The 144179-nt window shown below is 39.4% G+C and overlaps 3 protein-coding genes across 4 annotated transcripts; 1 reads left to right on the forward strand and 2 right to left on the reverse strand.

Annotated features, from left to right (window-relative positions):
* Window positions 1-10291: 10291 nt before the first annotated feature.
* On the reverse strand, window positions 10292-50318 carry LOC133254753 (WAS/WASL-interacting protein family member 3-like). The gene is made up of 3 exons (XM_061428995.1): window positions 47366-50318; window positions 16968-17083; window positions 10292-12737 (listed from the first exon to the last, which is right to left on the reverse strand). The coding sequence occupies exon 1, from the start codon at window positions 50284-50286 to the stop codon at window positions 49531-49533; it is 756 nt and encodes a 251-aa protein (XP_061284979.1). The 5' UTR covers window positions 50287-50318; the 3' UTR covers window positions 10292-12737; window positions 16968-17083; window positions 47366-49530.
* On the forward strand, window positions 49956-71787 carry NAA30 (N-alpha-acetyltransferase 30, NatC catalytic subunit). The gene is made up of 5 exons (XM_061428994.1): window positions 49956-50046; window positions 50318-51080; window positions 55838-55961; window positions 57876-57931; window positions 68363-71787. Exons 2-5 carry the CDS (start codon window positions 50319-50321, stop codon window positions 68498-68500), a joined length of 1080 nt encoding a protein of 359 aa, XP_061284978.1. The 5' UTR covers window positions 49956-50046; window position 50318; the 3' UTR covers window positions 68501-71787.
* A 30423-nt stretch (window positions 71788-102210) lies between these two features.
* On the reverse strand, window positions 102211-135584 carry CCDC198 (coiled-coil domain containing 198). Of its 2 annotated transcripts, none has more exons than XM_061428997.1 (6): window positions 135200-135584; window positions 132104-132186; window positions 116601-116687; window positions 115419-115517; window positions 114320-114479; window positions 102211-106853 (listed from the first exon to the last, which is right to left on the reverse strand). In XM_061428997.1, exons 1-6 carry the CDS (start codon window positions 135420-135422, stop codon window positions 106624-106626), a joined length of 882 nt encoding a protein of 293 aa, XP_061284981.1. In that variant the 5' UTR covers window positions 135423-135584; the 3' UTR covers window positions 102211-106623. The 2 variants fall into 2 exon arrangements, with proteins under 2 accessions (XP_061284981.1, XP_061284980.1); XM_061428996.1 differs by having other exon boundaries at window positions 115419-115520.
* Between the last annotated feature and the right edge of the window lie 8595 nt (window positions 135585-144179).

Below are 144179 nucleotides of genomic sequence, written 5' to 3' on the forward strand. Positions count from 1 at the left end.
CGCTCTAGAGCCTGTGTGCTGCAATTACTGAAGCCCACGAGCCTACTGTCTGTGCTCTGCAATAAGAGAAGCCATCCCAATGAGAAGCCCATGCACTGCAAGGAAAAAATAGCCCTTCTCACAGCAACTAGAGAAAGCCTGTGCACAGCAGCGTAGCCAAAAATAAAAACAAAAAGAAATTAAAAAAAAAATTTAGGAAGCAACCTAGATGTCCATCAGCAGATGAATGGATAAGAAAGCTATGGTACATATACACAATGGAGTATTACTCAGCCATTAAAAAGAATACATTTGAATCAGTTCTAATGAGGTGGATGAAACTGGAGCCTATTATACAGAGTGAAGTAAGCCAGAAGGAAAAACACCAATACAGTATACTAACGCATATATATGGAATTTAGAAAGATGGTAACGATAACCCTGTATACGAGACAGCAAAAGAGACACTGATGTATAGAACAGTCTTATGGACTCTGTGGGAGAGGGAGAGGGTGGGAAGATTTGGGAGAATGGCATTGAAACATGTAAAATATCATGTATGAAACGAGATGCCAGTCCAGGTTCAATGCACGATACTGGATGCTTGGGGCTGGTGCACTGGGACGACCCAGAGGGATGGTATGGGGAGGGAGGAGGGAGGAGGGTTCAGGATGGGGAACACATGTATACCTGTGGTGGATTCATTTTGATATTTGGCAAAACTAATACAATTATGTAAAGTTTAAAAATAAAATAAAATTAATTTAAAAAAATAAATAAATAAATAAATAACAAAAAAAATTTTTTAAAGAATATGAAAACTTTTGAGAAATGGTACAAAGCAATAATCTAACAAACAGATTAGCCATCTGTAAAGCATACTCTTTTTAAAATTGCTGCAAAATGCCCAACAGTATTTTTAATTCAGCAATTCCAATAAATCAAAAGTTTAAATTGGGTTTTGTCATATAATTGAAGGAAATCTTCTCCAGGCTGACTTGCTAAACATGCCTAAATATCACAAGCAGTAAGTACAGTTATAAGAGAAATAAGCTGAAGAAAAATCAAGAGTGATCATTTTAACAGATGGGGGCAGAGTCAGAGAGAGGATGGAAGAAAGAAGGAAGCAGAAGCAAGTGCTAGAACTAGGCCTGACTTGAAAAGAAGCCTGAATTCCTGTGGAAAATGAGCACAGAAACAAATCTCAGCTTTGCTTGACTTTCTGAACACCCATCTCACCACCGCCAGCACCAACTGCTTTAGTTTCATGAAAGAAAAAAAAAAGTGAAGTCACTCAGTCGTGTCCGACTCTTTGCAACCCCATGGAATGTAGCCTACCAGGCTCCTCCGTCCATGGGATTTTCCAGGCAAGAATACTGGAGTGGGTTGCCATTGCCTTCTTCAGGAGATCTTTCCGACCAAGAGATTGAACCAGGATCTCCTGCATTATAGGCAGATGCTTTACCATCTGAACCACCAGGGAAGTTTCATGACTAACTTACAAATGGTTTTTATAAAAACCTACCAGGGAGGCCCAATACCCAACCAAGAAGATCCAATCCCAGAGTCCATGTTCATGTTCCCAGTCAGAGAGGAGAAGCTGACTTTATTTCCCTGGGAAAAGATTTTTGGGGACCATGCCATGCCACAAGGTATGTGGGATCTAGGGAGTAGACCCATGACCCCTGCATAGCAAGCATGGAGTCTTAACCACTGGACCATCCGGGAAGTTCCCCCTTCTTGGAATTTTTGAAGTACTTGGAGGAGACTGAGGGTAGCCAAGTTGGAAAGCACTTTGTTTAACCCTCCTGCCTGAAATACAGAGTAACGTGATTTTAGAAAGGAGTCAGATAATTTCTGGGAATTGTCTGCAGGTGAGAGTGTTGATTTCCTGAGGCTAGAAACACTCAACACATTCCTGTAAGAAACAAAACTAAAAGTATTTGCGATTACAAGTGCTTGAGGGAGGCAGCTTACTAGTTGGGAGAGCACCCTGGGTCAGGACAGAAGAGCCCAAGATCCTACACCAGCTGTTGCATTTGAGTGTACAAACCTCTCTGTGCCTTATTTTCCTCATCTTTAAAATTAAAGACATTGACTATTTTTCTAGCTTTGATAGCAAAAGAAATTTTAATGAGGATACAGGATTCAGACAAAACATGATCTAGCAGAGCTTCGTAAAACCATCATTGTTCAAGAAGAGAAGGTGTCCACAGAATCCACGAACTAAAGTTAATGATGCATCTTCCCTGGATTCACTCATTTATTTGTTCTTTAATTGTTTTTTTAAGGATCTAGTATGTGTCAGACTCCAAAGAGGAAATAGAATATAAATTTGTGTATAATTAAGTCTCTTCCCTCAAAGGACTTGGAACTCAGTGGGGAAAGAAGACAAATTCGTTTTCACAACACAGAACAGTGAGTCCTATGCTAGCCTATGCCACCACTTTAAGAGTGTTTGGAAGATCTCAATCAAGGAGCCAAGGGTGAAAATGATGGTCACAAAGATAAGGTCACAAAGGATGCCCGGAGCCGCAACACCCAAATCCCCCCTTAAATCCTGAACAGAAGTTAGCCATGAAGGAAAAAAGAGGGTGCATTTTAGGCAAAGTGAGCAGCCTTTGAACTCAAGGCTGGAGCAAGGAGAGAACACGGAAGGTTCAGGAAACCACAAGCAGGGATGGGGCCAGAGAAGGGGCTGCAGAGACAGAAGGAGTGAGCTGAAGGACAAAGCTCCTTCTACCCAAGGTGAGAATAAGGGTGGGAATACGACAGTATAGATTGGGGTTTTTTAAGACTGGTGGCAAGAAGACCGGTTAAGAGATTGTGATAAAGATCTGTACTAAGGCTCTAGCAGTGGAACAAGAGAGAAGGGAAAAAAATTACAAATGTTTATAAGGTAAAGTTAGCAGGGTTTGGGGATTGATTGTTCTTAAGGGTGAAGGAGAGGAAGATGTTGAGGATGACTTCCAGATGTCTAGCTTGGATGGGCAATGGAGTATGGAGATCAGTTTGGGTGGGGGAAATGAGGAATCTTATTTCCCAACATGGGTTGGGTTAATGAGGCATTCAGATGGAGATATCTCTAGGGGTTCTAGAGGATAAAGAAGAGACTAGAGCCAGAGGTATTGATTTGGGAATCATCTGGAGTGTTGTTCCAGAATCATATCCTCACAGCTCAGTGCCCAGTGGAAACTCTATTTTCTTTTCTCCTACCTACTTCACCAACCAAGTACTGAAAAGTCCTGTGGAAGAATTCTACAGGCTTTGATGATATGCCCAAACCTGTGGGGAAGAGGGTGGGTTTCTGTGATTTGCAGACTCTACTAGGCTTACTGATCCCCTGAAGAAGGCAATGGCAACCCACTCCAGGACTCTTGCCTGGAAAATCCCATGGATGGAGGCACCTGGTAGGCTTCTCCGTCCATGGGGTCACAAAGAGTCAGACACTTTTCACTAGGCTTACTGGAAGGATTGTTTACTTACTAAAGGGTTGTTTCCCAAAGGATAAAAGAGGGCTGCACAAAGCAGCAAATGTCCCCAACTTCCCTCTATCCATCATTCATTCAGTTCAGTTTAGTTCATTACCTTCTGATAAGAACTCGTTCTCATGACTGCATCCTGAAAATGTATACTTCTGTAACTCCTCCACATCAGAAATTCCATGTTCCCGTCACAGCCTTCCCTTATCCCACGTCTGTCTCCATCAGCCCCAATCTCATACTTGCACTAAACCTAATTTTCAAGTTCATGTAGGACTCCAGTCTGCAGACCCTGCCCATTTCTCCCTTATACCATCCTCCTCTGAGGTCTACTTCCTTCTCTTTCCAGCCTGGACCATTTAGGCCATCAGGTTTGGTTATATAGGATCACAGGAGACTCACAGAAGACACTGAGCAGCCTGAGGACGGACCATGACTGTCCTCAATTATCTTCTGGACTCAGACCTGAATATTCACATACTCCTTGATTTGTCCTCCCCAAAACCCCTAGTTCAGATGATACTCAGCTTATTGACCCATAGTACCTCATATAACCCCAAATCAAATTGTTTTGAAGTGTTTTAAAGTGATATTGCATTCTTGACCAAATCCTTTCCTCCGAGGAAGTTCAGAAGATGCCAGTAAAAGTTACCACAATTTTAAAACGGCAGCTTCTCTATGCCACTAGAGAAATCCACAGTTCCTGGACATGATGAGTTACTCCATTTTTTTCATTAAATAATAAATATCCGTCAAGCATATATTTCAAGATATATCCATAGCCTTTAAATTTTTTTATTCTGTAACAATTTTAATAAATAGACTAAACCCTTTTTATTCTCTCTGCCAAAATGCCCAAGGTCCAGGGATCATTGATGAATATATTGATAAAGAAAAATAAGGTTACCCAGTTACCTAGAGTTAAGTAGTGATATCCACAAAAAATGAACAGCCATCTGAGGAAGTAAACTAAGACTTTGTCTATAAATATGTGACTTAAATTCCACAATGAGGAATTTCCACAATTTTAATTAAGAATATCTGAAACTTATGTTTAGAAAGGATAAACTAATATAGTGAATTATATAGTATTGAAATTGGAGATAGGCTGTATGAACTGTCCAGGAAAAAGAGTGACCTCTCTGAATAACAAGACTACATATATCTCATCTAATTATGTTCATTAGTGAACTTCTGATTTTCTTTTGGGGAGTTGTTTGACTATAAAGGGGGAAGATACTGGTTGTACAGATGGAAATGCACCATATTCCTAGCAGTTATAGTTCTCATTGCCAATTAAAATTTTGGTGTTAATTTCACCATCTCTACTGTGAGTTTAGTTATGTGAGTTGGCATCTCCAAATCCTGCTTGCTTAGGCAATTGCAGGTTCTGCAAAATATCAGGTTTGGAAGCCTTAGAAAAGCTTGCATAAATGCCACTTTTTGGGACCCACTTGTAGAAGGCTTTTTAATCCCTCCAGCCATACTCTTGAACAGGATCCCCGCTACTACCTTCTATATTATTCAAAGGAACTCCAATTGATAAGCCAAAAAATAATTATTGACCACACTAAACTTGTGTGGTTGTTAGTGAAAATTATAATTCTTATTTGTTGAATGTCCACAATATGTCACAAGTAGCTGAAGGTAACTTTTATATATCGATATGCTCAGTCATGTCCTACTCTTTGCGATCCCCTGGACTGTAGCCTGTCCAGCTCCTCTGTCCATGGGATTTTCTAGGCAAGAATACTGGAGTAGGTTGTCACTTCCTTCTCCAGGGTATCTTCCCAACCCAAGGACTGAACCTAGATCTCCTACTTTGGCAGGCAGATGCTTTACCACTGCACCACTTGGGAAGCCCGTAGGTAATTTATGGAGGTATACAAAAAAGGTAAAATTTCCCCTTGAAACCTTGTTTATAACAGTGTACTATGAACTGGATATTTGTATTCCTCAAAAATTCAAATGATGAAACCCTAATTCCCAACATTTGGAAGTGAGGCCTTTGGGAGGTGATTAGGTCGTGAGGATGGGGTCTCATGAATGGTATTAATGCCCTTATTAATGGTAGTGGGCAAGAGAGTTTGCCCACTCTTCCTATCCACTCTGTGCCATATGGGGATACAATCAGAAAGTGGTTGTCTGCAAACCAAGGAGACACTACCAACTCTCATCAGACACTGAATCTGCTAGCACTTTGATGTTGGACTTCCTAACCTCCAGAACTATGAGAAGTAGTAAATATTTGTTTTATAAACCACCCAGCCTACAGTAATTTGTTGTAGCAGCTAAGCTTCACCCAAGCTAAGATGGTGAAAAACTAGAATTAGCCCAAATATTCACCATACAATAATAAAGTACAATCCCATTTGGTAAAAACCCACAAATGAAAAGACTAAAGAACTACTCATGAAAACATGAACAGCCAGAATCAGGTGCTTTTTTTATTATTATTAATCTGATTTTTTTTCTTTTATTTATTTAAATTTTTCCCACAGCAAACATGTTTTATAATGGAGATGTTTTCATTCACTGCTAATTCACAAAAGGAAACTTTAATATTATTGTATAAGTCTTCAGAATGTTTTTAGATCTTGTTGTTTCAGAGGAATGTCAGATTTCTTATAAAGGTTATATTGAAATTATAGATGAAATACAGATAGACTGTCTTTTTGGTTTACTGAAGAGTTAATTTGTCATTTTCTTGCTCATAGTTGGTTCCTCATTCAAAACAAAACCATTAGAGCAGCATCCGCCTAATTTTGCTTCATTACCATAGCAACATAATAGTGAAAAAGCACACAGCTCCTTCCTTCCCTCTTACATATGTGCTCTGTTACTGTCGCTCTTCCACCTACTTTCATTCATCACCTTTTTCTTCCATGCAATTTTCTTCATCTTTTTTCATACATTGGCTTCCTTCCGCCCCACCAAATTTATATGTGGCAAAGAGTGTACGTGACTAACCAAAAGGCCCTAAATTCTAAATGCCAATTTGTTTGCTCTGGTTTCACTCTTCAGGAATCCTCCTGGACAACCATAAGTAAGGAATAGACAACCATAATAAGGAATAACTTTTCCCTGGGAAGTTTATCTGATTCAAACTCCTGAATGCAGATAATTTCAATATTCAGACTTAATTTAAATGAGCCCATAGGTAGAGGAGAGAAGACATATTGGCGGAGTTGCTAGTAGTAACTGGGTTTAATTGGACTTTGTTCCAACTCGTTTTCTCAATTCCTCCCACACAAATACAAAATAAATTCACTATTGATTCTGGCAGTTGAGAAGAGATGGGACTATGTAACAGGAGCCATCACAGACAATCATTTCAGTTGCATTTAAAATATAATCAAGGACATGGATACTGTTGTACTCTATGCACAGAGTATACAGGTGACCTGGCTACCAAGTTTACTCTGGGCACCCCTTTTCCCACACCCCTTCTTCCTTCCTGTGAGTTCTGACTTCTCTCAGGTATCTGCCCTCTTCCTGGAAGCCATGTCCTTCCAGAGGAGATAGCACCAGCTCCAAAGCCTAGATGGTGAGTCTTGATTGATATGAGTTAATTATGATGGCAGCACTCTTTTGTCAGGATTGGCCTATGCATGGGCAAGCAATGTTCTTTTGGCCAATAAGACTTAAGGGGAAGCCTGAGACTTCGCTGGTGGTCCAGTGGTTAAGACTCCATGCTTCCACTGCACAGCACAGGTTCAATCCTTGATCAGGGAACTAAGATCCTGAATGCTGCATGCTGTGACCAAAAAAATAAATAATAATAAAAAGACATAAGGGGAAGTTGCTGGTGGCTCTGAGAAAGGTTGCTGAGAGGTAGCAGAATGTGGCAATGAATTCTCACTTAGTCCGTAGGCAAAACGGGCATGCATAATAAAGCAATGCGTATGTAAATATCTGAACTATTTATAAACTTCAAACATAGTCAGCTGAAGATTATCAGAGTTTTAGAAAATTTATCTTTGGCCTGACACACTTTACAAGGCCAAGTAACAAAAAGCTAGCTTTTTGTCTAACGTAAATATAATGGGAAGACCAGAAAATATTCACAAATAAATAAAAAGTGAAAGAGAATTTCAGGCACAAATAAACAATGAAAAAGAATGGAACTGTTAAAAAACCTTTACCAACCTTTACCAATGCATTCATGCTGACAGCACCATCAGAAAGTGGCTGAAATGTTTGTTGTCATCAAGAAATTGTGAATCAATGAAAAGCCAAGCAGGCACATAGAAAGAGCTTCACTGCACTGCACTGAGAAGACAGCCTAGGGTCCTGTGGGGAGAAGTAGGGCCGAAGGGTAGGGAGTCCAGAGGAGCCTGCTCTCAGGAACGCAGAGTTGTCACCTAGAGAAACGGCATCTCCCTTATCACCCCACTGTGCTTTTCTGCCACACATCAAACACCAGATGGACAAGCAACTGTCAGAAAACACTGTCTGCTTGCCTCCTAAACGAGAGGACAGTGTGTGGAAGGTACTGTTTTAGAACCTTGTACTTTCATGTGAGAAGGGCTTGTAAGGCAGCAGGAGCTCAAGATAGGGGTTACGTGTTGCAAAAATGTCCAGAAACATCAAACGTTACTCTCTCTGCAGAAAGGTAGGCTCCAGCTTCAGTTGCTGATTCTTTGGTTCAAGCTGAGTCCAGCTGTACACAAAGAACAGACAAAATCCAGCAAAGGACTGGCAGTCACCATGGGGTACTACAAACCAGTGTGGTTAACTCTGGACACTGTTCCTTCTCTGTGGAAGAGAAGCACCTGAATTCAGCTTAAGCTTGGCCATGTCTCCTCCTCTGGACCTCTGGAAAAACTTTCCACGGCAAGAAGACGGGACTCTGGTCACAGAAGGTCCTTGTTTCTGTATATATTTGAATGCTTATTCATATGGAGATTTTATTCCTCAGGCTTCACTGATTTTAAGCTGAGCTTCTTTTTTTTAATGAACTATAAATGAGGCATGACACAACTGTTGAAAATAATTTCTTTTTCAATAGCTGAACACAAGTGCAGTCTCCTTTTTCTGGAGGCATATGGCATTAGCCATATCTAATATTAGCATGTATATCTCCCACATAACCCTTTGACAACCCAAACTAATTTCTCTTTCAATTATCCATTTACTGTTTACTATAATACTAATCATCACAGACCACTCTTTTAAGCATCTTCTGCCAGTTGTCATGGTATATCAACTTTTAAAATATCGGTGTTTTCTTCAATAAGAGGTAAAAAGAAAAAGCATTTTCTTTCATCTAATATTATGGATGTCAAGCATAATAAGATATTTATGGATCTTAAGAACTGTCTGCCTATAGCATTCATTTCTCCAATGAACATTTCTTAAATGTGTATAAAACATCCTATTACATAAGGAAGAATTACCCATTATGCTTTCCATTTTGTAGAAAAGGAAATAAAAGCCAGTTGCGTGATTTCTGCATACCTTTACCATGCAGTGGGGAACAAGAAGGTCCAGGAACATCACCCATTAAATTATTTAATTGCTATTATATTGTCATTTAGCAGTGTAGAAACAATATTGAGAAATGTGCACGTTTCAAACCTCTACAGAATGCAATTTTGGGGGGGAAAGACCCTTCTTTTACCACTTCTACTTTTGGATTTTCTCCTGTGTCAACTCTAAGCTAGGAGCACTGAACACTGTGTGATCCTGAGCATCTCTGAGACAGGTTCTCCCTGAGAAGGAGATGTCGAAGGGTGGGTGAAGCCCTCAGCACACTGAAAAAGCAGACACTAAGATAACTGGTCTGTCAAGTTAGGCTTTCTCTTCCTATTTGTAGTCATGTGGCTGGAAGATCTTCTTTCAGGTCAAGCATCTGCCCACTTCCACACAAGAACATGACTGCTTCTATGTTCACAAAACACTCTCTTCAAAAGTTGACCTTCAAATATCCTTGAAGGTAGAAAGACAAACAAACGTGCTATTGTTCCCATAGATGACACGAGGCACCTCCCAATGTTTGGTCTAATCTGCTAATATCCTGCAGCAGGTGGAAACAGTCAACAGAATTCCCACAAGTGCCATTTTCTCATTTGAACAAAATGGAAATGTACTGGATTAAGTTTAAATATTATCCGTGACTGTAACATATAGACAGTAAGGAAGTTTACAATACTGTGACGACTAGCCTTGCCAACAATTACTATCTTTTAAAATTTACCCTGTAGCCTACTCCCACAACTTGTTAAGACAGTGTGAATGGGCCAAAAACAGATACCTCATAGTAGATCCAATAATCCACATATATTTTAGCAAGTCATTCATAGCATCCAATTTAAAAAGATAAAACAGGTCAAAATGCCACTGTGATTGTTTTTTCATGATCAGTCACACAGTTCCTCAGTGTGAACTGTGACAGTCATCATGAGACATGCAAAAGGCACCAATGATAGTGGTGGAAGCAAAAGGTTTGGCAAGATACACGTCAACATTTGCCACAAATAATTTCCATGGAAATTCACAGTTGGATAATTCCTACACAAGGTGACATCAAGAATAAAGTAGTAAATAATCTGGTTTCTGAGTACAGCTAAACAATGAAACATATAGAGAATGCACAAATCTTAAACAAGTATTATAGTACTGAAGAGATTATAAGTTCCTCTAATTTATACAGTCATACCAGTCCATAGACTCAACACAGTTGTTCTAAGATTCTATAAAGCAATAATTTTGGAGAAGGAACTGATACAACTCTCCCAATGAAACATCACAAAAATAATTAAGGTATTAGTTTTGGAAGAGGAAAAGTTAAATGAAGACGCAAAAAATAAGACAAGTAGTCATCTTGGTAAGTCTGGTTTCATGTAGACTGGTGACTCATTTTAATGACAACTCAGCAGGTAGTATCTTAAGGATATTTCTATGCTGACAACAGATACCTATTAAGTACATACTGTTACACATTTATAGCTGTTTCTATCAAAGGAATAGTTGAAATAAAAACATGAAAGTATAGAATATAGTATTTCTGTTGTCCTAAAAGAAATCAGAGCAAATAGATACAGCCTTTATCATATAGCAAAGACAACTGATTTTTAAAAGTATTTATTTATTTATTCAGCTGTATCAGGTCTTAGCTGTAGCACACGGGATCTTTGTTGCTGCACACGGGCTTCTCTCTAATCAGAGTCTGGGCTTAGTTGCCCCTTAGCGTGTGAGATCTTAGTTCCCCAACTAGGGATCAGACCTGCATTGGAAGGTGAATTCTTAACCACTGGACCACCAAGGCAGTCCCAAACGCAATGATTTTAAACTTGATCCCTTACTGAATCTTTATTATCTCTGCTCCATGTTATGTTCTGAGTGAAAGGTACAAATTAGGGAAGTATAGAAAATAGCCTGAGTAGTACAATACATCTTGCAGCAAAACAATATGATCTGCGTTACAATACAAGGAAGAATATGCCATAGTTACCAAGGAAGACGCTAAGAGGTCCTTTTCAGTGGGAAAAGGAAAGAAAACATGAAAGAATTGTGATTATGAGGATAAAGATTTTCCTGAAGTAGCATTTTTCCAGAGGATAAACCAAGGGAAAGTAGAGGCAGAGAGACAGGAGTTAATCAAAGGAGCAACATCTGAAAAACAATGGTTAAAAAAAAAAACCTGTTAAAAGAGTTTGTGGATATTTGGTTGGCTTTTCTTCAGTGGAAAGAAAATTTTAATTATGTACATATGTATAAGGTATAAAAAAATCATTATTTAAAAACTGAGAGTAAAATATTTAATATAGTAAATGTGAAAGCACTTTGATAAATAAAAAGAACTGTAAAACTGCAAAGTGTTATTTTGCATTCTGTGATATTTTCCATGACATTTTGCATTCATCAAAATGCTTGTCTTGCTATTATTAATAATTGTCAACAACAATGTGATGCTGTAGGTTATTGACAATAATGTTTGAATGAAGGCTTGTCTTTGACGTTAAAGTCTATACATTTAGTTCTATTAGAATTTTTGAATAAGAAATTTTTTCTTTGTATATGCTTAATTACGTACTTATTTTCAGTTTTCCTTCAGAAGGAGTATTAATTTCATTTTGAAAAATTGCTTAAGGTTGCTCCATAAAATGAAACTTTATGACCATGATTTTTATAGTATTATAGGGATGTTATCTAATTAGCCTAATTTATTATATCCTTAGGAGAGTGAATATGGGGTAATTTTTCACTATTTATTTACCTAAAAATGATACTCCAGGTGAAGCAAAGGAACTAGTTGGTGGAGATGGTTATCTGGAAGTTCAGAATTTTAAACTTCAGCTAACCAATTAAAAAACCCCACTGCTTGGTTTACTTGATAAAGAGACAATATTGTTTTGCTTTCAAAGTCAGCCTCAACATCATAATATATCTTAGCTCTATGAGACTCTATGATTTCTTCACCTTGTCACTATATCAAGAAATTAAAAGTATAAGAAGGATATTATATATTAATATCTTTTCTCACTTTGACTCCCAGCTCAGCTCCTGTCTCATAATTTTTTTAATTTATGAAAAAGTAGAGACTTTAGTATACAATATTAACACAATTGCACATGCTTTTACTTCCAGGTGAGAAATAAGACAGTATTGCTGAGAAAATTATTAGACATTTGAACTATAGCTCAGTTGTGATCATCTTAAAATCAATATACTTCTATTTTTTAACAATTTTATTTATTTGTTTTCTTTTTGGCTGTGTTGGGTATTTGCTGTTGCTTGGGCTTTTGTCTAGTTGCGGAGAGTGGAAAGCTACTCTCTAGTTGCGGCACGCAGGCTCAGTAGTTGTGGCACACGTGCTTAGTTGCCCTGCAATATGAGGGCTCCTCCTGGATCAGGGATCAAACCCGTGTCTTGTGCATTGGCAGACAGAGTCTTTACCACTGAGCCACCAGGGAAGCCCTCGATATTCTTTTATTGGAACAAACAGAAGCAAAATTCACTTAGATAGTACCCTAGCAAATCAGGATACATTAGAACTCAACTGTGAATTTATTAGATCATTTGGACAAATTGTTTCAACAACTTTCACTTCTGCCTCTTGTAAGTATAAGAAGCATTATCATCTTTGCAGGATGATGTGACTTTGAAGAACTTGTTTTTAGAAAAACTTTCCAGATTCTCCCATTCAAGTCAGAATTTCCTAGACAAGAATACAGGAGTGGGTTGCCATTTCCTCTTCCGGGGGATCCTCCTGGCCCAGGAATTGAACCTGCATCTTCTGCATTGTAAGCAGATTCTTTACCACTGAGCCATCTAGAAAACCATAATAAAAGAGGAAAACTGTTCTTTACAAAAGTAGTATCTGTCAAGAGGTAAGTTTTCATCTTAAATATTTGAAAACATGCCCGTATTCCTATATGGGTAGCCTTTACATACAACTTCAGAGGAACACAATACTTCATGAAATAAAATCCAGAATAGGCTTTTAAAAATAATAAAAACTTGAGAAATAAAGCAGATGAATCAATTTAACTGCCTGAATCCTGAGGACTCTTTTATTCATTCCATATAGTGTCTAAAACATGCCAATGCCATAGATCCCTTTGTTGATCTTGTTTTGAATTTCCCAAGTGAAAAACACACTCAAGAAGCAAAATTGAATTTAGAACTAGCTACCGTGAGAGCCGAGGACATGACTGGTCATATTAAAACAGCTGCCTGCTTCCACGATGTGCGCAGGCCACCCTGCCACCCCTCACAGCACCCAGTTGTCCAGGGACAATGTTTCCACAGCTATCATCTACTACACCTCTGCATGCAGGTCTATTAGACAAAAACCCTCTGCTGTTTCTGAATAAGAGTGCTTGCAAAGCCACATAATTATCTTCTGTGACTTCAATCTCTGAGCACTTGATCACTAGGTAAAACAGCCATTTAGCTGTTTTCATAAATCTTCTGTTTTTCAATTTTATTTCTAATGATTTTTCATATTATTGGATATGCTCTCCTTCTACAAAGTACATCCTATTTCCAATAGCTTTTGTCTAATTCTGCCTTAAACCTCTGCTAACACAATCACCTGTTTGTAACTAGCCATTCCTTTTTTCTTTTTTAAGACAGATGAACCACCATGAAGATACACAGCTGGCTAAAAGTACACCATCAGGTGATCATACCACAGGCAGAAACTGCTAAGAAATACCAGAGGTTAAAAGGAAATTCTGCCTTTCAGACCTAGTAACGTAAGAACTGTCTTAGAATAGCACAGACTTAGCAGATATTAAGCCTCAGGAAGATGTATTCCAAATCACTGACCTTGGGGAGCTTATGAAATTTACCACAATAACTTGGTCTTTCAGTTCTGCCTGGTGTGTCCCTAAGAAAGGAAATTAGCTATAGTTTAGGTTTGGGACTAAAAGAGATTTGTAGATTCACAATGCTTTCCTTGTGTTTAGTAGCTTTAAAAGGTAAGTTTCCTTTTGTTTCAAAGATTATTATTATGAGTATTCAGCAATATAATTTATTATAAAAATCAGATCTTTTTAAAAGTCCAACATGCAGTTTGTTGATAAAGTACTTTTATAAAATTAAAATATTTATTTTTTATACTTTGAGTGGAAAAACTACTGAGTTTTAATTTTTACTTTCAACTATTCATGTTGTGTTAATTTAAACTGTGTCATTTTAAACTGTATAATTGCCATGCTCCTAACAGGCAATTTTATATTACAGAGAATGACATTTCCAATTTGCAATAAGTAGATTCCTTTCTTAGGTCCAGAGTCACATACCATTTATAAAAATGTGTTAAACAGATTTTTTTTTACGTTGTGTTGAACTATGTGCATTGACATTAATAGTATTAGAAGGCAAGTAATAAATTTTCTTCAGTTATGCACTATTCTCTTAATATTTCTGGAGAACAAAACTAGTTATATGGGGGCGGGGGATAGTAAGACACGTTCCTGAAATTTCAATTATCAAATATGAATTATGACAGTAACCCTGCAGCCACTTCCAGAAAACAAACAACACCCCTGTCTTCAAGCCACCTCACTGTCTTGAGTTGCCTGGCATGCTAGTTTTCTTACTGTCTATTTAAGGTGCTGTAAGGAAGGGTATAAGGGAATCCCTGGGGCTCAGCGGTAAAGGACCACCTGCAGTGCAGGAGACGCAGGTTCAATCCCTGGGCCAGGAAGATCCCCAGGAGAAAGAAATGGCTACCCATTCCAGTATTCATGCCTGGGAAATGCCATGGACAGAGGAGCCTGGCGGGCTACAGTTTATGAGGTGGCAAGAGTTGGACACGACTTAGCGATTAAACCACCATCACTGAAACCCTGTACAAGCCTCTTTGTCCTTCCTTATCTTCCCTTTTTTTTTTTTTTTGAGAGTTAAGTTTTATTTGGGGCAAAATGAGGACTGCAGCCTGAGAGGCAGCATCTCAGATAGCTCTGAGAGACTGCTCCAAAGCAGCAGTGGGGGAAAGTCAATACATTAGGTTTTGGTGAAGGGGGAGTTCGATGCCATGAAGCACTCATTTTACAAAAGGTTTTTGTTAGTCATGAGGAGCTGATGTCACCATGAAGAGATTTAGTGCTCCTCTAGATATGAGGAGATGCAAGGATAGAGATCATAAAATCTATTCCTAAAAACATCCGACTATCTAAAGACCTGTCCGGCAGATTCCCTGGAGCACAGAGTGCCTCACTCCACCCTGAACTTCCTCAGGGGTTGTTGAAGGTCAACAGCTGGAGCAGCATGAGCTTCAATCTCCATAGAGGCAGATGGCAAATGCTTTTGTTGTTCAGTCATTGGCAATGCTCTTGTTAAGTGCCAATTTGTAGTTGACACGGCCCCCGTGTGGTCATAAATGCGACCATACTTTGGGGGGCATTTCATGACCATTTTGTCCCGGGTTGCTGGGAAGGCTCATTCCCAGTTTTGTTTTGTTTTTTTAATGTATTTATTTATTTTAATTGGAGGCTAATTACTTTACAATATTGTAGTGGTTTTTGCCATACATTGACATGAATCAGCCATGGGTGTACATGTGTTCCCCCATCCTGAACCCCCCTCCCACCTCCCTCCCCATCCCATCCCTCAGGGTCGTCCCAGTGTGACGGCCCTGAGCGCTCTGTCTCATGCATCAACCTTGACTGGCAATCTATTTCACATATGGTAATATACATGTTTCAGTGTTATTCTCTCAAATCATCCCACCCTCGCCTTCTCTCACAGAGTCCAAAGTCTGTTCTTTACATCTGTGTCTCTTTTGCTGTCTTGCATATAGGGTCATTGTTACCATCTTTCTAAATTGCATATATATGCGTTAATATACTGTATTGGTGTTTTTCTTTCTGACTTACTTCACTCTGTATAATAGGCTCCAGTTTCATCCACCTCATTAGAACACATTCAAATGCATTCTTTTTAATAGCTGAGTAATATTCCATTGTGTATGCATATCACAGCTTTCTTATCCATTCATCTGCCGGTGGACATCTAGGTTGCTCTCAGCAATCCCACTGCTGGGCATACATACTGAGAAAACCGGAATTGAAGAGACACATGTACCCCAGTGATCATCATTGCAGCAGTGTTACAATAGCTAGGACATGGAGGCAACCTAGATGTCTTTATCTTTTGAAGTAAAATGCTGACTCTAGAGTTAATGATTGGGAAATGTGAAGATGTAGAAACAAAGACTAGCTGTTGGGCTGAGGAACTGGTAACAATTTAGACTCTAATTCTGCCACATAACAGAATCATCAAACTCCCAGTGTTGAAAGATACAGATAAGGCCTGACACACATTCCTAAGTTGTTTTTACAGGAAGCAGAGCCTTTCTGGAGGAAAACTGCAGACCACAAACACATAGACCCTAAACTGGTTGCAACCCGAAGGTTGATGATGCTTGAAACTTCACCTTGATGCCAACCAATCCAAGAACTGTCCACGAGCTGATCACACCCTGCTCCTTGAATACTATAAAACTCATGACCCCCACTAGGGAGGGTCACATGGTTTTCAGGGCATTTATCCACTGTGACCCCCTTTTCCTGGCAAAGCAATAAAAGTTACTCTTCTCTACTTCACCCAAAACTCTGTCTCTGTGTTTCTATTTGGCACCAGAGAACAGAGGCCAGGATTTTGGCAACACCACCACCAATGATGAGTACCTCCTCACTGGGGGTCTAATTCACCGACACTCAGAACTTCAAGTCAGAAAATTAGTTGATAAGTGACTCACTGTCACTTTCCAAACTCAAACATTCTCCAGCACATTAATTTTTCTTTGAAGAAAGGTGGAGTTCTAGCATTCATATCCTTTAAAACACTCCATAAATCTCACAGTATTTAGGTGACAAGTGACTCAACTCAAAGTGTACCACAATGTTGATAGTTCAAGAGGGACTGCTGGTGTAGTTATTGTTTCTTCCTTCAAGTTTCCTGAAGGGGAGAAACGTATTTACTGATGTGCTTGTGGGACTCTATAAGATACTCTCAAATTCACTCTGTTATTGAGTGCTTATTATATACCATACAGTATATGAAGCTCTAGGATATATCGTGATGAAGTAAATACACGAAGCCAGACACCAAAAGCCACACAGTGTATGATTTCCTTTACATTTCATTTAGTTCTTGCAATAACCCTGTAAGAGAGATATTGTTAATTCACATATTACAAGTAAAATTGCACTATCTAAATATTTTCACTGACAAAAATATTAAAAATTGAGTCATTTTACTGTGTATTTAAAAAGGAAATCTAATAAGTATATCTTTTTCTATGATGAAAGAAAATTTGGATTTTTTTCCCCCTATTGAAATCTAATTTAGGTCATACCTGAATGGTCTAGTGATTTTCCCTACTTTCTTCAATTTCAGTCTGAATTTGGCAATAAGGAGTTCATAATCTGAGCCACAGTCAGCTCCTGGTCTTGTTTTTGCTGACTGTATAGAGCTTCTCCATCTTTGGCTGCAAAGAATATAATCAGTCTGATTTCAGTGTTGACCATCTGGTGATGTCCATGTATAGAGTCTTCTCTTGTGTTGTTGGAAGAGGGTGTTTGTTATGACCAGTGCATTTTCTTGGCAAAACTCTATTAGTCTTTGCCCAACTTCATTCCGTATTCCAAGGCCAAATTTGCCTGTTGCTCCAGGTGTTTCTTGACTTCCTACTTTTGCATTCCAGTCCCCTATAATGAAAAGGACATCCTTTTTGGGTGTTAGTTCTAAAAGGTCTTGTAGGTCTTCATAGAACCGTTCAACTTCAGCTTTTTCAGTGTCACTGGTTGGGGCATAGACTTGGATTACTGTGATATTGAATGGTTTGCCTTGGAAACGAACAGAGATCATTCTGTCGTTTTTGAGATTGCATCCAAGTACTGCATTTTGGACTCTTTTGTTGACCAGGATGGCCACTCCATTTTTTCTGAGGGATTCCTGCCCACAGTAGATATAATGGTCATCTGAGTTAAATTCACCCATTCCAGTCCATTTCAGTTCGCTGATTCCTAGAATGTCGACATTCACTCTTGCCATCTCCTGTTTGACCACTTTCAATTTGCCTTGATTCATGGACCTGACATTCCAGGTTCCTATGCAATATTGCTCTTTACAGCATCGGACCTTGCTTCTATCACCAGTCACATCCACGGGTGGATATTGTTTTTGCTTTGGCTCCATCCCTTTATTCTTTCTGGAGTTATTTCTCCACTGATCTCCAGTAGCATATTGGTCACCTACTGTCCTGGGGAGTTTCTCTTTCAGTATCCTATCATTTTGCCTTTTCATACTGTTCATGGGGTTCTCAAGGCAAGAATACTGAAGTGGTTTGCCATTCCCTTCTCCAGTGGACCACATTCTGTCAAATCTCTCCACCATGACCCGCCCGTCTTCGGTTGCCCCACGGGCATGGCTTAGTTTCCTTGAGTTAGACAAGGCTGTGGTCCTAGTGTGATTGGATTGACTAGTTTTCTGTGAGTATGGTTTCAGTGTGTTTGTCCTCTGATGCCCTCTTGCAACACCTACCGTCTTACTTGGGTTTCTCTCACCTTGGGCGTGGAGTATCTCTTCACGAGGTCGCAGAGAGTCGGACACACTCAGCGACTGATCTGATCTGATCTGATCTGATTGAAATCTGATAATAGTTTCCTTTATTCTATTTTCTTTTTCCTTTGGTTGGTTTTGGCTGCACGAGTTTTCTTTGCTGGGCTGGAGCAATCTCTAGTTGTGATGCAGGGAGGGAGGAGGGGGGATGGTGGCTTCTCTTGTTGCAGCACGCAGGCTCAGTAGTTGTGGAGCATGGGCTTAGTTGCCCCCAGGCAGGTGGAATCTTCCAGGAACAGGGATTAAACCCATGTCCCCTGTACTGGCAGGCAGATTCTTAACCACTGGATGACCTGGGAGTCAGTTCAGTTCAGTCACTCAGTCATGTCCAACCATCCAACTCTTTGCGACCCCATGAATTGCAGCACGCCAGGCCTCCCTGTCCATCACCAACTCCCAGAGTTTACCCAAACTCATGTCCATCAAGTCAGTGATTCCATCCAGCCATCTCATCCTCTATTGTCCCCTTCTCTTTCTGCCCCCAATCCCTCCCAGCATCAGGGTCTTTTCCAATGAGTCAACTCTTCGAATGAGGTGGCCAAAGTACTGGAGTTTCAGCTTCAGCATCAGTCCTTCCAATGAACACCCAGGACTAATCTCCTTTAGGATGGACTGGTGGGATCTCCTTGCAGTCCAAGGAACCCTCAAGAGTCTTCTCCAACACCACACTCAGAAGCATCAATTCTTCAGTGCTCAGCTTTCTTTATAGTTCAACTCTCACATCCATACATGACTACTGGAAACACCATAGCCTTGACTAGACGGACCTTTGTTGGCAAAGTAATGTCTCTGCTTTTGAATATGCTATCTAGGTTGGCCATAACTTTCCTTCCAAGAAGTAAGCGTCTTTTAATTCCATGGCTGTAATCACCATCTGCAGTGATTTTGGAGCCCCCAAAAATAAAGTCTGCCACTGTTTCCACTGTTTCCCCATCTATTTCCCATGAAGTGATGGGACCAGATGCCACAATCTTAGTTTTCTGAATGTTGAGCTTTAAGCCAACTTTTTCATTCTCCTCTTTCACTTTCATCAAGAGGCTTTATAGTTCTTCTTCACTTTCTGCCATAAGGGTAGTGTCATCTGCATATCTGAGGTTATTGATATTTCTCCTGGCAATCTTGATTCCAGCTCGTGCTTCTTTTAGCCCAGTGTTTCTCATGATGTACTCTGCATAGAACTTAAATAAGCAGGGTGACAATATATAGCCTTGAAATACTCCTTTTCCTATTTGGAACCAGTCTGTTGTTCCATGTCCAGTTCTAGCTGTTGCTTCCTGACCTGCATACATGTTTCTCAAGAGGCAGGTCAGGTCATCTGGTATTCCCATCTCTTTCAGAATTTTCCACAGTTTATTGTGATCCACACAGTCAAAGGCTTTGGCATAGTCAATAAAGCAGATTTTTTTTGGAACTCTTTTGCTTTTTCCATGATCCAGCGGATGTTGGCAATTTGATCTCTGGTTCCTCTGCCTTTTCTAAAACCAGCTTGAACATCAAGAAGTTCATAGTTCATGTATTGCTGAACCCTGGCTTAGAGAATTTTGAGCATTACTTTACTAGTGCGTGAGATAAGTGCAATTGTGCTGTAGTTTGAGCATTCTTTGGCATTGCTTTTCTTTGGGATTGGAATGAAAATCGACCTTTTCCAGTCCTGTGACCACCTGGGAAGTCCTCCTTTATTCTTAAATAATGATGATGTGTGGGTCTGGCTTTTGACAAACTCACGAAATGAAATCATAACAATAAAAAAGCAAGTTACACAAGTACAAAGTGGGCAAAGGATTTAGATAGACATCTCTCCAAAGAAGATATACAAAGGGCCAATAAACACATGAAAAGATGCTCATTATCATTAGTCATCAGGGATATGAAAGTCAAAACTACAGAGATATTACTTTCTACCCAGTAGGAGAGCTTTAATCAAAAAAGACAATCAACAATTGTTGACAAGAATGTGGAGAACTTGGAAACCCCATACATTGGTAATATAAATGTGATATATATTATATAATATATTATATTATATTAAATATACAAAGTGATCCAGGTGCTGCAGAAAACAGTTTAGCAGTTCCTCAAAAAGTTAAACAAAAAATTGCCAGACTACTTCTGGGTTTATTTCCAAAAGAACTAAAAACAGATACTCAGATAAGTGCTTGTACTTGAATATTCATAGCAGCACTTTTCACATAGCCAAGAGGCAGAAACTATCCAACTGTCCATCAGTTGATGAGCGGATAAACAAAATATGGTATATTCATCCATGCAAAGAAATTTAGCTATAAAAAGCAATGCAGTGTTGATACTCCTACAACATGGATAAACCTTGAAAACATTATGCTAAGTAAAATCCAACCAGTCCATTCTAAAGGAGATCAGTCCTGGGTGTTCTTTGGAAGGAATGATGCTAAAGCTGAAACTCCAATACTTTGGCCACTTCAAGCGAAGAGTTGACTCATTGGAAAAGACCCTGATGCTGGGAGGGATTGGGGGCAGGAGGAGAAGGGGACGACAGAGGATGAGATGGCTGGATGGCATCACCGACTCGATGGACATGGGTTGGGTGGATTCGGGGAGTTGGTGGTGGACACGGACGCCTGGCGTGCTGCAATTCATGGGGTCACGAAGAGTCGGACATGACTGAGCGACTGAAATGAACTGTAGTAAAATAAGCCAGATACCAAAGGCCACATATTATATGATTCCATTTGTGTGAAACGTCCAAAATAGGCAAATCTGTAGAGACAGAAAGCAGATTATTGGTTGCCAGCAGCTGAGGGAGAGTGGGCATGGGATTTCTTTTGAGGGGGATGAAAATGTACTAGAATTAGATCGTGGTAATAGTGCACAACTTTAAATATTTAAAAAGCTACTAAACTGTATGTATTAAAAGGGGCGACTTTATGGTATATGAATTTTATGTTAATTTTTTAAAAATAAATTTAAAGTGAGCCGGATTATTGTCTATTATAAAAAATCATAAGAATGCAGTTCTTGCTCCTCTTTACCCTAGAACATATCTAACACATGTGTCTGTCCTCAGTGTAATAAGTGTGACAGGACACGTAGCTTCACACTTCCTCAGTTTGTTTTAGAAATTATTTCACAGTGAAGTTTGAAGTTTTGAAGAAAGGCAGCAAAATGCAGGGATTTGACTGTGCATCAGCCTTATGGTTTGAGCTTTAGATTACTTGGAAAAAGCAACTCCTAATACACAACATCTCTATGTACTTTATATTTTGTACTCCAGTTCTTACAGACATAAACTGGGTTAGCTTTTTGAAAAAGAATTTCCTTTGGAGATGTGTAAAAATATTAAGAATAATTTTACCCAAGTCAGATGATAAATGCCTTACAATTTCAGTTCTAGTAAAAAAAAAAGATGTGTGTATGTATTTGTGTGTGTATGTATGTGCACAATAGAGAGAATTCAAATATCTTCTTGTTCCATATGATTTTGACTTAAGCAAAATATTAGATCAGTGTCCCAATTCTTAATATATTTTGCAGAATCTAGTCCTATGTGAAAAGAATTTTAAAGGGGATGATATTTTCGTATTTCTTTATTAGTAGATAACAAGTTATCTTTGACTCATAAAACGTTTTCTGGTCCACAGAAAGTGAGGAATGAGTTAATTAATTGGAAATTAAATAGGAGAGGAATTAATTGGTTGGGATCTGATAAATTTACTGGCTTTTTAACTAGCATCACTTTGTACCAAAAATATCCTTGTCTTTATGCTCTAGAATCCTCAGAATCATTTCCAGCTTTCTCCTCTGACTCAGATCAGTTAAAGTGAAGTTCAGAAATTTTATTGGCAACTTTTGTCTTTTACTGACCCATGGACCTAAAACAGTCCATGTAGGAATCCGGAGTCAGAATTGTAAGAAGAGACTTGTAAGAATATTCTGTTAAGAAATTTAAAGCCAAGTATAGCTCTCCCAGGAAATATGTGTGCTTTGGGAAATAAGCTATTGAAATAACGATTTTTCATTCTGAACTCAAAGTGAGATGCTTCATTCTTACCTTTCCATACAAAAAGTAAGCAGGAATGTTCGAATTGTAATTATATTCTCTTCTTTGCAAACTTGTGGTTCTCTTGAAACTCAATGGCTATATACTAAGAAAAATGTTCAATACAAAAATAACCCAGACTCAGCAGTTAGTGTATAATCCCTGGTCCCTTTCCTCCTATACTTAAAAAAATTCTTTTAGTGCATCTATTCATGATTTTCAAAGACACTTCCATTGGCTATGAACTTGGGCAAATAAGATTCACACTTTTAGGAATCATTAAAAGGACAATATTTATCATTAGCAAGGTTCAATGCAACATTGACTGCTAAAACATTTTTGAATATTTATTCAACTGATAAGATAAAATATACAAACTTTCTAATTTGAATAGTATAACTTTAATAGGAATGCATGATAGACTTTAAAATAAGGTAATACTGAATAACTTAGATCTACATATGACAGAAGAAAGTTTAGAAAGCTAGGATGAATTTTAAAGGTATAGAACCTCCTGGAGATTAAAGAGTAAGATTGGGGCTGGTTTGAGTATAGTTATGCTCGATAGCAAAAGAATGAAACAGATCTATTATTCTATTACTCCAAGACATTGTGATAATACAGAAAATAGAATTATACAAGTTCTTAATACTCAAGGAAAAACAAACCTGTCCAAGGGATAGGACAATCTGGGGCAACTGATAATCCTCCTGTACTTTTCAAAGCCACTAGAGTGACTAAATACAATAGTGATGCAAATAACTACTCTGAACACAAAAGCGTAATGAGTTAGGGGTTTGCTCTTTGTTTTGTCAGGTTTCAAACTTATTAAGGTCCTGAGTCCTAAACCCTGAGGAAAAGGTGAGAATATCCTGGTAGCTCTGGGGATGATACTCATCATAATACTTATGCTGAGTTAACAAATGCAAGACACATGAGTGGGAACGCCCTCCCTTGTGACCCACATCTCTACCTGATCATGACCTTACATCTCAGATTTGTCCACAGAACCCTTTTCAACAAACAGTACTATGATAATTCTCCTACATATGAACAAGTTCCTTTCCAAGAGTGTGTTCCATAAATTGTTTGTTCACAAGTCCAACAAAGTTAGCCTAGGTAACCAACTAACACAATTGGCTATATAGTACTGTACTGTAATAGTTTATAATACTTTTCACACAAATAATACATAAACAGTAAACACAAAAATAAAGAAAATATTTTTAATCTTACAGTATAGTACCTCGAAAAGAACAGTAGTACAGTACAACAACTGGTAAACAGGAGAGATCATTGAGTGAACAGGCAAGAAGAGTTACTGACTGGAGGAAGGAAAGGAAGTGGGAGATGGTAGAGCTGAAGGACAATCAGCAACAGAAAACAATGGGCGAGTTGTAATTCACTCACGCCTAACATTGATGGAATACGTTTGCATCTCTGAAACTATGCAACTTAAAGGTTCATATGTAGAGGACTTACTGTGTAGACAACAACTAATTTTCAGCTGGACCGGCTTCGAGAGAACAAGCTCATTCACCATGGTTGTCGAGGGTGCCCAATGAGGGGTGGGGGTGGCGATTCGTTAAGAAAGGAGACAGCGGGGGCAAAAGAAGGGGAAGTCCTAGAGTGCTAAAGAATGCCACATTGCATAAGAACAAAGAGTTTATCAAATCTAATTGTTCTCTTTCATAGATAGACACACTGATGCCATTATATGGCTTCTGCAGGTGGCACTATGGTAAAGAATCTGCCTGCCAATACAAGAGATCCAAGAAACTCAGGTTTAACCCCGGGGTTGGGAAGATGCCCTGCAGGGGGAAATGGCAACCCACTCCAGTATTCTTGCCTGGGAAATCCCATGGAGAGAGGAGCCTGGCGGGCTACAGTCCATGGGGTTGCAAAGAGTCAGACACAACTAGCATGCACACACACGTAGCTTCTGCAAAACTATAAGTGATCTTTTTTTTAAAAAAGCACACTGGACTTGAAATGAGGAGAGGGGATGATATTTCTGCTTTATCTCAACTAACCACTCTGGTTTGCCTGCCATATTCCTTTGAGTTTTTTATATGTGTTCATTATATACTTAAATTTGTATATATTCCTGATAACAAAATCAATATATTCTTGTTTTGAAAATTCCACTGTTAGTAAAATATATAAAGAAGAAAATAAGTAAAGAACCTCCCTAAGACCTCTACTAGGGAGACAACCTAGTGATTTTGCATCCACTCCTCCATAGTCTTAGTGCATATTTAGGTTTATCTTTTTAACAGCTATATAGTAGTCTATGTCTGAATGCATCACATTGTATTTAATCAGCCCCCTTACTGATGGTCTTGGAGTTGGGGACGGTGTTATTTCATTGTAAACAATGCTTAGTGAACATCCTAGTACATGTGTTTCTGTGTACTTATGCAAAAATTTCTGTAAGGGAAACCCCTAGAGGTAAAATTGCAAGAACAGAGAGTATAAACATTTAAAATTTTAATAAAAAGTGCTAAATTGACCTTCAAATATGTTGTATCAATTTTTACTCTATCAGTGTGTTAGACTGCCTGTTTCTCACTTGTTTTTAAAGGAACACAAAAATGATGAGAGGAAATTATTTAAAATTAGATTCATTTGGTCTTAAATTATAGTACTTATAGAAAACAAACAACAAACACAAGTCCAAAGAAAACAGTATCAGAGTTGCCAGTTGTCAGGGTAAGTAGATATCATAAATGTGGTTTGTTGGACATTTAATTGATTTTTAAGACTTCTCACCATTATCAGAATGGAAAAATAGGACAGTACTCATCTGACTTCACATTAAAGAAGTGAGATAACAGGAAAAAGTGAGAATTTCTTATTATTAGTGCTTTTTTTTGGTTCATCTTCAGTTCCAATATTTTGTCTCAAAGTATGAGGGCACAGTACTGAGAATAATTTAACATAAATTAGGTTCCTAAAAGTGATAACCTATTTTCTTCATGGAATTCCATGTTTGAAAAAACCCCAAATTAATTTGGGTGGAAAAAAATACATGCTTTTTAAAAATCACTTCTTATTTAGTTTAAACACTTACAGCATTGCCTACCTTTACGTGATACTTGTATTGCTTAATACAAAAGGAACTGTAAAGAAGTATAGCTTAATAGACATCACGCTTATTAATAGCAATGACCAGTAACTACTAGCATCCCTGAGTACTAACTCAGGCACCGTGTTAAGTGCTTTACATGAATTATCTCATTTAATCCTTATTATAACCCTATGAGGTAAGTATGATTATCATCCCCCAGATCCAATCCACAAATCTTTTCCCCTGATAAAACACTTGAAGCATAGTCACAAATACAGATGCTTTAGATAGTCATTTGTAATGTTGAAAAGCACCCTAAATCTCAACTTCCTCCCATGGCTCACATCTCTGAAAGGGGATACTAATTGATTATACCTTTGCTTTTCCTACCTTGGGTATTGTGAGGATTAAACATTAACACAAAAATAGGTCATGTAATCTGTTCTGGATTTACTTGACAATGAAAGGGACTCAGAATTTTAAACATGCCAATGGATCATCTCAGCTGGAGTGAGCGTGGAGTGGAGTTGGAACCTTGTCGGGAGCGTGGCCCTGATTCTCTTCTTTAATGCCCAGGTGGGTATAACATGGCTGTGCTCTTCTAAAGTTTTCTCTGCACAGAGAAGGTCTCAACAAGCAACAGGGATAGATTCTTGGTGCTCATGGATAAGCCATGAGGACAATTCACCTCACTGATGAATTTCTGTTGGACACTTGGTTGCATTATGAGAGCAAAAGAGGAGAAAGCCCCAAAGTATAGTAAAACCCAAACTACATTTGAAGGGAAAGGGATCTATAGAGAAAAAGAAGCTTGCAAATCTTAGTAGGTACATGCTGGGCAGAGCATGGGCAAAAACTTCTGAGATTTGTAGAAGAAAAAATGGCATTACTGAGACAAAGCAAAAGAAGAGAGAAATTGATTGAATGTTCAAAGGGGAATTAACATTCATTCCACTTCAGTCCAAAAGTATATCATGTTTGTACTGAAATATTAATTCTGAACAATACTTCATCTGTACCCTAGTCTGTAACAAAGGTGGTGTCCCTCGGGCATTTTGAAGTAGTCTCAGAAAATGAGCAGTTGGAGGGAAGATGATAATGAAGCAGCCTTGATGTCATTTGATCAAAAGTAATGAAAGAAATGGAGAGATGGTGAGTTGCCTGTGTAACAAATCCTAAAGGAAAGAACATCAGGTAATACTGGAATAATCTTTGGTGTTTAATGCAGTCCCAAATTAGACTCCATCTCCCAGACTCTCATTCTCCCTTCATCTGCACTTCAGTAGTTACTTAAACTCAGTTCCTAAATGAAATGTTAGCTGTGTCCAGTCATGATTTTATCTGAGAAGATTCAGCAAGACAAAAATATTCTAAAATGAATTTCTGGGCTTTAGGTTTCAAACTACTCTCTCTTTCTGGACCCTTAATTGTTTTCTGTCAAACTGGGAAGTTAATCTGGAATGTTTTCAGGATGTTCAAGTTTTTGCAAGCTTTATACCTAAAGCAGATTCACAGCTGTGCAGAGAACAACCTTTGAAGTTACCATGCTTTGCTAGTATCTCAAATATTTTTCTTTGATCTGGAGGCACCCTTTTTCCTAGGAAATTTTCTTATGATTACTATATTTTCTGTCACCAAGTGTTTTTATTCTATAATGCCCATATTTCTTATGAACCAAGGGTGACAAATATGCACAAATATTTTGCCGGTTGTGAGAAACAATATCACTGGAACTATGTGATTTAAGTTTTCATTTTAATGAATTTTGATTAGAAAGTAATTTTATATTTTCTTTTTATCTTTATCTTGTGGTATTTCAATAAGAAATGTGGAATCATTTGTAAACATTATGTAAAATGAGAAAGAGGCAGGAAAAAATCAATCTCTTGATGAGTTTCATTTTTAATTTGTTATAGGACTGGGTTTCGAAAAGCTTTTTATTGAAATGCTTAATAAATAATATATGTTTAAAATCTAATGAAATAGCTAATAATAGTGCGTGTGCGTGTGTGTTAAGTTGCTTCAGTCATGTCTGACTCTCTGCAATACGTAAATTTCATATTTACGAAATGTGATGGAGAAAGAGAAGAAAAGTCAAGGGGAGAAAAGAAAAAAAGAAAATTTAACAAGGGGAAGTAATAGTAGAAGTGAAAAGAACCACAATCAAGGAAGAACCTGAAAGGAAAAGAATACAGAAGTAGATAAAAGAAAGAAAAGAAGGCGAAAGGAAAAAGGGAGTAATCATGCCAAGATTATTCTCTGCAGATTTTAGTGCTATGGCTGGTCCTATACTTCAAACTATCTATGTGTGCATGGTAAGTAGCTTCAGTCATGTCCAATTCTGTGCGTAGCCTGCCACGCTCCTTTATCCGTGGAATTCTCCAGGAAAAAACACTGGCGTGGGTTGCCATGCCCTCCTCCAGGGGGTGGTCCCAACCCAGGGATCAAACCCATGTCTCTTATGTCTCCTGCATTGGCCAATGGGTTCTTTACCACTAGCGTGACCTGGGAAGCCGATACTTCATTAAATGTCTTTATTTCATGAGTACATACAATACTAAAAAAGAGTGATCCTGAATGCTTTTCTTTCCCGTTATTTATTTTCTGTTTTTTAAAGTATCTTTATTTCCCCATGTTCTTATATACAAGGATATTGTATCCTTGCAGTGCGGTTATTATTTCTGGCTTAAAAAAGCGTTGATTGTGTAGATTTTCCTGCACTGATATTTGCTGTTAAGGTGTTCATATATTTGTTTATTCTAAAAGATAATTGAATAGCTTAGGGGATACTTCAGCTCCCACCACTGAAAGGTGCTAAAGATATTGAATAAATGAATAAACTGTCTACAAAAGCCATTTCTGTATTAAAGTCAAATTACTCTCTGAAAAACTGGTATCTAATTCTTCCAGAGGGCAATGAATACATTTGAGGTTGGAATCTGTAACACTGCATTAAGACATTGTATAATAATCAAGAGTCACTAATCTTGATACAAACATTTTTAGCGTAGTTTTTGTCTTGAATTCAGCTTTACTACAGGATCACAGTAATTATAAATGCTATGCTAGCAGTTAGAACTCAGCCTACTGCCTTCACTTTGTCTATCTGGGCAATTGTTTTTGGCCTCCTGCACACCTTGAGCATATGCATCGGCTACAGTGTGTACAGATAGACGCACAGCAGAACAGTCTGACACAGCATGCAGAACAAAACAAGTATTAGCACTGGGATCTGGATCAAATTTAAGTTGCTTTTTCAAGGTTTCCTCCTTGTTAGATGGTAGCCTTCTGAATTCTGGACAGCTACTTGCAACACTGGGCACTGAGGCTAACCCATGCTCAGGCTTAAAAAGTTCCACTCTTCTTGTTCACTACCTGTGTGTTGGCACCTTGTGTTATATTTCAACAACAGAAGTAGCTAGGGATCAAGCCAATTGGCTACATGACTTTGAAAGTCAATTGCAGAGAAAGGTGAAGCCAAGTACAGCCTTCTCTGTAGAGAAGAGCCAAGAAGATTCTAAAAATATTTGAGGATCTCAAGAGAAACAGCTGCAAATAGGAACACTACTTAGTCACTGGGAATGGCTGACACTTTATACGTACTCAGCTCCTTTTCTCCATGGAGCAGAAAACAAGACACTTTGAAATGTGCAACCGCCCTGCTCCTGAGTACCAGGGCACCTTTCATCTACTTCTGGTGACTTTTATTTTCTTTTGTTGTTGGATCCTCTACATAATTGCAAGCATATCGCAGACAAGCACAATCGTAAACAGTGGGTGGACGCTTCCTCCTCAAATGCAGACAATATCTGCCTGGCTGGCACAGCTTAATTCAGCCATTAACCCACTTTTATATGCTCTTTTATATGCTAACGGTGCAAAAAAACTCTTCAGAACTTAGAGGAGAAGACGTTTTTCAAATTTCATTTCTGGTCCAAGATGTTTTGGTGAGTCACTCTGAAAATGCTAAGTAAAAAGCAGAAAGAAAGGCCTTCCAAAGAGTCGTAAACAACCCGGGGGCCTCTTTCAGAGTAAGCCATATGTGTAACCTTTGTTAGAGTGCAAGACTGCCACTCATAAAGCAACCCCATCAGATGAGTATATTTTGAGCAATTTTCTGATGGGGCTAGGACATCCCTCTGGATTGCAGGAATGTTCAAATCACAAGCAAGCAGCCCTTTTCTAGGGTCCTAGAGTGAGTGCAGGTGCCCTAACCCACTGTCTTTACAAGTTCATCCTTCACTCTCCGACTTCTCTAAGGACTTCCCTTGTGGCTCAGACGGTAAAGCGTCTGCCTACAATGCAGGAGACCCGGGTTCGATCCCTGGGTTGGGAAGGTCCTCTGGAGAAGGAAATGGCAATCCACTCCAGTACTCTTGCCTGGAAAATCCCATGGATGGAGGAGCATGGTAGGCTACAGTCCATGGGGTCGCAAAGAGTCGGACACAACTGAGCGACTTCACTTCACTTCACCTCTCTGAGGCTTCCTTGATAGCTCAGCTGGTAAAGAATCCACCTGCCATGCAGGAGACCCATGTTTGATTGCTGGGTCTGGAAGATCCCTGGAGAAGGGATAGGCTACCCACTCCAGTATTCTTGGGCTTTCCTGGTGGCTCAGCCAGTAAAGAATCCGCCTGCAATGTGGGAGACCTGGGTTTGATCCCTGGGTTGGGAAGATCCCCTGGAGAAGGGAATGGCTACCCACTCCAGTATCCTGGCCTGGAGAATTCCATAGACTGTATAGTCCATGGGGTCGAAAAGAGTTGGACACGACTGAGTGACTTTCACTTTCACTTTCTCTGAGGCAGCTGCAGTGGTTCCCTCTCTGTTCATCCTGCCTTCACCAATTCCCCAGTTAATTCATTCTCTGCACAGTTACAGCACAGTCTCCTTAAGGCAGCCATGACTGAACTGAGCACTCTCTGGTTGAAAGCTTCAGTGGTTGCCCATCCCTTGGAGAAGGAATAGGCATAAGACTTTCTTCCAGAGTTTTCTTACCTTCTCCCAGTTTTCTTACATGCTCTTGAAAAACTGGACAAAGTACTTGATGTTTTCTAGACATGCCCTGTATATCCTACTGACAAGTTTCTATCCATTTGATTCTCTTCTCCTAGGATACCCACCCTTCACCAACTGCCCCCCACTTCTCCTCTGTTGAGAATACCTGTGAATGTAATCTTATTTTGAAATAAGTTCTTCACAGATGATCAATTTAAATTAAGATGAGGTCATGAGGGTGTGTCCTAAACCAAAATGACTGTTTTCCTTATAAAAAAGGAAGTATGGATACAGACACAGATAGGTACAGGGGGAAGACAGTGTGAAGATGGTAAGGTGAAGACAGAGGCAGAGATTGGATTGACTCAGCCATGAGCCATGCAACACCAAGGATTGCTGGCCACCACCAGAAGCTAGGAAGAGGCAAGGAAGGATTCTATCCCAGGTTTCAGAGGCAGCATGGGTCTGCCAACAAAAGATAATTAATTTTGGATATCTAGTCTCCAGAACTGTGAGAAATAAATGTATGCTATTTTATTTTATTTTTTGGCCATGCTGCTTACAGGATCTAGTTCTTCACCTTGGGACTGAACCCACGCCCTTGGCAGTGAAAGTGTGAAGTCCTAACCATTGGACCACCAGGGAATTCCCAAATTGTTGCTGTTTTAAAGCACTCAGTTTGTGGTACTTTATTACAGCGACTGTAGGAAGCCAATACATTTATCCTTCCAAGCCCAGTTCACAGGCTATTTACTTCATTAGACCTTCCTTGACTTCAATCTCTCAAAGTAATCTCTTGTGCTCTCCTGCAGCCTCATAATATTATTTTAAGAGCATGTCTCTCTGTCTATATTTTCTGTATTAAATTGTGAGCTCCCTGAAATAACCCTTTATCCATTTATTCACTTAATTTTGTGTCTCCACCAGGGTCTCCACCTCTACATTTGGAAAGTTTCCCTTAGATGTTTATTGAACTAAGTAGAATGGAATCTATGTTTTTAAAGATAACAATGACAAACAACTTATAAGAAACTATTTTTAGATAATATCTTATTATCACCTGTTAACTTTGTTTCTGGAAGAGCTCTTGGAAAAAAAAATACAATGGAAAAATGAGGACTAGATAGTAACAGGCAATCCTCAGAACAAAAACAAAAAATATGAAAAACTTGGAAAGATATCATATTACTCCTAATTCAAAGATTCCCAGTTAAAACAAGTTACTGTTTTCCACCAATCGGATAAGTAAAAGACCCAAGTTTGATAATATACTATGTTGGCATGGATTTAACAAGACCTGAATTCTCATACATGATTAGTGAGGCTACAAATTAGTACAATTTTTGAGAGTAATTTGAACAAATTACTGTTCACCCATAAAATGGATTATTAAGTAGTCCAGAGTAAGAATGGAGTAGAACTACATGAGATGGTAGGAAATGATCTCTAATACATATTATCATGAGAAAGTAAATAAAAATATACCATGCTAAATATAGGGTGCTTCTATTTCTCTGTAAGAATGTACATTGTTGTTGTTCAGTCACTAAGAATTGTCCAACTCTTTGCAACCCCATGGAATGTAGCACGCCAGGCTTCTCTGTCCTTAACTGCCCGGAGTTTGCTCAATCTCATGTCCACTGAGTCAGTGATGCTATCCAACCATCTCATAAGAATGTATAGATACATATATATGCTTATGTATCATCTGATGATTTTTGTAATGGTATGTAAGAAACCAACAATTGTAGTTGTCTTTGGGAAAAAAGACTGGAAGTCTCAGAGGAAAATCACTTTATACTCTTTTGGAACTATTGTAAGTTTTATTATATAATTATTTTCAATTTTAAACATTTTCTTAGAAATACTCTAGAGTATTAAATATATACATAAAAATACCTCAGAATTAAAATTTTTTCTCTAGGCACAAGTTAAAAAAATTTTTTAAATAAATATGTACATAAAATACTATTTGGTGATATCAGACTCATTTTGCTTAAATAAATGATTCATCTAATGTGATTTAATTAACTTTAATTTTATACCTGTTAAAATTTATAATTTGGAAGTGCACATAAGTACCTATTTTAGAATCAGACATTCAAAATGTTTCACAATTTTTTTACAAAAGCAAAACATAATTACTAAAAAAATTAGAAAATAAAGACAAAAATAAATATTCTTATTTATACCAGCCAAACATCAAGGTAACAATTTGATGAGTATCTATCCAGAATTTATTCTATACTAAAATATATTTTGAACTGTGGTGTTGGAGAAGACTCTTGAGAGTCCCTTGGACTGCAAGGAGATTCAACCAGTCCATCCTAAAGGAGATCAGTCCTGGGTGTTCATTGGAAGGACTGAGGTTGAAGCTGAAACTCGAATATTTTGGCCACTTGATACAAAGAGCTGACTCATTTGAAAAGACCCTGATGCTGGGAAAGATTGAGGACAGGAGGAGAAGGGGATGACAGAGGATGAGATGATTGGATGGCATCACTGACTCAATGGACATGGGTTTGGGTGGACTCCGGGAGTTGGTGATGGACAGGAAGGCCTGGAGTGCTGCAGTTCATGGGGTCACAAAGAGTCAGACACGACTGAGTGACTGAACTGAACCGAACTGAAAATATATACAGAGAATGGATTTATACATGATTATATGTCTTAGGACAGGCTCATGTATTATACCAACAATGTATTACAGTCTATGATGTACATCTTGGGACCATATTCCACCAACTGAAGATAATAAATACTTCTCAGTTGAATAAATAATAATGAACAAGCATTTATTGAGCATTTATTTTGTGCCAAGTATTGTGTTACATTCCGAGGCTATAAAGATTAGGCAGACACAGTTCCTGGCCTGAAAACCTTGCAGTGAGACACAGGAGACAGATATAAACAAGATCAGTTTTTCCACTGTGGATCTTTTCCAAGGTTTGTATTTATCTCATGGATGAAAAAAGAAGAGGTAATATTTACGAATCAAATATAAGTAATAATCTGTTTTTCCTTAATATTTTAAGAAATAAATGAGTAAATGGGACCTAATTAAACTTAAAATTAAATTTTAACTTAATTAAAATTAAACTAAACAGCAAAGACAGTATTGACAAAATGATAAGATAACCAACTAAATGGGAGAAAATATTTGCAAATGATATGACTGATAAGGGGTTAATATCCAACATTTATAAACATCTCATACAACTCAGCATCAAAAAAATAAATAAATAAACAAGTCCAATTAAAATGTGGGCAGAAGAAATGAATAAATATTTTCCAAAGAGGATATGCAGATGGCCAAGAGGCACATGAAAAGATGTTCAACATTGCTGATCATCAAGGAAATGCAAATCAAAGCCACAGTGAGATATCACCTCACACCTTTTAGAATGGCTATCATCAAAAAGAACACAAATAACAAATGTTGGCCAGAATGTGGAAAAAAGGGAACCTTTGTACCCTGTTGGTGAGTATGTAAATTGGTACAGCCACTATGGAGAACAGTATGGAGGTTTCTAAAAAAAAAAAAAAAACTAAAAATAGAGCTACCATATGACCCAGCAGTTCCACTCCCCAGTATACATCCAAAAAACCAAAACCACTAATTCCTAAAGATACATGTACCTCAAGTTCATAGCAGCATTATTTGCAATTGTCAAGATGTGGAAGCAACCTAAGTGTCCATCAACAGGTGAATGGATAAAGAAGATGTGGTACTAAATAGAACGGAATACCACTCAGCCATAAAAAAGAACTAAAATTTTGCTATTTATGGCAACATGGATGGACTTGGACATTATGCAAAGTGAAACAAGACAGAGAAAACCAAATACTGTATGATATCACTTATTTCCATTAGACATTTTCCTAGGCACCCTTGCATAACAGCAAATACATCAAGTTTACTTTGTACCAAATACTGCGTACCGTTATAATTGCATTATACAGAAAAGGAAAATAAGGCACAGAGAGGTTAAAAACTTGCCCAAAGTCACACAGCTAATATGTGGCAGAAACTAAGGATTCAAATTTCACATGATTTGATTAACTATTGTTATATTATATTTCTAAGTACCAGGTACTTGACCACAGAATTCTGAAGGCTTGCTCCCACCAGTATGCTCAGAAAAATACCTATTTCTATCCCCCCCCCCCTTTTTTTAAATCCCATTTGGCATTCTAAACACTAAATTAGTTTGGGTGGAGAAGGTCCATGGGCTATGAGAAGTAAGAGCACCACAGATACTATCTCTGTGTTTGTTTTACAGATGAAACTAAGATCTCTGAGAATTAGCTCCTACAAAATTGCATGCAACTGCCTTAAACCTCTTATTTTCTCATGCCCTTAATTTTTAGGGTGTAGTGAGTTAACCAAAGTTACAGTCCGATTTAAGTGTCAGGAAATCAAAATTTGTAAAAGGCCATACATGTTTTCAAATTTAATCATTAGACAAAGTCCTGCCTTTAGCAATTCATTAATTTTTTTTCATTTTTAAAAGTAGCCTTTTCAATGAGATTTAATGGATCACATTACTAATCGAAAAATATCAGAAAAAACTAAACAATTTCCATTTTGAGACACAAATATATATATATATATATATATATATATATATATATATATATATATATAAAGAGTGAATCCAGGACAAAATACTTTCAGTGTTTCTTTTATAGTAGATCTATTTCCTTGCTTTCTTATCAACTGAAACCAGGCCATAAGGTTCCAACAATGGAAAAGAGATTGACTTCTTTTCAGGATTAACAAATAGACTTGAAATACATGCAGAATTTATTATATGGCTGCTGACACTAAATTTCTTTTCAAAGCCACACTTCCATCACTTAATAAAAAGATAATACATATTGACAAGATTTCAAATGTCTATTGGAAAAAATCACAATTAAAAATGTTGAATTATTTCTTCTGTCTTATGCAAACACATTTTATTATTGTACAAGATTGCCCTCTTGTGTTTTCTCTAGTTAAGTCATTATCATTTTTTATCAATTTAATATTCGACTTGTAACTTTTCAATCTAAAATTAACTGAGTATTAAATGAATGTCAAAGCTGTATGTTCGAAACCATATAGATTAGAAATTAATGTTATGCTATGGTGTGTGGTACATTCTATTCCTTTAAATCTCTGAATTAATCTAAAAAGTACTATGGCCTAAAGTTGAGAAAAAGTAGAGTTAAGCAGAATTAATTACATAAAGAAAAATTTAGAATTATGTCAAGAAATTCTAAAACTCTGATATTAACTACCCACTTTACCAAGTTATGGAAAATGCAACCAATTTGTATAGGTCTGGCACAATATCCTCACAGTCAGTTTCTCCTTTTAGATACTTAGCTATTATGGGTACATAAAAGCACTATTATAATTTTTAATTATTTTGAAAATTTTTTCCTTGTATGTTAGCAATTTTCTTTTAAAAGTTACTTAATTAACAAATACTTTTATGTGTTGAAATGTAAATTTGGTACACTCCTTGTTTGTTAAGTCAAATTGGTAGCATAAGTTAAAAAATGTTTATCGGGTTTGCTCCTAGGAATTGGGCTCAAAAGCACAAACTCAAGTACCCCCAAAATTTAATGCCTGTAACACTTATCATAGTATTATTGGAAGTGCTAACACGTGGGCTACCCTGGTGGCTCAGCTGGTAAAGAATCTTCCTACAATGCAGGACATCCCAGTTCAATTCCTGGGTTGGGAAGATCCCCTGGAGAAGGGATAGGCTACCCACTCCAGTATTCTTGGGCCTCCATGGTGGCTCAGATGGTAAAGAATCCACCTGCAACGGGGGAGATGTGGGTTCGATCCCAGGGTTCAGAAGATCCCCTGGAAGAGGGCATGCAACCCACTCCAGAATTTGTGCCTGGAGAAGCCCCATGGACAGAGGAGCCTGGTGGACTACAGTCCATAGGGTCACAAAGAGTTGGACACAACTGAACACCTAAGCACACACAAACATGGCTGTGTGTTGAATTAGAGTGGAATATCCTTGGAAGAAAAGTTATGACCAATCTAGATAGCATATTGAAAAGGAGAGACATTAATTTGCCAACAAAGGTCCGTCTAGTCAAGGCTATGGTTTTTCCAGTGGTCATGTATGGATGTAAGAGTTGGACTCTGAAGAAAGCTGAGCACCAAAGAACTGATGCTTTTGAACTGTGGTGTTGGAGAAGACTCTTGAGAGTCCCTTGGACTGCAAGGAGATCCAACCAGTCCATTCTAAAGGAGATCAGCCCTGGGTGTTCTTTGAAAGGATTGATGCTAAAGCTGAAACTCCAGTATTTTGGCCACCTCATGCGAAGAGTTGACTCATTGGAAAAGACTGTGACGCTGGGAGGGATTGGGGGCAGGAGGAGAAGGGGGCGACAGAGGATGAGATGGCTGGATGGCATCACCGACTCGATGGACCTGAGTTTGAGTGAACTCCAGAAGATGGTGATGGACAGGGAGGCCTGGCATGCTGCGATTCATGGGGTCACAAAGAGTCGGACATGACTGAGTGACTGATCTGATCTGATCTGATCTGATAATGACACAGAGGAATTTTTTGCAACAATTAAAATTTAATGCAATATTTAAAATAACTTTTTGTTACAATGTTAAGTTTTAAAAATTCAGGATATACATACGTGTGTGTGTGTATCACAATGATCTAAAAGCTGTTCTTCTGAAACTAAAGAAAGACTAGAATGAAATTCCTTAAAATATTATTAATAATGGTGGTTGTCATTTGAGGGTAGCACTATGGTAGCTTTTTCTATATTTTTTCACTTTTTTGTATTTTACCATGTTATTATGTTGAATACTATATTACTGTTGTAATGGGGAAAGTCCCTATGTTCCAAATATCAGCAGAATGAGATACTGCCTTCTTTATATAGATCAGGAATTTTCGGAGCTTTCTGTATAAGCTCAGAAAGCTTTTCTAAAGAAAACCAAGACTTCAGCAACTAGCACAGGATGTAGCCAGTTGAACCATTGAAGAAGAGTGGAGGGGTCCCTAGATCACTACAAGAGTGGGAAAAGTTCTTAGGATGGATACTTTCTCTCCTAACACTTCATCCTTTGAAAGAAAAGAGAAATAGAGCCTGGTGATGAATTCCTTCTCCAAACACATGAAAGAGCAAACAAAACAACAATCACTTATTAAGTGCTAAATAGAGCTGTGTGCTAAGTTGCTTCAGTCATGTCTGACTCTTTGTGACCCTATGGACTATAGCTCGGCAGGCTCCTCTGTCCATGAGATTCTCCAGGCATGAATACTGGAGTGGGTTGCCATGCTCTCCTCCAAGGGATCTTCCTGACCCAGGGATTGAACCTGCTTCTCTCATGTTTCCTGCATTGGCAGGCAGGCTCTTTACCACTAGCACTACCTGGCTAGGTTGGTTGAAAAGGGTCACAGGCTAAATGTGATGAGTGGATGAATGAAAAGAAGGATAGCTACAGCATTTTACCTCCAGGCTTCATGTAGGACCTTCTCAGCTAGACTGAAGCTAAAGACCTGGTCTTCCCACCTGCAGCCTTGCAACAGTTTTCCAGGCTGCAGCGAGAGTGATCTTTTTAAAGAGCAAACCTTCAACAGATTCCCAGTGCCTCTAAGGATAAACTCTAAACTCCTTATAGTGGCTGACAAGGCCCTTTATCATCTGTCTTGGGCTTACATCTCTCACCTCCTCTTCTGCTTCCACTCCATGTTCCAGGCATTCTGACCTTCACTAAGCTTTTTCTCAGGTGTTCTCTCAGGTTGGACCCAGCCGGTCTCTATTGCATAGCTACCTCCTGCTTACTTTTCAAGCCTTTGGTTAAATGTTGCTTTCAGTGGGAAAACTTGGCTGTCTCCACTATGTGCTCCTATTATAATCACTGCTTTCTCTGTCAAAATCCTTTCCATACATTATTAAATTCTCTGGTTTAACTGTCCCTCTCATCTGGACTGCAGGCTCTGTGAGGGCCAGGGCTGAGTCTGCCCTGTTCACTTCGATACTATAATACCTAAGCGAGGAACGATAAATATTTACTGAATGAATGAATAAGTGGATGAATAAGTGAAATAGCCTAATTACATTCAACTTGTTCAGACTTTCTTTAAAGAGGTACTCTAACTGATGCAAGTGCATATCAAACTAAAGAGGACACAGGTAATGGTGGTGGGCCTGAGGATGCTGGGAGTGCTTCACTCAGCACTTCAGTCCTGCGTCTTGTCCTCACTTAACAGATATATGTGTACGTGCACGTAAGCTTTAAGAGATTTTTCAAATTAAATTTTCAAGCCCCTGTGGCTCAGCTGGTAAAGAATCCACCTGCAATGATGGAAACCTGGGTTCGATTCCTGGGTTGGGAAGATCCCCTGGAGAAGCGAAAGACTACCCCCTCCAGTATTCAGGCCTACAGAACTCCATGGACTGTATAGGCCATGGGGTCGCAAGGAGTCGGACATGACTGAGCAATGTTCATTCCACTTCATGGGTAAAAACACACTCTGATACATTGGCCAATTCGTTCTAATTATTAAGAAAAAGAGATCTCTTCATTCAACTATAGAGGAGCAAATTATGATTTGTAAAATAGTTATACGTAGTCTTTAAAGACATGGGGAAGATATAACATTAAGTTTCTTTACAAAGTACACAAACTATTTACAGAATAAGCTAATTTCTCTTACACAAAAAGAAATTTACATAGGTTATATTGTATTTACATAATAAAAATTTGAAAGGAAATACATTGAAATCTAAATTGTGATGATTTCTGAGGGTCATCACATGTAAAATACTTCTCCTCCTTATACTTTTCAGGATTTCTCTCAGAATAAGCATGTATTACTTCTATCAAAACACTAAGGGTTATCAAAAATCTCTATAATAAAATAAATTTATTTATGTGTAGGCTGTTATTTCAAAATTGGTTTTAAGACTAAAGGGTCAGCATGAATATTTTTCATGTATCACAGATATACTTTAAAATATTTGATACTGGGTAGATTTAATAAGGCAATGACCTTTAATACAGATGTTATGAAAAGATATTACAAAATTATAATCTTAAATTTGACTTCTCAAATATCTTTATGTTCAAAATTTTTCATATTTCTCAAGGGAAAGCAATTTTATTAAAGAATGTTTACTTGGAAAGTAAATTAATGCACATATTATTAGGTTAAGCACAAATAAAATGACATTTTAAAGCAAGATTAAAGGATAGGCTAGACGCAATCAACTAAGCGTATAGTTACTTGAAGTGGATTAGGCAAGAGGCTAACTTGCACAGAATTACCTCTTGAAAATAGTCAGGCATAAGCAGCAGTTTAGACTGCCCGTCTGGGAAAATCCCTCACCTGCACTACCTATCTCAATACATCTAGGAAGTTCCTTTTTCCTTTGCTTTAACAATAGGTCCAGTGATAAGCAAAACTGCCCTCCTCCAAAGCTCCCTGAAGTGCAAAAAGACTAAGAAGATCAAAGAACCCATTAGCCACTCCCTGAACTTCAAAGCTTTCTCCTCTGGGAACTCTGAGGAGCAGCTGTGAGATTGCTCAGAGATTTCCATTACAGTGTATAAATCTATCAATAACATTACAAATGTCTTGGTCACTATATTCTTTTTATATCCTTACGATGACTGCATTTTAGGTTTCACAGTCTTGTAAACATATTAAGATGAGTAATAAGCCAAAATATATTAAGACTAGAGATCTACTCACCCCAGTGAGCACTGAGACACTCTTCTTAGCATTATGCTTTTGTGCTTTCTAAGTCTAGCTTTTCAATGCCTTGATCATTTCTATACTTCCTCATTTGGAAAAAAAAAAAAAAAAGTAACAAAACAAGCATTTTATTTCACATAAGGTTGTGTTTTAATGCAATATTCAAACAAAGTCTACAAAGTAAGTTACCTTTCCTGGACTTCTTTCACAGACTCAGTCCCTGAGATGACCTAATGCCTCTTCTAACTAGCTTTAGGATGGAGCTGACTTTCTGAACAGCAGGAGAGAGGGAAAAACCTGTATTTTCAATAATATCACTGAACCAACTAACCTTGAACTTCACCCTACCTCTGATTTCTTTTACATGATAAAATTCACTTACTTATTTAAAAGCTAGATTGAGCTTGATTTCTGTTATTTGTGGCCAAAGCACCCGACCAAAATTTGGATTCGATTATTAGGCAGTGGAGAGTCACTGAAGAGGTTTAAGTGGGAGACTGACATAATCAGTTTGCATTAATTACTAGGACAGCAGTGGGAGAAGTGCTGAGGAGGGAGGGGTGGGATGGAAGATTGGCTAAACGTTACAGAGGGCTTATTATGTGCTTTGTATTATACTCATCTAACACTTTGCATATATTAATTCATTTTTCACTTTCATGCATTGGAGAAGGAAATGGCAACCCACTCCAGTGTTCTTGCCTGGAGAATCCCAGGGACTGGGTCTATGGGGATCGCACAGAGTCAGACACAACTGAAGCGACTTAGCAGCAGCAGCAGCAGCAGCAACCCTTCCCAAATTCTATGAGGCATGTAATATATTATCCATGTTCAATGAGAGGAATCAGAAGTCCAGAGACATTAAGCTGTCCAAGACTACACAGCTAGTAAGTGGCAGAGTCAGGATTTGAACCCACTTTAATTATAGACATTTCTTTATGCCTCCCTCCTACCCTCCAACCCACATATATCAGGAGAAGCTCATCTCACTCTCAGCCTCAAATAGACCTAATTGATGTCAAAGTAAACCTAGGCTCTTTCCAGTGATTGACACAGACGTAGACTGACAACCCAATTCTGGTCTATTTATACTTCATAGGGTTATTGAGAAAACTGAATGGCTACTGCTCATAACACACTTGGTATGGGGTAGGCCCACAATAAATGCTAGCTACTACTGTTATGATTATAGACCACGATCATCAAGAAAAATAGAAGTAGTGTTCAGAGAAAGAGAGCAAAGGAGAGTGGTATGGCAGAAGCCAAGGGAAGAGCTCTTGGTAGAGTACATCAGAATCAAACAACATGGAGAAATGAAGTGAAATGAGAGTCGAAAAGAAAAGTTCATTGGGTTTAGCCTTTGGGACATAATGGGTTACCTTTGCCAGAAAGGGGTTAGTGGAAGGGCTGAGGTGGAAGTCAACCAGTTGAAGAGCAAACTTGCACCTGAATTGGAGACAGTGGCTATGTATTTATTCCACATTAGCAGTTTCACTGTGATGTAAAGGGTAGGTCTCCAGATGGAGCACATTTTTATAAACTTTGAGCACTGTAGTGGTCAAGGATAGTCGCTTTTGGATGAAGTAAGCCTGGAAGATATGTAAAATAATTCTCAAATGCTGTGCTGAGAGTATAGCTAAACTGAAAACCGAGAGTTTTCAATGGCTTTAATCAGTTCAGTTCAGTTCAGTTGCTCAGTCGTGTCCAACTCTTTGCGACCCCATGAATTGCAGCACGCCAGGCCTCTCTGTCCATCACCAACTCCTGGAGTTCACCCAAACTCATGTGCATCGAGTTGGTGATGCCATCCAGCCATCTCATCCTCTGTCATCCCCTTTTCCTCCTGCCCCCAATCCCTCCCAGCATGAGTCTTTTCAAATGAGTCAACTCTTCACATGAGGTGGCCAAAGTACTGGAGTTTCAGCCTCAACATCAGTCCTTCCAATGAACACCCAGGACTGGTCTCCTTTAGGATGGACTGGTTGGATCTCCTTGCAGTCCAAGGGACTCTCAAGAGTCTTCTCCAATACCACAGTTCAAAACCATCAATTCTTCGACGGTCAGCTTTCTTCACAGTCCAACTCTCACATCCATACATGACCACTGGAAAAACCATAGCCTTGAATAGACAGACCTTTGTTGGCAAAGTAATATCTCTGCTTTTGAATATGCTATCTAGGTTGGTCATCACTTTCCTTCCAAGGAGTAAGCGTCTTTTAATTTCATGGCTGCAATTACCATCTTCAGTGATTTTGGAGCCCCCAAAAATAAAGTCTGCCACTGTTTCCACTGTTTCCTCATCTATTTCCCATGAAGTGATGGGACCAGATGCCATGATCTTAGTTTTCTGAATGTTGAGCTTTAAGCCAACTTTTTCACTCTCCTCTTTCACTTTCATCAAGAGGCTCTTTAGTTCTTCTTCACTTTCTGCCATAAGGGTGGTGTCATGTGCATATCTGAGGTTATCGATATTTCTCCTGGAAATCTTGATTCCAGCTTGTGCTTCTTCCAGCCCAGCATTTCTCATGATGGCTTTAATGTGAGTGAGTGAGTGAAGTCGCTCAGTCATGTCCGACTCTTGGCGATCCCATGGACTGTAGCCTACCAGGCTGCTCCATCCATGGGATTCTCCAGGCAAGAATACTGGAGTGGGTTGCCATTAATATGTAGGTACAAATACATAATTCTCCCCAGTTCAAATAGAAATATATGAATCAGCCTGTCTGTGTCTTTGTGCAGGTTATGAAAATTAGAGTGAGGTTGAAAATAATGGAAATGGGGACCGTTTGACCATAGTAACTCTCTGGTTCCTCATGTTTTTCTGGGGCCTCAGTTCTACAAACAAAATCTGTGCTTATAATTGGGATTGCCAACCACTGTTATCAAATGGAAAGATGGTCAAAGAATAGACTGTCAACATTTGCCCCCCTCTCCCACAAGTTCAAAGGGAAGAATCAAATTGTTAACGAAAGCATTTTACCTGTGAATCTCACAGTGTTCTAGGATTACATGTGGTACAACAATATACTAATATCCATCCTTTGATTAAATTCTATAGCCCTCAAATTTGATGTATGCCTTTTTTTTTTCTTTCATCTAAGATAAAACAAAGCTACTGCTGCTGCTGCTGCTAAGTCACTTCAGTCGTGTCCGACTCTGTGTGACCCCATAGACAGCAGCCCACCAGGCTCCCCCGTCCCTGGGATTCTCCAGGCAAGAACACTGGAGTGGGTTGCCATTTCCTTCTCCAATGCATGAAAGTAAGAAGTGAAAGTGAAGTTGCTCAGTCGTGTCCGACTCTTTGCGACCCCATGGACTGCATGCAGCCTACCAGGCTCCTCTGCCCATGGGATTTTCCAGGCAAGAGTACTGGAGTGTGGTGCCACTGCCTTCTCCAAAACAAAGCTAAGGACACTCATATTTATGGCTTTATGTATAATAGATAGGATTAGTAGGATTAAGAACCACAGGGCACATAAAATAAAACTATACAAATATTTCAATTATTCAGTATGTGTGAGTTAAGGGAACTTAAAGCATCTCTCCATTATTCATATCTTCATTCCCACAGCTATGTTTCAGGTAGGAACACAGCTAGGTCTCCCCTATAAACCTTGGCAATAAGAGGAAAATGTCTTACTGTTAGAAAGAATTACAAAGGAACTTATCTCCTTCTAAGCTAATTTCAGGAAGCTGCTTTAGGACGTTATTTTGAAAATGCTGTTGGTTATTTTAACTTATTTAATGAGGAGTTTTTTGCTTCTAAAAACTAAGGTGTGTCCCTTCATTGTTCAAAAAAGAGCAAAGACAAGAGTAAGGAAAAAAAAAAAGTGACTACTGCAACACAGTATATTACCAAGCAATGAAAATACCAATTATTCAGATAGAGAAGTATCACTCTAGACTTCCCCTGCTCTAAGACCATTCCTTCCTATGCAGTCATTGCTCGTAGTGATAGTTGTCTTTTCAGAGTGTCAAAATAGGCAGATATGCCTAAAGAATTAGATAACTAGAACTAATTCTATTTCTTTGCCTAAAATAATGCTATTATCATATCAGCATATTACTCAAAAACATGAGTAAAAAACCCTGAATATTCATTAGAAGAACTGATGATAAAGCTGAAGCTCCAACACTTTGGCTACTCGATGTGAAGAGCAAGGTCACTGGGAAAGACCCTTATGCTGGGCAAGATGGAGGGCAGGAGGAGAAGAGGGCTACAGAGTATGAGATGGTGGGATGGCATCACCGACTCAATGGACATAAGTTTGAGCAAACTCCAGGAGTTAGTGAAGGACTGGGAAGGAAGCCTGGCATGCTGTAGTCCATGGGGTTGTGAAAAAGTCACACATGACTTAGTGACTGAACAGCAACAACACGGGTAACAAAGAAAAGATTTCTTAAGTAGAAGGGCAAATTTCCTAGAGAAATCATCTGATTTAGAAGCTCATCATTGATATTTAACACTGGGATATAAAGCAGAGAAACTGGAGCTTAGATAGCAGAAATCTTATTAGCTTATTAATTAGCAAAGAGGTCAGAATTTACTTTGTAATTATAAATATCCTAATATTATATGTAATTATAAATATCCTAAACTAATGAATGAAGGAATAGCATAATTTAGTCAAAAAACTTAAAAGATCAGATCAGATCAGTCACTCAGTCGTGTCCGACTCTTTGCGACCCCATGAATCACAGCACGCCAGGCCTCCCTGTCCATCACCAACTCCCGGAGTTCACTCAGACTCACGTCCATCGAGTCAGTGATGCCATCCAGCCATCTCATCCTCTGTCGTCCCCTATTCCTCCTGCCCCCAATCCCTCCCAGCATCAGAGTCTTTTCCAATGAGTCAACTCTTCGAATGAGGTGGCCAAACTACTGGAGTTTCAGCTTCAGCATCATTCCTTCCAAAGAAATCCTAGGGCTGATCTCCTTCAGAATGGACTGGTTGGATCTCCTTGCAGTCCAAGGGACTCTCAAGAGTCTTCTCCAACACCACAGTTCAAAAGCATCAATTCTTCAGCGCTCAGCCTTCTTCACAGTCCAACTCTCACATCCATACATGACCACAGGAAAAACCATAGCCTTGACTAGACGGACCTTTGTTGGCAAAGTAATGTCTCTGCTTTTGAATATGCTATCTAGGTTGGTCATCACTTTCTTTCCAAGGAGTAAGCGTCTTTTAATTTCATGGCTGCAGTCACCATCTGCAGTGATTTTGGAGCCCAGAAAAATAAAGTCTGACACTGTTTCCACTGTTTCCCCATCTATTTCCCATGAAGTGATGGGACCGGATGCCATGATCTTCGTTTTCTGAATGTTGAGCTTTAAGCCAACTTTTTCACTCTCCACTTTCAGTTTCATCAAGAGGCTTTTGAGTTCCTCTTCGCTTTCTGCCATAAGGGTGGTGTCATCTGCATATCTGAGGTTATTGATATTTCTCCCGGCAATCTTGATTTCAGCTTGTGTTTCTTCCAGTCCAGCGTTTCTCATGATGTACTCTGCATAGAAGTTAAATAAACAGGGTGACAATATACAGCCTTGACGAACTCCTTTTCCTATTTGGAACCAGTCTGTTGTGCCATGTCCAGTTCTAACTGTTGCTTCCTGACCTGCATACAAATTTCTCAAGAGGCAGATCAGGTGGTCTGGTATTCCCATCTCTTTCAGAATTTTCCACAGTTTATTGTGATCGACACAGTCAAAGGCTTTGGCATAGTCAATAAAGCAGAAGTAGATGTTTTTCTGGAACTCTCTTGCTTTTTCCATGATCCAGCTGATGTTGGCAATTTGATCTCTGGTTCCTCTGCCTTTTCTAAAACCAGCTTGAGCATCAGGAAGTTCACAGTTCACAAATTGCTGAAGCCTGGCTTGGAGAATTTTGAGCATTACTTTACTAGCATGTGAGATGAGTGCAATTGTGCGGTAGTTTGAGCATTCTTTGGCATTGCCTTTCTTTGGGATTGGAATGACAAAAAAAAAACAAACTTAACAAGACCCCTTTTTATGTGTTAGATAAGTGAATACAAAATGAATGACTCAGTTCCTGACCTTCAGGAGTTCTTCACAAATTTCATCTTTCTGAAAATATCTTTCAGAAAGAAACAACATCAAATCAGCCCTCTAGTATGAGAAATGGAGAAGGCAATGGCACCCCACTCCAGTACTCTTGCCTGGAGAATCCCATGGACGGAGGAGCCTGGTAGGCTGCAGTCCATGGGGTCGCTGAGGGTCGGACACGACTGAGCGACTTCACTTTCACTCTTCACTTTCATGCATTGGAGAAGGAAATGGCAACCCACTCCAGTGTTCTTGCCTGGAGAATCCCAGGGACGGGGGAGCCTGGTGGGCTGCTGTCTCTGGGGTCGCACAGAGTCAGACACGACTGAAGTGACTTAGCAGCAGCAGTATGAGAAAATTGAATGACAACTTACAAGGTAGAAAGAATTTGAACACTTGTGGCCACTCATTCAGGACAATGGAATCACATCTATTTAAGGACAAGCTTATATTCCACAGTTAATAAGAGAGTTTTCTCAGCAAAAATGACACTTCAACCTGTCTTGGGGAAATGGTGAGACCATTTTGGCCAGTTATTCCTGCATGACTTGAATGGATCATTGTTTCTTTGGCTGAACACCCAGGTTATACTTAGAAACTATGTAGTTTGAAAATACATATCTTTAAACATTGTGTGTTTACATTTGGAAATATGGTTTTGTATCACATTTTTTTAAACCCATAAATGGGATCACAGTGTACTTATTACTCATCTCATTTATTTACCCTTAAGGAACTTAGGAGGTCTTTCCACATAAGCACTTGTGGCAACTTGTAATTTCCCAAAATGCCCACATGCTCTTTAAGAACTTTGCCTCTCCTCAGTCAAGAGGTAGAGTCTATTTCCCTTCCTCTGGAACTTGGACAGATAGAATACAGTACAACTGACACTGTATAACTTCTAAGGCTCAGTCATAAAAAGTATATGCTTTTTACCTGGCTCGGTCTCGGTCTTGGTCTCTCTCTTTCTCGGCATACTCGCCCTTGGAACCCAGCCATCAGGTTGTGAGGAAGCCTCAAACCAGTCCATACTAAGAGACAACATGGTCTACATTACATCAAACTGAGGTCTCCAGCCTGCAGCCTCCAGTCAGCATCAAACATCAATAGGAGAGTGAAAAGTTTTCAGATGATTCCAGTCCTCAGCCTTTGGCTCTTCTGGTTGGGGCTCTGTGCATAATGGAGCAGAGAAAGTCATCTCTGTTGTGCTCTGTATGAATTTTTGACCAACAGAATCTGTGAGCAATATAAATGATTGTTTCACACAACATTGTAGGGGTAATTTGCTATGCAGACACAGTAATGTGAAGAGTACCAATATAAGTCAATTTCAAATGATACAGAATGAATTGTACTGACAGATACTCAGATGATTTGGAATTATTTATTCCCTGGTAGCTCAGTCGGTTCTTGCCTGGAAAATCCCCAGGGACGGGGGTGCCTGGTGGGCTACCGTCTGTGGGGTTGCACAGATTCGGACACGACTGAAGTGACTTAGCAGCAGCAGCAGCTCAGTCGGTAAAGAATCTGCCTGCGGTGCAGGAGACTGGGATTCAATCCTGGTTGGGAAGATCCCCTGGAGAAGGAAATGGCAACCCACTCCAGTATTACTGCCTGGAAAATCCCATGGCCAGAGGAGCCTGGCAGGCTACATCCATGGGGTCACAAGAGTTGGACACGACTTAGTGACTAAACCATCACCACCACCATTCCTACTATAGACAAGGCTGAAATAAGTTTCTGCATGTCTATTTGTCCACGTATGATTTATTTTTTAAAAAGACATATATTTATTATATTGCTGTGTCAGGTCTTATTGTGGCACACCGGATCTTCATCATGGTGCCTGGGCTTCTCTCTAGTTGAGGCAGGAGGGCTTAGTTGCCCCTCAGCATGTGGGATCCTATTTCCCTGACCAAGAATGGAACCAAGGTCCCCTGTGTTGGAAGGTGGATTCTTAATCACTGCATTGCCAGGGAAGTCCCATAAATGTATTTCTATAAAAACCTATAAAAGAGTTAATAAATACACATAATATATTTAGGACAGTGCCTAGCCCAAGTAACACATTATGTTATTATTATCACTATAGGTTGACCTAGATTGTTGTTTAGAATGTAAGTCGTTTCTCTTTCGTGACTCCTACCAGACTGTAGTCCACCAGGCCCCTCTGTCCATGGGATTTCTCAGGCAAGAATACTGCAGAGGGTTGCCATTTCCTTCTCCAGTGGATCTTCCCAGTCCTGGGATTGAACCCACCTGTCCTACTGGGTTCTTTACCAGTGAGCCACCTGGGAAGCCTTTGTCCTTCTAGATAGGTGGAAGTTTTTCTTTAACGTCTTTAGTGAGAGGGAAGCTAACAATTTTATCTAACAGCTATGCTACACTGTATCCTATTTTTTTAGTTTAGATTATGGCAAAAATTACAGTCAGAGAATTATATCTCTGAAAACATCCATCTATTGCACACGTGCCCAGCTCTACATTAAGCCTAAAAAACTTAACTTGCTCCGTGTGCTGGTGCGTTACACTACCTGCGCTCCTCTTAGAACAGAGGGACTGAACATCGCGGCTGTGGACCAGAGCCGAAAGAGCAGAGCCTCGCGCTCTGGCGAGGAGGGCAGTTCTTTTCCCTTTGCCTCCGCACTGGCAGATGACTTGGCAGAGGGGGCAGAGCGGGGCGGGGGCAGGTTCAGGACACCTTTTGGCCGGTGCTTCTCACCTATCACAATTCGGTTCACAAGTTTAGGAATGTGCTTCTTAGCCATTGTCATTCTCTTTCAACATCTCTAATTTTCCCCAGGTGTGTTTACAGCTGCCGAACACCTGTTAATCCCATTTACTTCCAGTCTTCCTGGGCGGGGTGAAAGGGATAAAGAACGAAGGAGAGAGGAAAAGGACTACCTGTCAACTTTCTCTTGCCTCAAAGAGGCAAAGACTAAATTCACGTTGCAAACGAACCAGTTTTCCTCAGTCATTCTCATAATTTTCACAGTTCAAAGTTTTAAACTTCCTCTCCTTTTCGGGGATTTTTCTCTCCTGATTGCTCCATTTTTAAGGGACACGGGTAACCCTCCCCCTACCCCACGTCAGAGCAAAGGTTAAACGTAGTACAGCTGAGGAAAAGCATTTTTAGAAGATTGGTCCAAGGCCCGGGGAGCAGGCCCAGAGCGGGTGAGCTTTGCGGCAGCTTCGTGGGAGCGCCAGTCTGGCCCATCCTTCCCGGGCTCTGCAAGGTCCGCGGGCCGAGCAGCCCGCAAGGCCGAAGATGGTGGGTTAAGGGCTGGTGACTCCCAAGCCCTCTGCAACTTCCCTGCCCTACAGCCCCACCCACTAGCACGCAGCCACCACCGGGCCTCGGGAGACACCTTCGCCCCTCCCCTCCACAGGTCACCTCCCTCCACGCCCCTTTCCCTCGGCCCGGCAGCCGGCAGGCAGGGAAGTGTCGTAAAGCCAGGCCCAGGAAACTTTACCCGGGGTAACAGCCGAGGCGCTTTACGGCGACGGCGGCTGAGTGTGAGCCTTGGCGGCGGCGGAGGCAGCCGCGGCGGCGAGGGAGGCGGCGGCGGCTGAGGAGGAAGAGGAGTGGCGGCAGTGGCGGCGGGGACCTGTGCGGGGTGAGCCGCGCGGAGGGGACGGGGAGGGGCCGCGGGTGACAGGGCTGGCGGATGGGCGCGGGCGGACAGGGACGGTGGCCGGCTGAGCAGCTGGGCGGCGCTGAAGAGACGGGGCGGGGGGTGGCGCGGAATTGGGGGGCCAGCTCTGTTAGGGACGGTTTCTGCCTTTGTTTCCCCCCCTACTCCCGCCACCCCCCGCCCTCGGCTTCCTCTGCTCCGCGTTCGTCCGCCGGGTCTCATGGCCTCCCCTCTCGGTCTGTGTCGCCTCTAGGATGGCGGAGGTACCGCCTGGGCCTAGCAGCCTCCTCCCACCACCAGCACCTTCGGCCTCGGCCGCGGCCGAGCCCCGCTGTCCCTTCTCGGCGGGGGCCGCCCTCGCCTGCTGCAGCGAGGACGAGGAGGACGACGAGGAGCACGAAGGCGGCGGCTGCGGCGGGAGCCCGGCGGGCGGCGAGGCGGCGGCCAAGGGGCATCCGTGCCTCCGCTGCCCTCAGCCGCCGCAGGAGCAGCTGCAGCTCAACGGATTGATCAACCCCGAACTGCGGCACCTCCGGGCGGCCGCCTCCCTCAAGAGCAAGGTTTTGAGCTCGGCCGAGGCGGCCACGATCGCGGCCACCCCCGACGGGGGCCCCAGAGCGACTGCAACAAAAGGAGCCGGGGTACACTCGGGCGAGAGCCCCCCTCACTGCCTCCCCAGTAATGCAAGAACTGCGCTCCCCAGCCCGGCAGAGGCAGCGGCGGCGAGCGATCCCGCGGCGGCCCGCAATGGACTGGCGGAGGGCACGGAGCAGGAGGAGGAGGAAGACGAGCAGGTGCGGCTGCTGGCTTCATCCCTGACCGCAGGCTGCAGTTTAAGGAGCCCCTCAGGCCGGGAGGTTGAGCCGGGGGAGGATCGGACGATACGTTATGTCCGATATGAATCCGAGCTACAAATGCCCGATATCATGAGACTGATCACCAAAGATCTGTCTGAACCCTACTCCATATATACCTATAGATATTTTATCCACAACTGGCCACAGCTGTGCTTCTTGGTAAGTGGATGGAATGAAAAACGGGTGAACCCGGCAGAGATCCAGGCCGTGCGGGGCAGGGAGTGTGAGGGCTGGAATGTCAATGTATGTATTCTGCATTTCATAGTATGATACATGATGTAAAGTGCATGTACACACTCCTAGGTATTTAATGAAACAGTATGAAAGGTAAGACTTCGTGATCCGGGTCAACTTGACACTGATGTAAATGCAGTAAGCTAGTATGATGCATGTTGGGGGTCTCGTATCCTGTTTACACTAGCTTATCATCATGTTTAACCGTCTTTAATTATCCTCCCTCATCCTCAAAGCACTTTGCAATCATTTAATTTGCGCATGGTTCTGTTCAGATACGGGCCTTATTAATGTCTCAATTACACCCATAATCAGGGAAGAGTGTATGCATAAACATGTTTTGGTGAACATGATTGTCGGTAAACTTGCTGTGGCCACATTGGAGAATTAAATCTTACAAGCATATTCCGTAATTATGGAGATTGTTTCCTTTTACTTCAACAGGACAATTAGCAGTTGTAGCCAGCCTGTTTTCTGGTGCACAGTTGCAGAAGGCGATACTAACACTTCTGGTGCTTGAAAGACTCCTGAAACTTGAGCAAAATACCTTTTTTGGGAGTGTAGGAAACTAAGTGTGAAATTGTTACTAATCTATAATTTTTTTTAAGAAGTTGGTCACAGGTATGTCAAAATGCTAGTACTAATGCTGGCTTGTGTGAAATATAATTGACAGAAATTTTTTACTTATATCTGAATAAGAAAGACTTAGCTTACCAAACAAGCTGAATATATATATATATATATATTTATTTATTTATTTTAACTTACATAGTACTGGTAGTACGCATAGTTTCCCAATAATATTGACCAATTTCAGTCTGTACGAAACCTTTCACCTAAATATTGACTACAGGTATGTGCTTTGTATCATGTGCTCACAGCATGTTGTTTCCATTGAATTTTATTGAAGAAAGGCAACATGCTTTTAAGGAGTGTTTTATGATATGTGAAGGGAAAAGCCACTACCATTATTTATTGTTTAGAATTGACTTACTTTCACTTGTTACTTCCTTGTAAAATGCTCTGACCATACTTTAGAAATCTGTCTTTCTGATTCCATAGCTTGGTGGTAATCTCAAAATGTAACCTCTGTATTGTTGTAATGGTAGTTGTGCTGTTTTCTGCATTCACTTCACTAAACTTCAGTTTAGTATGTTTGTTTAAGCTGGGAAATATTTTATATTCTACAAAGCTACTCGTACAGGATTCTGACTGTTGCATCAAAGTAGAAGTTCTTAGACATGTCTGTGTCAATGAATATGGGAAAGTGGTTTTCATAACATTATTATAAATGTGATTATCAAATCCCAGTATAAATGCTAAAGATTGTAGATTGATTGTAAGTTAACTCACAAAAGCATACAGTTTAGTTACACTTTAAATTGAAATGGTGTGTGTGTGTGTATTTTTGTTAATTCCAGAAGATAGTTGTGTATGTATGATAGTCAACTTTTAAGTTCTGGTATTACCTCAACTTGTCTGCCATTTTAGACTCTGATAAACTGGATATTAGTAAACTTTACTTTGATTATACATACACTCCTCCCAGTTCACCAGCTAATTGAACTTTAGCCCTTAATAGCTAATTTGTTTAACATTAAATTCTGAATATCTAGAAATAGTGATATACACAGTAGTTGACCTATAAGATTTACTAATACAAGTATGAAACTGGAGTATTGAACATAAAACAGTGGTTAAACAGACCATTTGGAACTGGGGCCTTTATATTGGAATTAAAAATTTTTGAATTTCTCATGAGAACTAATTTAAAACAAATATAAATGTATGTTTATTTCAAGTCATACCATTTTAAAATTATAAAGGATCCCAGATATAATCTAGTTCAACCTCTTTTTTTTTTTTTTAATGAAAAAAAATGAAAGACCAGAGAGACTTGAAATGTTCAAGTCTCCAGATATTTTGTGTCCAGAGATATAAAGCTAGAACCCAGGTCTCCTGGCCTCTTATTATGGAAACAACTAAGAACTTGAAAAATGACATACTCTTGACTAATTCAGCCAAGAACCTGTGTCCCAAGTTATGCTTCGCCAAGGAATAGTTGTCCTTGAGAACATCAATCTCAAGAGACTAGAAGTCTCCAGACTGTTCTGGTTTCCTTAAGTAACCTGCAGTGGATCAAATGGAGTATATAAGGTTGTTCCTTAGAAAATCACCAATCCTTGACCATATTTGACTAACAAAAATGGTTTTTAACGATTCTTCCTAATAATTGTAACATGTGAAAGTATGGTTCTGTACAAATAGGGACACTATCATTTACTCTGTTCTTAGCTAATTTACCTCTGTCTCTTTTGAGTTCATAGTATTTTCAGTTGTTGTTGCCTTTTTGAACTTCTTACCAGTGATATTCTATAGTACTTCTGTTATTTGTTCTAAATTTAAATTTTCAGCTTTTTCTGTTTTGCTGTTTGTGGTATTCTGGAATTTGGGAATCTATTTCACACAACTTATGTTTTTCAAGTTCCATAGATTGATAAGCATTTGACCTTTTAGAGTTAAATTTTAATCTTGCCTGAAATTTTTCAGTTCCCATCCTTGAAAAACATGAACACATTTTAATAGCAAGAGTTCCAAATGTAGATACAGAAGCTTTTATCTGGAAAAAATTGACATGCAGTTTAGTGATTTTTGTGTGTATATTCATCAACAGTTTGACAGGAGAAAATACAGCATTAACCTTCCTCAGTACCAACATCTTACTAATAACTGTGTATCATATATTGGACTTTTATTTTTAAATGATGTTTACAGTTTGATTTTTTTCCTTCAGATTCTTGATTCGTAAGAAATCAACCTAGCCCAAGAGAGAACTCATATGATACTTTGCTAATTACTTTCTTGGTCAGAGGACAAAGATTTGTTTGAAATGGCTATCCAGTTTGAAAGTATTGTCTGGTTGTGTGCTAGTGGTTTTAATTTTTCCTCTTTTGAATGGTTTATTAACTGTGAAATCTAAGTGTCCTACAATTTTGTATCATAGATTTGTCTAGATTTCCATTTCCCCTAGCTTATGAGGTCAGGCCAAATTTTCTTTAATGTACCATCTCATCTCTGACATATACAGACAGACACCACACACACATATATTTGAAGTAAGTTATGTCCAAGTCAGAAAATGCTGTTCAAACAGGCAACTTTTGTATATATTTCAGTACTTCGTACAGAAAAAAATTTTTGTTTCCAAAAGAATTTTGAAAGAACCAAGTTGATTTATCATGAATAAAAATAGCAATAACAATTTTAGAGGTTTACTGGCCCCAAGTAATTTTGGATTGTGTTGATAAAACAGAAATGAATTAATGTGAATCGTTGAATTTAATATCCTTTCAAAGTAAATCAGCTGCAGTTAAATCAACTGTACTTCAGTTAAATAAATAAAATTGATGTCTCTTCAAAAGGATTTTTCTGACCTAGTTTAGGCTTGCGTGAAATGGATTAGAATTATCTTGCCTAAAGATTTCTCCGCAGTTGGAAAAAAAGGCTTTTTAATCAATTTATAGAATGATGAACTAAGAACAAGTCATAACAAATTCAAGATAAAAGAGGTATTAAGTATATGTTGGGCTTTGCTTATTGATTTTTTTTTTAACCCATTCCTGGTTTTTGTTGTTACAATCATTTCTGAAAAATGAATTTTATTTAGAGATGATTTGAAACTTTCATTTTTTATTAAAATGAGGGCTCTTTATATTAGCAAGGTATTTCTATCTGATACATTAAACAATTGGAGCTGTTGCCCTTTTATATTTACCAGAATACAGTATTTAACTGGAACTTCTTGTCAGGGATGGAATGCTGGAAAAGCATGCTTTCACTGGTGATACTGGAAATTTTAATGAAAATGGAGGCTGATTAGCTTTTATTTACTATATAGTCTCTGTCTGGAAGACTGTACATTTTTATTGAAATAGGAAGCTCTGTAAAAATTAAGCTTTTACTTTAATATGAAACTTTGAGTTTCAGATATTCTATGAGCTTTACGGTAATGACTCACACTGTCAGGAGAGTCCTAAAAATGAGACCATTATATATCTAGTTTTTATAGTCCCTCAGTAACAAAACTGCTTGAGTAGGATCTAGGGAATACCTTAAAAACAATCCTTTTTCTGAAAATCTTTTAGTTTTTTTATTTTCCTGATCAAAATCTAACTCTGCTATTCAGGTATAAATGTCTTCTATCTGTCTTTGCTAAAACTTCATCATGATTGAATATAAATTTGTTATACTCTGTTGATAAGTTTCACATTATAATATCTAATGAAAAGACTTTTTCTTAAAAAAATTATTTTCACGTTTCCTCTTTCCCAAATCTTAAACATATAGGTCTTTATTGCAATTAATTATAAGCACCTCTTATAAAGTACTTGAATGTTTACTATGTGGAAATTTATTTTCCCCCTATATAATGATAGGCTTTAATAATGAGCATAAGAAATTCATGTTGTAAAGAATGTTGAAATATTTTAAAACTAGAATATATGAAGGAGTTCTGGGATTTAGATTTCTGAAATTTCTGTGATTGCTCTCGCTAAAATTCTCATTATTTCTTCCTCCTCCAAAAACACTGACCAGTGGTTGGTTGCTCTTTCCCTGGGTAATTGTGCAGTACTTAATGGCAATGGCAATGTATTCTTTGTAACTGTTTGTTTATTTTTAAGGCCATGGTAGGGGAGGAGTGTGTAGGTGCCATCGTTTGCAAGTTGGATATGCACAAAAAGATGTTCCGCAGAGGTTATATAGCCATGTTAGCCGTGGATTCCAAATACAGGAGAAATGGCATTGGTAAGAAAAATATTATGTCAAAAAAAGAATGCCTAAATTATTTTCATTTTTTTAAGAAGCAGAAGACTTAAATGTAAATAGTATGTAGAAACAAGCATGAAGCTGAGAGAAGATTATTGATTGCTTTTGTTTCAAAATATTTTCAAAATGTTTTTAAAATGAATTGTTTCCTTTATTACTGTTTAATTATTTGAGAGATTATCTTTCTAACAATTACTAGGTGATCAGTTTTCACCTCCAAACATTTTTTTGATCACATTCAAACTGTACTGTATTGAGTTCTACAGTTTTTAGAACTGTAGAATAATTCTACAGCATTATTAGGGTGCTTGATCACAGTGCTCAAGCAGCTGTCTGTACTTGGGTTATGGGTTCAACGGTCTTCAATCAAGGCAACATGAAGAAATTACCATTATTTCATACTAGTCACCAAACATTGTATTAGCAATTCAGGGAGGTCCAGAAGAAAGCAGAATTGTTTGTTACTACTATTCCCAAACTTCCTGGGCTACCTTTCCTGGTATTTTCAGTTAATCTTATACTCATGGTTTATAATGTCATTAGAATCATCTGGGTGGTTTACAAACAAATGCTTAGGCCCCTCCCCTTAAGAATCTTGTTTGTCCTATTAGAAGTAGGGCTGAAATTTCTCCAAGTGACTATGTTGTCAGCCACTTAAGAACCACTGTCCTAGAGTCTTGAACCTACTGACTTTATTCAAAAATGGAGGAGCAAGTAGATAAGCACTTATCTTAACATGGCAAATTCTGAAATGTTCTGAAGCTAAGTAAGTGTTCATGACACAAGATTTGATGCCCTGTGCGTGCGTGCTAAGTTGCTTCAGTAGTTTCAACTCTTTGCAACCCCTTGGACTGTAGCCTGCCAGGCTCCTCTGTCCATGACATTCTCCAGGCAAGAATACTGGAGTGGGTTGCCATTCCCTTCTCCACGAGATCTTCTCCACCCAGGTATCGAACCCAGATCTCCTGCATTGCAGGCAGATTCTTGACCACCGAGCCACTAGTATGTAATTACTAGCAGCTTTGTCACTTACAGTTTTTTTTAAGCCTCTTATGAGTGGCTGTGTTCAATTTAAGACTAGTTTGCACAATCTGAGACATGAGATGTCATTATGAATGGATTTACTTAATACAGTAGGTTTAACCATCTTTTCTTACAGTGTTACAGTTTGCCACTAAGATTTTTAATGAATTGGGCTTATGTATAAGTCAAGTTCGTGTCTTAGATCTATTAAGGATTCATGGCAAATGATAGCAAATTGTCTGGCTACTTCAGAGGTCAGAAACTAGTGCCTTGAGGATTGCATCTTGGCCCTCGAACATGTTTTGTATGGCCCATGTAGTGGGTGCTTGCTTGTGTACATGATGTGAAAACTTAAGGGAGTTCCTATAAAATTTGGATTTCTTCTCTTAAAATTAGATCTGGCATTTGTTTTCCTTTTAATGTGCTAAGTATATCTACTCTAAACTAGAATACAGACACAGCACTGAAACCATCTGGTGTGCCCAGGCATACTATAGTACCCAAACTACAAGGTTTGTAGGAACTAACCCAGTATCTTGGGCCCACTTTGGGTCATAGCAGTTCTTATATGGTCTTGGCAAGATTGGCTTAGAGGTCACACAGTGAGTTCTTCCCAGCTGAAGGAGTTCCTGGGTGGTTCTGGCCATATCTTGCCTTTTTCTTGGAATAAAATAGCACTTACCTCTGAGAAAAAGATATATATCAGGAGATAGGTCTTTCAAAAGGAAACTTATTGCTATGCATAGGTTCTGTTGGGCCTCTCAGAATTATAAATATAATTTATAATGTAAATTACAAATATTATAATTTAGGTATCTGTAAGAAACTAATTACATTTTTACTTCATTAATACTCAGCTCTGTATTCTAGGTACTAACTTGGTTAAGAAAGCTATATATGCTATGGTTGAAGGAGACTGTGATGAGGTAAGTCTTGCTAAATGTTTAAGACCTTTTGTCCTGGGCTATATTCTACTGGGTATTTATATAAGTATCCCAAGTAAATTATACTGTAATTTCATTGCAGACTATTATTATATAAATATAACTTGTGCTAAAAATTATATTCCATTTAAAAACACATGAACTTTGATCTAGTACAAATTTTAAGATGATAATAGCTAAAATTTGTTGTGTCAAAATATAAAGGTAGCATTTTAGATATTTTCAATAAATAATTGGTATTCAGAACTCCGATTTGTTATCAGTCAAATCATTTAAGGTAGTTCTTATTATAAACCTTATTGTAATGCAGTTGCATACTGGCCTTGGTTTCTCTCTAAATAATAGTTTTTCCCCTCTGTGGGTCAGCTATCAGCCAATATGAAAAACATTTCACATTTGAAAAAACTCTCAGCATTAAATAATAAGGCTGGAGGGGGGAAGACAACCACTTTTTAAATGCAGAACTACCTGTATATTAACATAAAAGCATCTTTTCTCTTCAGCTTGTTTGTAAAGCCTTATGGCAGGTAGTTTCTTTGTATGCTGCAGCACTGTGCTTTACATATGGTAGGTTCTCAATACATAATGGCAATGGTTGGGAATATTAAGATTTACTATTACATAATGTGGAAGGAAATAAGTATAAACTAGGAAAGTATGGGTATCTTTAATATAATAGTGGTGACTAAGAAGTACCAGAGTTGTATTGTGCTAGTAATTTTGTGAGTAGTACTTCTAACACTTATCTTTCTTATTGGAGGGCAAATGTTCCTTAGAGAATTCTCAAAGTACTTGAAGTTAGGTAATTTTTTTTCTCAGACTGATGCTGTTAGGTAACTTACTTTGGTTACTTTATTTTTAAGTGGGTTTTTTTTGATACAGAATTTATACACAAATCATTAACCTTTATATATGTGTGTGTACTTGGGATGCAAAGTCCCCTTTTCCCCCCCATCTCCACACTTTTCAACTCTTCATCGTTCTTTCTACTTACAGCTACTATTCATCTTGCAATTTGCATCCTCCCGTTTTCTAAGCACACTTGAATGCAAATATTCACACTTTTTTTTATACAAATGAAATCACAAATTATTACTCTCTAATAACTACTTTTTCCACTAAACAGTATCTCATGAACAGGATTCCATGTCAGTACAGATGGACTGCAGAGTTACTATTCTCACACTGCTTGTCCACTTTTGTAGTTTGTAGCCTGACGGATCCCATTAGATGGTGGTTGTATGAGAAGGCCTACAGACATTGGACAGCACAGGGAAGTCATCCTGGGATTTACGGATATTTAATTATTTTACCCCAAATAAGAAAATTCACACATGATGAAGGATCTCATATTCACAGCTTTTAATCTCAAAAAGTAATAGGTGCCGTAACCCCGATTATTTACATTACTGGTAACTAAAATATGAGTATAAAATTGAGTATAAGTTTTTCATGAACGTAGGTCTAATATGGACCATAGCTATATTGGCTTAGATGGTTCATCAAGAAGAGAAGTTGGGCTTCACAAAAGCTGTTCAACAGTTTGGATAAATCTTTGGATGAAAAGACCATGTTTTGTGCCTTTACTGAGTACTGTGGTTCCCAGTGAACAGAGATGTTATAAGAAGGAGTATTATGTTCCTAATGGATAGCTGTTTCTGATTTATCCTAGTTCTACCTGTGAGATAGGTAGTATGCTTTATCTTAACTGATCAGATGTTTAAATAGTACTAGTTTTTCTTTGAAAGTTCTGAGGAATGGTGAGATTTTGGTTATACTGTTGTAGTTTCAAGGTTAGGTCCTGAATCAGTGGTACATTTTATGGTAGGACTATTCACTGTGGGCCTAGGGTTCTAACTCTGATTTGTTTTTCTTACTCTTGAAGCAATGGGTTTTACTCAGTCTTAGAATGAAATGGGAATGATTTTTGCATTTTAAGTAGCTCTGCTTCTGGTTTAGGGTACTCTTCTATGGCTTAAAAAGATTGGTTATCTGTGTCCCATATTGTCCAGATAAAGAATTTGCTGTAGAAAGGGACAGAACTCTTGTTTACTCTTTATTAGGCTTTCCCTTTCCCTTTCATTGAGTTTTAAACCACATAAGCAGCAAACTCTTGTATCCCCTTTTTCTTTCTAATTTTTGATGGCAGTGTGTGTGTTGGCTCTACTTCCTTGTATCACCATTCCTTCCTGTTTGGTTTGGTTTTCTCCCCTCCACTCCAGTGTAACTACTTTGTACTTGCTAGACCCAGTAGTTTCTTGGTCTTCCTCTGCTTAGTAAAAAACTTCTCAGTCTTTTAAGACCCAACTCAAATATCAACAACTTCTTTTAAGTTTTCCTTGATCCATTTGGACAGAATCAGTTGCACCTTCCATGGTTTTTTTGACCTCCATTTCTGTAATACTTACTGTGCTTACATTTACTTGTTCAGAGTCTGCCTTAGACACTGAGAGCAGAGATACCATTTCCTATTTACTGCTGTATTTTTAATGCTTAGTATACAGCATTTGTGATAGAGTATGTGGTTCATAAATATTGGTTGAATGATTAGTCCTGTGCTTCACCATCTTAACTATATCTCTTTTGGGGGAGGGGAGAACTTTTGAATTTTGATTTGTTTAATTAGTTTTTAACTTGTCTTTCTGTCTAAGCTTTCTAGCTTTTTCTTATTTTTTTGCACATAAAAATATATCTGCAGGGTTAACAAGTTATTAAAATACCTTTTGATAAAAGCAATTTTATATAAAAATAGTCTTGTATATAATTCATTGTTCTGAGGAAAACTTTGAAACTATAATTTTCCAAGAATATAATGACTATAAAATAACCAACTTGTGATTTTACTTTCATTAGTTTAGGCCAGCCTTCATTTCTCTTAAAGTTAAGAAACTTAAGGTTAAGAAACTTTGACAAATTACCAGAAAGACGTTTGGGGAGGCTTTTAAATTACATTTTCTACTACATAGGTTGTGCTGCTATTTTTTTATTCTTACAGAGAGAGAGATTTTTTTAATCTATGAGAAAAACATTAAGATAAATACATTTCGAAATTTGGAAATCTCTATGAAGCTCTATTGTGCACATCCAGTCAATTTTTACGTTCCTTCTGTTTGCAGAATTTATGACCTTGAGTCATGTTGCTTTTGGTTGCCACTTGTCATTTTAAGGTAAATTCAGAGTAAATTAAACTGAGGTTAGTTGAAATATAGATCTGTACATTTCACAGTCAAGATGTAAATCATGCTTTTGCCCAAATTACAATATTACCCTTCTGGTCTGATAGATCTGTCCATTTTGCCATTCTGTGACTTTCCTAACTGTTTATATCAGAATTAGACATGTTTAAACAGTCTAGGGAAAGACTTTTTTCATTTTCTGTATATTTGGAGCTGACTAAAAAGTTAATAGCATCAAAAAAAAAACCCAAAAAGAAACAGATGCATTCCTTCATGAGTAAGAAATGCATTATCTGTGTTGCTGATCTGGCCTGAATTTGGTTACTTCCTTATGTGCTCTGGCTGCCAAATGTTTAGTGGCTACTAGGACAAGCTTCCGGAGAAGGCAGTGGCACCCCACTCCAGTACTCTTGCCTGGAAAATCCCGTGGACAGAGGAGCCTGGTAGGCTGCAGTCCATGGGGTCGCTCAGAGTCGGACACGACTGAGCGACTTCACTTTCACGCATTGGAGAAGGAAATGGCAACCCACTCCAGTGTTCTTGCCTGGAGAATCCCAGGGATGGGGAGCCTGGTTGGCTGCCATCTGTGGGGTCGCACAGAGTCGGACACAACAGAAGCGACTTAGCAGCAGCAGCAGCAGGACAAGCTTCTTTGGTTTGGTTTTACATTAGGGGAAATAATAAGAATACATACAAATAATATATATGAATTTTTTTATGTACCTAAAATAATGAACCCACATGTGGCCATTTACTTTTATGTACTTAAAACAGTTTTTTTTAGATTAATGTATGGTTACCATCATATTAATACTCAGAACTAACTCATAAATGATGAAAATATATTGGAATCAAAATTTCTTAATGGAGTTTAAGAGTGCAGTATGACCTTTAAAACATTTTTAGTTGACCAACATCTTATTTCCTCCTTTCCCCAGCCCCTGGCAGCTACTGTCCTACACTCTCTTCTATTAAGTTTGACTATTTTAGTTTATACACATAAGCAAGCTCACGAAGTATTCGCCTTTCTATTTTGACGATTCACTTAGGGCAGTGGCCTCCAGGTTCGCCCATGGTTGTCCCACTGGCAGGGTTTCTGTTTTTAAGGCCAAAAGGTATTCTGTGTGTGTGTGTAAGATATATGCCCTCCAGGTTCACCTGTGTGTGTGTATAAGATAAATGCTCTCCAGGTTCACCCGTGTGTGTGTATGTGTGTGTGTGTGTGTGTGTGTAAGATAATGCCTGTATGCCCTCCAGGTTCACCCGTGTGTGTCTGTGTAAGATATATGCCTTCCAGGTTCACCCGTGTGTGTGTGTAAGATATATGCCCATATGCCTTCCAGGTTCACCTGTGTGTGTGTGTGTGTGTGTGTGTGTGTGTGTGTGTGTAAGATATATGCTCTCCAGGTTCACCCGTGTGTGTGTGTGTATAAGATAAATGCTCTCCAGGTTCACCCGTGTGTGTGTGTGTGTGTAAAATATATGCCCTCCAGGTTCACCCGTGTGTGTGTGTGTGTGTGTAAGATAAGTGCTCTCCAGGTTCACCCGTGTGTGTGTGTGTGTAAGATATATGCCCTCCAGGTTCACCCGTGTGTGTGTGTGTGTATAAGATACATGCCCTGTGTGTGTGTGTGTATAAGATATATGCCCTCCAGGTTCACCCATGTGTGTGTGTGTATAAGATATATGCCCTGTGTTTGTGTGTGTGTGTGTGTGTAAGATATATGCCCTCCAGGTTCACCCGTGTGTGTGTGTGTCTGTGTAAGATATATGCTCTCCAGGTTCACCCATGTGTGTGTGTAAGATATATGCCCATATGCCTTCCAGGTTCACCTGTGTGTGTGTGTGTGTGTGTGTGTGTGTGTATAAGATATATGCCCTCCAGGTTCACCCATGTGTGTGTGTGTATAAGATATATGCCCTTTGTGTGTGTGTGTGTGTGTGTGTGTGTATAAGATAAATGCTCTCCAGGTTCACCCGTGTGTGTGTGTGTGTAAGATATATGCCCTGTGTGTGTGTGTATGTGTGTGTATAAGATATATGCTCTCCAGGTTCACCCGTGTGTGTGTGTGTGTAAGATATATGCCCTCCAGGTTCACCCATGTGTGTGTTTGTGTGTGTGTGTATAAGATGTATGTCCTCCAGGTTCACCCGTGTGTGTGTGTGTGTATAAGATATATGCTCTCCAGGTTCACCCGTGTGTGTGTGTGTGTAAGATATATGCCCTCCAGGTTCACCCGTGTGTGTGTGTGTGTGTGTGTGTATAAGATATATGCTCTCCAGGTTCACCTGTGTGTGTGTGTGTGTGTGTGTATGTATAAGATATATGCTCTCCAGGTTCACCTGTGTGTGTGTGTGTGTGTGTAAGATATATGCCCTCCAGGTTCACCCGTGTGTGTGTGTGTGTGTGTGTGTGTGTATAAGATATATGCTCTCCAGGTTCACCTGTGTGTGTGTGTGTGTGTGTGTGTGTATGTATAAGATATATGCTCTCCAGGTTCACCTGTGTGTGTGTGTGTATAAGATATATGCCCTCCAGGTTCACCCATGTGTGTGTGTAAGATACATGCCCTCCAGGTTCATCCATGGTTGTCCCACTGGCAGGATTTCTGTTTTTAAGGCCAAAAAGTATTCTGTGTGTCTGTGTGTAAGATACAGCCAACTTTTTCTTTATCCATTTGTTGGATGTTTAAGTTGTTTCTTATTTTAGAAATTGTGATCATCATGAACATGGGAACCTTTTTGAGGTCCTGATTTTACTTCCTTTAGTTATATACCCAGAAGGGTGATTGCTGAATTGTATGATAGTTCTTTTTTTAATTTTTTCAGGAACCAGCACATTCTTTTCTATAATGACTGTAGCAGTTTACATTCCTACCAACAGTGGCTGAATTTACTTAAGTAACCAATAGTAAACTTGTTACACGTTAACAAAATAACATACAGTTTATGGTAATGTACAGGATGACTTAAGTATTTTGTGTTCAATAATTATATGTTTGACATTTTTAGTTTTTTCACTGGAAACATAGTTTATCTATGAGGCAGAGGCTGCCAGGTGAAGAACAGAGTAAAATGGAGTTATTTAAACTAGAAGGATTTTTGGTTGAGTAGTTTGGCCTAGTTAAAGAACTGGATATGGGAAGCCTGGGTTCTCGATACATCTTCTATCAGTATAGTTGTGTGATTGTAGGAAGGTCATTTAACTTTTCATAATCTGTCTCTTTGTTTCTGCAGTGTGATAGTAAAGGGATGTGATCTTAAAGGGATGTTTTGAAGAGAATAAAATTGTGTATTCAGCCCTGCCTCTAGGACTCCTAGCAGGTAGTTTTAAAAAAGGCTTTCTAAACTGTAATGGTTTGGCTTATCCTGACGGTGGTTTGTTCCTGAGAGAGTCTGTAGAACTTCACTGTAACCCGTTTTTTCTGTTGAGTAGAATTCAACTTGGCCAAGTTTCTTTAACATTAAAATAACCTTTGGCTTCCTATGTAGTATTCCCATGATGCAGACTAGATAATTTTATAGAAAATTTCCAATATAAGCCCAAATTCTGTTTTTGTGTATTTTGTGTATTTATAAAACTTTGTATTGTGTATTTATAAATACACAAAAACTCTGTTTTTGTGTATTTATAATTAAGTGTTACAAAGTAGTTACTTCTTTGTGGAATTTTCTGTTGTGTCAAATAAAACATGATTTCTTTGTTCATAGAATGTGAGGGTGCTGAGAGAATCTTTTCATTTTAATCAAGGTGTTAGTCTTCTGTGTAATGTTTTGCTATAAATTGGGCTTTATTTTATTAATCTGTTAGGATGCTAACAAATCTGAATTCAGCTCTTAAGTTATACCTCAAGTGTGTATTTATGTAGTCATAGTTAGCCTCAGCTGTTTTGAGTATTTTAGATTACTAAGTATTAATGAATATGAACTTGGAATCCCTGTATTATGTAGATCTCCCATTTGCTGCTTTGTTTTACTTTTGGAAACAATCAGAGTTACAGAAAAGTGGATACTATTAAGTTCTAGTTCACATTTTCAGTCTGGGCTCTATTTTTGTTCTACTGGTGACCTTGAGTTTCATTCACTTATAAGTTAGAGATACATCTATTTCATAGGGTTCTTGAAGAAAATCACATTATGTCAGATGCATGTAATATGACATAATGCATGTGAAATGCTTTATGTAGGACTTAGCCTTCAATAAATAGTATTTTTTTTTAAACTGTCACTCTCCTTTTCATTTCTGTGAAATCCGTTTTAAGTTATGAGTTGTTGGAGCTTTATTGCTTCTCATATTAATTGTTTTAACATTTTAGGTGTAATTAGGTGCTGGCCTGAAACAGAACTGTAGGAATTACTCAAGAGAATAGTTCAAAATTGGTAAATTGCATTGTCCAGATGGGAGTGTTCCAAACAGAGGATGGCATACATCACTGATGGCATACATCACTGTTAAATTACAGTCTTTTAATTTAAGAGCAGAGAGAAATTGTTGATTTCTTATTCTCACCTTAAACCAGTTTGCTTGCTATATAATTTTTATTTAAGGTGTTCTTAGGAACATTTTCCCTTGATCCTGAACCATGAATTACTTTGTTTTTAGATCTTTTTAGAATTTGGATTTAGTATGTGATTTGACTTCATGAGTTTTTTTTGCATAGGTAATTGCCTCAAGATAATACTTTTTCTTAAAGTACTCTGGTCATTTAAAAGCTTGACAGCACTTTTGTTTGTTTCATATTTATGTAATATATGTAATATAATGAAAAGTGCTAAGGACGTATATAATTAACAAATGTTTAAGAGCCTTCCATGTGTCAGGCAGTATGTTAGGTGCAGAGGAAATGGCTGTGAACCAGGTACCCATGATCCCTGTCTTTGTTGAGCTCACCAGCTGGGAAAGATGACATAGCTCATCAAACATTAGACAAGAGTGCAGTTGAATGAAGAGCAGTGCAGAGTTCTGTGGGGCACTCTGAAGGGAAAGAGATATTCTACCCAGTATGGAAGTGACATGCTAAAGCCAAAAGCAAGAATAGGAGAATGGGAAGAGCATTCTTCCAGACAGAGAAAACTGCTATGTGAAAGGTCTAGGGTGGGAAAAATAATGGTGAGTTCTGAAAACTGCAAATTTAGTGTTGATCATGGTGAGGAAGGGATGGGGACCTAAAGCACACTTGTGTGTGTGTGCTCAGTTGTGTCCGACTCTTTGCAGCCCCATGGACTGTAGCCTGCCAGACTCCTCTGTCCCTGGAATTCTCCAGTCAAGAATACTGGAGTGGGTTGCCATTCCCTCTTATAGAGGATCTTCCTGACCCAGGGATCAAACCTGCCTCTCTTGTGTCTCATGCATTGGCAGGAGGATTCTTTACCACTAGCACCACCTGGGAAGCCCAGTTATTAATAGCAGGGTAGGTGGAGGCCATATCTTGATGGATCTTTCAGGTCTCTTTAGATTACTGTTAGAGTGTGTACCCTTTCTTGAGGACAAAAAGGAGTCAATAAATGGTTTTAAGCAGGGGATTAACAAGAGCATCACTCAGAATGGGAGACCTTAAAGCTAGGAGGTAATAGTTGATGGCAGCTTAGACTAGAACGTTATCAATGGGAGCAGAAAGAAGAGGATCAATTTGAGAGAGATTTAAGAGATAAAGCTGAAATAGTGCTTGGAGTATTATATACAGGGGAGTGGAGGGGAATGAGGTACAGAGATGACTCCTAGGCTTTAGGTTTGAGGCATTCATGGATAGACATCTTGTTACTGATATGCAGAATTGTAGAGAAGTTGGTCATGAGTTTTTTGGATATGATAAGTTGAGTTTTTTCTCGTATCTGTTGCTTGAATTCTTGTCAGTTTTTTTTGTTTTAAATAGCTTGTGATAGAAAGAGATTCATAGGCTTTGCTTGGGCCTTTGTTTAATTATACTCTGCCCTTTTTTCCACTCTATAAACACCAGAGGGTTATGACATCCCAACAGTAACTGGCTCACTATGTTGATTCTCTGTGAGGTAAGTTGAGAATCAATAGAAAGGCAAATAGAGCTATGTATGTAAAAGATACATAGGGAGGATGGGATAGAGGATACTTTGGTAGAGGAATGTAAAAGTAAAGTAGAAGAACATCACATAATATTCAAAAGTATCAGTTCTTCATTGTCAGGGCCATTGGTTCAGTAATATTTAAGAAGACCTAGATAGAAGTTAATACTTGTATTCCTCTGTTAATATTATATTGATATCCATAATGTATGGACGGTGGTTCTCAGAATGTAGTCCCCTTACCAGCAGCATCAGTATCACCTGTCAATTTTAAAAAAAATGCAGATCCTTGGGCACCACTCCAAACCTACTCAGAAACTCGAGTTGATATGCATTCTGTTTTAACAAATATTCCAGGTACACTAAAGTTTTGGTATCTTTGATCTAGTTTTGGCAAACTTTCTCTGCAAAGGGCCTGATAGTAAATATTTTAGGCTTTGCAGACCGCAAGTCTCTGGTGCAACTGCTCATATCTGCAGTTATATTGGGAAAGCAGCCAAAAACATTGTGTAGATCAGTGGACATGGCTGTGTTTCAATAAAACTTTACAAAAATAGGCAGTAGGCACATTTGGCCTGAAAAGGGCTACAGTTTGCAGACTCTGGTCTTGACTCTAGATAAATGCGGTAGTTGTCACCAGGATAAAGAATGACATATTAATGAGCATGTAGGAGTTGGAGGTCATTTTGAATAGTTTCAAGTACTGGTTTATTTTCTTAAACGTTTGATTGTTGATTTTTTTCTTTTCTTCATCTTTTTGTCACACTACTTTTCTTTACAAGAAACTAATTCATCATCATTTAGTATAAAACATATTTCTCATTGCTAAAAATTCCAAAGTGAAGGTGTTAGTCGTTCAGTCGTGTCTGACTCTGTGATCCCATGGGCTGTAGTCCACGAGGCTTCTCTGTCCATGGACGTTTTACAAAAACCAGTAGAAAAGAAGATGTTCCCAGTTTTCCCACTTCCCTTGCCCTGAGAGATAATTAACTTTTACAGTTCTCATACTTTTTCTGGATTCTTCCTATACATCATTAATGTTTATGCTTTTCACCATCAGTTTTAAAACAATTAAATGTAGTTTGTTTTTCTTAAATATTTGATCATATTGTTTATAAGTGATTTGTCAAATTATGAAATTATAAATTAGTTTCAAATATATAAAATTGTAACTTAGTTTTCTCTTTTTATTTTGAAGGTTGTTTTGGAAACAGAAATAACGAATAAGTCTGCTTTGAAACTTTATGAAAATCTTGGTTTTGTTCGAGATAAGAGGCTGTTCAGATACTATTTAAATGGAGTTGATGCACTGCGACTTAAATTGTGGCTGCGTTGAGAAACTGACATCAAGGAACAACTTTCCAACCATGCAGAATCGACCTTTGCATGCAATGCAATTTGTACAGAATTGCTTTGCAGGTGGAGTTAGTGATTTCCATGCAGCTCTTATCTGTCAGTGTCTCATTTGAGTGTCGCACAATATTTGTTGCACTTTGGCATGGCGCATTTCTTCTGAATTAAAAGAGATTGTTTTAAACTTAAAGAGTTCTTTTGGTACCAACAAGATGTGCCAGTTGATAGCCAAAAGATTTGTTTGTTCATTTGGAAAGTCTGCTGACATTATTTACACAGTGATAATTTTATCGCAGAACCAGGATGTGGAACATGATTTTTGTTTCTTAAAAAAAGCCAATGTAGATTGTAAAAATCTCTGAATATACTAACATTTCACATGAAACCTGCCATAGTTTTTCTGAGGGGGTGGGGGAAAAGCTTCAATTTTAGGTTTTATTTTTTCAATATTAAATTTTCCATTCTTGAATATTGGTACCTCAGTGATTAGTGAATTAAAAAATTGTTACGTAGGGTTGGGTGTGTCTTACAATGAGTAAAGATAACCAATTGCGTCTGCCAGTGCCTGTGTAGATAAGTATATTTGTCTTCATCTCTATAGGTTTTGAATGCATGCTGTCTTTTCCTTTTCTTTAAGGCCTTTGCAAGCAAACTTGTTTTTATTTAAATTCTAAATTTGATAATAAATTATTTCAGATTTTTATAATTTGGATACTTTTTCCAGGTGAGTGACAGAGTGGTTTACTGTAGAAGTCCCTTCTTATCTTACAAGTTAAATCTACTTGGAATATCTTTAAGAAATGACTCAAAAGGGATGAGAAAAGTTGATGAAGCCGGGAATTGCTGGGTTTTAGATGCACTTTTTTTGAGAGTGAGGGAATTTTTGGAAAAGAATAGAAAAATTAATGTAAATTGGTATGATTTTATTTAATCAAAATTATTGCTCAGCTGTGAGGAACAGCTTTTACAAAGTAGTTGGAACTTTTTTCCCACTCGGTTTGAATTCACATTGCTTCCACTTTAAATGCTTTGCTTTTGGTTCTTGGTGTTGAAAATAAATTTCGAGGTGCACTGTATCTGTTTTAAACTGATTTTATTTTCTTTTCATTTATTTGTGCAAATTCTTGGGGGAACTTTGCTTAGTTCCCAGAAAACAAAAGGGAGACATGGAAATTTTTTTTTTTTGGAATGAGTTCTATGGGTTTTCTTAATAGCCATCACCATGTTCATTAGTTATATTTTGTTTCAGCCAATCTGTGCAGTGTAATAAATTTTAAAGTTGATTGCTTTCAGTTGAGTTAAGAGACCTGTGATGGATAATTTATTTGACTGGAAAACCTAGGTACCCATTTAAAAAAAAAGATTCATTCTCTGTGAAAAATGTTTTGTAGGAATCTATTGTTTTTTCATTAATTTGCATATACTTTTCTTCTGCTCTAGAATTTGGTTTGAATTTTATTTTATGGCTGTAATTACTGTATTTTTAAAAAACCCTACCTCCATTAACAGTTGGTAAAAGCCCCCTTTCAGGAAAGTTTGTTGCCTTTTTTTTTTTTTTTAAAGGAAAGCTGCTCCTTGCTCAGTGTAGTGTCTTGAAAGTGAACATGGTAACAAGTACTTTTAAAATAAAGATTCATAAATTTGGTGAAAATAAAATCTTCCTGTTGATGGGATCATTTATATTAATAGTTCCTTATTTTTAAAGAAAACCTTTTTCTTTCCATCTTATATTGCTCTTGAAAGTTTAATGGGCAGAATACTTACATTAAAAATATGAAGACCACACAATACTCAGCTTTCAGGGTGACCTTTTTGAGTATGTTTTTGCTCAAACTTCATTTGGACTCTAGCACTTAGAGGAATATCAATTATAATGATGCTTCTGTTATTCTTGATATTGAGGGAATTGAACGAAGTGTATAGTTAGTACTTTCACTGTCAAATTTTATCTTACCACCTTACGTCTGACTTGCTGGTTAATGGGTAATGATTGTTGATGAACATACATTTGCTTGACTCACTAATAAGAACAGTTCTAAAGTAATACTTGCTTGGTTTTTAGCTCAGCCATTTTTTGGCAGGTTGTCAGTGAAACCATCACTACTGACCTTTTCACCCAGAATTGGCCAATTTTGCTGAATTGACTGGGTGTTTTAATTGGGTATTTTAAACATGAACTTAGCCATGTGACTGAAAAGTCAAATGGTTGTTGTATTCTTTAGCTGGTATATGTTGAATATCATTGTCTACCTTGTATCTTTAATTGGCTGTGCAAAAATTGTTTACCTAAGTGCACTGAAATTTTCCTCTAGCTGATAACCCAGCACCAAAATTAAGTCTCAAAGTATCATCAAACGAATTTTTTATATTGGACGTTCATCTTTCTTATATAATCGTGAAACAGTTCCATTTGAAATTGATAGAGTGAGTTCACTTGGCTAAAACTGAGCAAAATTGGTGCAACTTTCTTTTAATGGGGTGCTGCCTCTTTAAGACTGACTGTACTATCCACTGACACTGGTTTGGCAGTTGGTACTGCTGAACATTTTTATACATGCTACCATGAAGCTATATATGTTAGTATTGAAGAAGCTAACGGGTATACTACCATTTTTGATGTGTGGGCTGATTATAATTTCCCTTACATGAGGATGAAACTACTCTAGAGAAGTCCACAGATCATCAACCAGATAGTAGTTTTGAATCTGAAGCCAGCAAAATTAAAAAAGTTACTATTAAAATATTGGTTTTAATATTTTCTGCCTCTTCCCCAAAGTACCCTCCCCATTTGCTTGACAAATCTGTGTAAAGTTTGTTTGTCACATGTTTTAGCTTTACCTTGCCCTGTGTTATGGTATTGGCTGACATGTATAAGACTGGATGTGTATATTTATTATGGTGTCTAAAAATCATGAAGTTCATCACTTTCCAGGAGCATAGATAAAAGCAAATTGGTAGTGCATCAGTTACTTTTCAGTGCACCATGACATCACTAAAATGAGTGCTATATTGTTACAGGGCTTTCAGGTTTGTAAAAACATAACCATAAATTATACTGACGTCAGATATGAGTTGAGTATCTATAAAGTATCACGTGTATCTCAAAATATTGGACTGCTGTTTGATGACTGGATATTGCTGCATAATTTTCTTCTATTGTCCCATATCCTTTTGGAGAGAGAGATTTAATGGGATTTGAAATGTGCAAGCTGTCTCAATAAGATGCAGTCAAATAAAGTATGGTTAAGTTGTGTTTGCATTTTTCTTTTAGATACAGCTGTGTGCATTTTATGTTTGAGTTGTTTTACCTACTAAGAAGTGAAAAAAAAAAAAAAAAGGCAAATCTGTTCTGTTCCCCACTTACTGCCTTGCATCTAAGAGTTATTTGGAAGAAGTTATATACAATTGTTATCTCTCTCACTTTGTATTCTGACAAAGTAAATGTGAAAATAACAACATGAACTTGATTTTCCTAACAGTATTCAAAGTTAGCTCATATACCAGCTATCAGTACAAATGAGCATTTTTGCATACATTAAACCAAAACTTACTTTTCTGTCCTTATTCTGTAGAAGTTTATTTGTAAGACAGTTTTTATTTTAATTATTTTTTGTTGATAACCTAGGTAATGTCCCCTCACCCTCAAGACCAAAGTAAAATAGAGCAATATCTAAAGGGCTTTTGGTCTCGTTCTTGTGAGAAACTTTAAATGACAGTTATGTATTCTTTCTTATTTCAAAATTTATGGGTATTAGTGGGAGATCTGTTATAAATATGGCTAAATTACTTTCATCATGCATGTCAAATTTTTACTTTGTTCTTTTACAGTCATGTAGTGAAAATAGAATGTGAGTTCATATTTTACTTGGCCCTATATGGAACTCTTAAGTACTTCATAAATTGTCTAAATAAGGACAGGAAAGTTGATATCATTCTTTCACACATATAAACAGAGATCAATAATAACCTGTAGCCTAAAGATATGATACTTTTAAACAGCTTTTTAAAAATGAGTTTGAAAATTTCATGAGTATTGCACGATGCACTTTCTTCAGATCAGAGCTGTCCCCATGGCACTTTTTATGATAGACATGTTATTTGTGCTCTCCACTATGGTAGCCTCTAGTCACGAAGCTACTGAGCCCCTGAAGAAAGGCTAGTATGATTGAATAACTGAATTTTTAATTGAAATTTACATAGCTACATGTGACTAGTGGCTCCTGCATTGGATAGCATAGCTTTAGGTAATATTTAGACAGTAATAACTGGGGAAAGCAGTTTTTGAAAAGGATTTTTTCAGACTAGCTTATTGAAGAATGAAATAAAAGGATCATGATTAAAAATTGCCTCTGAGCAATGTACGCTATACAAGAGTAAAGCTACAGTATTTATGTTGACAATATTTCATTAAAATAGTGTCTGTCATAGCGCCTTTTCATAGTGCTCTTGCTATGAATTAGCCCTTCTGAGAAGAGCAGCCCTTTCAGTTTTTTCCATTTGGTAGTTGTCTGGGTTGCAAAGGTGCACAGATTCAAGTGCCAAAAATTGGTTTCTGATAAGACTGTCATATCTTTTTAGCTTTAAAACATTTTACAACATTAAGCTTAACAACCTCTCATTTTAGGTGAATTCGAGATAATTTCACCTCTATTTGAGATTAGTCATTGCTTGTTTTATGAGTGGTCAAACTGAAACATGGAGGTATATCATTTTTAATCCATTTTAAAAATGCTAGATTATGTTGATACAAGAGCAAGTGTTTTTGTTTCTGAGAGAACCAGATTCATTTTGCTGTGTTCTCTGTTCACGGCATGTCACCCTTGACTCTAGCTGGACATATAGTAAGTGTAATTCATCAAGAGAATAGGAGTGGAGATGGGAAATACCCGGCCCCAGGGAGTGCCAGGCTTGCTATGACACTGTTAACACTGCTGGAGAAAGCTCAAGGCACATGTTCTTTTGATAGTAGTCAGTGTTAATCTTCATGTGAAAAAGATTTAGGAATAATAAACATCACCAAAGTGCCAAAATCGACCTTATACTACTTAAAAAATGTAAACAACGCAGGGGTTGAAATGTAAGGTTTTTATAATACTAAGAAGCCTATTTTTAGTTGATTAATTTTCATGACTACCTCTTTGCTGTATGACTATATCTCAATTTTTTAATACCTCAATTTCCTGAGACTCTGTATGTACGCTTTTGTAAATAATTTACCATATGCTAGAGGAAAGGACCTGACTTAAATTGTATGAAGACATTTGTTACTGGATTTGTTACACAGTAAATTGATTTGAAATTTCTTTAAAACAGCCTTTTCTGCCCCCCTTGATTGAGGTTTTCTTTTTTGTTTTTGCTTTTGTTTTTGTTTTTTTTTCAGTAAACATATTCTTAGTGAGATTTGTGTTCCAGAAAGCGTGTATCCTCATTTGTTCTGCAAAGATTTGTATGTCTCCTGTGTTTTCCTTTCATGCCAAAGAAATTCACTCTTTTAAAAAGTCAGCAGGTTGTACTAACTGAAAAAAATTTTTTGCCCCTTAAATAGGCATTAAGTTTTACTTCCTGAGACTTAAATATTTTCCAAAGGAAAATATATTCAATTTTTTAGTTAAAGCCATTAGTAAAAATTTGTAAAAATGTGTTTTTAGTAATTCACCAATTCCATAGGAAATAATATTGGCAATTTTAAAGAACTGTGCTGCTTTAAAATCCACTTTTGTTTGAAACTTTTCAAAACTGATATATAAAGTGATTGCTAAATTTCATGTACATTTGTGAACTGTTCAGGGTTCAACGCCCTAACATATAGGGGATAGATTACTGACGTCTGTAACACCAGATAACCTGTGGTTGTATATGTTTATTGATCATTTTAAAGGAGCTGAAGCTGCTGCCTTAAAGCTAAACCTGCTGCCTTAAACTTTGCTACCTCCCTCCAATCGTGGCTGTAAACAGTGACTGAAGAGTCAGCTAGCCTTATACTTGATTTTATTGTGAATGCTAATAAAATTTATAAGTCCACCAAGTATTGACTTAACTAGGAAAATGTAGATTGATTTCAACTGTGTCTTTGGCCAAGTCTACTTGATAGCTTATGATAATATGAAATGAAGTACACCAATATGGATGTGAGCATTGTGTTTGAGTTATTGTGAGAATAATTTTTCCTTAATATTTAGAACTGATAATGAGCATTCAAGGTGTCTGTTTGCATCCTGATGATACTGAGCAAATTTCTTAATCTCTCTGAGCCTTTAGTGGTAACTGCTTGAAAAACTTAGTATGAAGAATAAATGAGATAATTTATGTAAATTCACTATAATGGTACCTAGTAGCCTGCTGTGCTGTGCTTAGTCTCTCAGTCACGTCTGACTCTCTGCAACTCCATGGAATGGGTTGCCATGCCGTCCAGGGGATCTTCCTGACCCAGGGGTCAAACCCAGGTCTCACACATTGCAGGCAGATTCTTTATTGTCTGAGCCACCAGGGGATCCCAATACTGGAGTGGGTAGCCTATCCCTTCTCCACGGAATTTTCCCGACCCAGGAATCAAACTGGGGTCTCCTGCATTGCCAGCGGACTCTTTACTGGCCAAGCTACCAGGGAAGCCCACTAGTAGCCTAATACAGGGTAAATAAAACATGATAGCTATTATTAATATATATACTATAGTATATAGTAATTTTGTGTTGTGGTATTGGATTTTGTAGCACCTTTTAAATGGTAAAGGTCATCTAAATATTATATTAGGTCTGATGAGAGTAGCCCAAACCATAACAAGTGAAGAGAAAAACTTCTTTATTGTGGAGAATATTAAAATAGACTGAAGAGTGTAATGATCTCTCCATGCACTTATCAACTGTGCCCAAAGCCCATTGCCAATCTGGTTCTATCCATTCCCCTTTCCCCTTCTCATAGTTCCCCCCCCCCCCAAAAAAAAAAACCAAATCCTAGAGATTATATCTTATCTATAAATATTTCAGTAGTTATTTCAAATGGTAAGGTCTTGTTTTTAAAAACAAAACCATAATATAATTACACATATACGCAGACACAAATCGTCAACTGTATAACCAGTATTAATGCTCCAATTTCTAGGAAACTGTTTTTAGTAGTATGAAATAAATATAATGACTACAGAAGAGGTTACTCTCAAAGAGCAAAGATTTCTGTTACAGGAACAGTTGACACCTTAGTAGACAAGTTTGGTGGTATAGACAAATGATTAAAGGAAAGATAAGTGAAAAGTAGAGGTGAGGTTGAAAGTGAGTGGCTGTGTCTTGCATATCCCAAATATGTAGTGTTTTCCTATGGGCATAATAAGACACAAATGTTTATTGTGGGGAAAATGGAGTAGATAAATAATGGTGCAATTGCTAGTGGCGATAAAGGAATGACTTTAGAAAGGGTTGGGTTTTTGAAATATAATCAGCAAAACAGGAGGAAAGATCACTGGGTAAGCAGGAAAGAAAAAGTGGATGGTAACAGGCGCAGAGTTTGAATAGAAATTGTTGAGTAGGTGAAGACCATTTTTCTTCTCTTTCAGAAGAAAACAAGATAGGGAAGGATAAGAACAATGCTGTATTCTAGCACCCCAGTGTTGTGTTCCAAAAGGAATTAGTAGAGAAATAATTCCAGATAAATTCATCACAGTCTGTCTGAACTTATAAAGAAACCTTAAACCACATGGCTAACTAGAGTTGCCATTAATGCATAAAATCAGGAGATGGTGAGTATGAGCTACAGAACTGTGGTTCTTATGCTAGGAGTCCAATTTTGCACCTGACTACAGATACGGAAGAATACTCACACATCTTTGTGATCACTATTCTGTCCTGATTGGATGTGATCCCCCAGCTTGGGGTGGAGAGATCTGTGGTGAATGTTACTTCTTCACTGCCAGGAATGAAAGAAAAAGTATTAGTTGCTCAATCGTGTCCAACTCTGCGATCCCGTGGACTGTAACCCATCAGGTTCCTCTATCCGTGGGATTCTCCAGGCAAGAATGCTGGGTTGCCATGGGCTTCTCCAGGGGATCTTCCCAACCCAGGCATTGAACCGGGGTTTCCCACGTTGCAGGCAGATTCTTTACCATCTGAGTCACCAGGGAAGCTCTTGCCAGGAAGGCAGAAGGGTAATGATAATAGCATCCCGTGAGATGGTCTTTTTACAGTTTCCAAAGCAGTTTCACTTATTTTTACTCAATCTTTAGAAAGATCTTTTGAGATGGAAGGATTACTACTCAAAAGTGCTTAACGGACACCTCTAAGGTCACAAAGCAGTGATGAGACCTGAACCCAGGCCTGAGTCTCCTAGATCTAGTTTTCTTACTGTCATACTCTGTGCTTGATGAAACCCAAAGAGGATAGAGTCCAATACATTTAATTTTGTTTGTAAAAATTAAAACTTCAACGAATCCTACAAAATTATTTAAATTCGGTTGTTTGATTCAGTGTAAAATTTAAACACTTTAAAAATGTTTAAGAAGTCTTATTTGTAAAATTCATCAAAGGATTTAGGATTAAGTGGTTTTCTTAACATTTAATTGGTTTCTAATAATAAAGTCTATTGGGCTTCCCAGATGGTGCTAGTGGTAAAAAACCCCAACGGCCAGTGCAGGAAACCTAAGAGACATGGGTTCGATCCCTGGGTCAGGAAGATCCCCTGGAGGAGGGCATGGCAACCCACTCCAATATTCTTGCCCGGAGAATCCCGTGGATGGAGGAGCCTGGCAGGCTCTGTTCCATGGGGTTGCAGAGTCAGACACGACTGAAATGACTTAGCATGCATCTTTCAAGGGAACTGCAATTGACTTCTTCTTTAAAAACAAACTTTTAATGTGTATTATCCTTTGTAAGTTGAACTGAATCCTCATTTATATACTTCACTTATGTTTGAAGTGTTCTAAATATTATGCTCTTATAGGTAACTCTTGCCATATGTCCAGTAAACTTTGTCAAGTTTCAAATAAGCCAATAGAAATACTTTTTCTAAGGAAAAGTTCAAAGAAAAAAAAAAAAAACTACCTTGATTATGAATCAAATTCGAAGTCTAACTAAAATATGTAGAAATACTTAAAACCACTGCAAAATCAGGTCATATTTGTAATCTCTTTAAAGTACAAAGCCTGTAAAAATATGAACACCAGGAGATTATTTTTGTGTGTATATGTATATGTGTGTGTACATGTATAAGTGTGTATATATCAGACCCTTTCCCTGGTGGTAAAAACTTGCTTTAATTAGAGTATTAGCTACTGGTTCAGTTCAGTTCAGTCGCTCAGTCGTGTCTGACTCTTTGTGACCCCATGAATTGCAGCACGCCAGGCCTCCCTGTCCATCACCAACTCCTGAAGTTCACTCAAACTCACGTCCATCGAGTCAGTGATGCCATCCAGCCATCTCATCCTCTGTCGTCCCCTTTTCCTCCTGCCCCCAATCCCTCCCAGCATCAGAGTCTTTTCCAATGAGTCAACTCTTCACATGAGGTGGCCAAACTACTGGAGTTTCAGCTTTAGCATCATTCCTTCCAAAGAACACCCAGGACTGATCTCCTTTAGAATGGACTGGTTGGATCTCCTTGCAGTCCAGGGAACTCTCAAGAGTCTTCTCCAACACCACAGTTCAAAAGCATCAATTCTCCGGTGCTCAGCTTTCTTCACAGTCCAATTCTCACACCCATACATGACCACTGGAAAAACCATAGCCTTGACTAGACGGACCTTTGTTGGCAAAGTAATGTCTCTGCTTTTGAATATGCTATCTAGGTTGGTCATCACTTTCCTTCCAAGGAGTAAGCGTCTTTTAATTTCATGGCTGCAGTCAACCATCTGCAGTGATTTTGGAGCCCAGAAAAATAAAGTCTGACACTGTTTCCACTGTTTCCCCATCTATTTCCCCTCAAGTGATAGGACCAGATGCCATGATCTTTCTTTTCTGAATGTTGAGCTTTAAGCCAACTTTTTCACTCTCCTCTTTCACTTTCATCAAGAGGCTTTTTAGTTCCTCTTCACTTTCTGCCATAGGGTGGTGTCATCTGCATAAAGTTATTAATATTTCTCCTGGTAATTTTGATTCCGTCTTGTGCTTCTTCCAGCCCTGGTAATACAATGTTAAATATTTAGGTTGGTCTATAAAGCTGCCTTCAAATAGAGTAGGATGCTAATATGCAAAATCCATGCCATTGAAACCACTGGACAGTTCAGGAAGGTCAGTCATACTATTTTACTCATAAAAATGGAGTTATAAATACTTGTCTTTTAGGATGGTGATGTGGGTGCCATTGGAGTGTAATTCCGTAACAGTAGGGAATTTGTTCATGGCTGTATTTATTCACTGCCTAGAATAGTGCCTGGAACACATTAGGCATAAAATGGGTGCTTATTACATAAATGCTTTAATTGATGCAGAATACTTTTTAAGGTGCACAGCAGAAAATTTTGAGGCTTAAAATCATCAGAGTTATCAATGGTGTTAATGGCATACAATCTCTATGTGTTTCCCTCCCTCCCTTTCCCTCTCCACCCCTACATTTTTCATGAAAATGTACATCCTCTACTAACGTTCTTTACCTTTACATCATCAGGTCATACAAAGTTTATTTTTTTTTTGCCATAAGGCATAACTCTTCAGTTATGCATTAAGCAATTACTGAGAACCTGCTCTGGGCCAGGCATTGTGCAAGGCACTAAAAAGACAAAGTCAGACAAATGGCTCCTGTGGGGCTCACAGGCCTTCCTGAAGCTCTGATTTACAGAGTTGGTAGCTACCTTACTTTTTATGGTGCCAGAAATGTTAGCAAGGCAAAAACTCTGGACAATCAGATAGATCCTAAATATTCTTCCTTCTGTATTATTTGCATGCATTTTCCAAAAAGAAGCCACGACCTAGTGTATTTGCTGTGAATATAAAGGAGATTTTTAAAAATCGTGTCACATTTAATTCATCAGACACAAATCCAAATACGATTATCCCCAAATTGTAAATTAGAGTTAGAAAATTTTTTTAAATTTTTGCCGTGAGGGCTTTTCTCTAGTTGTGAATGAGTGCTACTCTAGTGGCGGTGGTCGGTTTCTCACTGTGGTGGCATCTCTCGTTGCAGAGCACAGGCTCTAGGGCATGCAGACGTCACTAGTTGTGGCCTGTGAGCTCTAGAGCACAGGCTCAGTAGTGTGGCACTTGGGCTTAGTTGCTCCGTGGCATGTGGGATCTTTCCAGATCAGGGGTCAAACCCATGTCCCCTGCATTGGCAGGCGGATTCTTTACCACTGAGCTACCAGGGAACCCCCTAGACCTAGGAATTTGAATGAGAAAATTTCATGAAAATTGAGATCTCTAATTTATGTATGTTATCCAAATGAAACAATTTTGTATAAACCTAATGTGGTTGGACACATTTTATTTTAATGTTATTTATACATACTCTCAGTTACGAGGAACAACTTCAGTGCTTTACAACCAGCAGTGCTTTTACAATGTGCAGGGTACATTCTAAAGTTTTTCTAATCTGTAACATAAATTTTCACATTCCTTGGCCAACCTGATATGCCACTTCTGTCTTCCCCACCCACAGAACTTTGCCAATTCAGTTATAAAGTCAATTTATTGGTGAAGCCAAGAACACGAACACACCTTTTCAGTAAAAGCAGCCTACTGACAGCATAAAGAATCAGTGCCAGAAAACAGGGTCATTTTTATGCACAGAAAAACAGATGGAGGCAAAGGGGATCCAGCTAAGGCCAAGAGTCTGCTTATTTAAACAGACAGAAGAAGGGGGAAGAATATCAGAGATATTTTGTGAATTGAAATAGAAGCTTCTGAGTCTTAAGCCAGAATAATTTTATTTTTACAAAAAAATTTTAAAAATATTGTAAGGATAAAATTTTTTCCAAGTGCAATATCAGCAAGAACCTTTACATCTACTTTGAAAAACAGGTAGCTTTTTGGGCTAAATTTAGTTTACCTTTACTAAGGAAAAGTGGCTGACTTTTGTGTATGTGTGAGTCAACCATATTTTTTACTTAATTGCAAATTGCTGAATTCTCTTTTGAATGTTAACTCTGTGTGAACCTCACTTTTTTTGTTTCAAATCTTAGGTGTTTAAAGTAAGTGCTAGCCTATGTGTTTGGATACCGGGTAGAGGGCTGCCTAGGAAGTAATCTTAATCCTTTTGGTCCCAAGTCTGAGCATAGTTCCTGGAAAATGGATCTGTGCCTTAAGTGTGTGCTAAATCACTTGAGTCACGTCCGACTCTTTGCAACTCTATGGACTGTAGCCCACCAGGCTCCTCTGTTCATGGGATTCTCCAGGCAAGAATACTGGAGTGGGTTGTCATGCCCTCCTCCAGGGGATCTTCCTGACCCAGGGATCGAACCCATGTCTCTTGTATCTCCTGCATTGGCAGGTGGGTTCTTTACCACTAGTGCCACCTGTAACCTTGGGTAGCCAGTGGGAAACCCTGTGGCACAAACACTGAGGGAATGGTGAAAGGTTACTAGCATCAGAAGAAATGTTTTAAGTTTTCAACTAAAATGCACCATTTAGTTATCTAATCTTTATTGAACACCTATATATGGGCCAGACACTGCACCTGGTACCTCATGGAAGAAAAACTCCACTCCTTTAGCATCACATAACCTGTGAGGTCCAAGACAGCAGTAGTCTAGGGAAGGGAAGAGAAGGTACTGATTGAAAGTCTGCTGGTCTCTGGAGTTATCTATATTCTCGGAGCAGAGAGCAGTCCCCGAATTCCAGTGGAAAGCTTGGAAACAAGCATTCAGATGTATGGTGAGTCAGAGTTATGGAAGGCAAATTTTGAAAGATTAAGCAGCAAAGGAAAAGTCCTCTTCCTTGTAAGCAGTTTAAAACTGAGCAATACAGGAGTTTCCTGGTTGCCTAATGGTGAGGATCCCAGGCTTTCACTACTGGTCCAGGAACTGAGATTCTGCAAGCTGTGTTGCATGGCCAAAAACAGACCAAAAAATCTGGGCAGTACAAGTAACACAAATGTTTTCAGCAGTCTAATTCTCTCTTTTCAGGCCATAAGCAGTCTTTTGTAGCAACTCTCTTTCTTCTCTTAAAAAATCTAGAAGGGACTGGGTAGTGCCATGGATTGGCGTGTGTGTGTGTGTGTGTGTGTGTGTGTGTTGGGGAAGGTAGCAAAAACAAAGATCCTGAAGGGGATAATCTTATCCCCTTCAGGAATGAAGACCTCAATCTCCCCTAATGCTGGGAGTGCTGCTGCCAAGCCATCCTGTCCTCAGCTGTCAGTCCATCTCAGAAAGTACTTCGACCCAAAAGAGCTGCTTTGCTCAGACTTATACCTCTTTCCCAAACAGCCTGTATTCAAAGCCTGGTTGTGGCATGTAAAGGCCCAGCAGCCTTGCCCCAATTCTGAAGGGCCCCTCAGGGCCAGAATTCCCCCTGGGGATTGAGCAAATCCCCCTCAATTTTCTCATCTGGAAAACAGAAATAATAAAAGTGACTTCATATATTTTCAATTATAAAATAGTACTTGCTGAACTTCCCTGGTGGTACAATGGACAAGAATCCGCCTGCCAATGCAGGGGACACAGGTTCAAACTCTGGTCTGGGAAGATACCAGTGCTGCGAGGCAACTAAGCCTGCAAGCCACGACTACTGAGCCTCCTCTTTAGAGCCTGTGCTCTGCAACAAGAGAAGTCATCGCAATGAGAAGCCCATGCACCACAACTACAGAGTAGCCTCCCACTCTCCACAACTAGAGAAAGCGTGCACACAGCAACAAAGACCCAGCCGCTAGCAAAAATAAATAATTTTTTAAAATAGCACTTGCTGTGATGTGATGTACTTTATTACTACTAATGCTTCTTCTATTATTTAATGCCAAAGTATTCAGAGCCTATTTCACACAAGGGCACCAAGAGCAGAGCTAGGAGGTAGCATGTGTGGCATCAACCTGTCTAGCTCTCTGGGTTCTGGGACTACAGGTAGAACCCAAATATAAGAATACACCACAGTGGCAGCCACCTGGACCGAGGAACCCATTCTCTGGTCCTTTTGGGTCTTAACCCCTATCCTGTCACCTTTGAGTCAAATGTGCCTACCAAGGTCAGGCCATGAGGGCCTGGCTGATAACATTCTACAGCCAGAGGAGTCCTGTCCATGGGAATGACATAGTGAGATGAATACTGCATGATCTCAGTTATAAGTGGAAACCAAAAAATAGTCAAACTCTCATAAAAGCAGAGAGAATGGTGGTTGCCAGAAGCTGGAACTGGGGGAGGGGAACTACTAGACATTGGTCAAGGGGTAAAAAGTTTCCGCTATGCAAGATGAATGAGTTCTGGAGAAATAATATACAACAAAGTGACTGTGGTTAACAATACTGTATTGTAGACCTGAAGTTTGCTAAAAAGGTAGATCTTAAGCCCTCTTACCCGCCCCCTCCCCACACACAAAAGAATGAGAAGAAAATAAAAACTATACAAGGTGATGGAGATGTTAAGTATCTTGATTGCAGTGTTCATTTCACAATGTATGTATATCAAAACATCAACTTGTACAACTTAAATATATACACTTTTATTTGTCAATTATACCTCAGTAAAGCTGTTAGAAAGAGAGAAGTGGGCAGGGGCGAGAGATTGTAAACCCTGCTCTCCACATCCCAGTTCTCAACCACCTCTGTCCCCCGGCTGATAATAGAGAGGTCCTGACTTAATCAGTATCAATTCATGGGCTGGAGCAATTTCTAACAGACTTCTGTGCTTCTGTCATCCTTCTCTCAGATATGCTATGGTAGGGATCTAGATAAAAACAATTGGAAAAGAGGAGAAAATGCAATAACGCTAAAAGAAGCAACAATAAAATTTAACCTAGAATGTATACAAATAATATGTGTCATATCCATAGCTATTTGTGACTTATTACCAATAATAGTTGGCACTTAAGTTTACAAAAGGTATCCTTTTTCATAATTAGAATCAATGGCTTCCCTATAATAATGTCACTTGAGCTCACTTAACTCTGATAACTTACCTTGAATGAGAAATGAGCAAGGTTTCAGCTGATCCTGTGGGAAATGTACTAGGGAGCATGTTACACTTTGACTCTCCTCCCTTGTGTATTGAAGCCGAAAAAAACTGAATTAAGAGTTGGGGATGAGGATATTCTAGTTTGGCCCTAGCTCTTTGATGCTCCCATTTTATTTTAGTAGCTACTGTGTAGGAGCAGCGATTTGACATATTTAACATTCAACTGTGGGAAGAAAGAATGCTGAGTCAAGAGTTCCTTGAAAAGAGAAATTAATTGAATAAGTAAAGGAAGAAAAATTCATTACAATTAGAGATGAGTATTTTTCACTATCTTTTCCAAATAACCTCTCCCTCCTGACCTTTAACCGAAGCAACTAAAGACAGCTGGACCCTTATCAGTTTGCCACAGTAGTGAGGCAACCTGGATTAAACAGCATAATGTGAGTCAACTATAACCTAGGGTAGCTCTTATTTGTAAAGCAGCTCCCCTCTTATCTGGGTTTATATTGAAACAGTTACCTTAAATTGGTTTCCTTTTTGATACCTCAGGATTTTTCTTTTTTTGAAGTATACTTGATGTACAATGTTGTGTTAATTTCTGTTGTACAGCAAAGTGATTCAGTTATACATATATGTACATTCTTTTTTATATTCTTTCCCATTATGGTTTATCCCATGATGCTGAATATAACTCCCTGTACTATACAGAAGGACCTCCTTCTCCATCCATTCTGTCTGCAATAGTTTGTATCTGCTAATCCCAAACTCCTCACCCAGCCCTCCCCTCCTCACCTCCTCCTTGGCAACCACCAGGCTGTTCTGTATGTCTGTGATTGTGTTTCTGTTTCGTAGATAAGTTCATTTGTGAAGGACCTTCTAACTTTGAAGATCTGAACATTATGTTATTTTCTTAAGATAAGAATTTAGGCAAGAAAATCAAACTATGGACACAAGGTCATCTTTGCAATGGGTTATAGTCCGGAAAGCCACCAGCAGAGCCTTCTTGCTGAATGATTGTCCTACACTCAGCCTGAGATCGGTTGTCTGACAGTAAGGGCTGCATTTCCTACTTCAGAGCGCTGAGGATCCTGAATTATACCCTATTCTACCTGGATTAAGTTATTAACGTTCCTTACAGGGCCCTCTTCCTCAAGGGTAGATGCTTACTACTCACTTATTTTTAGAAATTAAAACTTTCCCTTTACATTCAATCCATTCTTTATAGTTGCCACTTCTTTAAGAAACAGATGAGCTGGAAATATTTCTAAAATTTCCAATTTGTTAGGATGGGGTGAACATACCTTTAAAAGTCTTTGTTTTTGAAATAATTTCAAATTTATAGAAAATTTACCAAAAAAAGTACAAGAAACACATATACATCTTTCATCAAGATTTCCCACTTGTTAATACTGGGACTCACTCAGAACCCCAGAGTTATTATAAAGATTATTTTAAGCTCAAGACATTTGAGCATCAACAGATGCAGAGAGAAGTCTTCTTGGAGCTTTCCATATCATACTAAAAGAAGCAGTGTCTGGAAAATAAGGCTGCCATAAATTCCTTCTTTGGGATGGATTTACTCCCAGAAGGAAGAATGTGAATAACATCTACCCCAAATTTCTTCTCCAGAGGAGTTTTATGGCCCTGAGGAGATAGAAAGACTATTTATATCTGTACAGACAAACATTATCTCTAACTTTCTTATCTCGGTTTGGTCTCCTAAAAACCCATTTGTCTTTCCTAAAGAAACCTATTTATTTCACCCAGAAAAGCCTTTCCTCCCCTCTCCTTTCTCCTGACTTAGGTTTATAAGTCTTTAACTTAAAACATTTAATAAGCCAGCTATTTCTTCTGCTGGCTCCCCTGTGTACATGAATAAACCTCTTTCTCCTATTAAGCTGGTTTTTGGTAAGTTTAATTTGCAGACCTCAGGGACAGAACACAGGTGAATAGAGGATGATATTTTTCTCCCCTACATTAACATTTTACCACTTTTTCTTTATTATTCCTTCTCTTTATATTTTTATTATTTTTTCTAAACCATTTGAAGGCTATAGACATGATACTCCATTGTCTCTTAATATTCAAATGTGTATTTCCTGAAAATAATCTCTCTTACAAAGTAGCAGGAAATTAATGTTGAACAATCCTATCATCTAATCCACAGACTTAACTAAAATTTGCCAATTATCCTAATAATGACCCCAAAATATCCTTTGTAAGCCCAGGGTCTAATCTAGGATCACATTTTGTGTTACAGTTCATTGTCCTTTATCTTCATTTCCCTTAGTCTAGAAGAGTTTTCCAGTCCTTCCTTATCTTTTATAACACTAACAGTTTTTAAAATTTACTTTAAAATGTTCCTTAGTTCGGTTTTGTCTGGTGTTTCCTCATGATTAGATTCAGATTACACATTTCTGGCAAGAATACTACAGAAGTGATCTGTTCTTTTCAGTAGTATAATATAAGGAGGCACATCGCATTTATTTGTCCTGTTACTGTTGATGTTCACTTTTATCACGGGGTTAAGATGGTATCTGTCTTGTTACTGTTTTATAAAGTTAATAACTACTATGTACTTATTAATAAGCATTCAAGAAATATTTCATGGACAGATGCTTTGAGACTCCTGTAGATATCATACTTCTTATTAAATTTTCACCTATTAGTTTTATCATCCATTGATAATTTATGATTAAATCAATTGTGACAGTTGTCAAATGGTGATATTCTAATTCCACTGTTTCCTTTATGTTTTTTATTTGACATTTTATTATAAGGTAGAGCTTTTCACGTCCCCTCATTAATTTACATGCTCACTCATTTATGTATGAACTTGCAGGCTTTTATTTTACTCAGTGTTCTTACCTGTTACTATTATTATTTATTAGACTCATAAAACTGGCTCCTATGTCCTTTTGTCATGTCTCTATCATCTCTGAGCACTTCCTTACTTTCTGGCACAAAACAGTATTCTAGGCTCATCTGCCACTCCCCTGCTACAGCCCTGGACTTATTTTTTTAGAGTCCTGGTTCTTTCAGGGGAGAATGTAATTTAGAAACCATGACCTTGGTTCTCACTGGTATTGGCTGTCATTGCTTTTAGTTCTGAGCAGACTAGGATGTATGTACACATACACATCCGTATGTATACATACATATGTATACATACATTCACATTGACCCCTCTGACTCTAATCCAACACCACAGGTTTTATTCTTACTTCCTTTAGCTATTTGTAACTCCCTTCAGCACTGAAACACCTGGCCCTCATTAGCCTCAATATATTTACTTCTTGGTCAATTCTCCTGAGTGTAACCAGTATCCTAACCAGCAAGCTGCCTTTTTGACCCCAGCCACATTTACAGATAAAGCCTGACGTAGAATTTCTACTACTCAGTGTATTGTAAAGTATTTTTCCTACTTAAATCCAATTCTAAGTTCAAAATCGTGTAAAAACCCAAAGTGAATTCAGCTGTCATAGCTGGTAATAGACTTGCCAAGTGATTATCTACCTTGCTACTCTTATCACTGGGCTTCCCAGGTGGCGCTAGTGGTAAAGAATCCGCCTGCCAGTGCAGGTTAGATGGAAGAGACTCGGGTGGATCCTGGTTGGGACGATCCCCTGGAGGAGGGCATGGCAACTTACTCCAGTGTTCTTGCCTGGAGAATCCCATGGATAGCGGAGCCTGGCAGAGACTGATGTAACAGCCAACTGAACCCATTAAAATCAATCCTTTTATTGCAGAGTGGACAGATTTATCCATTTGAGGGCAACCAGTTTGAGTGCGTGATTCATGTAGGTAAAATTCCCCAAATCTGATTTTCCATTAGTTTATGCTTCTCACATTCCACTCGTTTAAAAAAAAAAATCATTACCGAATATTTTGGAACTCAACATTTTAACATATGTAAACACTGTTCTGGTTTGAAGTATTATCTGTTACATATAGCCCTTGAAGCCTTAGTAGTTTGAATGGTAATTTTCAGTTTGCTTAACCAGTCCTCAAACTGTTACTAGCCTTCCAGAGTGGGGCCCCAACAAGGATTCTTCTGCCTGATGTTACTGGCACCAGTAGTACCAGATGAAGTTCTTCGGTTGGGAAACAAAAGAAAGCTCTGTTCTTTGATTAAAGAATGGAGAGGTGAAAGCTCCAGCTCTAGAGCACGTGCTCTGCCTACGGGCTGTGGGCGGGGCTGCTTTACAGGGATCACGTCATGCGGAGGGGTGGGGTTTTCCCTAGGCAGCCTCCGCATGCTGCTCAGGCTCCAGCTCGTAGTGCGGGGCGCTGGGTCTCTGCACACGGTTCCCCAGCTGAACTGTCGCGCTGCCTTTTCGCACTAGGAACGCTGGTCTGAAGTGCCAGATGCAAGGCTTCTACACATAGCACCCCACGAGCAAGTGAAAAAGGTTAGACTTTATTACCCAAATTGTATTTTTATTCCCTGGGAACTGTTTATGGGCTTTGCTGATGACAAAACTTTAATAAGCATGGTGGTGCCTGATATCCTGTGGTGCTGGTGCTGATTCTGGGTCCATACCCAGAGATTCTGATTCAGTAACTCTGGGGAAAGTCTGCATTTTAATGAAATTCCCAGCAGGTTATGGAGCTGGAGGCCCAGGGAACCATACTTTGAGGAACGCTGAATTAGCATGCTTTTTACTCTAGTCCAGGAAAGTCCTACCTTAGAAGTTGTGGTCAAGCATTCCTGGTCATATGCAAGGTTGAACTGGTCATTGAGACCTATCAAAGATTTCATAATCGACAAGCAAATCAGTGTGTTGAAACTTAGCTGCCAACACCTGCAATTACAGGACAAATGTGTCAGTTTGTTCATCAAATTTCCTGTGTCAAGGCCATGGTAGTGTGTCTGAAAGTCATTGGTTGTTGATTGTTTAGCTGCAAAGTTGTGTCCAACTGTGTCTGGCATCAAAGCCAGAGCCCTGGCCTGCCTGGCAGAGCTGCAGTGAGCTCCAGGATGCCACCTGGACAGCCCAGGCCTTTGGGTTTGGCTGGTTGGCGTTCTTATTAACTAAGGCTGTTAAGGGACTAGAGACAGACTGCGTCCACATTCTCCACTTGGTTCAAGTTTGTCTCCTTTCTCCAGTTTTTCTTATGGAAAAAGAAGAGCATTGGAAAAATTATGCTTTTCCTCAGAAAGAAAGCAAACTAGCAGCACTTATTTAATCACTCATGCTGAGTGCTTTCACGAAGAATGTTGCAGTCTTCTAAATCACCTGATGGGTGGATGATTTATGATCACATTTCCACAGATGAAGAGAGGGAGAGGCATTATCTGCAGTGTGCACATGATCACACAGCTAGTGAGTGGCCTGAAGAGTGCTGACCCTTGTCCTTTGTCCTTAAAGCCAGTGCTTCGTGTTGTAAATACTATATGGACCAACTTCTTCTATTTTGACTTTGTTTTCCCTTCCCATGGGATGATCTTCAGGAAAATAGAGACTCTATCTTGGATGAATTTAAGCTTAAAAATAGGATTCATTTTTGTTGGGAGCTTCCATCCTAGCAGACTTCTTAAAGCTGAATACAGAAATAAGGGTCAGTGATGAATGTTTTTAAGTTGATTAACATCGGTGCTTAACTTGTTGTGGGGGAAAAAATGAGAGTGATTTGACAGGTTTGTTTCACCTGAGGGTAGGAATCTTTCACAAGCAGGTAGTCTTTTAGAAAGAGAATATAAGTGGTGACCAGAGTAGGTGTCTTCCCTATATTCTGGGTGTAGGATCTTGCTGCTGCCAGTTAACTGGTTTTCTTCATCATTTATATGAGATACATATTTTGTCACATGGTTTTACTCTTCTTTTGTAATCTATCAAATGTCATGTCAAATATTATCAAAGGTTTACCTGTAACGCTGCCAGGTTTCGGCCATGCAAATTTAAAGCAAAGACCCTCTTCTGAAATGGAAATATTTCATGGAGGTTTTTTCCTCTACATTTGTATAATACAGACCATTTGGATAATTTCACAAGAGAAAGGACCAGCCTTCTTTCCTCAGAACCTGGTGGTGGTGGGGTGAACGTATGTGTGTGCGGTGGGCCAGGGTGGCAAGGCTGGATGGCAGCTCTTTGCACCATGTTTTCAAGGATGTTTGTATGGTGAACAGTCTTGGAAGAAAGAGCTAATACCTTCCACTAGAGCAGAGGACAGGCAAGCTGATTGTATAGGACAAAATATTAGAATTCTTTAGGCTTGGAGTTCCTTTCCTAATGCAATCCACTACATGTATAGGTCTTTTGTGTCACTGTTAGAAACAAGGCTCGGGGAACCAGTGTGAAAGTGGTGACACTCTGACTACTGCTATTGCTGTAATAGACTGTTCTTGGTTTCTGTATTAGTGTGGGTTCTCCAGATCTGCCAAGATCCACAGTCAGCAACCTAGAGATCCAGAAGAACAAAATGTGTAAGTTCCAGTCCAAGTCCAGAGGCCTGAGAAGCAGGAATGCACATAGTGTTAGAAGTTTCCATCTAAATATGAAGGTAGGAGAAGACCAATGTCCCAGCTCAAAGGCAGAATCCTTTTATTTTATTCAGGCCATTGACAGATCAGATGAGGCCCCGCAACACTGGGGAGGTGAGTCTGCTTTACTTAGTCTACTGATACAAACGTTAACTTCATCCAGGAACACCCTCACAGACACACCCAGAAATGATGCGTAACCAGGTATCTGGGCACCTCCTGCCCCAGTCAAGTTGACAGAACAAATTAACCATCAGCTTCCATGAAATTGTGGCAGGTTACTTTGTTGGCTTGCAAATGGAATAAAATCTGGACCCTTCACAGCTCTTGATACACACTTTGAAAAATAATAGATTCATCAGTAGGTTCAGGTGGTGTCAGTTTGATGTGATTAGGAAATACCCATCAACTTTTCAACTAGGTTTAGTAGCCATTGGTGTCTATTGCTTCGATCCATTACTTTATTAGAGGTTGCAATATGGTGTCATTCTAACATTCTGTTTGTATATATTAGTGGAAATGTTTCTATAAAGAATTTTCTTTCATCAACTGTTTGATTATGCTGAAATCCAATTTGTATAAGAAAGGCAGGATTAATTGCTAGTCCTTTCCTGTTATTTACCAATTTTAAGACAGTGTGCTAGAAATCTTCAGGGTGATCAGTATATTCATCTTCTGAGTATTATTATGAACTAATTATTTTTATGTATTTCATATTTTAATTCATTGCAGTCTTTTCATCTTCAAATTGGCCAGGTGTAACCTCTTCACATGGCTATGATACCCTTTAAACATAATATCAATAGTATTTGATAATTTTCTTTCTCTCACGCACAATGAAATGGTCCAGGAGCATCTTGCACTTTCCTGCTGTTTACTGGAATCAGTCATTTCTCCAAGTAGCCCTGATTCTTTTTGGTAGGAAATGGTCTTCAGAGAACATAATTTGGGTGGTGGTAGTGGTATTGTTTTTGTTTCTAGGCTTGTTTAATGGCTAGAAAAAATATATATATATATACTGATATATATATACATTATATAAGAAAAAATGCATTATATTGAAATTTTAGAGAATAGAGTTTTACTGAACTTTGATTTTACATTCATCTGTCTTTTATGCTGGAAATCTTAGTTCATAATTATCTATTTGTTTTACTTTAAACATACATATGATAGTGTCAAATACTACCACTGTAAGTAAGATAATTGATATAATTGTTTTCTTCATGATTCTTTTATCCCAAAGGATAAAAAAAAAGGCTTTCACTTTATATCCCACTCAAGATGCAGAGTCAAAATGCTGTGTTTAACAGTAACTTGAAATGATTATTCTCTGTATGGTTCTGCCAATAACTTTATATTCCTTTGTTTTCAATATTTAGAGATTGTAATTTTTCAATTTTATTTTTAATTATAAAAAATAATTATGTAATTCCAAATCTGCTACCTAATACATTAAGCTATATCAAAACTTGAAGTGGTCTTTTCATACCAAATATTCACTCATTCACTCAGTAGATATTTGTGGAACAGTTGTGCTGAGCCAGTGCTGGGCCTCTAGTGTTGAACAAAACAGACAAATCTTTACCCTCATGGAGCTTGCATTTTAGCACCATGTTCAGAGAAACAACTCTCTTGACAGTCTCTGCTGTTCTCTCCTGTGCCTTCTCTTCCTGGACCCAAAGAAAAGCAAAGGCTTCTCTTCTCCAAGGGATCTGTGTAAAGCACAAGTTACGAGTGTCTGGGGTTGTTAAGGAAAAGGAAGACTTCTTTGGTTCTTTCTTACTTCTCTCCATTATATTAGTCAAGATAATTAATATTTCTGGGGCTGAGTTTATACAAATGAAAATTAGGGGGAATTTTTTTAAAGTGGAAAAACTGATTACCATTTCATAGTGTTTTGAAGACAAATGATGTGTATGTCATTTGTAAATATTACATAAAGATTCAAAAGGATGGGGAAACACTCTGGTCTCTCCACAGAGAGAGTAACAAGGAGTTCATAGACACAGCAGCTCATCCTCTTGAATCTGGGCTAGACGTCTGACTGTTTTGACCAACTGAATGTGGCAAAAGTGACAGTGTGCCAGTTTGAAACCCAGTCTTTAAGAAGCTAGGAGTTTCCATTTCCTTCTTGGAATCAGTTGCCATGCCATTGGGAAGCCCAAGCAGACACGTGGAGTGATTCATACTGACGAGAAACGAAGCCCTGGGCTGACAGTTCTCAGCTGACAGTGAATGACACTTTGCCAACCACGTGAGTGAATCACCTTGTAATGGGTCCTCCAGGACCAGTAGAAGCACCCCAAACTGATGTCATTTGGCTCAGAGATACGTGGCTTTACAAAGCCCCACCCAAACTGCCAAATTGGAGCAAATAAATGACTATTTGAAACGATTACATTCTGTAGTGGTTTGATATGCAGCAATACAGAGGCAACATAACAGGTACTCATTGAGAGGTAGTTTGAATCTGGAAAAAAAGTATTTACAAGCTTAGACTTAAACAGTTTCTGGTCAGTTTGATGTAGCTATGTCTTATCAAGGATTTCTCTTAATGGATTAGCATTTAGATTGAGAAACTGAGACAGTGACTGTCACCCCCAATTTAAAGATTTGTGACCCTGGAAATACTTTTTCTAGTCTGTATCTGCTACAATCTCCCTGTTCCTAGTTTTTGAATTTCCATTCTCTTTTGCTAATGGTCATTTTTATTATCATTAGAAGCATATCTCTTCATAAGTCATAGTTCTTTTATTTTTTAAACTTTTTGTTTTGTATTGGGGTGCAGCCGTTTAACAATGTTGTGGTAGTTTCAGGTGAACAGTGAAGGGACTCAGCTATACATGTACATGTATCCATTCTCTCCCAACTCCCCTCCCATCCAGATTGCCATATAACATTGAGCAGAGTTCTCTGTGCTATACAGTAGGGCCTTGTTGGTTATCCGTTTTAAATATAGCAGTGCGTACAGTCAACCGTAAGTTTGTTCTATGAGTCTCTGTTTTGTAAGTTCACTTGTATTCTTTTTAGATTCCACATATAAGGGATGTCATACAATATGTCTCTTTCTCTGCCAGCATAAGTCATAGTTCTTAAAGGTGAATTCTTATTAGCTACTTTTCATTTATCTAAAAAACTTGCAGCTCATTTATATCTGTGTTAATGTTTTAAATCAGGTCTGCAGTGGATTGATTTATCACCCTAGAATCAGATGTCCATAAAAGATTTCAAAAATCTTCTGGTCATCCCACCCCTAAACAAATAAATACATATTTGATTTCCCAGTATTGACAAGGATGATCCTCACATGCAGGGAAGAGATAGCAGAGAAGCCCAGTAGATTCTTAACAGGAAATAGGGATGGGGAGAAATTAAAAATGGGAGTAGGGAGTAGGGAAGGGAGACTAATAGTGTCTCTAATACCAGAGACAAAAGACTCTGGTATTAAAATTTGGTGAGTGATACCCACAATGTGCATCTTTCCCTGACATGTTCACAGCCTAGTCTGCTGGGGTTCTCTGTGCAGTCCTAAGGATGGTGCCATGTGTCCACCTTTATGAGTTCCCAGGCTATTAGTGATTAGATAGTATTTTAAAGCATTGGTATGCTGTGTTTAGGACCACCTCTGAAATGCTAAGTCAGGAAAGAAGCCAAAAGCTAGATAGCAGGAACTTTGCAAAGAATAATGGAAACTCTGAAGCCAGCTCAGAACAAGATTAAAGGTCAGGACCTGATCTTTTGATCTGTTTTCCAGAGATGGGGAATAAGGAATTTCTGGCAGCTGACTCAAACCCCAGTGAGGAACATGAGCAGTAAAAAGAAATGCTGGAGTCGGGTGAAAGAACTGGAGGCAGAAATGCTAGAAAAATATCTTCACTGTCTCCCGACTTTTGTGATTAATTTCACTTAAAAACAAGACCAAAAAAATGTTTAGGAGTTTTGGGAACTCATATAATGAGAATGGCCAGCAGAGGGCCTTTAGACGAACATGAACACTTTACTATTCAAGTGGAATCTTTGAGCTTTGATTCTTCTCACTGCTGGATTATTTTTTTTTAAGAAAGTGAAAAAAAGAACCTCATATTTTATTGGGAAATAGTTGCAAAATTCTTCAGCCTCGGTGTTTGTCAGTGGCATCGCTGTTAGCAATCTCCATTTCATGGAGGACAAGGTGCTTCAGCGGAAGGTCAGCAGGTGGCAAACTTCTACAACCCTTAGACAGAGGCCTGCAGTGGGTAGCTCCCGTTCTAGAGAAATATTTGGGGTTTGTGCTTCTTCTGGAGGGATGGGTGGTGTCAGTGTATGTGTATGTGTTACATTGTAAAACGCACTGAATGAAAAATAAGTTTCTTTTCAAATAATTGTGAAGGTATTTGCCAGTTAAGCTAAATCAGTTGGTATCAAAATCAGTTGGTCAACCAATCAGTCCTGAAGGTCATCTGTGAGTGCTGTGGTTATCTCTGTCCCTGTGGGAGAGAGGGTGGAATAGAAGATTCCTAAATTCCCCTTCGGTTCTGGTAGTCTGTGGTTGGAGATGGTCAGCCTTGACCTAAGTCTTACCTACTCTTAATGTCTTATGATCTGGAAGCAGATGTATAGCGTTCCTAATTTTACATGGTGTGATAATATTTCGATTAGATTTTTGGAAGAAAATTCTGAGAGCAAATGTTGAAGAATAACAGGAATATTTGAGTAAGTCCATTTGAGTGCAAAACATAGAAGGTTGTAAAATCACCTTTTGTTTCTTTACTGAAAACTTGGATTCAGTGTTAACTCTTTTTCATTGCTCAGATTCTCAAGATTTTAAGTTTATGCTGATAAATTCTGGGGAAAAATTATTTCTTCATTTGTTCTCCTGGAGAGTCATTTTCTAGTTAAAAGGCAACACAGCAGTCCCTTCTTCTCCAAGGCTTTTGCTTTGCGTGGTTTCACCTGTGGTGGTGGTGGTTTAGTTGCTAAGTCGTGTCCAATTCTTGTGATCCCATGGACTGTAGCCCGCCAGGCTCCTGTCCATGGAATTTTCCAGGCAAGAATACTGGTGTGGGTTTCCATTTCCTTCTCCAGGGGATCTTCCAGGGATTGAACTCGGTCGTCTGCATTGCAGGCAGATTCTTAACCCATTGAGCCGCCAGAGAAGCCCATGGTTTCACTTACCTGTAATCAACAGTGGTTTGAAAATTTTAGGTGGAAAATTCCAGAAATAAACAATTTATAAGTTTTAAATTGTGTGCCATTATTAGTAGTGTGGTAAAATTTCATACCAGTCCAGCTCCTTCCTGCTCAGGATGTGAATCATCCCTTTGTCCAGTGTGCTCCACCTGTTAGTCATTTATAGCTGTTTCAATTGACTGTTAAGGTATCACAGTGCTTGTGTTCAAGGAAACCTTATTTTACTTGATAATAGCTCCAAAAAGCAATGGTAGTGATGCTGGCAATTTGGTTACACTGAAGGGAAGCTGCAAAGTGCTTCCTTTATGCAAAAAAGTAAAAGTTTTCAACTTAATAAGAAAAAAAATCATATACTGAGATTGCTGAGATCAGTAGTAAAAGCAAATTTTCTGTCCATGAAATTGCAAAGATGAAAAAAGAAATTTGTGCTAGTTTTGCTGTCATACTTCAAACAAGTGTGTATAGGGAGATATATATATATATATATATATATAAAATGATTTGGCATTATTCACATTTTCAGGCATCCCGAAACTGGGGGTCTTGGGACTATCCCCCATGGATAAGGAGAGACTACTGTGCATTGTTTTCAGAACTAATAAGCACCTAAAAACTCCTCTCATTCTCTTCTACCACTGGTAAGTTGTTCTTGGATAGGATCATACCATTGCTATGCTTTTCACCTGTGTGATGTGTTAGGAACGTAGCCAGTCCCTAAGCATTTATCTGTAGTGCATATCTGCTGCTTTTGTTCAGCATCTTTGAATCTGTCCTTTGGTAAGCTACGCATCTCAATTTCATGTGACTCTGTGAGGCTCTCAATCATCTGGACCTGCTTTCCCAAAGAGTGGCGGTGTGATTCAGTGTGGCTATCATTCCTTTTGGGGATTTGAGTTTAATACAGGTGGGAAGGGTGGGGGGGGGTTCAATATGATCTTTTATTTCTGCCCTTGCTAAACTGGGTAGATATATACCTTTGGCTGCTAATGCTGCTGCTGCGTATTCTATACTCTGAAATTGACTTTGTGGTGACTCCACGTTGGTTCGTGGGAGCACGGTATACCTTGTTTCACCCTTTTACTTTCCACTTTTCTGTGACTTTAAAGTTTGTTTCTTGAAGACAGCGTAGAATTGGTTCTTGCTCTTTTATTAAATCTGACCATCTTTGCATTTAAATAGTGCTTTTGATCATTTACATTTGATTATTGATATAGTTGGATTTAAATAGGGCATCTTGGCTTTTGGATCTACTTTATGTATCTTCTGTTTTGTCCATCTTTTCTTTCTTTTTGGTCTTATTTTTAATGATTTGATTCTATCTGCTCTTATTGGTGTATTTTCCTCTTTTTGTAATGGTTGTCATAGTATGCTTATAATATACTTATTTATATATCACAGTCTACCTTTTAGTAATATTAAGTCACTCATGTACAGTGGAAAAGCTGTTACAGTTGCAGTATACTTCCATATCCTCTTTCCTGGCCTTTATTTTGTTGTCAATACATGTAAGACACACATTTTATGTATATATGTAAAAATATACGTAAGTAAAATGTAACATTTAACATATAAAATGTATATAAAATAAACCTCATAATACATTGTTGTTTTCTTTAGTCAATTAACTTTTACAGAAGTTCTAAAATTTTTTTTAAGTATTTTATATTTACCCACATTATTTACCATTTTTAGTGCTCATCATCCCTTTGGGTAGATCCATAATTCCTTCTGATAGCATTTTCCTTCTGCCTAAAAACTTTGACATTTTTCTCAATGCTGGTCAGCTGATGAATTCTTTGAGCTTTGAATGTCTAAAATAGTCTTCATTTTGCCTTCATTTATGAAATATATTTTCTCTGGGTATAAAATTCTAGGTTGATGGGTTTTTTTCCTTTTAATACTTTAAAGATGTTATTGTTTTCTGGCTTGTATAGTAGACAAAAAGTCTACTGCTTTCTTTGTTCCTCTGTATGTCCTGTCTTTTTTCTAAGGAAGGGAAATTATTAGGTCCATCTTTCATGTTTTTCCTCTTTATTCATCTTGGAGATTACCTTGGACAAATATTTTAGCTCAATTAGTCTTTGATGTCAGTTATGCAGCTCATTTATTAAGCAACTATTTTTTAAAATTGTATTTTAAATTTTCAGGATTTTGTATTGTCTTTTTCACCTGTTTGTAAACACTTGCTTTTGTCAGCCTGTTTTATTTCTGTAAAATTAATGTTTTTATTTTAAAGTTCTTTGTGTTTGTAATGCTGCATTGAACGTCTTTGTATTCAAATATTTACATGTTCATATCCTTTAAGAATTTATCCTATAAATAGAACACTGGGTCAGGGAGAATAAATAACTTTAAATACTCTCTTGGAAGCTTCTATTATTAGTTTGCTTCCTGGAAAAGTAAAATCATTGCCATGATCAGCCATCTATCCATTACTCCAAAATAACAGTAACTGAGTGTGTATAATATATATGGCATATGACAGGAATGTCTGTTTTGCTGCACCTTGCAATGATTCAAATTGTACTGATCATCTCCCCCTTCTACTCCGTGGTATATTCTGTTGCTCTTCCAGATCTCCTTGAATACATTTTGCCATTTGGTATGCCCTCTCTTTGGGACAAATTGCTTTCACTTTCAATGACCCTCACCTGAGACTTATCTTCAGTCTGCTTTGGGCTAGTGGAGCTCGTTGCCCCCATGGGCAGAGGGCCAGGGGTGCCAGGCAATTGCTCCACACCAGGGAATCCTTAGCCAATGACTGGAGGTTACAGGATTATGAAGAGCTTCCTGGTATCAGTCTCAACAATTCAGATCTCAATCATACTTCAGGGTCTCCTGTGAGATAAGTTACCTTCCTCAGAACTTTGCCTGAAATTGCACCTTTACTTGGGTTCTCCCCATTCCATGTCCTGGTTCCCCACTCCCTTATTAACTTTTTCTGGGATTTCGTCTTAAAAAATACTGCTACTGCTGCTAAGTCGCTTCAGTTGTGTCTGACTCTGTGCGACCCCAGAGACGGCAGCCCACCAGGCTCCCCGGTCCCTGGGATTCTCCAGGCAAGAACACTGGAGTGGGTTGCCATTTCCTTCTCCAGTGCATGAAAGTGAAAAGTGAAAGTGAAGTTGCTCAGTCATGTCCGACTCTTTGCAACCCCATGGACTGCAGCCTACCAGGCTCCTCCGTCCATGGGATTTTCCAGGCAAGAGTACTGGAGTGGGGTGCCATTGCGTTAACTTGCACTCAAATCACTTCAGGATTTGTTTCTGGGAACCTGACCTAAGATATGCTCCAATCTCACTCTACTATAAATACTGTTAATTTGGAGTCTCTTGTCATATTTTTTTCTCTTGCTTCTACAACATATATAAACATGAAAATAAAGTTATAAATTATACATATTATTCTGTAATTCACCTTAGTTTTTTCATTTAGTAATATGGATGTCTAAGCAATCCATTAATTCTCTGTATTAAATGTTAAATTGATTTTATTGAGGTTTCATACTATAATTTTTCAACCCATGCCTCCTGCATTGGCAGATGGATTCATTAGCACTGAGGCACCTGGGAAGCCCCACTTCTTGGCTTAGAAGCAAGTGTTTTAGAAGAAACTGAGAGAAGGAAGCTTAGCTGAGGAACTGGTATGGGGCCTTCTTCCTGGCCTCTCCTTGGGTGTGAAAATGGGAGATGGGATCATGTAGAGACTCCAGGCAGATTTTCATTCAGAGTACCTTACTGGGGCCATTCTAACTGCTGTCCATACTCTGTTCAGAGTTAAATATTTTGACTACCATTGCTGCCTTCAGGAAGATTTGTTGATTTAAAAGTGGAAAGCTACATCTCTGTGGAGTGGAGAGAAACACATATTTGAGGGGCATGCTTTTTATTAAAAATAATAAAAATTATGAACCTGACTTGAAGCAACATCTGGGGGCTGCAGCAGAGTAATAATGGCAACAAGATATGTTTCAGTAGAAAGGGCTTGCATCCCCAAGCCTTGACTCCCACAGGAGTCTGCAAGGAATAGGTGAAAAAATTTCCAAGGCCTCCCACAGGAACTGCAAGGAATAGGTGAAAAAATTTCCAAGGCCTCCGAAGAAGCCTGGGAGGGAGCTGAGAACTGAAAGCCTTGGGAACTCCTTTGCACAGTATGTGGAATGGACAGCCCACCCCAGGGACTGTGTAGAAAATGTAGTTGATTCTTGGTGGATGAGTAGCACCCTTTAAACTGAGGTGGGGCCCAACAGCAGGAGACTACCACAGGGCTTCCTCATAAGCAGTCAGTGTACAAGGCCAGTGCCAAAGAGTATGGCAGGAAGTAACATAGATGGAGGTTTGGGATTGGGGTGCACACTAAGGAGAGGGAGGTCGATGCTCAAGATCATCAAGATGCTTATCTTTCGGTCAAGGCTGGAGAGGACGGAGGACAGTACTGATGAGATACTCCTCATACTCCTCAAGGGTGAGGCCATAAGCAGTCCTGTGCTTCTTCCCCCAAACATGGAGCCTGGCTGGGGAGAGAGAGAGGGGAGTGGAGGGGAAAACCTTAAGCGAACACAGAATTTTAAGACACAAGTGGTTGAAGTCCTTTGAACTGCTGAGAGGACAGTGATGGGAACGGGAGCTTGAGAGCTCGAGTTAGAGAAAGAAATCATTCTGAAACAGTATATCCTGAGACATTCCCTTACAATTAGTGAACCCACGATTCATCCTTGAACTTTTGACTTTGCGTACTGATATTTTTATTTCTGTTGGCTAACTTCTGAGAAATGGTTTGCAAAAACTGCTGATTTTTAAATATATCTTTTATCTAGATACCTAGTTTTCATTCCATTATTCACTCTACAAGTTTTTCAGCTGATTCCTTTGGGTAGTCTAGGCATATAATCACATCATTTGTGAATCATGGTAAATCTTTTCATAATTCCATAGTTATGTACTTCTGGCTTTTGTTTCATGTCTTGTACAGACCAGACTTCCAGAACCACAGATTTTTTCTTATTTTAATAAGAATAAAACTGCTAGTTATATAACATGTACAGAGAAGTTATTAAGTATTAGGTGCTGTTCCAAGCACTTTACATGTTATGATCTTATTTCTGTCACAGCAACACTGTGAGGCAGGCACTATCATAATCTTCATTTTACAATGAGAAGGCTGTAGCCAGAGAGGTTAAATAACTTACCCAAGGCAGGAAGTGGCGGTGCTGGCATGTGAATTCAGACTCTACAGCCCATTGGTCTGCACCTCTAGAAAGGTGTACTGGGAATGTTTAGCAACTAGTGCTCTGGAAAAGAAAAGTCCTGTTTCATAACATTTGCCAGTTCTTGTGGTGTAACTACTCCCATCAAGGTTGATGTAGTATCACTGAATATGGGTTTGAGAAGAGATCCTCATAATACCTGCTGGGAACCATAACTGGCCACACTCAGCAACTCAGCCCTCCACAGCCTCTAATAATGCATCATAAGGCAAGGAGGAGACTGCTGTGTAAGCTTTCTTTAGGCTAAGATTCTCTGGCCTTAAGGAACAGAAATCAGGTGGAACTGGCCCAAGCTGAAGGTGAATTTACTATAAGGATACAGTCTCAGAAGGAAGGACAAGAGGCAGCAGGGCCTTAGGAGGGCTGGGAATGAGGGACGGATGTGCTGTTGGGTCTCCGTGGATCCCTTGTCTCTGATTCTGTCTACTGCAGCCCCTGTGTTCCTGAATCTCCGGCCCACGGAGCAGAACACTACTATGCATCACTCCTGAATGTACTCAGGTTTTGGCATCAGCAGAAACGGAGACCCTCTCTGACTGGCTCAGCTGGGCCAAGGGTGAGCCCAGAAGGCCAGCTGTGGCCACATGGCATTTGTGTGGGCCATAGTCTGTTTGCCTCTGTGCATGATCACATCAGAGATGTCAGTCTAGACTGGGACCAGCCCCTGCTGTCTCTAAATTCTGTTACACTTAATACTCATCATCACACCATGATCTTCTGGGCTCCTCATCAACTGTGTTTTGACAAGCTTTCTGAGATTTTTCCCTGTCAGGCAACTTCGCCGACTCAGCCATTCCAGCCTTCTTGTTCGTCCTTGAAAATGACAAGCTTATCTCACCTCAGAGCTTTTTTTACTTGCTCTTATAGGTTTTCCCACGGTATCTACCCTCACTTCATTCAAATCTCTTCCTCAGAGATTCTAAAACCCTGGGTCAAATCCATTTCACCTGTCTTCACTAATCAAGGTCATCATCACTTCTGCTACAAAAGACTTGCCTATTATCCTCATAGCCTGTTTTTCCAAGAATGTACGGTCAGCTGTGCCTAGTTCAAGCCGAGTCAATTAAAACTAAATGGCAACGGTGATCCTCCAAATGGGTATGTGCCACTGTCCTTTAGCCATTAGAGGGCTGAAAACTCCATTCTTAGATCCTGCCAAGTGCTTACTTCTTGGCTTAGTTACCAAGGCCTGTGGCTTAGTTACACCTGTGCAGAACAACAATTACAGAAACTTTTTCTAGTCACCTTCCCCATGCTCTCCATTCCTCAGACCACCCCGCTACTTTAATCTTTATCTCATAAATACCGGCGCCCCTTGCCTTCAGGGAGGCAGATTTAAACTTGTTCACCTATCTCGGCTGCCTTGAGAATAAACCCTCTCTTTGCTGCAAACCTTGTTGTCCCAGTGTCTTGGCTTGAACAAACCTGGTTTCCTAACAAGTCCCTCCCTGAGCATCCTGCCTGAAACAGTCCGTTCCATTGCCTATCCTCAGATCTGCTTTACTTTCTTCATAATGCTTGATGTTACCTGAAATTGTATTGTGTTATTTGACTCTTTGCTCAGAGTCTCCCCACTGGAATGTAACCCATGGGTCCAGGGATTTTTGTCTTGTTTATGGCTGTATTTTCAGCCTCTGGAACCATGCTTGGCATCTGATAGACACTTAAAACCTACTAGCCGAATGCTTGATTAAGTAAATGAACGAATTGCAGACTTATTATGAAGTACACATTTAAAAATAAACCTTAACTCTTGACTTTGTTTTCAAATATATTTTTATTTTGTACATATTGAGTATTCCTTTAAAAATGAGACATAATTCAGATTTTTAATGGCCTCACCTTCCCTAATCTACCCCTTAGCCTATTTTCTCCCAAGCCCTCCCCAAAGTATTACAAATTAGTGAGATTCTGTAGTAATATGTGGAAATAGGCTCTTGTTGATTTGAGGGAAAAAACAGTTGACTTTAATTATGATTTGATGATCAGCAGGCTTTCCTGTTCGGATGAAGGCAATGGCAACCCACTTCAGTACTCTTGCCTGGAAAATCCCGTGGACAGAAGAGCCTGGTAGGCTGCAGTCCATGGGGTCGCTAGGAGTTGGACACGGCTGAGCGACTTCACTTTCACTTTTCACTTTCATGCATTGGAGAAGGAAATGGCAACCCACTCCAGTGTTCTTGCCTGGAGAATCCCAGGGGCGGGGGAGCCTGGTGGGCTGCCGTCTATGGGGTCGCACAGAGTCAGAAACGAAAGACTCGACTTAGCAGCAGCAGCAGCAGGCTTTCCTGGTAAGAAGGGAATAAAGAGCTGGTATCTTTATGAAGGCATGAAGAACTGGTGTTTTTCTGTCTCTAATGGCTCTGTGTGAACAGAAAAGATTATCTTTTTTGTTTACAAAACTATTTCATAGGTGACTCCATGAAGAGTCATCTTCATTTAACTCCCTGTACAGTAACTCAGAATTATCATCAAAATAGATGAACAAGAATGACCCTCTGCACAAAAAAATAATAATAATTGAGTAAAAACACATTTTCAAAAGCGTCCCCAAAAGACTTCTCTTTCTCATGAAAAATTCAGAGCAAGAATGTTATTTTCCTAAGAGAAAGCATGTATTTGGCCATAGACAAGCCTTCCCCAGCTCCCCTCAAAGCTGAGATTTTCTGTTGGAGAAAATTGACAACTTTGCCTTGAGGCTTAATTTTATAGCTTTTACCAGCAGTGGCAGCTGTGTTTACTGATGGCCCTGCACTGCCCCTGAACAAATTCAAGATTAAGTAAAGGATTGCTGTTTTCAGACAATTACCAACAAAACGAGCAACCTCTTACTGTGCGTGAAGCTCCAGGCCTCATGTCCTTACCTTTAAAAATTACCTCAGAAGCTGCTGCTTTTAAAGATAGAAGTCGGTGTATCTGCTGCAGTAGCGTGTTGATAGCAGTGAAGCTGTGGTTTTCAGCCTTAGCTGCATGTTAGATTCACGGGGAGGAGCTTAAAAAGGGAGACACCAACCTGGTGCCAGAGCTCTGGTGGGCCCATGAGTCCTTACCTGTTGCTACGTGTTTGGTCACTTGCCAGGTGCTTCCAGCGCCGGCTCTGAGAACCACCACTCTCTGGCCCAGGCCACAGTGCACCCCTGAGTTCCCTCCTGGATGGGGCATCCGGTGGGGTTGCTCACTGATCCTGCTCCCAGGCCAAGTTGTAAAGACAGTTAAGTTTGCCTTTACTCTCTCATCTGCCTCTCTGTGCCCCTCACTCCTGGAAACTTCCCCTCCTGAAGTTTCTTGTTTCTGAAGCATTTGTTTCTCAGTGCTCTTATCCTGCCCTATGCCCACAGTTAAGCACCTGGGCTCCGAGGCATTTCTTTTTAAAAGAAAGCTCATACCTTTTCTAGTGCAGTAGTATTCTGCTCCAACACCAAAAAACAAGTAACTGAAAAGAAATGTGGAATGCTACAGAAAGTCACTGGTGAGCTGAGGTAAAATTAGGGAGAGGAGGAAGTGCTCCTGACTCGCATCAGGTCCCTTCTGGTAAGCAACAGTCTGCTCAGAAATACGCTGTTCTGCTGGGTGACCCTGGAAGGTTAGTTAACCTCTCAGCGCCTCAGTTTCATCATCTATAAAACAGGGGTAACCCACAAAATGGTCGTGAGGATTATATATGAAAAGCATCTGGAGAGTTCTTGACCCACCGTGAACAGTGCACATTAACAATGATTAATATCACTGTTATTATAATTTAAAATTCTTGAATTTAAGATTGGGTGAGAATTCCACACAGAGCAGGCAAATAAACAGAGAAAGCATCATGGTTTATTTCTTTCGCTGCTAACATTCTCTGAAGTTCAAGAAATACTTTGAGCCGTGTTATCCTCACCAGTACACATATGTGTCTAGTTCCTGTATCTCAAGACAATGTCTAATTTATGCTATCGATTTAGTTGTATAAATTCCAAGATCTAGGAAAAAACTCTGCACCTGAAACTAACTAAACTGTACTTCAATTAAAAAAAAAAAAAAAGTTCTTACTTTTCCAAAAAGGCTGAGTGGTCAAACAATCTATGCATTCCTTTGTAGGAAATATGCTTTCTACCTACCAAAGAAAAAGTATACTACTTGCAAAGAACTGGGAGTAAAAATGCCCAGAGATGACCAAATTAATTGACTTCTGTCCTTCGAAGAAACATGAGTGTGTGCCCTCTGACATAGAAGTTTTCATCTTCTTAGTGACTGATCTGAATGTACTGAATGTCAAAGTTAGAGGGTGTTTCTCTTTACTATTTTTGTTTTGGAAGTTTCCTAGAGAAAGCTTAAAAGAGAATTTTTCTTTCACTTTGTTTTAAAGTTCACTGAATTCTTAGAGGCTTCTGGATGCTTAAAATATTTTTAGGTGTTGCTAAAAGTGGAGTCTAGTTTTATACAAAAGAAGTTCTTGAAATTGCCTGAAAATTTCCTTTGCAGGGGGGCCTTTAGATAGCGCAAGGGATTCTAGTGATGGAACTGCTCTATGTCTGATCATGCTGTTGCTCACATGAATCCATACATGTGATAAAACTGCACAGAAATAAATACACACACACACATGAGTGCATTAACTGGTAAAATCTGAATAGAGCAGATTGTTTAAAAGGTTAAAAAATCTAATTTTTGAGAATATAACTTTTGGATTGAACACTTCTAAGTGTCCTTTTGTAAATTTCTAAGGTCTATATCATAATCTAAGAGATCTCCATTTAATTTTGAGCTTTAATTCACAGTGACCTTCCACACTTAACATTTTTTTATTGTTGTTCAGTTGCTAAGTTGTGTCCAATTCTTTGCTTCCCCACGGACTGCAGCATGCCAAGCTCCTCTGTCCTCCACTACCTCTGGAGTTTGCTCAGATTCATGTCCATTGAGTCCATGATGCTATCTAACCATCTCATCCTCTGCCACCCCCTTCTCCTTTTGCCTTCAATCTTTCCCAGCATCAGGGCCTTTTCCAATGGGTCAGCTCTTCACATCAGGTGGCCAAAGTATTGGAGTTTCAGCATCAGTCCTTCTAATGACTATTCAGGGTTGACTTCCTTTAGGATTGACTGGTTTGATATCTTGCTGTCCAAGGGACTCTCAAGAGTCTTCTCCAGCACCACAGTTTTAAAGCATCATTTCTTCGGCACGCAGCCTTTTTTATAGTACTGCTCTCAAGTCCATACATGACTACTGGAAAAAACCATAGTTTTGACTATATGGACCTTTATCAGCAAACTGATGTCTCTGCTTTTTAATATGCTGTCTCGGTTTGTCATAGCTTTTCTTTCCAAGGAGCAAGCATCTAATTTCATAACTTTACATTTTTCCTATAGCCTCTTTGTTATGAGATAAAAAGTTTATAACTCACAAGAAAGTGACTTAAGTGAGCTTAGTGTCTAATGCAGCATCCTGTGATTTTCTTTAGAAAGTCATTTTTATTTCTATTAAATCTACTCTCTCATCTGTTTGTTTTAGAAGATATGATTTGCTTTTAAAGATATGGTGGGGTGCCATGTCTCAAAGGTGTACCCCAGTAGACCACACTTCGGAATTGCTGCCCTGCATAGCCCCTTTATCATTGCCTGTGACCTGGCCTATGACTTGCAGTAGTCAACAGAGTGTGGGGTCCATGATCGGATTAGAGTTAAGATTGGCAGCTTTCTCTCCCTCTGGGAACGTCTGCTTTTGGGAGCCCTGGGCTGACATAAAAGCAAATTGACTACCCTCCAGGAGAGAGCACTCAGGAAATCCGTGTAAGGAGGCTCTGGGATGATACAGCGTGGGGGTGAACTCCAGCTGTGTCAGTGTCCTTGTTGAGTTTCCAGATGACTCCAGTCCTACCTGCCATCCAGCTTCCATGGCATGAAAGGCTTCAAAGGAGACCAACAGAAGAACCACCCAACTGAGCCCAGCAACCCACAGAAAAGTGGGACAATACATGGCTGCTAGTTAAGTCCCTAAGTTTTGAGGCAGTGGGTTATATGGTACTAATATATTAACAATATGTCTCGCACCTTTAATCTTAGGATTTCAAATGAAAAGAAAGTGAATTGGTGTTCTTAGAATAATTCATATACTACCTTGAGGAATTTTTAAAGGAAAGAAAGCTTCCAATACATTCAGTAACTAATTAGTGAATAGTATTAACTATTATTATTTTTAATCAAAAAACTCATCAAAATGTTGGATTCTTTCTGTCCTGGTTCTCACCAGTGCTCTTTTTTTTCCCTCTACTTTCCCCGACTCATCTGAGTCAGAGCTGGAGCTGTCCCAGAGAAGCTCTCCCCGGGCCTCCTGTTCACGGAGCCATATTTCCATTTTGCCAATTTTCCTGGGACAGTGGTCATTCCTTGCTTGATGTTCCAGAAAGTCTGCATTCTGTGTATTTCCTACAAAGAATTGAAAGTCCATTTAATTTATTTTTACCCCAGACAATGATGTATTTGTTTAAGCTTGGGTTTTTATGAATACAAAATAATCTACACACCCACACACACATATATACATAAAGGATTTCACCTGGTGTTTCTGTAAGCATGTAAAATGTTTTTCTTGCTATTTGTAAAACTTTCTAATCTTCTGAAAATCACAAGATGGTACAATACACTTTTATACACTCCAGCTCATCAACATTATGTCACAATATGTATATGTGTACACACACACACACACACACACACATGTCTTGAGCTGAGCCACTTGAGAATTAGTTGCAGAGTCACTTCCTCCCAAAATACAGCACCACAAATCCCCTAAGAAGATGGGAAATTTTCTGTATAATCACAATACAATTATTACACTTAGAATATATGACATTGATAAAATGCTGTTTTCTGATATCCGGTCTGTATTCAAATATCCATGCTTATCTCAGTGATGCTCTTTGTAACTATTTTTTGTTTGCCTGTTTGCATTTTATTTTTTAAGTACAGGATCTAATCTGGGAATATGTGTTGCATTTTCTTATCGGTTAGTCTCCTTTAATTCAAGAACTTTCTCCCATCCTTTTCTTTCTTCTCTTTTCCTTCCTTCCTTTCCACACTCCTTTCTTCTCTCCCCATCTCTTCCCCTCCTCCTTTTTCTCCTTGTTTCTTGCTCCCCGCTCCCCACTTTCTTACTGATTTTTCCCCTCCTCTTCCTGGATGTTTTCTTCCTGCTCTTCATTACCTTCCTTTTTCCTAACACAGACATTTGAAAGAACACAGGGTCAATTATTTGGTAGAATGACCCTAAATTTAGGCTTTCTCTGATTGTTCCCTTGTGATTAACTTAAGGTTAAATTGTTTTGGCAAGAGTATTGCACAGATGATGTTGCCTGGAGCTACTTATTGAACATCTACTATGGCCTAGGCACACTATTCCATTTTCCTAGCCCTCAATCAGCTCTGCCTTCACATCAGATTTAACTATGGAGACTTTCAGAAACACAGTAGCCTGGGTTGCATCCCAGACCTACAGAACTAGAGAGCTCAAAGGGTCAGGCATTTATTTTACCATCTATTCTTTGGGGAATAGATTTATTTTTTGGTGTTGGATTTTATCCAGATATGTCTTTACTTCTGCTTTTTTTTTAAAGTAGTACCTAATACCCTTTTAGAATGCACTTCAGAACAGCACACACAGCCTTATTCAAAGAAAGATTTTAAGAAAAAAAAAAATCTTAGTGACCATTTTCAAATTTGGAAAATCATCCTAGGTCAAAGTCCAGATTTCCCCCTATGGCAGAATCAGGCACAACTTTCTAGATATTTTCTGAATGATCATTGGTTATCAAATCTTATGGCATATTTTATTTAAGCCCTTGATGTCTGAAATTGCATATTTTTACAAAGGATAATCAAACATTTCAATGTGAGGATTCACGCCTTATGATTCATGAGTTTCCTTTCAGCCTCACTGAGGGGCTGCCCTGCTCTCCCCTTGAATGTTGTACTTACGAGCCCTGTTTATATACATAGCAGTGACAGAAAGCTAGAGTTAATTTATGCCCGCAGCCCTAATCTGTCTCCTGAAATACACATTTTTTTTTTTTTTGGTATAACTGGACTCCTCCTCTTTGTCTCCTGGCGATATGTCAGCTTCATCTTCTTTTTCTGTCTTACACCTGCCTCTTCTCCTTGTTACCCTAGCCTGTGGTCCTACCTTTGCCCCAGCACCTCCTGGCCACCTCACTGTCTCCATGCTCTACGTATAATTCACCACCAGGTGTTCACCACTCCTGCAGAGCCATCTCCAGTCACTCTCTATCTGAATCTCTCTTCTCTAACTGGTGGCTACATATCTTGTATCTTGCTCTTTCTCTTGCTCCTCATTGTCACCCTTCTCTCCTGGTCCAGACACCACCTCTATCTTGCACTACTGCTGTGTACTTCTAACCTGTCTCCCCACATCCTTTTGCATTCCTCTCCCATCCATTCACCACAGTTCAAACAGAGTAATATTGAAAATACGAACCTGTTAGTTCACTAACCTGCCCTTTCAGTGGCTTCCCATTGAATCTTAAGATAGAGTTCAAAGTCTTTATTTGACATGATTTATAAAACTCTGCATGCACTGGTCTCTCACTCTCACTATGCCTCCAGAACCATCTCCAGTCACTCTCCGTCTGAATCTCTCTTCTCTAACTGGTGTCTAGAGTCTGGCAGCCTCCTTCCCACCCAAGGGCGTTCGTACATGCAGATACTGACCACACTTTTGGATGTCACAGCACTTGGACATCACACTCATGTGCTCACCTGCTCCCATCGTTCAGCTACTTCCATCTCAGCTTAAATGCCACTTTCTCATAGAAACTGTCCAGCTCCTCAGATTATTAGGTCTCTAGTTGTATTCTCATTGGACTTTCTTTTGTTCATTGTCTGTGCTATTGTAAGTACCACACCTACCCAGTTCGGTAAATATTTGTTGAATGAGTAAATAAAGGAATGAACAAGTGAGCCATCAGAGAATTTTGGGAGGTGGGAAATATTGATAAATAGGACCTGGGAAAGGCTTCATTCATTGGGGCCTGGAGCTGTCAGTCATCTCTGCTCTACAGATGAGCCCAGAATATTAGAAACATCACTCAGACTGAGAATAAGGATTTTCTGTGGACTAGAGGCAGGGAATTAGAAACAAGAAGAGACTGGTAATGGTGGAATCTAACGTAATATTAACAATAGCTTGAGTCTCCCAACACTCTTGGTGTTATGATGTTTCAGTTAGCATGTGAGGCAAAAGTCACATGTTCAGTATTATCCTTGAAAATCCCTTAAGTCACTAGCAAAGCACTGTATACAAATTTTTGTATGCTGCTTCTGCTGCTAAGTCACTTCAGTCGTGTCCGACTCTGCGTGACCCCATGGACGGCAGCCCACCAGGCTCCCCCGTCCCTGGGATTCTCCAGGAAAGAACACTGGGGTGCGTTGCCATTTCTTCCTCCAATGCATGAAAGTGAAAAGTGAAAGTGAAGTCTCTCAGTCGTGTCCAACCCTCAGCAACCCAGTGGACTTGCAGCCCACCAGGCTCCTCCGTCCATGGATTTTCCCGGCAGGAATACTGCTGCTGCTGCTGCTAAGTCGCTTCAGTCGTGTCCGACTCTGTGCGACCCCACAGACGGCAGCCCACCAGGCTTCCCGTCCCTGGGATTCTCCAGGCAAGAACACTGGAGTGGGTTGCCATTTCCTTCTCCAATGCATGAAAGTGAAAAGTGAAAGTGAAGTGATCCCATAGACTGCAGCCTACCAGGCTCCTCCGTCCATGGGATTTTCTAGGCAAAAGTACTGGAGTGGGGTGCCATTGCCTTCTCCAAGAGCCTTAAATTTTGAGAACTTCTTAGCTAGATGTCTTATACTTGTTACACTTTGATAAATCCCTGTTGGATTCTTTATGGTTGCTAGACTTAAGAAAAGAGAGAAATACAAAGTTTAAAACCTAAATAGATTTGGGGTGAGCAAAGTAGAGGAAAGTGTATCCTATTGATACTTCAAAATGAATTTGGAGAGAGACAGGACTTCCCTGGTGGTCCAGTTGCTAAAAGTCTGCGCTTCCAGTGCAGGGGGCCTGGGTTTGATTCCTGGTCAGGAAACTAGATACCACATGCTGCAACTAAAGATTCCATGTGCCACAACTAAGACCCAGTGAAGCCAAATAAATAATTATTTTGAAAAGTTAGTCTTGAGAGAGGAAAGAAACAGGCCAGTAGGGAAAAATAGGGAATGATTTAGGTAGTACAAGGATTGTACAAAATATTAAAATTTTCTGATGGTTATGTATTTTATAATATGTATTTTAGAAAAATGTTACTGCCACTATCAAACCCATAACCCATTTTTTTTTCTCCTAAAAATGGAACATATCCAGAACATAGACTTCCGTGGGCATTCTACTACTCAGGTTCTGGCACCTCTGCACCCAGCTCCTCTTATTTAAGGCTCTATTTGTTCATTTTTGTTCCCTCTTTTGGAAAGGAAGATGAGAATTTCAGGTTACAGCTGATTCACAGCAAAGATAAATTTTAAAAATAAAACTAAGCAAGATACCTTAAAGGAAAATGCTAAGTAAATAATAGTACAAGTGACCAGGTAAGACCAGAATTGTGAAGGTGACATTCAAATGATGTATGTAGAGTGACACTTCCCCTGAAGCATATCTTATTTCTGCTGTAAGACATCAGTTTCATATTTCTTCAGTTTTGTCCATATTCATATGATACTTTATATTTTATATGTGTTTTTACACATTATAATATTTGAAATTTACATAAACTCTGCATGGTAGACACAATGTTTTATTCCCATTTTACAAATGTGGAAACAGGTTCACAGAGGTTAGACAACTGGAAGTTAGCTACAATCTTTCTGTAGAATAAAGCTATATGAACAAATATATAGCTAATATTTATCAAGAGGCTACTATGTACCTGATACTCTCCTAGTAATAAGAAAAGCTCCTGGCTCCCACAGAGCTTACATTGAGTAATGTACTGTCAGGATTCAAATAAAGGATTTTGATTACAAGTCCAGTGTTTTTTCTCCTCACTAGATTCATATCATGGCTTCTGGAAAGCGTAGGAGCCACATTAATATGTTAAAACTCGCAGAATTGCCTGCCTAAAAGGGTGATGTTCACTCTGTGTAAGTCATGTATCATTACATATTACACAGATAGCATGGCCACCCACTCCAGTATTCTTGCCTGGAGAATCCCAGGGACGGGAGCCTGGTGGGCTGCTGTCTATGGGGTCTCTCAGAGTCGGACATGACTGATGTGACTTAGCAGCAGCAGCAGCACATGTAACTTACTATGTAAGTATATGTAAAATATAAGCAAAGCATGCATGATTTCATTTTAAAGAAGCAGCAGGAAAAACAAAAACTCGTTTTTAATCTCACAAGGGATCTGAAACTCTCATCCTCCCTTCCAAAAGAGGGAACAAAAATAAACAAATAGAGCCTTAAATAAGAGGAGCTAGGTGAAGAGGTACCAGACCCTGACTAGTAGCATGCCCACGGAAGTCTATGGTCTGGCTACATTCCATTTTTAGGAGAAAGCAAAGTAAACTGCTTTCAGAAACAGAGAAAGAAATCAAAGATGCTACTTGAGAATAAGTAAAAAGGAATCACTGCTTGAACATGTGCCTGCAGAGTGGTGAGTTCTATAGGTTTTGCAGAGGGAAGCCTGCTTTTGAGAGAGAGGGTGGAGGGAATCACAAACTGCATTTGCAGACTTTCCCAAGGTTGTCCTGGGCAGAGCTCTGGGCCACTAGAGTCCTGATGAGGCTAAACAAGGGGGTGGGTGGGAGTGCACCCTTTGGAGTCAGAAAGACCAGGGCTTGAATCCTGATTTGTCTCGTGGGAGCTAATAGTAACTCCTGCCTTAGAGGTTGTGTGAAGCTTAAATGTGATAATTCATGTTAAAGGTGGGCCATTTTGCCTGGCTTAGAGTAAGCACTTCATAAACTTTAGCTGGAACAAAATGAAGCAGTTAAAAAAAAAATATATCAGGAGGGTAGAGGAGAACTCCCCTTCTCCATGTGACACAGTCTTCCAAAGACTTCACCAGCATTGTTGTTTTTTTTTTTTCCAGCCTGATCTCAAGCAATGACTCAAAGTGTTCAACTTTAGCTGAGGTATGTTTCTTGGTGGTTTCGCCAATATTTTTAAATGGTAAAAGTTGTTCATCTATGTGACTACTACATACTACTACTACTACTACTACACCAGATTTCATCCTGCAACTCAGGAGTATAGATTAGATAAATGCTCCAAGTAGATTTTCAATTATTCAGCTTTTTCTTGTTTAATTAACTCATTGATCAGGTATTTTGTTTTCCTGAGCAGTGGCAGTATCTCTTTCAGCTGGACTGCATCTTAGAAGCTCGAGACCTCCAGAGAAACAGCCAGCATTTCTGTTGCTCTCTCAGCGCTCAGTCTTGCAGACAGGGGATTGGCCCAGAGCACAGAGAGCTCTGTGTGTGTGAACAATACCTGGATTTGCAGTGATGGGCTTGCTCCGGGAGAGTACATACAGTGAAAACTTAACGAGACTCTAATTGATGGGGTGATACAGCACAGAGTTTGTGAATACAAATGTCTGTTGGAAATCACAGAGCCATCTGGGGCCACAGGGCAACCTGGCCTGGCTGGAGTATGGGGACTGGGTATGATAATAGTAGGCGATGAAGCCAGAAAGGTAGGCAGTGTACGGACTCTGAAGGCTTAGGGTATCAGGGTAAGGAGTTCAGACTTTGTCCTCAGGCTGATGGAGACTCACTGAAGGATTCTGCCAATGGTCAGATTGGCATTTCATAAGATTATCCTGGTAATAGTGAAGTGCTTCTAGAACTTTATTGTGCTTGAGAATCATTTTGATAAAATGCAGATCCTGATTGTGTAGGTCTGGGATGGGACCTGAAATTCTGTGTTTCTAATCAACTCCTAGGTGATTAGATGCCGCTAGTCTATGGACAACACTTTGATCACCAAGTGGAGCAGTAGTTCTTCAACTTTAGGGGTGTTGGAATCATGGGGGGAGATGAGGAGTTGTTAGACTGCTGGGCCCCCTCCCTACAGTTTCTGATTCAGTCGCTCTGCCTGGAGCCCTGACTGGTTCCCAGGTAATGCTGGTGCTGGTGGTCTGGGGACCACCGAGGTGAAGGGTTGATGGAAGGAAAGTAGGACCTGAGATAGGAGATAGTCAGGGGGCTATGGCAATAGCCCTGGTGTGACATGCTGACCTAAGGGTGGCATGGGGAACGGGATGGGGGCATAGTCAGCATTAGGTGACATCAGCAGGACTTTGCGACTGACCGTCTTCCAGGAGAGGGGGTAGCAGGGCTGGAAAGGGGCCAAATCTTTGGCCTGAGTTGACGGACAGCACAGAGGCCACACCCATTGAGACAGTGGAGGCAGCATGACCAAGTTTGAAGAGGATGGTGATGCTGGATGGAGCGTTAGACATTGAGTGTGCGAAGAGGGCTGCAGGGGAGAGGGTGGTTGAGAAGAGAGTTTCTGCATGTGGTGCCAAACTAGCTGATACCAACGTGCTGTTTAATGTATTGATAATTCCACGTGCTTCACTGTCTCTAAAGCACAAGATGAGGCCCTTTTTCTCCTCCTGGGGATGATGCAAGGATTGCAATCATGCATGTAAAGTACAGTATATTTCTAAAAAGAGATCTCACCATAGCGCTGAAGTCTTATTCTTCTCGGCCATCCCAAACTACATGAAAACAGGCCCATTATATTCCAGGAGATAAAATATCAATAGGGACCCAAGGGAAGCTCTGTGCTTTCCCAATCCATATCAGACATTTATTTGGTGAAGTTTTAAAAACACTTGATATATTATTTACTAAAAAAATTACATGACTCACCTAGACTTCTGCTCAAGGTTTCATCAGGCAACAAGGTTAGAAAGTCACCATCATCATTTCTTGGGATGCTTTGAAGGATTTTCTTGGCTTTATGGTCCCTCTGTTTCTGCTTATTGGTTCTTGGCTCCTTGTGAAGACTTTTCTTCAGTTCAACTTGTGCCTGAAATTGACCAGCTAGTGTTAGTGTTCTCCCCTCACACTGCCTTCACCAGAATAGGTCAACAAATCAGCTGCTTTACAAATTGTATATGTATCTGTAGACAGATACGTAGAACATGGTTCTCTTTTTCCTCTTAAAAGATATGGAAACTTTCTTCATGTGTAGGTTTGTTAGGAGAAACAGGAGCATGCCGGTAGTCTCAAAATGGTGAAGACCTTTGTAAAACCATTTCTCCACAGGCCATCTGGTATATTTGGAACTGAAGAAGACAGGGACTACAGTGAAGAATTTGGAATATGACATTTATAGGAAACATGATTGTAAAGGGGTTTATTACAAGAGATCTTCCTTATCAAATGATTCTATGATTTAAATTATAGAGGGATGCCTAGGTTTCAATCCCTGGGTCAGGAAGATACCCTGGAGGAGGAAATGGCAAGCCACTTCAGTATTCTTGTCTGAAAAATTCCGTGGACAGAAATGCCTGGCCGACTACAGTTCACAGGGTCACCAAGAGTCAGACACAGCTGAATGACTGAATATGCAAGCATGTTTGCTCATTAGGTACAAGTACCAAAATAAAGACAAATTCACCCTCTGTCCTTTTAACTAAACCAGGAAAAATTATCTAACCTCATTTTCCTGCTGGAGCACAAATGTGGTAGAAGAAACAGTTATGAAAAAGGGAAACTTGAGACACAGATGCGTCCTTGCATCTGGAATACAGATGGAACACAGAAAAGACTCCACAGAGTTGGTAGCAGAAGGGATCCTGATGTTTTCCTCTCAATCCCAGTAGAGGAAACTTTGGCTGCAGTAACTAAAGTTAAAATGCTAGGTAAGGTCTGGAGATGAATGCTTAACATATTCATGTGCCAGAACAGCGATTATGTAGCATACATTTGGTAAATACGACTCTCTTCTTCTCCTCATATTTACCTCTTGTCTTTTACGGTTCATTTCCAGCATTTGCATCTTATGTAAATATTGTCTTTTCCCAGAAGGATACATTAGAGTCTGCATCTTCTTTTCCAGTTCCTGCTATGAAAGATGACACGCTTGTTAGGATAGGGGTAATTGGTTATTCTGCAATCCAAAACTTGAAATCCATTTTGGAACAGTGAGATCTTGTTTATTGGTTATAATCCATAAAGATCTCTTGAGACATCAAAGGTCTCAAGGGGCACTGCAGCTTCCAGACCAGTCCTTAGTGAAGCTATCAGTGAACGAAGGGGCTATTTGCTATGTGTATCATCTTGTTTTTAAAGTTCCTGTAGAGTTTTGCAAATGTTGAATGGAAATATCTTTCTATATCTCATTTTGACAAGATGTCACTTTCTGTGTCAACAGCTGCTTTAACTATCTTTCCAGAAATGTGTTCTGGTTTGGTGAGACCTGGTTCTCTCTCTCTGCTTCTTCTGCCATTGAATAACTGTCTGACTATGACATTAGAGAGATGGTAATCTATTTATGTAGTCCAATACTGTCCACTGTAGTTTAGGAAGGATTGAAAGTTGATTATTTAGAACTTGAGTGATCCTCCCCGGTGTATCAAAAACTCCAGTAGGACGATGTGGACAGTTATTAAGGGCAGTCAGGGGATGGCCAGGAAGGGGAAGAGACATGGCAGCCAAATGTGTTGAGAGATCCCTGTTATGTTGCCCTGTGGACAGTGTCTGTGGGCAGCTGTGAGCCTTGGGGAGGGGCCCATCTCTGCAGGTGTTTTGTCATCAGCATCACAAACATGGCCTTGAGGATCTAAGAGTAGCTGGACATCTTTTATCAAATAGCCACACAGCAGCATCTAGGTGACTCTGAAATGAATCAGGATAGGAAAGTGTTCACAAATTTTAACGCTTTACGAATCACCAATTTCCCAATAAAATTCCCCTCTCTCATCAACATCTCCCTGTTTTCACCAGGTAGCAGAGAAGGGCTCAGAGTTCATCTGAGAGACAAGCATAATCTCCAATTGGAGGCAGGCCCAGGAGAGAAAGGATAGCTTTAGAAAGTTCTAACTCTGCATTACTTAATAGTTTGCCCCGCCTTTGAAGTCTTCTGTGCAGGGAGGACAGGAAGAGGATGGCCCCTCAGCTTCCTCCCTCTCCAGGGTTTGCTCACCTTTGCTTTGTGAGTCCTCCTGGCTTCTTGCTGGTTCAGGAGCCTTTCAGAAGTAATTACTTGTGGCAGGTCAATGGGTTCAAGCTTCTAAAAGTCCAGCATTGAGAGCAATCAGCATTCCTCATGCCAGGAGATGATGAAACATAAAAGCCCGAACTTAAGCTATCTTAACACTCTGCACGTGTTCCCGAGAGCACACAGGGAAGGTGAGTTCAACAGGACTATAGTCCCACCTGTGTGAGAGGCTTTTGACCTACCTGGATTCGTCAGCGTTCTCTCGCACTGTTGCCAGTGGCATAGAGATCTAAACGCTGGTCAGAGAGTTAAAGGACTAAGAACCCTTTTCTGTCTGCACTGAGGGACCACGTCCACAGTTACCAAACAGTAAGGGTCTTGGACTATTAAAGATGACGGAGGCCCCAGAAGTTCCTTTCCTGTATTCATTCCTTAACCACCCAGCTAAACCATTCCAGTCCTAGTGAAGTGGCCTACTTTTAAGATCCCCAGAGAAGCTCAGCCTTCTCAGTAAGAGTCCTGGGTGCTTATGAGGCACTTGGAAAATGAAAGTACAATATGCTAACAAATCTTAGACATGGATTTTTCCAACAGGGGCTTGGCTTTACGGGGAGATGATGCTGGAGTCTCAAGAGGTCACTGAGATTAGGCAGCAACTGATGATCTGTGATCTGCCTCCAGCTCTACTTGTCTCAGATAACTTAATGCCCCGGGAGCTGGAGCACTAGGAAGTAGCTAAGTAGGCTTGAGAAACAAAGGCTGATCTCCTCACGTTCAGATGCAGTCCGCAATCTGGATGATCACAGAATTTATTGGTTCACTCTGGGCGTATTTACTGAATGACTGCTACATGCCAGACAGAGGCAGTGGTCAACAAAAATGGACATGCTCCCTCATGGCATTTGCAATCTATGGGGAAATAAATACACTATTGCTTGTGTGATCAGTGTTTTGCAGATAAATGCAGGATAGGACTGTGACAATACATAACTGGAGGACTCCACCTTGGAAATGTGGGGTGTTATGAGTTGAATTATGTTCTACCTCCTCCAAATTCATATGTCCTAAGCCCCCAGTACCTCAGAGTGTGGTCTTATTGGGAAATAGGATCCTTGTAGATTTAGAGAAGATGAGGTCATCCCAGAATACAAACCCTCAATCCAATATGTCTGGTGTTTCCATAAAATGGGCAAATTTGGACACACATGCACACAGGGAGGCTGCCATGTGAAGATAAAGCAGCAACTGGGGTGCTGCTACAGCACCCCCAGGAATGCCAAAGATTGTCAGCAAACCACCAGAAGCTGAGAGAGAGGCACAGACTCTTCCACATAACCCTCAGAAGGAACCAACCCTGACAACACCTTGATTTTGAACTTGTAGCTTCTAGAACTGTGAGACAATGCATCTATTATTTTAAGCCACACAGTTGTTATACTCTGTTATTACAGCACTAGAAAATAAACTCAAGGGAGATAAGGATCAGGACACAGTCCAAGCAAGTTTCCCAAGGAAGTAAGTTTAAAGCAGACATTGGGAGGTTGGGAGTTTTCACAGGACTTGGGCTTTCCAGGTAGAGCTAGTGATAAAGAACCTGCCTGCCATTGCAGGAGACATAAGAGACTGGAATTTGATCCCTGGGTCAGGAAGATCCCCTTGAAGAGGGCATGACAACCCAATCCAATATTCTTGCTTGGAGAATCCCTTGGAAAGAGGAGCCTGGCGGGTTACAGTCCATGGGGTCACAAAGTCAGACACAACTGAAGTGACTTAGCATGCATGAGGTGTCCCAAGCAGAGGAACCACATGAGCAATAGCCCAGAGGCAGGAGTGAGCATGGTCTCTTGAAGGAACCACAAGAAGTCAGTTGGCTGCTGTTGAGAGTGAGAGCAAGAGTGGCTCAAATGGGGCTGGAGAGGTCACAGGGACCAGGTCATGCAGGGCCTGATGGGGCATCACAAGCACATTGTCTTCTTAAGAGCAGCAGGCAGCTATTGACACATGGTAAGCCAAGTAGCCTGGAGAATCCCATGGATGGAGGAGCCTGGTAGGCTGCAGTCCATGGGGTCATGAAGAGTCAGACATGACTGAGTGACTTCACTTTTACTTTTCACTTTCATGCATTGGAGAAGGAAATGGCAACCCACTCCAGTGTTCTTGCCTGGAGAATCCCAGGGACGGGGGAGCCTGGTGGGCTGCCGTCTCTGGGGTCGCACAGAGTCAGACATGACTGAAGCGACTTAGCAGCAGCAGAAGCAGCAAGCTAAGTAGGGACATGATGACACTAGCTTTAAAAAATGACTGCTTTAGTGCAGTGTGGGACTAGACTGAAGAAGAGCAATTACAGATGGGGTTGAGCATTTAGGAGGACAGAGATGATGGGCTGGGGGCTCATGTGGGGAGATTGATGGGCTCTACAAATATTTAAAATGGACCAAGCAAGACTCGTGATGGTTACTGAAGGAGAGTGATGTGCCCACAGAAATCAATATAAGGGATGGATAGTGCAGTCATTCTCTGAGACGGGGAATCCTGGAAGAGGGCCAAGTTTGGGTGGAATGTAGAGGGGGAGGTTTGTGGTGGAGATGCATGTGTAGGAACCATCCCTGGGTAGACAAGCATCCCTGAGTAGCCAGTCCTTGGCTCTGCTCTTCTCACTCGGTTCATTTGAAACTGTAAGATGAGTGAGGTCCAGAATGAGAAGAGCAGAATCGAGGATTGCAGACTTCAAGTGCTCCAACACTGAGAGGCTGATGAATGGGGATGAACTGGCCAAGGAGACTGAGGAATGACAGCTGGGAAGCAGGAGGAAAACCAGGACACCATGCCACAGAAAACAGTGTGATCAGGACATTGGCTAAGACGCCATGCTTCTAATGCAGAGGGCCAGGGTTCAATCCCTGGTCAGGGAACTGGATCCAAAAGTTCTCATGCTGTAACTAAGACCTGGTGTAGCCAAATAAATCAACAAAACAGCGTGAGCACCACTGCTGCCTTCGTCCAACTCTATAGGCAAATCCTAATATATTTGGAAAGGATTTTCCATTGTAATCTAATTGGTTCTGTTATCAAGGGGTAGGCCTGAAAGCTGGTTTGGTTTTCAAGGTGACCAGGGTGAAAAGAGAGGGACAGACCATGGGAAATGGCTGTTGAGCACCCATAATGGAGAGCGCGACTTGGGCCTGCACCACTCTCTACCACAGACCTTTCTGGTAGAGCAGCCCAAAGCTGACCTGACAGGGAAGGGAAAATGAGCAAAGGATGTGGAGACAGGGAGGAGAGACAAAGGGGGAAGAACTCAAGATCTCACATGCCAAAAAATTTTTAAAAAGTTCCAGGCCATTTACATTTGTGGAAGGAAGTAGTTCTCTGTCTCATTCTCACTTCAGTGAAGAAGTGGATTTTTTAAAAAACATTAACTTAGCAAGGAGATAATGAGAGGTAATCAGTATGAATTAGAAAGAGGTTTGTTTATTGTCTTGGCTCTCATCTCTGCAGAACATGAAGATGCAGGGTAAATGAAACCTGCTGTCAATCAAGTCAGAGCCCTGAAGGACTGAGGATGGAGAAGAAAAGGAGGGGGGAGGGACCCCAAGGGAGGGGATACCGAAGCACCTATGGGAGGAAGACTCAGCAATGACTGAGGGGGGATTCTGGGGTTGGGGTGGGCACAAAGAAAGTGTGCCATCCCTGGACTTGGTTCAAGATTGGATTCTTTCTGGTGATTAGGCCCCTATGTCTGCAGCCACTGCTGTCCATCATGCCACGCTCACAGTGTCATTCAATCCTCATGGGAACCCTGTGGATAATTACAGTTACTCCCTATTTCACAGAGGTCAATGACTTGTGCAATTTTGCAGAGCTAGAAAGTGGTGATTCTGGGATTCAAACTCAGGTGTGTTCACTGCTAAATCCTATGTTACTTTCTTCAGACTTGCTTCCAAACCTGGTTTATCAGAATCTCCTGGAATCAAAGTAAAATTGCTAGGCTATTCATTGGGGATTGAGATTCAATCAGTCTGGGATATGTCCTGGCAGGAAGGGACATACATACGTATATATATATATATATATATATATAAGGTCCAAATCGTGCTCTGAAAGAAACAGTTTATTATCTTGAGGGTGCTCACAGATACTCAGCATGCCTAGAAATAGAATTTTCCTTGTCCTAGGTCACTGATGCCGTAGTAGAGAACTGACAGGTCTCCCTGAGGATGTAAAACATTTGTAACTCTTTATATACATATGTTGGCACCCCACTCCAGTACTCTTGCCTGGAAAATCCCATGGACAGAGGAGCCTGGAAGGCTGGGGGTCTCTGAGGGTCGGACACGACTGAGCGATTTCACTTTCACTTTTCATTTTCATGCATTGGAGAAGGAAATGGCAACCCACTCCAGTGTTCTTGCCTGGAGAATCCCAGGGACGGGGGAGCCTGGTGGGCTGCCGTCTCTGGGGTCGCACAGAGTTGAACACGACTGAAGCGACCTAGCAGCAGCATATACGTATGTATACATATGCATATATATATGTGTATGTGTTTTCTCTGGGCATATAGCAAGAGCATGGTTTTCTCTGATAGCCAGAGAAAACAATAATTCAAAAAGATACATGCAATTCAGTATTAATTGCAGCACTATTTACAAGAACTAGGACAGAGAAGCAACCTAAATGTCCATCAACAGAGGAATGGATAAAGAAGATATGATACATATATACAAGATATGATACATATATACAATGAAATATACAATTATATACATATATGTAAAACACACATATATAATACATATATTGATACAGTATATATGTATTTTATATATTTGTATATAAAATATTTTTATATATTGATACAAATGTGTATGTATTTTACATGTTTGTATATATATTATGTATTTTATATATTATTTACATGTATATATTTAATTAATAGAATTTATGTTTTAGAGAGATATAGGTTCATAGCAAAATTGAGCAGAAAGTACAGAGTTCCCATACTCTTGTCTCCAAACACATACAACCTTAGTACTATCGACGTCTCTCCCCAGAGTGCTGCATCAGTGAGCCTATATGGGCAATCATTATTACTCAAAGTCCGTGATTTACTTTAGGGCTTACTCTTGATGTACATTCTCTGGGTTTGGATAAGTGTATCATGACATGTATCCATTATAGCATCATATAGAGAGTAATTTCACTATCCCCCAAAACCCTCTGTGCTCTGCCCATCCATTCCTTTCTCCCCTGAACCCCCTGGCAACCACAAATATTTCTGTTGTCTGCACAGTTTTACATTTAGTTGGAATCATATACTCTGTAGACTTTTCTGATTTCAGCCTCATTTTCTTTGGATCCACAGTTGTGATAATGGTTGAGTAGTAGTTCTATATATTTTTTTACTTTCCAATTTTTTTAAAAAATTGTTTTTTACTGAAGAATAATTGCTTTACAGAATTTTGTTTTCTGTCAAACCTCAACATGAATCAGCCATAGGGATATATGTATACACACACATGTAGGGATATATGTATACACACACATATATATATACATATATCCCCTCCCTTTTGAACCTCCTTACCATCTCCCTCCCCATCCCAATCCAAAAGTCTACAAACAATAAATGTGTGGAGAAAAGGGAACGCTCTTGCATTGGTGGGAGTGTAAATTGATACAGCTGCTGTGGAAGATGGCATGGAGATTCCTTAAAGAACTAGGAATAAAACCACCATATGACCCAGCAATCCCACTCCTAGGCATATATTCTGAGGAAACCAAAATTGAAAAAGACACATGTATCCCATTGTTCACTGCAGCACTGTTCACAATAGCTAGAACATGGAAGCAACCTAGATGTCCACTGACAGATGAATGGATAAAGAAGTTGTGGTACATATACACAATGGAATATTACTCAGCCATAAAAAGGAATGTGTTCAAGTCAGTTCTAATGAGGTGGATGAACCTAGAACCTATCAGAGTGAAGTGAATCAGAGTGATAAATACCATATTCTAATGCATATAGATGAAATCTAGAAAAATGGTACTGAAGAATTTATTTTCAGGGCAGCAGTGGAGAAACAGAAATAGAGAATAGACTTATGGACATGGGGAGAGGGGAGCAGAGGGTGAGATGTATGGAAAGAGTAACATGGAAACTTATGTTACCATATGTAAAATAGATAGCCAATGGAAACTTGCTGTATGGCTCAGGAAACTCGAACCGGGGCTCTGTAGTAGCAGTAATCTTTAAGTACTCCTCCTAGGCAATTACTTTGTGGCCTTGAAAAGAACCTAAAGAATGCCATTTCTCCACAAAGGGCACTAGATGGCAGCAGCTAACATTGCAAATAGGATCCCTCAGTTAAATCATCTGCTCTTAGCCTGAGAAGCACTGCAGAAAAAAAAGTGTTGGAAAGCTAGCTTCTCCCAACAAACTGGTCAAATGAAATTCCTTCAGAATTCTGGGTTCATATCAATGTTCTTTTTCCTTGCCTGGAAAGCAAGATAAAGCTTCACTTTATCATCTTCAGAGAAAACACAATGGGAGGAATTACTGATGAATTGGTAGAATGATGCCTTTTTAAAATTCATGATATAAAAAATGATATGTCTAAAGATTTATGGATTATTCAGCTTCTCAAATAAAGCAAATGGTCAGGATAATAAGTGGTGGAATGTCAGCAAGGAGATTCAGGAAAGGAGATTACATCAAGCATAAGTCACAGAGCTTGCTGACAAGTTCCAACCTGAGATGATTGCTTCTGCTTACTAGCACGAAGATAAAGGTGGCAGGATCAACTGGAAGAAACTATAAAGTGTGTTTGGTATCAAGACTTAAGAATGTGTTCTTTAAGTTTCTAGGAGAAAGGTAAAGTTGTCCAAAGGAGCAAGAAATCATCAGGCCAAGGCGGAATTTCTGGTCAAGGCTTTGCAATGAGTTCACATTTCAGTAACATTCTTTGATTCAAATATCTGGCAATGAAAAATAAAACATAAACCAAAAAGATGTGGTCAGGCTTTAATATAAGATAATACCTCTTTAGATCAGAAAGCAGAACAGAAAACTTGGGGGAAGCTAATTCGTAAGCCATTTAGGGCTCCTGTTGGCTGTTAGTTATTTCCATAGGCTAAAGAGACCTAAAAAATGCTTCATATAAGGAGGAAACGTAAAGCCAGGCTCATGGTTTAAACTCAGGGACTGAGCTGTACTCACCTCTTTACCCAGTCTAAGGGCTGTATCAAAGTGTAAGCCAGATTTGTTTTATCTGTGTTATCAAAAAGTTGAATATAAAGAAGCTGAGACTTTATTCTTTACAACAATAAATTCAAAAGCTTAGAAAAATGGATAGTTTTCTGGGAAATATAAATTTAAAAAGTTAAATCAGGAAGAAATAAGATAACAAATCAACTAAGAACCATTCTTTTACTAATTAAGTTACTAGACTTCCCTGGTGGCTCAGACGGTAAAGCGTCTGCCTACAATGCGGGCGACCTGGTTTCAATCCCTGGGTGGGGAAGATGCCCTGGAGAAGGAAATGTCAACCCACTCCAGTATTCTTGCCTGGAAAATCCCATGGACTGAGGAGCCTGGTAGGCTACAGTCCATGGGGTCGCAAAGAGTCAGACACGACTGAACGACTTCACTTTCTTTCTCCACCAAATTCCAAGTGATCAAAGATGGTTTCACAGTTCTGTTTTTTGTTTTTATTGGAGTATAGATGCTATACAACATTGTTTTAATTTCTGCTGTACAACAGTGAATCAGTTTTGCATGCATATGTGCTTAGTCGCTCAGTCGTGTCTGACTCTTTGCCATCCCATGGACTGTAGCCTGCCAGGCTCCTCTGTCCGTGAGATTTCCCAGACAAGAATATTGGAGTGGGTTGCCATTTCCTCTGCCAGGGGATCTTCTCATTCCAGGGATCGAACCCACGTCTCCTGCATTGGCAGGCAAATTCTTCACCACTAAGCCACCAGGGAAGCCTGAATCAGGCCTGGCGTGCTGCGATTCATGGGGTCGCAAAGAATCGGACACGACTGAGCATCTGATCTGATCCCCATACTCTTGGCTTTCCACCCCCATTTCCCACCCTACCTCTAGGTCTTCACAGAGCATCGAGCTGAGCTCCATGTGCTGTATACAATACTAGCTATCTATTTTACACCAGGCCCATTTTATTAAATTTTTAAGGAATAGATAAGAACTATGTTAAATCAAATGTTTTAGAGAACAGAAAAGAGGGAAAAGTAATCAATTCACTTTATAAAACTAGTATAACCTCGAGGGGAAAAAAACTGGAAAAATATATAAAGAAATTATAGGACAATTCCACTTATGAAAATATATATAAAAACCCTAAGCACATAAAATTCAGCAGTGTATTTCTGTGTGTGTATATATATCTCATGACCAAGTAGGGTTTATATCAGGAAGGCAAGCATGGTTCACATCATAAAATCTATTAGTGTAATATATTAGATCAACTGGTTAAAAAGAAAATCCATAGGATCATTTTAATAGGTTATTTAATAATTATTTAATAAAAACATCAGTAAAATTTAACACTCAGCCCTGGGAAAAACTTGCAGCATACTAGGAATAAGATAAATGAGAGAAATGTTGGTAATTTAGTAAAAAGCATTGTGCCAGATAGCTTCTATTTATTTCTTCAGATCCACTTATCACATTACTCTGTTCTCTGCCTGTAAGAGAGTAAGCAGTTTCTCCTGCTTTCTGGCTTCCAGTTGGGTCAGCTACTAAAGAACCCTGGTAGGACATCTGAGAGAAGAAAGAGAATGGAGTCAGGATATTTCTTCCTCTGTCTCCCTCCCTGCAGTCATATTGGCTTGGCCGTGTCCCACCCTCCTCTCAAAGCAGCTTCCTCTACCTCACTGTCCCTTTCTAGGTTCTAGAAGTCCTTTGTGCTAAATATAGCCACTTCTCAGCTGCCACTAGTGGCTATTGCAATACCCTCTCTGGTTCCCCTTCAGTTCAGTCGCTCAGTCATGTCCGACTCTTTGAGACCCCATGGACCTCCATGTCCATCACCAACTCCTGGAGTTTACCCAAACTCATGTCCATTGAGTCAGTGATGCCATCCAACCATCTCATCCTCCGTTGTCCCCTTCTCCTCCTGCCTTTAATCTTTCCCAGCAACAGGGTCTTTTCCAGTGAGTCAGCTTTTCACATCAGGTGGCCAAAGTATTGGAGTTTCAGCTTCAACATCAGTCCTTCCAGTGAACACCCAGGACTGATCTCCTTTAGGATGGACTGGTTGGATCTCCTTGCAGTCCAAGGGACTCTCAAGAGTCTTCTCCAACACCCCTTATCCATGCTGTTTTTTTGAGTGCTCAGTCACTCAGTCATGTCCAGCTCTTTGCAACCCCATGGACTGTGGCCTGACAGGTTCCTCTGTCAATGGGACTTTTCAGGCAAGAATACTATAGTGGGTTGCCATTTCTTCCTCCAGGGGATCTTCTTGACCCCGGAATCAAATCCACTTCTTATGAATCTTCTGCATTGCAAGTGGACTCTTTACTGCTGAGCCACTGGGGAAACCCTATTACTTGTAAAGAAAACTTCCCTGACTTACCCTAATTTGAACATACTATCTTTATCCTTTGGGGACTCTGAAAAGCACCTATCAAAATTCTATTGCAAATGTATTTAGTTTTAGAATCAGTCTCATTAATGACATGGATAAGGCAAGGTATGTCCATTATTACTGCTTGGGTTCAGCATTGCAAGGGAAGTTTTATTCATTGCAAAAGTCAAGAAAATCTGTATGAGGCACAATTGGGGAGAAATAGAAAAAATTATTCTTGTTTATAGAACATATTGTCTATGTAGAAAATCAGAAAGAATCTATAGACAATTAGAATTACCAAGGTATTTCCATCAAGTTGTGGAACTCAAAATTTAATATATAAACATGATTAGCTTTCTTATTCACCAATAATCTTTTAGAAAATTAAATGGGAAAAATACCTCATTCATAGTAGGATAGAAAAACCAAATGAGATGTTTTGATGGCCAGTTGTAGTTGTATGTGTCAGCTTGGTTAGGTTACAGTGTACAGTTATTCAAACAGTAATCTAGGAGCTCCTGTGAAATTCTTTTGCAGATTCAATTAAAGTCAGTAATCAGTTGACTTTAAGTAAAAAAGATTAAGGGGCTTCCCTGGTAGCTCAGTTAAAAAACTGCCTGCAGTGCAGGAGACCGGGGCTCAATCTCTGGGTCAGGAAGATCCCCTGGAGAGGGAAATGGCAACCCACTCCAGTACTCTAGCCTGGAGAACCCCATGGACAGAGAAGACTGGTGGGTTACAGTCCATGGGGTCATAAGAGTTGGACATGACTTAGTGACTAAACTACCACACAACCTTGGAAGATTATTTTAGATAATCTGGGTGGGCCTGATTCAATCAATTGGAAGGCCTTAAGAGCAAAGCTGAGGTTTTCCAGAAGAAGAGGAAATTCTACTTGTGGTTAGCAGCTTCAGCTGATGCCCTGCAGTTCCAATCTACCCTTTCTGATAGCCTGTCCTATGATTTAACCTTGCCTTGTCAATTATCCTCCAAATCATGTAACCATCATGTAACTTGTATTAAGTCTTTTGATATATACCTCCTTTTATAGATTCTGTTTCTCTGGTTGAACCCTGATACAGACGTAGAGAAACAAACCTAAGAATACATCACACAAGGCCCCTGTAGAGAAATGAAATATTATTGAAAGACCTAAAAGAAAATTTGAGTGAATTATTTATACCAAGTTTATGGTTTAAAAAACAATATTGTAAATGTGGTTAATTTCCCCCAGATTATTCCATGGATGCATTCCAATCAGAATGCTGAAAAGGTTTTTTGTGGAACTTGACAAGAAGAACCAAACTTTACATGGAAGAGCAAAGGACTGTAAATCGCAAAGACAATTCTGAAGAAGAAAAAGGCAAAGCAACTTGCCATCCTAGATATTAAGACTTAGCTTAAAGGTACATAGACAGAGAAGAATTCCTGTGGACACATAAATAGGCCAGTTCAACAGAAGAGAGGACTCAGAAACAGACTCACTGAGCTATGGATGTCAGATATATGACAGAAGTAACATTTCAAATCAATGGTCACAAAGGATGATTCCATAAGCAGTTCTGGGACAAGAGACTCATCAAATGGAAAAAAACATAAGATCAGATTCCAACTTCACACCTGAATTTAATGGATTAATTAATTTAATCCATCTTAAATAGATGGATTAGGACCTAAATGTGAAAAGTTAAAGATTATAAATTTTAGAAATAAAAATATCCTTATGAACTTGGGGAATTTAAAAATTTCTTTGACAAAATATGAGATAGAAAACAGAGATAAAGATTGAGAAATGTGACAACATCAAACTCTGTGTACACACAAGCACACACATGCACACAAAATGAAAAGGCAAAACATAGACAGAAGATACTTGCAACACACATAAGTAACAAAGGGCTGGATCTAAAGCATACAAGGAACTCTCACCCATCAAAGAAGGAGACTATAGAAAATGGGCAAAGGATTAGAAACGTTGAGAGAGAATAAGTTTGTGACAAATTGTCTAAGACCTCAAACAGTGTAATGAATTATCCAGGTTGATGCTCATCTTTCTCTCCTCTCCATTCATTCTTTCAACATTGATTAATGCATACTTATAAATCACCATTTATGTGCTAGCTACTGCTCTAGGCACTTAGATGTGTAGCGAAGACAGCAGACAAAATTCCCTGCCTCTGTGAAGATTATACTCTAGCACTGGGGTGGAATTTGAGGGGTTGGGAGGTGGTGGAAAAAACACACAATGAACCTAATATGTAAGCAAATTGCTTAGTGTGTTAGATGGAAATAAGTGCTCCAGAGAAAAAAACAGTGAAGAGTCAAGGGAATCAGGAGTGTCAAGAGTAAGAGCTGCAGTTGTCAATAGGTTGTCATGTAAGCCTTAAAGGAAAAGTGAGATTTAAGCAAATCTTTGAGAATCTGCCTGCTATGCAGGAGATCTAGGTTTGATCCCAGAGTCAAGAAAATCTCCTGGAGAAGGGAATGGCAACCACTCCAGTATTCTTGCCTGGAGAATTCTATGGACAGAGGAGCCTGGCTGGCCACAGTCCATGAGTCAAAAAGAGTTGGCCATGACTGAGCAGCTAAACTTTATTGGACATGAAGGAGTTATCCAAGGAGATCATTTGAGGAAACTCTATATGGGGTAGGGGTGGAAGACCATTTCCACCTTAGGCTGGACCCGAGATGGTTGGATGAGAAGGTGAATCTCTCAGAAAGGTTAGTGATGATCACCTCTTCAACATGGGGCAGATACATTTGAGTCAGGGCTCCCTGGCAGAGCTTCTCAGATCTCAGCATCTCCGAGCTGGAGAACCTTAGTTCAAGACCTGCTCTTTACTTGAGGAGTTATTAGATGTTCAGGAAGTGGAGTGTGCCAAATATGAAACTCAAATTATTTAGGTTGCAATTAGATTTGGTTTAATAATTAAAAATACTTTTATAATTTTCTTTGGCAGGGATTAGGCTATTAATTAGCATGTCATGGGAACCTAGCATTTATTATTCTCTCAAAAATCCATTTGTGGTGGAAAATGTGCTGAGCCTCATTTGTGAAGATAATTATAGTTGATATCTTTGGGAGTGTCTGCCAAGTTCCCAGTGATTTCCCTCTTCTCTGGGAGCTGCCTCTATAATCTACATGGAGTGGTAATTGGTGGGAGGAAGGGAGGCTCCCCTGCTCACACTTCTACTGTATGAGCATATTCTTTGGTCATAGCTCATTGGAACAGAGCTAGAATCATGAGGAAAGCTGGGCCAATACTATTTTAAAAATCTCCCAGGAATTTGGAATTAGAGCCAAGAGGGCTAGACAAGTTTGTCTGTTTGACTAGAATTATGAGATGCAAATTAAATGTGGCCAAATTTCACCAAATAGTCTTGAGGACTAGAGAAAGTCAACCAGCAAGGAGAGAGAAAGCGGATGCACAGAGAGCGAGTTCTTCTGCCTTTCAGGTTCTAAGACATAGCTCTTCCCTGAAGTCTAGGTGCCTCCCAACTTTTGAGTTCATTAAAAAAAAACTCCTATATCATTATAAATTATCACATTGGTTGCTTTGGCTAGTCCATTTGACTTCCAGTACAGTGATGCTACAGATATGAAATTGTAGGGAGGTCACTTTTTTTTTTTTCCCAGTAGGGATGTGCTGTGTGTGCTAATTCACTTCAGTTATATCTGACTCTTTGCAACCCCATGAACTGTAGACTGTCCCTGGGGCTCTCCAGACAAGACTATTGGAGTGGGTTGCCATTTCCATCTCCAGGGCATCTTGCCGACCCAGGGTCGAACCCGCATCTCTGTCTCCTGCATTCACAGGCAGGTTCTTCACCACTAAAGCCACCTGGGAAGTCTCACCAGGATAATGGGTTTCATTCATTCATCTGTCCATTAATTCATTTATTCATAAACTTTCAAGGGATACATACTGTGTTAGTGACTTAAGATATAAGACTGAATGTAGTTTGTATGCTCAAATAATTCATTTTGATTCTTCATTTTTAAGGTGGTTGGTTGGGATATGGGGAGGCAGTCTTTGACTCTGAAATACCAAATTTCTTTTTGAGTTTGATTGACTTGAGAAAGTCAAAGCCTGCCTTTAGCTTATTTATGGTTGATAGATATAAAAAAGGACTCTGTGGACTATAAACTCCTACACAAATGTTTTTCACTGTTTATAGTAATAATCTTCTTTTTGACTTATTCAGCTTAGAGGCTTCACAGGAACATATAAAATGAGCTTCTTTGAAAGGAAGCCTTTGATTTATAATGATTTAGAAACAAAATGTAAGTTTTAAAATTAGCACTTTAGGTAGAGATAGGCTCAAAATGTTAAAAATTATATATCAACTTGATAGAATTGCACTTTATTTTCCATTGACTAAACAATATTTTTAGGTTTCTAATATTTTGGGAAAAGATCCTCCTTTTTTGGTAACCAAAAGCTATAATCACTCAAATAATGATTGTGAGCTTCTGGAGAAGACAGGTAAATAAAAACCAACTTAAATAGAAATAATCCCCAACAAATGAGCTCAGATACCCCTGACTGAGTTGTGTAGCAGGTGGGGTTTGATTCCAATTCCATTTTTCAAATATCAGTGATAGATCCTGCTCACAAGAGAGCTCCAAACCCTCCTTTTAGCTGATGCTCACTTCAGAGGACCCATTCAGATGGATCTCTTTCCCTTTCTAGGATGAGGGTTCTTAAAATTTATAGGTCTCTACAGGGAATTCATTAAATATTTATTAAGGTGATGCATTTAAAACTCCTGCTTTGCTGCCTTGAAATCAGTGTGTTAAAGTCGCTTCAGTCTTGTCTGACTCTTTGTGACCCTATGGACTATAATCCGCCAGCTTCCTCTGTCCATGGGATTCTCCAGGCAGGAATACTGGAGTGGGTTGCCATGCCCTCCCCCAGGGCATCTTTTGGACCCAGGGATCTAACCTTTGTCTCTTACATCTCCTGCACTGGCAGGTGGGTTCTTTACTGCTAGTGCCACCTGCTGCTGCTGCTAAGTTGCTACAGTTGTATCCAACTCTGCGCGACCCCATAAATGGCAGCCCACAGCCTCCGCCATCCTTGGGATTCTCCAGGCAAGAACGCTGGAGTGGGTTGCCATTTCCTTCTCCAGTGCATGAAAGTGAAAAGTGAAAGTGAAGTCACTCAATCGTGTCCAGCTCTTCGCAACCCCATGGACTGCAGCCTACCAGGCTTCTCTGTCCGTGGGATTTTCCAGGCAAAAGTACTGGAGTGGGGTGCCGTTGCCTTCTCCACCTAGGAAGCCTTAAATTCAGTGTTCTCAATTTCGTTAACTAAACATTTCGAATGATGAAAGGTTAGGGATAGAAGGACTGTAGAGATCATCTATGCCAATGGTTAAGAGCACAGGCTTTGGAGGCCTGGTTGATATGTGGCCCCTGCTGTCCTTGGGCAAGTTACTTAACTCTCTGAAGCACATGTATAAAACAAGGATAATCCTTCCTTTCTCATTGAGGGGTATGAAAATTAAATGAATGACAAGATCATTGTTGCTTAGAGTGTAACAGACTTGTATAGGTGGTAATTAGTTATAGTAGTTGTTACTGTTATATGTTACCATGATTGCCCCACAGTCATTCAATTAATCAGTGCAAGATTCAGATCCTTTGTGTCCCTTCATACCTATATCTTTGGTACTATACCTGCTTCCATTGGTGGTGGTCTTAAAAGTGAAATCATTACAAAAGGAAATCCTAAAGAAATATGGTTTACATTGACAGCATTCTCTTTAATAACACCATCATTCTCATTAGCTTAGTCATTGTCAATATCCCTCTTATATGATTATAGTTAAAAAGGGATATTACCATTAAATCCAAGAAATTCCTTATGAAGCCTTTTAAATGCATCTTACTTGAAGTCTTCGGGGTGGATGCCTTTTAATAATACTTGTTTCTTGCTGTTCCAGTGGGAAGTCAAAATACATGGCCCTCGGCCCTTGAAGGGTTGGAGAGAAACAAAAACAAACCATTAAAAGCAATTTCCTATGACATTAAATTCATCATTAGTTATTAGACTCTGTTAACGCCATTTGTATCTTTAGTTCTGTATATCTAACCAATAGGCTGAATGTGAAGACGAAAAATATAAAGCAGGGGCCCACATAATGGCAAATGATAGAATATTAGCCTAGACTCAGGATTTAATTTCTGCTTTCCTCATTTCCTCCCCGATTAATATTTAAAGGAATAATTGCACATTTAACAATGTATTGACTAGAAATGTTATTCAGACATGGAAAATAGAAACATTGATTTGTTTTAATTTTATGAAATCCCTCCCAAATAAATAGAAATCAGAAAAAAACCATAACTTTAAGAAGTGAAAATAAATTCTCTTTTCAGGTATAATAGATTAATAGATGGATAGGTATTAGAGAGGTGATAAAGAAATGGAACTTGAGTGTGTAATAGGAATATGCAATGCTTATCATTGAATGTTCCCAATTAAATAATCCACTCTCCCACTGCAAGTAGGGAAATAAATTCCCACAAGTTGCCTCTCTAATACAATATATCAATATTCTTCTTGATGAAATAACCCAGGGCTACAGTGTTAATGAACCAGAGAAGCTCATTAGGAAACAGAGAAGCTCAACAGATCCATGTGGATTTCATTTTTCAGTTTGATTAGCCTGGGCCCTTGGGACTACTACCATAACCAATGCTACGTGAATGACCTCCTTGTCCTTTCCTCATAACAATCTGGATGCATTCTGATGTTGAGATTGTTGTGCAGACTATCCTGTAGTCCCACTTTGCATTTTAAATGGAAAAATTCCTGGGTAATTATGTGTTTCTATCCTTAAAACATTTGAATGATAACCTGAAGAATATCTCTATGACCTTCTTTTCTTTCAAGAATACCAGGATATCAAGCAAGACCCAAAACATGTTGGATTTTAAAATGTAAATATTTTCAGCAAAATATATTTCAGCAATGTGACTACACCTTATTTTTATGCTATGATTTGGGTAATATCACCCTATTATTTAATTTGCTTCTCCTGAAGTGGTATAGGCATGTGTTACTTTTACCTTTGATTTACAGGTGAAGAAAATTAATGAAGCAACTTGCCTAAAGTCATACTATTTGGTATTTGGTGAAGCTGGGGTTACAATGTGGGTCTCTTGAAATAGTGTTCAGAATGCTTGCCATCCCATTGTTATTTATTATTAATGTGATTTTGTGATTTCAAAAATAAGAACATTTCCAAGTTAGACTCTAGCACATTAGAATCAGCTTTTACCCTTTGGTTATCAAAATCTTAAAACTCTAGATGGAAGGTTTAGATAAAAAATGAATTATTCAATGAGTCTAAGAAGAATATTCCTACTAACATGCTTAGAAAGTCAAACAACAACAAAAGGCTATAGAGAACCAGTCAAAGGTTATCAGTTCTATAGAAAGTAGCCATGAAGATCATTCTAGATCTAGGTACTAGGTCTAGATACCTACCTAGTACTAGTACTCGGTCTAGATCTAAGACTTACTAGGTACTGAAAAGGAATGTGTATATACATATACACACACAGAATATATATATCCTGGCCAATAATAGCAACTTACTTGTGTTAATAATACAGAATGTGAAGAAAAGAAAAAAAATAATGTACATATGTGTGTATGTGTGTATATATATCACATATACATATGTATATATGCATGTATCTCTTCCCAGGTTACAATGTCTAAGTATCATCTGTTTAAGTATCATCATGATTGTCATAAAATATTTTATATCTTGTAAAATGCCACAGGAGAATTTATAGCCCTTTCTGGCTTGGATCTTCCCATCATAATGGGAAAAATTCTCTTAGTTCTGCAGATGATCATGAAGAATCAGGGGTTGGGGAGAGGGTGCCCCATCCACTCATCTGTACTGCAATAAATGAGTTCAGATTGAAGTGGTTTCCAATTGCACATCAGAATGGATTCACTTCTATAGTACTGCTTTCAAAACAACAAAGCCTGATGCATGAAATGGTACTGGAGAGATTGATTTACATTTAAAATCCCACTGAAATGCATGATTATCATAATCACATTTTTATCTGTGGAACTGGTTTAATTTTTTTATTGTGGTAAAAGTCACATAATATAAAACATACTCTTTTAGTCATATTTAACTATATTTATACAAACCATATTTATGCAGATCAGTACATTCACATTGTTGTGCAACTCTCACCATCATCCATCTCCCAAACTTTTCACTTTCCTAGACTGAAACTCTGACCCATTAAACACTAATTCCCCATTCCCACCTCTCCTCCTGGCCCCTGCTGCTGCTAAGTCGCTTCAGTCGTGTCCGACTCTGTGCGACCCCATAGACAGCAACCCACCAGGCTCCCCTGTCCCTGGGATTCTCCAGGCAAGAACACTGGAGTGGGTTGCCATTTCCTTCTCCAATGCGTGAAAGTGAAAAGTGAAAGTGAAATCGCTCAGTTGTGTCCGACTCCTAGCGACCCCATGGACTGCAGCCCACCAGGCTCCTCCGTCCATGGGATTTTCCAGGCAAGAGTACTGGAGTAGGGTGCCATTACCTTCTCTGCCCCCTGGCCCCTAGCATCTACCATTGTACTTTCTGACTATAAATTTGACTCAGTCATCTCATTTAAGTGGAATGAAACAGTATTTGTCACATCTAAGGTCTATTGGAAAAGAATTTTAATTGCCTGGCAAAGCTAGGTATAAATATCAAAAGGACTATAAACCAAGCTGACACAAAATGATCATTTCCTTCTCGTGTGGAATGATGAAAAGCCCTAGTTCCCAGTTCACACACCTATTCTAACGTGCCCAGAATACTTAAAATAGACAAACATTACCTCCTGTTGACAAATGTTCTTTTATATTTCAACAATTAAGAAACTTCATAGATTATAGAGGTAGACAGGTTAATCTATCAGTAGCTCTCCACAAATTTCTTGCTGGGTTTTACATTTACCTTCAGAATATCTTCCATACCAGGTCTCTCGTAGAGGCGGCAACTGCCCTTCTAAAGCTTTATTCCGGTCCTGCAGTCTTGCAAATGAATATAAACTGTTTTCTTCCAGATTCTGAGTGAATGCAAAGTCCACAGGGCCAGCCAAGGGAGTCTCTTCCTCTTTGTTTTGCAAAGGTACTACCTTGGTCACCCTTGGGTGAGGCTTAGAGTGACTCAGGCCCATTTCACATTAAAGACACTCCATAAAACCATGAGGTTGGTGGTTTGGGGCCTTTAAAGTGGCTTATTTTAATCAAGGAACTTCTGAAGTTAGCCCAGCTCCAAAGTATTTCCTCCCTTCGTGACATCTGTGTGGCTTTATTTCACTTCACACTAACCCTTTGGCCACTTCCTGGGAGGTTGGTTTCTATGGAGACTTCCCTTCAACTCCTACTTGGCCATTTCAGACCCAAAGAATCCAGTTAAACATTGACTTGGTTATGCTACTTTCTGAAACACTCAGTGGTAGGAAGAGAAACCACTATTGATCATTAAACAAATCTCTAACACCAGGAAGGCCATTAACAGAAATAGAGAGCAGAGGTTCAGAGAACCTCAATTTGACCCTTTCATTGTGCATACCTTTAGCCATCATCTGTAAGAATTACCAACTGAGAAGAGCTAAGTCCCCTTTGGAAATGTTGGGAGCTAATCACCTAGGGCTTTGTTAATCCTTAACTTTAATTGAAGAATTTATCTTCCAAATAGGAAACAGCAGAATAACTAAAATGATTTTTCTGTCAATAATTTGAATTGCCTTTGAAGGAGATGAATACATTACAGAAGGGTAGGGAGACAGTAACACTTTAACCCTGGGAATGAGGGGACAAACTTCTTGAATAGTTCAAGCAAAAGACAAAGATATGTTAGAAACAACAACAACGATGACAAAAAAGCAAACTCAAAGATAGCCTATTTGTTTTGTTTAAAAAAAATTGAAAAAAAAAAAAAAGACTGAAGATAAATGTGCTGAAATGTTGAATAGTGATTTTTGAATGATGGGATTGTGGGTGATTTTTATTTTATTCTTTCTTTATATGTAGAAGCAGAACTCACTTTCAGTTTCTAATTGTCCATGAGCATAGATTATTTATGTTTTCATCACATCCCTACAGGGATACAGAGAAGTTCAAAGGTATGTATTTTTTTTACTTTTGCAAAAGTCATCTGCTAAGAGGCTAACATAGGTTTGGAAATTCTTATAAGCCAATAGAGTTCATCGAAAAAGAAATCTGAGTTTAATTTTCTCCCTTTGTGTTTTATACACAATCCTCTCTGTGGCAGAAATACTTGTAAGTGAGAATCATATATTAATAATATCTGCAAATAATACTTTTGGTAACTAGAAACTAATTATAAAGGTTAAAATAGTTGAACAGTATCTAGTCAGGTTTATTTTTGGACACAATTAGTTTAAGTATTTCTAAAAGCAAGGGAAAGTATTGCAAGTTAACGAACTAGAAATTATACTGGAAACTCTGGACTTCATGGATCTGGACCAGTGAGAACCATTCAGTTCTCATTTTTTTGATTTACTATTGTTTACTTTTGAGATATCTGTAGAGAATGTGAGGAAGTTGGTTAGCTGCTCAGGAAATAATGAAAGAAATGAAGATTCCTGCCATGTTTATTTCCATTTATCATTAACTACTTCCAAGTTTTGTAACTCATGCAGATTACTTAACCATTCCATGCCTGAGTTTTCTCATCTGTAAAATGGAGTTAATAGAAATGCATCATGAGCAATGAGTTAATTTATAGCTCTTAGAATAGTACCTGACATATAGTAGATTTGAAGTAAACATTAGCCTGTATCTTTATCACTCATTGGTCAGAAACCATTAAAGTAGACTTAATCCTGTCTAAAGGAGTTTATAATTCCTTGGACAGAAGAAAATGGTGGGCTACAATCCAGGGGGTCTCAAAGAGTTAGACACAATTGAGTGTGCACGCACCCGTTTAACTGAGGAAACAAGGATGCTTTATATCTATTATTTTAAAAGTTATTATATGCTTTTTCTTAGAATGATGATAGTGAAAATAGTTTCAATTTCATTAAAAGAGGAAAAGGAGAATTTGACCTCACCTATAGAGTTTTGTATATAGGATATGATTTCTTAATGACGAGATTTGGAAAACAAAAAACTCTCATTCACAAAACCTTGTCCACTCCTCAGACTATCAGTGATACTTATATATAATGACCCTTCTCCAGTTCAAGACTGGTTATGAATAGCCAATGATAGTGTGTAAAGATGATAAAAATAGTGTATATTATATGTAGTACTAAAAATTTATGAATATGAAATGAGAATCCAAGTTTATAAATTTGTAGGATAAAGCAGAGAAGGGGTTAAACTTTTCTAAATCTGAAGATAATGCCCAGAGAAAACTTTATTAAGACAGAGGGCACAGAGAAGAGAAAAGATGGTGAGGTGCTGGAGGAGATGGAGAGGAGTAGGGATCAAGAGCTAGGTGTACCATTTCCACATGTGAGGGATGGAAGTTGCAACTTGGAGCAGCTCCATAGACAGTCTGACCATGCAGCCCCCAGGCAGCTTCCTTGCATAGGCTCCCAGTGCTGGAATCTCTGAACGCAGGGTGTGGTGTGAGCCATGCACTTGTTAGCCCTGCTTCTCACCTGTGCTTCAGCCTTTAGATCCAAAGGCAGGAAGAAAAGGAAAGCAAATGCTGCAAAGCTGTTTTTTGCAGCCAGAAATCTCTGCTTTTGTTTTTGGTTCGCTCTCAACTTGGGCAAAACTGTTAAGGAATCTTGTTGAGTGGATTTAAATTCTATAGAAACTCAATGCACACTCAGAGGAGATAGGTGGATTTTCCTCTTTGCTGCTGCTGCTACGTCGCTTCAGTCGTGTCCGACTCTGTGCGACCCCATAGAAGCAGCCCACCAGGCTCCACCATCCCTGGGATTCTCCAGGCAAGAACACTAGAGTGGGTTGCCATTTCCTTCTCCAATGCATGAAAGTAAAAAGTGAAAGTGAAGTCGCTTAGTCGTGTCCAACTCTTAGCGACCCCATGGACAGCAGCCTACCAGGCTCCTCCGTCCATGGATTTTCCAGGCAAGAGTGCTGGAATGGGGTGCCATTGCCTTCTCCGTTCCTCTTGTCTAATAAGAGACAATTTTGCCTTTGAATACAGAGGGCTGAGTTGGGTAACAGAGCAGGTTAGGTGCCTTCTAAGTTTCCTTACAGTCTTTTCCAGCCCAATTTGCATGACAGTATCTCATCAGAGTCAGCAAGACTAGAGCTTTTTTTCCCTTTTACTTATGTGGTGACATTACCTACCTTTGTGGGATTGTGATTTGATAGCTCTTGCCATAGTTTTGACAAACTTCCCAGGGTCATCCACACTCTCTTGGCCCTCCCCAACTCCTTTAGTAAAATGACTCTTGGAGGTTAAGAGGCTGCCATGAAGAAAGGCAGATTTTCAGCAGGTAGCCCACTCGGTACTGTGTGAATCAAAAAGGAAGTGGTGACTGCAGTAGCAATAGACTCTAAGCAGATACAAATAGAAAAGCATGCAAATGCTCAATGGCTCTTTATAGTCATGAGTAGTAATTTTAAAATTTCTGCAACCTAATATTGGATAAATGAACTTCTTTTTTAAGTGGGCTATGGGCATATCTATTTGGATGTTTTCTATTGAAGCAGATGGTGATTGCTAATGTGATATTCCTTGGAATAGGAGGTTGGCAGTTTGGAGTCAGGTTGGTTAAATTGCCTTTTGATCCTTCAGCATAGTATTTTCTTGGAAAGGCTTCAGACAGGATTAAAAACAACATGTATATAAATATTCCTTAGGGTTGGATTTAATTTCACACATGGATTACTTACTATGCATTGGCCTTTCAGTAAGTGGGATTTAAATACTAAATGCTTACAGGATTCCTGAACTATGCATTTGATAAAGTTATAGCCTTTTCAGCAATTGGTATGTAATGGATAAGCAATCATGGGGGCCTTTTCAGCCATGTGAATTATGTGTTTGGATGCCAACTAAGCAGAGTTGTTATATGACCCAAATCTTAGTTTTCCTCCCATTGATTATTTCTCTCTATATTTATCCATATATTGGGTGTGAGGGTGAGAGTCCAAACAGACTTACTCAATTTGAAAGTGCTAAAGCAAAGCCAATGGAGAAAATGTGAATTGAGGCTTCTTGTATAAACTGTTAAATGAGATCAGTTGGATCAAATTTATATCTCTACACTTTATTTATTTTTTTTTATCTCTACACTTTAAATGCAGTCTGCAACTGCATCGCTGAATTAAATGCTAAAACCAAACCATCACATTCCTGCTACTCTGAAGACAGCCAGTGTGTGAGTTTCTTACCGCAGCCATGGAATTAAAAGATTCTTGCTCCTTGGAAGAAAAAACCTAGATAGCATATTAAAAGCAGAGATGTTACTTTGCTGACAGATGTCCATATAGTCAAAGCTGTGGTTTTTCCAGTAGTCATGTATGGATGTGACAGTTGGACCATAAAGACAACTGAGTGCCGAAGAATTGATGCTTTTGAACTGTGGTGTTGGAGAAGACTCTTGAGAGTCCCTTGGACTGCAAGGAGATCCAACCAGTCCATTCTAAAGGAAATAGGATGAAATAGTCCTGAATATTAGTTAGAAGGACTGATGCTGAAGCTTCAATACTTTGGCCACCTGATGTGAAGAACTGACTCATTGGAAAAGACCCTATACTGGAAAAGATTGAAGGCAGGAGGGAAAGGGGATAACAGAGGATAAGATGGTTGGATGTCATCACTGACTCGATGGACATGAGTTTGAGCAAGCTCGGGGAGTTGGTGATGGACAGGGAAGCCTGGCGTGCTGCAGTCCATGGGTTCACAAGGAGTCAGACAAAACTGAGTGACTGAACTGACTGAATGGACTTAACTTAGGGCAAAGAATTTTTGTATATTTCATCTCTAATTGGGAGAATATCAACTTTTGGTTATAATAACCCTTTTTAAGACATCTTTAGAAAAACTTTTTTCTCTCCTTCCTTCCTTCTTTCCTTGAAACAAGATTACATTTTAACTCTGTTAATCCATAGATGTTTGTCTCAAGAATTTACACTGAAATTTAATCTTTGATTCATGGTCTCTATCTGGTTTAAACAGTCACTCAAGATTTAGACCTAAATTGAATAATATGCATTTTTCTCCCAAGGCAAAATTATTGCTTTTACAAATGTCTACTAAAAACAACATTATTTGTTGTTGTTGTTGTTCAGTCACTAAGTTGTGTCTGACTCTTTGTGACCCCATGGACTGCAGCACACCATGCTTCCCTGTCCTTCACCATCTCCTGGAATTTTCTCAAACTTGTGTCCATTGAGTCGGTGATGCTAACCAGCCATCTTATCCTCTGCCACCCTCTTCTATGCCTACCTTCAATCTTTCCCAGCATCAGCGTCTTTTCCAATGAGTCAGCTCTTTGCATCAGGTGACCAAAGTACTAAAGCGTCAGCTTCACATCAGAGTTCCTCTTTTTCTGATAAATTTAAATTGTGTACCCAAAGGTAAGATGTGGGCTTCTAATTTTTAAGGCAGCATAAGAACAGGGTAGAGAGGAGCATGGTGTACCAGATGTCCCAAAGTTCAGGGTAGGCCGAAGTGGCCCTGTGTGAAGTTTCATCTGGTGTCATTGAACTAAATGCTACCCAGGCAGAGCTAGTGGCCCCACTCAGAAATCTCAGCTGTTGGCCATGTGTTTTAAGGAGCATTTGTTCTGTATGTGCCTTCATGCTAAGTCAAGTCAGTTGTGTCCAGCTCATTGCGACCCTGTGGACTGCAGCCAACCAGGCTCCTCTGTCCATGGGATTCTCCAGGCAATAATACTGGAGTAGGTTGCCAAGCCCTTCTCCATGGAATCTTCATGACCCAGGGATCGAACCTGTGGCTCCTACATTGCAGGCAGATTCTTTACCGCTGACCCACAGGGGAGGCTCGCGTTGTTCTGGGTTCTCTGCAAATCAGGGATGCTTCCTTGTCCCGGGAAGGTCTGTACCTTGATTTTTTTTAAACTGCATTTAGATGAAATTTAGAGGGCACCAAATAAAGAGACCATTCCTAAAGATTTGTCTCACCCTCTTTTATTACTTTTTTCCCCATCAAATATGATACCCAGCAGTCCTGAGATGTACCCTCACTACTCTGGACGGACTGTTGATCAGTCCAGGTGGCCCAGGAACCTGGACCTGGCTTAGGTCACTGGTGTAGTGAGGACACAGGGCTTACTGTTACCTGGGGCTGAGCTCCTGCCAATGCAGTTGGGTGACCACCTGACCTCTTTTATTACTTTCCTTGGGGCAGAAATTATGCATCCATCATGACACCCAGTCTTAACTCTCTGATCTCTTTAGGGACCCTTGTAGGGCAAGTTTCTGCCTGCCTTTCTTTTTTTTTGAAACTACAAACAAAAAGCAAATCACAATGATTGATAAATGAAGAAATAGAGGTGTCACACGAGTGTATGCTCCTTGGTTCTTTGTCTTCTCACAACAAAGATTTGGAGTGATGGACATTAAAGCCCCCTTGGCATGTCACAGCTCTCGGGTCCTGGATAGACCGTGTTATAGCTCTCAGGTCTCGAAAGGACCATGTTATAGCTCTTAGACAAATCAGTGTTACAGCTCAGTGTTACAGCTCTATTTTATTTAGAAGATAGCAGGAAAATCCATCTCTGAGGCATGAGGGCACGTCGATCCAAAGACTCGAGAAGAGCACCCCAGCGCGAGGGGGGGAGAGAGAGTGAGCTAGCTTTGGCTCCTCTTTTTATATGTTTATCTCTCCCTGGGTCTGTCCTATGTAAATTGGGCCAGCCAGGAGTGTTGTTTGTTTTACCTGAGGTCCTCATTCCGGTCCTCGGACCTTCTTTTGTTCTATTTTCATGGGGTTTTCCATTCCTTGTCTTTTAGCCACCTCCATTTTGGACTCCTTTTCCCTATTCTACCTACCTAACAGAGGCAAAGGATTTCCTAACGTTACCTTCCAGTTTGTAGCCGAGATACAGATTATTGGAGTGTCTTGCTTTACAATAATAATATAACAATAAGCTCAGTTCATTTATTCCATGTACTGCTTATGAGAAGGGAAAAAAAATTGTTACCCAGAAGTGTTGGAGGGATGATCTTGCGTTCTGCTGGAAAGATTTTCACAAGGATATTCCGTTGTAACATATGGGTCCGTTGGACTCATACTGTTTCAGTAGTTCCTAGAGCAGTGTGCAAAGTCTTGACAGTGCATTAGCCAGCTGCCTGATCGTATTGCTTATGGTTTATTCTGGTCTCATCAGCATGCTTGTGGGTACTGCTTTTGAAGCATGACAGGGGGCTTAGGATCTTCTTTATTAGAGTAAAGCAGTTTCCCACCAGTCTTTCCCTGGGTTTTCTCTGTTATTCCTTGGAAGGTAGGTCCCCTGGCGCTGGACTCACAGGCAGCCAGATGCTTCCTCAAACCTTCATTCCTTCTAGATGTTTCTTGCTACAGCTGGCATGGTGTCTTCTCCAGGACTTTACACTTCAATTTCAGGTATCTCCAAGGGGAAAGCAACAGTTAATTTCTATGTGGCTGTTTGCAGCCAAGTATCTACAATGCATATGCTCTGTGTAACAAGATATCTGGGGTTACCTCCAACTTCTGTGCCTGTTGTTCCTGTTGAGAAGCAGAAAGGGGGTGGGTGCTGTCAAGCAGAAGATGGAGGCAGTCCACTGTGACAGGCACTACATGGGGAGCATCCGACGTAAATGAGACACAACCCTGATACTCGTACTAGATTCCAAACCTAGCGCTGATAGTGGAAAGTCACAGACTGGGGCAGAACTTGGATTTCTAGAATGATACGAATATTTGCAGTTCAGAGAGTATTTCAACAGCTTCCTGCTGCCCTTAGGGTAAAATCCAAACTCATTCATGTGGTGTCTTAGTTTGGGTTACCTTAGACTAAACTTCTGGCACAAGTGGCTTATTTGGGAGGTGGTCCTAGAACACATGGGTGGCAGGTTGGAAGGTAATTCGGAGGAGGGAAAAAAGCTAATAAGGGGGTGTGTGCAATCTAGCTTGTCCCACTGTGTCTGAGTAGAACTTAACCCTGCCATGGATTTCTGCATAACAGTTTGGAATACATTCACAGGGGCAAGGGAGCTGGGATATCTATTCCCCAGCTCCTGTTTGTCTTTGACGGAAAATTGTTGAAAGGAGGACGGGGCGGGGGGTGCAGTGGCCTAATTTGCTGGCATTTCCATCTGGCTACACTTCTCTGGTCAGAGCGGCTTCTAGCCATCCAGGAAAGCCCTGGGACAAAGTGAGGAGTGCTGGAGGCAGGCCCTGAAATGGTAAAGGCCCAAGGGTCGGGGCAGGCCACCAGCAGCGTCTGCTCCACATGCTGTCATGTAGTCCTGCATAAGCAGGCCTCTGGCGCCTTTTCCATCTTCAACTCAGGAAGGGGTACTATGTGAAGGGGCTTTGTGTTTGGGAGGTGATATTTCCAATAGGGGGCTTCCCAGGTGACTCAGCGGTAAACAATCTGCCTGCAAATGCAAGAGATGCAAGAGACACGGGTTCAATCCCTGGGTCAGGAAGATTCCTTGGAGAAGGAAGTGGTAACCCACTCCAGTACTCTTGCCTGGAAAATCTCATGGACAGAGAAGCCTCGATGGGGCTGCAAAGAGTCAGATAGGACTGAGCGACTGAGCACACACACATGCATTTCAATAGGGTGGGTTAGGCATTGTGAAGTAAAGCAACTGGTAAGTGGTGAGGAGGAAGACCGATAGCATCAGGTGGCAAGGCACGCCACAGGAATAGTTTGGTTCATCTGCAGGTCTCTGCTGTGATATTTACTAATGCTACTGATTTGGAGTATTCAGTATGCCCATGTACCGTGCTAAAGGCTTTTGTGCATTTTCTCAGTTAATCTTCA

The sequence above is a fragment of the Bos javanicus genome, chromosome 10 (assembly GCF_032452875.1).
Source record: "Bos javanicus breed banteng chromosome 10, ARS-OSU_banteng_1.0, whole genome shotgun sequence".
NCBI classification, from domain to species: domain Eukaryota; kingdom Metazoa; phylum Chordata; class Mammalia; order Artiodactyla; family Bovidae; genus Bos; species Bos javanicus.

Bases quoted from the DNA above. Each gene is read 5' to 3' on its own strand.
- CCDC198 (XM_061428996.1), bottom strand. From the start codon at position 135,422: ATGGGCCTGAGTCACTCTAAGCCTCACCCAAGGGTGACCAAGGTAGTA. The intron at 115,521-116,600 runs GTGAGCAAACCC...CATCTTTCATAG, and splicing joins GGAGGACTCACAAAGCAAAG to CAGGAACTGGAAAAGAAGAT. The intron at 106,854-114,319 runs GTGAGTCATGTA...AATTCTTTGTAG, and splicing joins AACCTTGAGCAGAAGTCTAG to GAAATACACAGAATGCAGAC.
- NAA30 (XM_061428994.1), top strand. From the start codon at position 50,319: ATGGCGGAGGTACCGCCTGGGCCTAGCAGCCTCCTCCCACCACCAGCA. The intron at 55,962-57,875 runs GTAAGAAAAATA...TCTGTATTCTAG, and splicing joins ATACAGGAGAAATGGCATTG to GTACTAACTTGGTTAAGAAA. The intron at 57,932-68,362 runs GTAAGTCTTGCT...TTTATTTTGAAG, and splicing joins TTGAAGGAGACTGTGATGAG to GTTGTTTTGGAAACAGAAAT.
- LOC133254753 (XM_061428995.1), bottom strand. From the start codon at position 50,286: ATGAGACCCGGCGGACGAACGCGGAGCAGAGGAAGCCGAGGGCGGGGG.